General features: G+C 44.1%; 1 protein-coding gene across 1 annotated transcript; it reads left to right on the top strand.

Annotated features, from left to right (window-relative positions):
- The first annotated feature begins 26756 nt into the window (after positions 1-26756).
- NMT2 (N-myristoyltransferase 2) lies at positions 26757-125195 on the top strand. Its single transcript, XM_089666308.1, has 12 exons — positions 26757-26920; positions 70127-70262; positions 79896-80040; positions 82783-82901; positions 84740-84831; positions 91056-91172; positions 94168-94338; positions 102464-102572; positions 106781-106951; positions 111267-111434; positions 114149-114286; positions 124436-125195. Exons 1-12 carry the CDS (start codon positions 26811-26813, stop codon positions 124454-124456), a joined length of 1497 nt encoding a protein of 498 aa, XP_089522434.1. The 5' UTR covers positions 26757-26810; the 3' UTR covers positions 124457-125195.
- Positions 125196-144179: the final 18984 nt, after the last annotated feature.

Here is a 144179-nt window from a genome sequence, read left to right as displayed (position 1 = left end):
AGCTTTCCCTGATGATCACTGGGTGCCGGCAGGGAATCTCCATCCGGGACCCAGTGATTGACATCCCTAGCCACCAATGGCGGCGTGGGTAGGGCGGTGCGCGAGCCCCCTACCCGGAAATGTAAATCACGTATGCTTATGTGATTTTGCGCAGCCCTGCCGCCCTGTAGCAATAGTTCTACTATAGAGCAGCGGGAAAGCAGTTAAAGAAGAGGAAGGAAAAGCTGTACAGAATAAGGCATGGACATGATTGGCCTGGTGCCAGGTAAGTATGGTCTTAGGAATAAGCGGAGGTCAGTGCAAGCAGGAGCTGAAATCTAGGGACCTTAAGGCCTTGTATGCACTGGACATTATAAAAACACCAGTAGCTTTGGCTGTAGAATAACGCAATTAAAAATGCGAGTTTTGTCTTTTTTTTTTCTTAGTGTTTTTCAGCATTTAAGTTTTTAGCATTTTTTAGCAAAACTATACTCCCACAAGGTTCAAAACCACTCATAAACGTCGGATAGCTGCATTTTTCAGCATTAGAGCATTGCTACAGCTGAAAGACTCCTCTTCAAACGCAGTAGTTCTGAGGTTTTTTTTTCCACCCTGCGAACGACCCTGTCAAATGCTGATAAAAGCCTACGTGTGTATGGACACATAGGATAACATGCTGGGGGGTTTACTAGCTGTAGAAAAAAAACACCTGACGCTCAAAACAGCTGCTGTAAAAACGCCCAGTGTGCATGAGGCCTGAACAAACTAAAAGCATCAAGTAGCTGGATAGGTAGCAAGACCCACCGTTGTTCACCTACTAACTGAATGTTTCTTTTTTTTCTTTTTTTTTTCTTTAAATATTTATTGATTTTTCATAGTAATAACAAAACACTTTCATCTCTTTCATAATAAATATATACTTATTTCTTATTACTTTATTTTTCCCCTCTTAAAACATTACCCCCTTCCCCCCCAAAACCCCCCACTCTGCATTTTTCACTACTTTTTTTTTTTTTTTATCCAAAGCAAGCGTATCCTACCCCTCTACCCATTCTATGTCATTCTACATTTCACTTTCTCACATTTGCTGTAAAGTTTTGCCATTTTTCCCATTTTGCAGAATATACCTCCAACTTATCTTCCTGCATATAATATAGCTTCTCCATCTTACTGATCCAGTTTACTCTTTCTATCCAATCCTCCTCCTTCGGTATTTCTATTTTCTTCCAATACTTAGGGATCAGACTTTTTGCAACAAACACAACCCTGGATCTAACCCGATGTCCATTTCAGTAATGGTCTCTATTATTTGTATTATTGTTTTCCAGAATATTTGAATTTTTGGACATTCCCACCAAATATGATACACTGCCCCCACTTCCCCACACTCTCGCCAACACCACTGTGATTTCTCCCCACTTATCTTACATTCTACGCTCGGTGTAATGTGCCATCTTGTCAAACATTTATAATTTATTTCTACATCCCTCAAACTTACATTTTCGTGAACTAATCTATTTTTTTTTTTTTTGCTTTTCTTCATCCAATACCACCCCCATATCTCTTTCCCATTTCACTAACTGAATGTTTCAAACTGTATGTAGCACCTTCCTAGAATAGGTTGCTAGAGAGGTTCAGGTAGTACGTCTAGCTCCACTATCATCATTGGAGCGGTGTGTGATTAATTTGGGCTGTTCTGGGTCTTACTGGCTGCAGCTCATCTTCTTTCCCGTCTTCTTGTGGTTTCTGGAGGAGGCAGCCCCCCAGCCTGAATATTCATGTGGTCTCAGCCAATTCCTGAGGCAGAAGATGCCCAGTAGGTGGCTGTGGAGTACATAAACAGTCTGGGACCTAGAGCAGCAGGGTTCATTTCCAGACCCCTGCTTAAATCTGTAGGAGTTCATCAAAGGTCCCAGCTCGGGGAGGCTACTTTCTGAAAGGGGCTGGAGTTATTTCAAAGAGGGTTCACTGAACATCTGGCCTGCAGGTTCACAGAAGTATTGTATCTGAATGCTATTGGACGGAGGCATCCAAGTACACAGGGCCATTGTGAATGTAGGATCCTAGTGACTGTTTCTGCTTTAACCCTTTGAGTATCTGCTCCAGCATTGCTGAATTGCTGCTGTGGCTGTGCTTGTTCTCCTACTGTCAGTCAAGAGGGGAAATAGCCTCAAGAGTATAGTTAAGGTGGAGTGTATCCTATTTTGTGCACTAAATTTGGAGTATCCTAAAGCTCAGCCTGCACAATATCCAAGTTCAAAAAAGACACACCTTGGTCCTTTAGGTGTGAGACCGTTTGTGCTGCTGTGTGCACCAACTTGGGAAGAGAACCTGGGGAAAATCTGCAGGGCCTGTCAGGGATCTGTGCTACACATACACTATATTGCCGCCTGCCTTTACACGCACATATGAAATTTAATGGTGTCCCAGTCTTGGTCCGTAGGGTTCAGTATTGAGTTGGCCCACCCTTTGCGGCTAGAACAGCTTCAACTCTTCTGGGAAAGCTGTCCACAAGGTTTAGGAGGGTGTCTATGGGAAGGTTTGACCATTCTTCCAGAAATGCATTAGTGAGGTCAGGCACTGATGTCGGACAAGAAGGCCTGGCTTGCAGTCTCCACTCTAATTCACCCCAAAGGTGTTCTATGGGGTTGAAGTCAGGACTCTGTGCAGGCCAGTTAAGTTCCTCCACCCCAAACTCACTCATCCATGTCTTTATGGACCTTGCTTTGTGCACTGGTGCGCAGTCATGTTGGAACAGGAAGGGGCCATCCCCAAACTCTTCCCACAAAGTTGGGAGCATGAAATTGTCCAAAATGTCTTGGTATGCTGATGCCTTAAGAGTTCCCTTTACTGGAAGTAAGGGGCCAAACCCAACCCCTGAAAAACAACCCCCCACCATAATCCCCCCTCCACCAAACGTTACACTTGGCACAATGCAGTCATGCAAGTACCATTCTCCTGGCAACCGCCAAATCCAGATACGTCCATTGGATTGCCAGACAGAGAAGCGTGATTGGTCACTCCAGAGAACACGTCTCCACTGCTCTAGAGTCCAGTGGCAGCGTGATTTACACCACTGCATCCGGTGCTTTGCATTGCACTTGGTGATGTAAGGCTTGGATGCAGCTGCTCGGCCATGGAAACCCATTCCATGAAGCTCTCTATGCACGGTTGTTGTGCTAATCTGAAGGCCACATGAAGATTGGAGGTCTTTAGCTATTGACTCTGCAGACAGTTGGCTTAGGGCTCGTTCACACTTGACTTTATTGCTAACTCTTGCCAAACGCCCCTATAGCGTTTGGGAAGCGGTTTTAACGCTCCTCAAACACCTTATGCACAGTTTTGAAGCATATGATGGTGTTTGCCAAGCATTGAAACTGCACCACAAACACCTATAATGAAGTTAAATGGTATTAATGCTCCGCAAACGCGTCGCAACCGCACCTCAAATGCCTGCCAGCTTTTTGAGGAGCGGCACCATAGACTTGAATGGGAGGCTTCAACTCCTGACTGGACATCATGCGCCAGTTTTGCCGCAGCGCAATACTAACGCTTCAGTGTGAACAGCACTGTGTGCTGCCATGTGCAGAATTTTCATAGGCGACGCTTCCCAAACGCCTGTCTGACACCCGCTGACAAAGTTAGTGTGAACGTAGCCTTAGACTGGTCTGCATGCAAATACAACCTACCTAGGAATGCCCAATCCTCCAGATTGGCATCCAACCATGTAAGGCATTGATTTATTTGCATAACTCCTTCCAAGAGCTAACCCACTGCTTGTATCAGGGCTGAGGGTTCTGAGGGCTCTTAAGAGAACTACTAAGGCAAGGTGCTGTGCTGTATTCAGGAAGCAATGTAAAGCACCCTGCTGGCCTCTTACCCCCAGCCATGATCTGCCTGCAAAGCATAGAGAAGCACAGAAACCCAGTGAGGATGTCACTGGATCTAAAATATGCATTGTGATGGATATTTACTCCAGGGCAGTGTACGCTGTACAGACCACTACACCAGCAGCACAGGGCATCGCAATCACTATGTACAGCAGGGTCTGGAGTGGTGACAAGGATATATGGGGTTCTGTTCATCCCACTATACAGTCATATGTGGGAGATGACTCAGATTGCTGCACTACTCCATGCATATTGTACAGCCTGCTGAATCAAAGTGCAATAATATTGAGCTGCTACCTATACAACAGTTACCATAGAAATATAATATCTTGCAGAATGTTACGTCAATAGCTGGAAGTTTTCAGGTGCTTCACAGACACCAGAAAATCTGAACGGTGATAATAGGGAATACAATCAGTAACTATTTAAACTATGGGGAAAACACATTTAGTCATAGATATGTAATGGGGGGTAATATGTGTACAGAACATAAAAATTGTTTGTGTTAGATGAAGTATTGGATTTCATTGTTTAAAGGGGATTTATCATCTCTTCAATGTTATTTAAAGCAAATGTTGGCTAAATAGAAGCGGTGTGTATTCTTGCCTAAATACTTGACCTCTGAAAGGTTTTATATCCTTCATAACCAGGCCATTTTTTTCCTATTCAACACTGCACTACTTTAGCTGGTAATTGCTCGGTCATGTAACACGGTACTCAAATGAAATTTTATAATTTTTTTTACACAAATAGAGCTTTCTTTTGGTGGTATTCAAGCACCACTGGGTTTTCTATTTTTTATTATATAAATTAAAAAAGACTAAACATTTTGGGGAAAAAAACTATTTTTTCTTTGTTATTAAAAAAACCCTTAATAAATTTAGGCCAATAATATTTTGCTACATGTCTTTGGTAAAAAAAAAAAAAAATCTCAATAGGTGTCTTCGAGAGTTATAGCGTCTACAAATAATGGTTTACAGTAAATACTGGAATTTAGGCAGCTGTGATGCTATACTGATAATAGTGGTGATTAGTCACTACTGCAGACCATACATGGGTCGAATTCCAAACAAATTTTCTTTTGAAAATTGGAAATTTTGAGCATTTTTGTTGATTTTGAAATTCATCTATCCAAGTCTTCAATTTCACCTCATGTTGCTCCAGAAAATAAATATTGTGGTTTGGAATATTCTTTTCTTTCCAGGTAACAGGTCATGAGCATTTCTTCTTTGACTATATATCACATAGAATTCTCCCATCATTGATTAGAAATGTGTTAGTTTTTCAACATGCCCGATCACTCAAACTCTATGACCGCACGAAAATAGGCTATTGCAGCCTACTAATGGTGTGAAATTTGAAGAAAAATTCTTAACCACTTCAAGTCCAGACACTTTCACCCCCTTCCAGTCCAGGCCAATTTTTAGCTTTCAGCGCTATAACACTATGAGTGACAATTACTCAGTCATGCAACACTGTACCCATATGAATTTTTTATCCTTTTTTTTTTTGAGACAGCTTTCTTTTGGTGGTATTTGATCAATACTGGGTTTTTTATTTTTTGCTATATAAATGAAAAAATACCAAAAATTAAAAAAAATAATAATTTTTTGCTTAGTTTTTGTTAAAATATTTTGCAAATAGGTAATTTCTCTTCATACATTTAGGCCAAAATGTATTCTGCTACATTTTTGGGGTAAAAATAACCAAAAACATATATTTAGTTTGAATGAAAGCTATAGAGTCTACAAACTATGGGATATAGTATATATTTGAAAATTGATCAGTTGAGATCCTAAAATGCCAGACGCTAGTATGGCAGTGATCAGAATGCTGGTATGGGGTACGGTGGTGATCAGGACATGAGGTATGCAGTAGCCAGGATGTTATGGGGGTATGGGGGTAATCAGGATGCTGGTATAGGGTATGGCGATGATCAAAACGCTGATATGGAATATGGCAGTGATCAGGAGCTGGTATGGCAGTGATTGGGGTGATGGTATGGGGTGATCAGAATGCTGGTATGGGGTATGGCAGTGATCAGGATGCTGGTATGGGGTATGGCAGTGATTGGGGTGATGGTATGGGGGTGATCAGGATGCTGGTATGGCGGTGATCAGAATGCTGGTATGGGTTATGGCAGTGATTGGGGTGATGGTATGGGGTATGGCGGTGATCAGAATGCTGGTATGGGGTATGGCGGTGATCAGAATGCTGGTATGGGGTATGGCGGTGATCAGGATGCTGGTATGGGGTTTGGCGGTAATCAGAATGCTGGTATGGGGGTGATCAGGATGCTGGTATGGGGTATGGCGGTGATCAGAATGCTGGTATGGGTTATGGCAGTGATTGGGGTGATGGTATGGGGGTGATCAGGATGCTGGTATGGGGTATGGCAGTGATCGGGTTGATAGTATGGCGGTAATCAGAATGCTGGTATGGGGTATGGTGGTGATCAGGATGCTGGTATGGGGGTGATCAGGATGCTGGTATGGCAGTGATCGGAGTGATGGTATGGGGTATGGAGGTGATCAGGATGCTGGTATGGGGTATGGCAGTGATCGGAGTGATGGTATGGGGTATGGAGGTGATCAGGATGCTGGTATGGGGTATGGCAGTGATCGGGGTGATGGTTTGGTGGTGATCAGAATGCTGGTATGGGGGTGATCAGGATGCTGGTATGGGGTATGGCGGTGATCAAGATGCTGGTATGGGATATGGCGGTGTTCAGGACACTGGCATGGCATATGGGGTGACCAGGATAACGGTATGGGGCATGGCGGTTATTTGTTGACCAGGATGCTGATATGGCATATGGCGGTGATCAGGGTGTTGTTTTGGGGTATGGCGGTGATCAGAACACTGGTTTGGCGGTGATTAGGACATTGGTATGGTGTATGGGGGTGTTTTGTATGCACTGGGACAGGTGACAGGGTTGGCTGCATTGTTTATTATTATAGTGGGGCGGTGATGAAGGACACAGGGGCACTGGAGTGGCTGGCACTGCAGTGTGTGAATGTACAAGCAGCCTGACAGGTTGCTGTACACTCACACACTGCAGGATCGCTTCTCTTTGCTCTCACACTGAGAGCAGAGAGAAGTGATCTTTACTTTCAGTTTCTAGTGTTTATTATGTGAGTGCTGTGATTGGTCACAACAGTCACATGGTATACCACTACGTAATCGCTCGAATACAGCGGTAATGTGATCTGCTGTGTCTGGGAGACACATCGATCACCAGGTTCTGTGAGCTGCACAGGAGCCATCGATGCGGGCTGATGTAGAAGAACGCATCAACACTGCTTCCCGTCCGCAGTCTATGTACAATAGGTGGATGGGAAGAGGTTAATTACGATTTTCTAAAGAAAATTAATTCGGAATTTGACCCATGTATGGTGGCTTTATAGTAGGCAATCTGGCACTGGCTGGGAGGTACACTAATTGACACGGACATCAATAGTGACACTAATACAGTGACCAATTCTAATACTGTACTAATGACACTGGCTGGGAAGGGGTTAACTGTGTGCCTAACATGTAACATGCTGCTTTTACTTTACTATCTGGCTGTTTTTAATCCCTGCTTTTCAGAGAGAAGAAACAGCCAGATTGCTGTTTACAGTACACAGAGTTCTGTGTTTTTGTAAACACCGAACTATGTGTGTGATTGGACACAGCCAATCAGCTGATTTCATTGCCTGAAATCAGCTACCAAACTTGTGCTGTGTCCAATCACAGCACACGTTGGCAGGGGGCGCGCGCATGCTTGCCCCAAACCCAGAAGAAGGCTGATGACATACATGTACAGTATGTGATTGTGCCTGTACCTGCCGGCCGCTTGCAGTATATTTATTGTGAGTGGTTAGCAGCTGGTTAAATATTGGTGTGATTTGTGTATTTCTTCCAGATCTGTGCAATAACCCAGTGTGAATTTATTTATTTTTTTTATCTGTGCAGGAGCTTCCTCTAGTAAAGACCAATCACTGCTGCTCTCTCTCCATATGCAGGGTGACTGGTCTCTTCTCCGCCCCCTGTAGCTATTTGCAGGAAGTCTATAGTGGATGGGCCTGCTGGGCCCCTCCCACAGGTCTGGCCATCAGAGTGTTGATGTTACTACTACTTTTACAAGGCAATATCTGAATCTATAAAGGCAATTGGTGCACACACAGTCTATCTATACCTTTTGTGGCCATTGAATAGTATATACAGAGCCTTCCAGAAAGTATTCACAGCGCTTAACTTTTGCCACATTTTGTTATGTTACAGCCTTATTCCATAATGGATGAAATTAATTTTTTTCCTCAACATTCTACAAACAATACCCCATAATGGCAATGTGAAAGAAGTTCGTTTTGACATCATTGCAATTTATTAAAAAAAAACAAAAAAAAAACACATGTACATAAGTATTCACAGCCTTTGCTGAATACTTTGTTGAAGCTCTTTTAGCACCAATTACAGCCTCAAGTCATTTTGAGTATGATGCTACAAACTTTATTTAGGCTCACCTATTTTTGGGCAATTTCTCCCATTCTTCTTTGCAGTACCTCTCAAGCTCCATCAGGTTGGATGGGGAGCGTCGGTGCACAGCCATTTTCAGATCTTTCCAGAGATGTTCAATCGGGTTCAAGTCTGGGCTCTGGCTGGGCCACTCCAGGACATTCACAGAGTTGGCCCATAGCCACTCCTTTGTTATGTGGGCCGTGTGCTTAGGGTCGTTGTCCTGTTGAAAGATGAACCGTCACCCCAGTCTAAGGTCCAGAGCGCTCTGGAACAGGTTTTCTTCAAGGATGTCTCTGTACATTGCTGCATTCATCTTTCCTTCAATCCTGACTAGTCTCCCAGTTCCTGCCGCTGAAAAACATCCCCACAGCATGATGCTGCCACCACCATGAGATTTGTTTCTCATGGTCTAAGAGTCCCTCAGGTGCCTTTTGGCAGAGTAGAGGCAGGCTTCCATTAGCCTTTTACTGAGGAGTGGCGTCCCTTTGGCCACTCTACCATACAGGCCTGATTGGTGGAGTGCTGCAGAGATGGTTTTCTTCTGGAAGGTTCTCCTCTCTCCACAGAGAAACGTTGGAGCTCTTTCAGAGTGACAATCGGGTGTTTGGTTACCTCCCTGGCTAAGGCCCTTCTCCCTCGATCACTCATTTTGACCAGGTGGCCCACTCTAGGAAGATTCCTGGTGCTTCCAAACTTCTTCCATTTACGGATGATGGAGGCCACTGTGCTCATTGGGACCTTCAATGCTGCAGAAAGTTTTCTGTACCCTTCCCCAGATCTATGCCTTGATAGAATCCTGTCTCAGAGGTCTACAGACAATTCCTTGGACTTCATGGCTTGGTTTGAGCTCTGACATGCACTGTTAACTGTGGGACCTTATATAGACAGGTTTATGCCTTTCCTAATCATGTCCAATCAACTGAATTTCCCACAGGTGGACTCCAATCAAGTTGTGGAAACATCTCAAGGATGATCAGTGGGAACAGGATGCACCAGAGCTCAATTTTGAGTGTCATGGCAAAGGCTGTAAATACTTATGTACATGTGGTGTTCTTCGTTTTTTACTTTTAATAAATTGCAAAGATTTTAAAACGAACTTCTTTCATGTTGTCATTATGAGGTATTGTTTGTAGAATGTTGAGAAAAAAATTAATCCATTTTGGAATAAGGCTGTAACATAACAAAATGTGGCAAAAGTTAAACGTTGTGAATACTTTCTGGATGCACTGTTTTTACCTGAATATTTCTGAGCCTGTAGTTCAGCTTTAAGCACATAAGAGGTGAAAGTCTGTGTAAAGACAAAACTTTTTATTTTAGATTTGAATAGAATGTGGAAAAGTTAAATCCTTTATCCTTTTAAGTTGTTATTACTGTCTGTGTCTCTGCTGAGAATCTTCTAACGGGGACAAATGTTCCAGTGGCAACTGTCTAAGGTGGGATTCCCTTTAATTTGGGGAGATTTGATGCATCTTCATTTTAGAAATTTCCCAAGCAGGACCCAGATAACAAAAAAATAACCTGAGGAGTTTGAACTCTTCCCTACTCCATCCATAACTAAAAAAAGTTTTGGATATATGCACATTTTAATGTTTAAACAAAACTTGTTTCTATGTATAATATGCAATATATATGGCAAGTGCATACCACAGAGCGGTTGCAACATTTCCATATTACATAGTCAGGCTCAGCTTCCTCCTGTTCAGTGCTACATAGCTGTTCTGCTATACCAGCGGTGGTGAACCTATGGTACACGTGTCACAGCGGGCACGCAGAGCCCTCCCTGGCAGCAGGCTAGCCAAGTCGCCCAGCAGCCAAGTATCAGATAAAGGCGCACATAGGGGCCAATGCGCATGCTCGAAAAGAAGTAGTGGCGCCGGGTGATGACATCACAATCTGCGACTCATTAGCCACAACTCGTCCGGTCAGTGCATTTCCAAGAAAATTATATATTTACTTGGACTGGGATCACTGGACTGTGATTTTAGCAGAAGCCTCCACAGGCCCACAAGGTAGGAAATGCATTCAGAGCAGGCCAAAAGCTGGTGGTCAGTGGAACTTTGCTCCCTCTGTGCTGGTGGTCAGTGAAACTTTGCTCCCTCTGTGCTGGTGGTCAGTGGAACTTTGCTCCCTCTGTGCTGGTGGTCAGTGGAACTTTGCTCCCTCTGTGCTGGTGGTCAGTGGAACTTTGCTCCCTCTGTGCTGGTGGTCAGTGGAACTTTGCTCCCTCTGTGCTGGTGGTCAGTGGAACTTTGCTCCCTCTGTGCTGGTGGTCAGTGGAACTTTGCTCCCTCTGTGCTGGTGGTCAGTGGAACTTTGCCCCGTCTGTGCTGGTGGTCAGTGGAACTTTGCCCCGTCTGTGCTAATGGTCAGTGGAACTTTGCCCCATCTGTGCTGGTGGTCAGTGGAACTTTGCCCCCTTGTGCTGGTGGTCAGTGGAACTTAGCCCCCTTGTGCTGGTAGTCAGTGGAACTTTGCCCCCTTGTGCTGGTAGTCAGTGGAACTTTGCCCAATTGTGCTGGTAGTCAGTGGAACTTTGCCCAATTGTGCTGGTGGTCAGTGGAACTTTGCCCCTCTGTGCTGGTGGTCAGTGGAACTTTGCCTCCTTGTGGTCAGTGGAATGTTGCCTCTCTGTGCTGGTGGTCAGTGGAACTTTGCCCCCTTGTGCTAGTGGTCAGTGGAACGTTGCCTCTCTGTGCTGGTGGTCAGTGCAACTTTGCCCCCTTGTGCTGGTGGTCGGTGGAACTTTGCCCCCCTGTGCTGGTGGTCGGTGGAACTTTGCCCCCTGTGCTGGTGGTCGGTGGAACTTTGCCCCCTGTGCTGGTGGTCGGTGGAACTTTGCCCCCTGTGCTGGTGGTCGGTGGAACTTTGCCCCCTTGTGCTGGTGGTCAGTGGAACTTTGCCCCCTTGTGCTGATGATCAGTGGAACTTTGCCCCTCTGTGCTGATGATCAGTGGAACTTTGCCCCTCTGTGCTGATGGTCAGTGTAACTTTGCCCCTCTGTGCTGGTGGTCAGTGGAACCTTGCCCCTCCCCCCGTGCTGGCCCTCTGTGGAACTGTGCCCCCCCGTGCTGGCGGTCAGTGGGACTTCCCGCCCCCCCCATGCTGGTGGTCAGTGGAACTTCCTCCCCCCCCCCCCAGTGCAGGTGGTCAGTGGAACTCCCCCCCCCCCCCCAGTGCAGGTGGTCAGTGGAACTTTGCCCCTCTGTGCTGGTGGTCAGTGGAACATTGCCCCTCTGTGCTGGTGGTCAGTGGAACTTTGTCACCTTGTGCTGGTGGTCAGTGGAGCATTGTGGAACACAGCTCTGCTTTTGTGTTTTTCTTTTAAGACAAAACATGTTAATGTATGAGTAGTTTTTTTCTAAACTAAAACCTCAGCATTCAGGTTTAATTGCTGTGTTGTCACTTTGCGATAAATAACTGGGTTTTGGGTTGTAGTTTGTGCACTCAGTCTCTAAAAGGTTTGCCATCACTGTGCTATACTGTCCCTTTTCACTATGCAAGTCTATGAAAACCATGCACCACTTGTGTGGCAGATCAACACAATTTTAACTCAAAAGATGGTATGCTGTCCTACTAACGGTTAACTAACTGCTAACTATCAAAACTGACAGAAGCAGTGTTCTGTTTCATTTCAAAACTGAATTTACTTCTGTGAATAGTTGTGTGAAACTTCAATACAATCACATAACCAGAAGTTACAATGTGCTTGTAAACATGTCTCTCATAAATGCTTTCAATTAACACATTTCTTACAAACGGCTACCTACAAATCACATTAAAATGTGATCTAGCTATGTATGTGACTTTAACAAACACAATGAAAGAACTTACAGGCATATGAGTATCAAAGGCAGAATGGAGGAGACCTTCACTGATGTTCTTCAGAAAGCTAGAAAGGCTGCAGTCGTTTATGGGATATCTTTATTCTTAACAAGCATGAGACACTTCTTGTTCTTGTTGAAGGGCATTATAAAAACAGGTGCGGTTGCAGTGAACACCCAATAAATTACTCCCTATGCAACACAATGATGATATACAGAACAGACGGGCTCCTTAATTATTTACAATTCTTTTCTTGTATAGTGTGCCTATAAGAGCAGTCAGAGGCCAAAGTATTCCCTGTGGTCTCTCTGTAGCTAATTGTTTCCTGTTACTGACTTATCCTGATTTGGTCTGCACCATGTCTTTGTGTGGAGGCGGCTATCTTGGTAGAGACAGGACTTTGCTACCTCTTATCAAAACTGCCCCCCCCCCCCCATCATCTGATGACTGGTGGGGTAATGATTAATGAGCACCAGGAGAGGTAAAGGAAGCACAGATCCATAGAATGGATGAAGTAGAAGAAGGGGGATTCTTACACTGCAGGTCCTCAAGTACAGCTTTCTTTACATCAAGGAGAACAGTGAACTGGCCTAAAGGGGCATCACTAAATCTCATGACAGCAGTGCCTTAGATGATCTCACACTGTACATATACAGCTAATACGTCCAAGGAACAAGAAGGTTACTGCTTTATTTCAGGGGGAGCTCTATACAAAAGGTGCATTTTTTTTAAGATTCTACGTTAGCAAAAGAAAAAACCTTTCTATATTGTTTGTGTAGCACCCTCCTAGGTAGGTACTAGGGTTAAATAGAGAGAATTAGGTTTGGTTTTGATAGATAAATTTAGTTATCACTCTGTAGGCAGAGTGGCTGGAAATGTTTGTTAAGAAAAAGCAAAGTTCGATCACTGTACTTAGAAAGCTGTGATCAATTGTTCAGGTCTGCTCTGTGTGCACAAATAGACCAGCTGCGATTTCTCCTGCGCTCTAGGGCCCAGACCGGTGGCAAATAGATGGAACCAACACCAGAGCAAGCGACTACCAGTATATTTCAAGGTTGTGCAGCTCCAAAACAGGGCTGGGGAAGCCCGATCAATACTGCAAAGTGAAACAAAAAACAAGAAGCGCACCAACCTTGTGCATTACCTCAGTAACAGAATTTATTAATAAAAAGGCATAGCCTTTGAAACACGTCAGCTATACTGTGTGTCTACCCCCATGATGGGATTCGCGCTGGCTTCTTATCTTTGAAGTCCCTTTGTGGACTACATGCCTGATTTTATTCGCTGTTTGTGAGTACCTATCTTCTATTAATAAATTCTGTTACTGAGGTAATGCGCAAGGTTGGTGCGCTTCTTGTTTTTTGTTTCACTTTGCTGTGTGCACAAATGCTGCAAGTCTGCCTAACTTCCTATGTAGATGGCAGCCTGATTATAGATACTGGCTGAGCCAATCCCAGAGAGAGGGGCTCTAAGGCATGCTGGGTAACTGTATATATTCAGTGAGCACATGGGGATCTAGGTCTTTCCTGTCCACGACTAATACAGCCTGGGAGAGGGCAACCTGAGGGCCAGAATGCTGAGACTCAGGTTCTGCTGAAGCTGACTGGGGGACCGTCTCCTGAAGATCTGGTCTGGTATTGTGGAGAAAGGCAACCAGCTGCTCCTGGAGATCAGATATCCCCAGGGGCGGACTGACCATTTGGAAACTCAGGCACTGCTCGAGGGCCCGGAGTCAGTAGGGGGCCCCCATGAGATGCCCCTGGTACCTTTTTTATAGGCTTTTTTGAGTTTGGGCAAGGACACAGGGGCCCCATGATCCCCTAGTGCCCGGGGGCCCCATGAGTTGTCAGTCCGCCCCTGGATATCCCTAAAGGATCTTAGAGACTTTGTACCGTTCAACCCCTCTGATGCTAGGAAGTCAGCTGCAGGTCTAGCAAAGGGAATACTGGCTGGTGTCCTGAAGAGCCTTGTCTATCTGGCCTACTTTTACAAGGACACTGCTCTGGGGCCCCTAAAGAAGTTGCTACAACTACTACTACCACAGGTACTACTACTTACTGCCACTGCCTTAAAGTGATACTAAAGCTACAAGCACTTTTTTACATTAATGCATTCCTTGCAATGAGGTAAAAAAACATTTTCTATTTCTCTGCCCCCCCCCCCCCTCCATTTGTGAAGGGGAAGAGACTTGGGGAAAAGATCCAGCACTGTGCATGGCTGCATCTCTTCTCCCCTCTCTTCCTCTTCACACAGGACTTGAGCAGCAGCGGGAGCCATTGGCTCCTTCTGCTGTCAATCAAATGCAGTATGGAGGAAGTAGGGGTGGGTTTAAGTCCCACCATGTAATTCTATGGAGGGTGGCCCCATAGACCCACAGTTCTGGACCGTGCAGAAACTGTGTGCCTCCATAGCAAGCGGCTTGCAATCGAGGACACATGAAGAAGAACAGGTGCCAAGATCGCCAGCAGAATACGCGAGAAGTGGAGGATCAGGGCCGCTCTGTGTAATACCACTGCACAGAGCAGGTAATTATAACATGTTTGTTATTATAATTAAAAAATGTTTTTGACTTTACTAACACTTTAAAGCTGATGTCCGCTGTTAGATTCAAGCAAAGACTCCAACATCGCTTATCCTGAAGATTACATAAAGTTTATCCTGAAGATTAGATAAAGTCCTCAATGTACATAGTTCCTATTTTGGAGTATCCCACTCATCTCCCTCATCCCTGTCCAAGGTCTCCAAAAATAAAACCAACAAAAACAACAGCCCCAGACTTTCTATGTGCCTGGCTGCGGGGCAAAGTAACTGAGGAGGACCCGGACAGTATTCCTGCGGCTCCTGCGGGAGTAGTGCAACATCTGTATACGATAGAAAACATTGACTTTTGAGCATATGTCCAGTATAGGGTTCGGTGCCTGTGTGCAAGATCGGAAATGATATGTTTTCCATGTAATAATAACTCTTATGTCCGCCCCCTACCAACCTCTGAGCAACATCCCTTGGCTGCTTCCCCTATCCACCTCCCACTACTGCCCCTCTTAGAGAATACAGAGCCAGGTATCATTTTGTGGTGCTATGTAATCTGTTTGGGATTTGTTAATGACAAGAAAAGCAGTAAATTAGATCCCCTGCAGCCAGCAGCAATAGATCCCCCCCCAGCAACAATAGCTCTCCCAGCAGAAGGCATCAATAGATCCTATAACATAAGCCCCCACAAGCAACCACAGACCTCCCAAGCAACAATACCCCCCACAGTTACAATAGCTCCCCCAGCAACCAGCATCAATAGACCCTTCAGCACCCCTTGCCATTACATACTGTGCATTCAGCACTGGAGGTGCTGGAACTGCTCCCTCACATTCCGGCTGAAAAAAAGCCCTCCAATTACTTGTTTGTTCCCAATAAAGCACAAAAGGCAATGAAAAAATAAATAAAATAAAAAGATGTTTTAAAATAAAAAGATTTTCCCTGCCACTTCTAAGACTGAGAACTGAGCAATCAAACACGACTGATCGCACAGTTCTCAGCCTTCACTGAGCATAAAGCCGGTGATCGGCACTCTGCTCTCCATCCCCAGAGCTCACTTGAGTGCTGGGCTGTGAAGGGGCCGGGAGCAACTGTCTCCGGCTCTCAGTAGCTCTTGAGCTGAGTCAGCTGCCAGTCCAGGCATCTGGGTGGATCCAGACTTTAAAGTCGGGATCTTTCCCCAGCCTGGACCTGCTCAGTGACATCAGCCGACAGCAATCTGCAGCCGGCTGAAAACGGGTCATAGAAGTGCAGAACTAGCTGCCTCCTGTGATTCACAGGAGAAGTAGAGCCAAATCAATTTTGGCTCTACTTCTCCTTTAATTCTTATCATACTCATATATATATATATGTATGTACTGTATATTTTAAAAATTATCTTTTGGCTAGAATGCAGCTTTCCCTTAAGCCCTTCCTCCCCCTTATGAAATCACTGAATATTTGAACAGCAAATGCCTTTTTGTTCTATTTTTATTCGTGGCAACCCACTTTGTGACTTTTCACTTAGGCGAGGGAGACGTATGCATTGGCAGTCCACAGCCTCCTCTGATATCCATGTCATACATCTAGAAAGGCTGTGTCACCCTAAGAGCCAAGCATTGCAATATTCTACTCTGCAACCTATAGCAAAAAATTAAATGGTGCCATCTGTGCGTGCATAAGGTCTGCCATTGCGTCATCACAGGAAGAGAAGGGCGGCTCATGATAAATGAGTGCGGCACAGGAGAGACACTTCTGGAGAACTTCTGCCGCAAGGACAATGCTGAATTTCATGGCCTCATAAGTATGTATTTATTGATAGCATTGCAGGGCTGGATCTAGCCTACCTGATCTGGGGGTGCAGTGAAAAATCAATTAGGGGGCATAATATGTAAAGCGCTGCGTAAACTGATGGCGCTATATAAGTACCCGAAATAAAAAATAAATAAATAATCAACAGTGTGACAGAGCTGCAGGGAATCAGGATTCTCTGATCACTTGGCACGCTTCTGTACCACTGAACACAGACAACCCAGAAGTAACCTCTGACAGGTAGTGCAAAGGTGGTTCAGAAGTGAACAGAGAATACTAGAATCCTTCAGGCTGTCATTAGATGAAGATGATTAAACAGAACCTGTGTCCCTATCAGAGTCCTTCCTTACGTCAGGAATCCTCATCAGAGTTCCCCCCTACATCAGGGTTTCTATAAGGGTTCCCTTTTATTTCAGTTGTCCCATCATAGTGCCCCTTTACCTCAACTGTCCTCATCAGAGTGCCCCCTACATCTATTTCCCCCTTCAGAGTGCCCGCTTACATCAACTGTCACCATCAGCGTGCCCCCTTGCATCAACTGTCACCATCAGAGTGCCCCCTTACATCAACTGTCTCCATCAGAGTGCCCCCTTACATCAACTGTCTCCATCAGAGTGCCCCCTTACATCAACTGTCTCCATCAGAGTGCCCCCTTACATCAACTGTCTCCATCAGAGTGCCCCCTTACATCGACTGTCACCATCAGAGTGCCCCCTTACATCGACTGTCACCATCAGAGTGCCCCCTTACATCAACTGTCTCCATCAGAGTGCCCCCTTACATCAAATTTCTCCATCAGCCCTTGACGTTTTTACAGCGGCTGTTTTTGGATGTTGACATTCTTTTCTACAGCTAATAAACCCCCCAGCATGTTATCCTATGTGTCTGTGCACACATAGACTGTAATCAACGTTTTTTGGCTGGAGAAAAAAAACCCTGGACTAGTGGATTTCTAGAGGAGTTTTTTAGCTGTAAAAACAATCCAACGCAGCAAAACACAGTAAAACGCAGCAAACCGGCATTTTTGGACATTTTTTGACCAAAAAAAGCTAAAAAAACATGAACACGTGAAAACGCAGTCGAACACGGCTAAACGCTAAAGCAAAAACACTAAAAAAAGCTGAAAAATTTATGTTTTTTAACGTGTGTTTACACAGCTAACGTTATAAGCGTTATCAAAATGTCAAGTGTGCATGAGGGCTCAGAGTGCCCCCTTACATCAAATGTCTCCATCAGAGTGTCCTCTTACATCAAATGTCTCCATCAGAGTGCCCCCTTACATCAAATGTCTCCATCAGAGTGTCCTCTTACATCAAATGTCTCCATCAGAGTGCCCCCTTACATCAAATGTCTCCATCAGAGTGCCCCCTTACATCAAATGTCTCCATCAGAGTGCCCCCTTACATCAAATGTCTCCATCAGAGTGCCCCCTTACATCAAATGTCTCCATCAGAGTGCCCCCTTACATCAACTGTCTCCATCAGAGTGCCCCCTTACATCAAATGTCTCCATCAGAGTGCCCCCTTACATCAACTGTCTCCATCAGAGTGCCCCCTTACATCAAATGTCTCCATCAGAGTGCCCCCTTACATCAAATGTCTCCATCAGAGTGCCCCCTTACATCAACTGTCTCCATCAGAGTGCCCCCTTACATCAAATGTCTCCATCAGAGTGCCCCCTTACATCAACTGTCTCCATCAGAGTGCCCCCTTACATCAAATGTCTCCATCAGAGTGCCCCCTTACATCAAATGTCTCCATCAGAGTGCCCCCTTACATCAACTGTCTCCATCAGAGTGCCCCCTTACATCAAATGTCTCCATCAGAGTGCCCCCTTACATCAAATGTCTCCATCAGAGTGTCCTCTTACATCAAATGTCTCCATCAGAGTGCCCCCTTACATCAAATGTCTCCATCAGAGTGTCCTCTTACATCAAATGTCTCCATCAGAGTGCCCCCTTACATCAAATGTCTCCATCAGTGTGCCCCCTTACATCAAATGTCTCCATCAGAGTGCCCCCTTACATCAAATGTCTCCATCAGAGTGCCCCCTTACATCAACTGTCTCCATCAGAGTGTCCTCTTACATCAAATGTCTCCATCAGAGTGCCCCCTTACATCAAATGTCTCCATCAGAGTGCCCCCTGCGCGCTCCCAGCACACATGTCCGGTACTCACAGAAAGGTCCCGATCCCCTTTCGATCGGGACCTTTCCCAATCATGTGACCGCCGTGACAGCAGTCACAGGACCCTAGACCCCGCCCCCCGGCTTCTGAAACTCTTAAAGGGTCGGGAGGCGCCAGAGTGAAGGGGTTAACCACTCGCTGACTATAGTCCAATGACGGCCACAGCGTGGTTGGCTGGTTCTGGGAAGGTATCTATTGACGTCCTATCAGAACCCCATGCATCCCCGTGGTGTGTATTGGATGCACTCTGTGATCGCTTCGGACATAGTTGATCACAGAGAGAGGTAAAGAACCAATTACAGCGGCCCTTTACCATGTGATCAGCTGTGTCCAATCACAGCTGATCACAGTGTAAATAGACTTGCTGCTGTGAGAGGAGAGGAGAAGAGAGCCTGTAACCGGCAATTCTCACAGGGACATCTACACTGATAATCAGGGCACTGACCATCAGTGCAGCCCCATAAGTGACAATCAGTGCCCATTAGTGCCACCTATCAGTGCCTCCTTATCAATTCCGCTTATCAGTGAAGGAGACAAATCACTTATCTGCAAAATTTTATTACAGAAACTAAGAAAAACATTTTCTTTTCAAAATGTCCGATCTTTATCGTTTATTTAGCAAAAAATAAAAAGCCCAGTGTTCCCCAAATACCACTAAAAGTAATCTCTATCTGTCTCATAAAATGGTAAAAATTGTAAATGGGTACAGTGTTGCATGACCGCGCATTTGTCATTCAAATTGTGCCAGCACTGAAAGCTAAAAATTGGCCTGGGCAGGAAGGGGGTGAAAGTGCCCGGCATTGAAGTGGTTAATATCATCTGATTATGTGTCCATGCACACACAGGCGTTTAGAGGCAGATAAAAACCCATCAGCTTTTGAGAATAAAAAAAAACGCTGAAAAGCACCCAAACATGCATAAGCGCATAGTAATGCTAGGCGCACTTAAGTGCATTCCTGAGTTCCTGCGTTAATGCATTCTAATTGCCAGAATACTGACAAATAGAATGCATTAACGCCAGATCAGGGAACACGCATAAACACGTGAACACACATGCAAAAACGCAACGTGTTTTTTCTGATGGTAAACTCCCATAGAAGAAAAAATGTCAATTTAAATACAGAGTGCATGAAGTCTTACTGCGCATTTCTGCATGCATGCTTTCAGTGTGTTTCTTTTTAATAATTTTTTTCAATGTATTTTCTTTATTAATGCGTTCCAGTGTGGAAAAATGCAGCATGCTGTACTTTTTTTTAATTACACACAAAAGCACTGCAATGGTGTAAACTAGACCCATTGGAATACCTTCATTTATTTTGCATAGTCATTTGTACTGTACTGCGTTCATTCTGCATTTAAAAATGCACCTGACTGCATCTGGTGTAAACGAGCCCTTACTGACACATGCCGAACTGTGCTCAGTCTTTAAGGTTTTACCTCTGTCATGAAGGGGTTAATGTCATTTGTGTACTTTACCTTCAGTACCACTTTAACCACTAGGCGTGCCCACAGCCAGGATCAGCGACATACTGGTACGTGGCCTGGCACAGGTGCGCTCTCTGGGGTGTGCAGCGGCACGTTCCTGTGGCCACTGTGTCCAAAGGACACAGCGAATCACAGTATTCAGTACCCAGCCGCTCAGCATCCGGGGTGGGGTATCATGTGATCACGATGACCAATCATAGCGATCACATGATATCATGTAAGCAAACTGTTCTGAATGGCTTTCATTCCTGAACCGCTTGCTTACAGTTGTGATGCTGTGATTGGCCCACAGCTATCACATTGTACCTGGCACCCCATACCATATAATTAACTGTAGCCCAGGGGCGGACTGACCATTCAAGCACTCGGGCACTGCGCGAGGGCCTGGGGTCAGTAGGGGGCCCCATGAAATGCCCCTGATACCTTTTATAGGCTTTTTTGAGTGTGGGCAAGGACACAGGGGCCCCATGATCCCCTAATGCCCGGGGGCCCCATGAGTTGTCAGTCCGCCCCTGCTGTAGCCAATCACAGCATGTCAGCAGTAAGCAAGCTGTTCATAAATGAAAGCCATTGATGAAAGTTAAAACAATTGCTTATAACAGTGATCATCACTGGTATAAGCAATAACAGGTTAAAAAAATAACTCTCTATGGTGACACTGAACTAATCTGATGACGTTGTGAAAAAAAATATTAAAAAAACTGAAAAAAATGTAAAAAAAAGAAAAAAAAAAAAGAAAAATGTTTTAAAGACTGAATTAAAAAAAAAATATATATATATTTTTTTTTTAACGTACTGTCACCAGTCAATCTCCCTGATCACCGGTACACCAGTCATGTGATGATGCTGTACTGCACTGGTGACAGTATGTAAAAAAAAACTAATAAAAGTTTCTTCATTTTCCAAACAGAAATGAGATCGGCTGTCAGTACATCAGAATTGATCAATTTTCAGATATATACCATAGTTTGTAAACAAAAATGTAAATGAATACATTTTGGCCTAAATTTATGAAGAAGGATTATTTATTTGCAAATGTTTTAACAGAAACTTAGAAAAATGAGGTTTTTTTATCCCCAAATTTTTGGTATTTTTTTGTTTATATAACAAAAAATAAAAATCGCAGCCCTTACGAACACATGGCAACATTGAAAAACTGTGTTCAGGCATTAAAGTATAACTAAGGCTAGGTCACAATTATGCTGATTGCGGTTGATGCATTTTCCCGGTGAGTTTTGCATTTTTTCACATGCATTTTTGACACATTTTTAATGCTTTTTTTTGTTTGTTTTTTGGGATGTTTAATATTGCTAGAGGGAGGTGTCTGTTGTCCTGTAGGAATCGCACCAGAAATGCATGCACATGCATTTTGCATGCATTTTTATGTGGTTCCATTGAAGACTATTATGCACAAAACGCAATCTGCTGCAGGAAAAAAAAAATTCCCTGACCCTGAGCCTAAAATCTGCACCTGCTAAAAATGCATAGATGTGAACTAGATCCATAGGAAATCATGTTAAATGTGCTGTAGTGGGTTTCTGCAAACTGAAAATGCACTGAAATCTGTGAACCTAGGGTCAAGGAAAAACTTTTTTTTGTTGTTTTGTAGTAGAGTGGAGAGGGATTAGAACTCCCGCCAGTTTTTTTTTCTTGCTGTTTGTGTCTCTGTTAGGCTAGGTTCACAGCTATGCAGTTTGTGTTTGATCTGTTTCTGCAGTGCTTTTTGCACATGTGTTTTTGATGCGTTTTGCAGGGTTTTTTTCCAACTTGTTCCTGGGCAGATTAAAACGCAAAATGCATCAAAAACGCGTCAAAAATGCACTACATGCGTTTCTGCAGTGTCTCTATAGACCCGAAAACACAACGTTTTGTGATTAAAAAGGTCCCTGACCCTTTCAAAAAAACGCACCGGGTGAAAACACACAGATGTGAACATGTCCCATAGGAAATCATGATAAATGGGCTGCTATGCGTTTCTGCAAAATGCAACAGAAAACACATAGGTGTGAGCCTAGACCAGCGGTTCTCAACCTGGGGGTCGCGACCCCTTTGGGGGTCGAACGACCATTTCCCAGGGGTTGCCTAAGACCATCGGAAAACACATATTTCCGATGGTCTTAGGAACCGAGACACCGCTGCTGTCTCCGGCGATGTGTGGGCGGGATGATAACGCTGCTCCTGTCACCTGGCCACACCTCCGGGATCGCTCAACAGCTCCGCCTCCTCGCCGCTGATTGGCCACCGGAACTGTAGCTCAGGAGAGGCACACAGGCGGCCAATCACCGGCGAGGAGGTGGAGCTTGGAGAGGAGGAGCCGAGCGGCAGCGCGCGTACATCAAAGAAGACCGAGGGAGCTGCCGGAGCGAGTGAAGAGGAGAGCGGCCAGAGAAGGAAGACAGCTGACAGGTAAGTGAGAGAGCGAGCCCAGGCTGGAGCAGGGGTCAGCAAAGTAAGTATCATTGGTGTCAGTGGGAGGAATAGTGCCCCATCATTTGTGTCACTAATACCAACGATGGGGCACTATTCCTCCCCCCACTGACACCAACGATGGGGCACTATTCCTCCCCCCACTGACACCAACGATGGGGCACTATTCCTCCCCCAACTGACACCAACGATGGGGCACTATTCCTCCCCCCACTGACACCAACGATGTGGCACTATTCCTCCCCCCACTGACACCAACGATGTGGCACTATTCCTCCCCCCACTGACACCAACGATGGGGCACTATTCCTCCCCCCACTGACACCAACGATGGGGCACTATTCCTCCCCCCACTGACACCAACGATGGGGCACTATTCCTCCCCCCACTGACACCAACGATGGGGCACTATTCCTCCCCCCACTGACACCAACGATGGGGCACTATTCCTCCCCCCACTGACACCAACGATGGGGCACTATTCCTCCCCCCACTGACACCAACGATGGGGCACTATTCCTCCCCCCACTGACACCAACGATGGGGCACTATTTCCCCCCCCCTGACCCCAATGATGGGGCACTATTCTCCCCTCCACCACACTGACATCAATGATGGGGCACTATTCCTCCCACTGACACCAATGATGGGGCACTATTCCTCCCACTGACACCAATGATGGGGCACTATTCCTCCCACTGACACCAATGATGTGGCACTACTCCCCCCACTGACACCAGTGATGGGGCACTACTCCCCCCACTGACACCAGTGATGGGGCACTACTCCCCCCACTGACACCAGTGATGGGGCACTACTCCCCCCACTGACACCAGTGATGGGGCACTACTCCCCCCACTGACACCAGTGATGGGGCACTACTCCCCCCACTGACACCAGTGATGGGGCACTATTCCTCCCACTGACACCAATGATGGGGCACTACTCCCCCCACTGACACCAATGATGGGGCACTACTCCCCCCACTGACACCAGTGATGGGGCACTATTCCTCCCACTGACACCAATGATGTGGCACTATTCCTCCCACTGACACCAGTGATGGAGCACTACTCCTCCCACTGACACCAGTGATGGGGCACTACTCCCCCCACTGACACCAATGATGGGGCACTACTCCCCCCACTGACACCATTGATGGGGCACTACTCCCCCCACTGACACCAATGATGGGGCACTACTCCCCCCACTGACACCAATGATGGGGCACTACTCCCCCCACTGACACCAATGATGGGGCACTACTCCCCCCACTGACACCAATGATGGGGCACTACTCCCCCCACTGACACCAATGATGGGGCACTACTCCCCCCACTGACACCAATGATGGGGCACTACTCCCCCCACTGACACCAATGATGGGGCACTACTCCTCCCACTGACACCAATGATGTGGCACTATTCCTCCCACTGACACCAGTGATGGAGCACTACTCCTCCCACTGACACCAGTGATGGGGCACTACTCCCCCCACTGACACCAGTGATGGGGCACTACTCCCCCCACTGACACCAGTGATGGGGCACTACTCCCCCCACTGACACCAGTGATGGGGCACTACTCCCCCCACTGACACCAATGATGGGGCACTACTCCCCCCACTGACACCAATGATGGGGCACTACTCCCCCCACTGACACCAATGATGCGGCACTACTCCCCCCACTGACACCAATGATGGGGCACTACTCCCCCCACTGACACCAATGATGGGGCACTACTCCTCCCACTGACACCAATGATGGGGCACTACTCCTCCCACTGACACCAATGATGGGGCACTACTCCTCCCACTGACACCAATGATGGGGCACTACTCCTCCCACTGACACCAATGATGGGGCACTACTCCTCCCACTGACACCAATGATGGGGCACTACTCCCCCCACTGACACCAATGATGGGGCACTACTCCTCCCACTGACACCAATGATGGGGCACTACTCCTCCCACTGACACCAATGATGGGGCACTACTCCTCCCACTGACACCAATGATGGGGCACTACTCCTCCCACTGACACCAACGATGGGGCACTACTCCTCCCACTGACACCAACGATGGGGCACTATTCCTCCCACTGACACCAACGATGGGGCACTATTCCTCCCACTGACACCAACGATGGGGCACTATTCCTCCCACTGACACCAACGATGGGGCACTATTCCTCCCACTGACACCAACGATGGGGCACTATTCCTCCCACTGACACCAACGATGGGGCACTATTCCTCCCACTGACACCAACGATGGGGCACTATTCCTCCCACTGACACCAACGATGGGGCACTATTCCTCCCACTGACACCAACGATGGGGCACTATTCCTCCCACTGACACCAACGATGGGGCACTATTCCTCCCACTGACACCAACGATGGGGCACTATTCCTCCCACTGACACCAACGATGGGGCACTATTCCTCCCACTGACACCAACGATGGGGCACTATTCCTCCCACTGACACCAACGATGGGGCACTATTCCTCCCACTGACACCAACGATGGGGCACTATTCCTCCCACTGACACCAACGATGGGGCACTATTCCTCCCACTGACACCAACGATGGGGCACTATTCCTCCCACTGACACCAGTGATGGGGCACTATTCCTCCCACTGACATCAGTGATGGGGCACTATTCCTCCCACTGATACCAGTGATGGGGCACTATTCCTCCCACTGACACCAGTGATGGGGCACTATTCATCCCACTGACATCAGTGATGGGGCACTATTCCTCCCACTGATACCAACGATGGGGCACTATTCATCCCACTGACACCAACGATGGGGCACTATTCCTCCCACTGACACCAACGATGGGGCACTATTCCTCCCACTGACACCAGTGATGGGGCACTATTCCTCCCACTGATACCAGTGATGGGGCACTATTCCTCCCACTGACATCAGTGATGGGGCACTATTCCTCCCACTGATACCAGTGATGGGGCACTATTCCTCCCACTGATACCAGTGATGGGGCACTATTCCTCCCACTGATACCAGTGATGGGGCACTATTCCTCCCACTGACACCAGTGATGGGGCACTATTCCTCCCACTGACACCAGTGATGGGGCACTATTCATCCCACTGACATCAGTGATGGGGCACTATTCCTCCCACTGATACCAATGATGGGGCACTATTCATCCCACTGCAAAATTACAGTTATGAAGTAGCAATGAAAATAATTTTATGGTTGGGGGTCACCACAACATGAGGAACTGTATTAAGGGGTCGCGGCATTAGAAAGGTTGAGAACCACTGGCCTAGACTAAGGCTAAGTTCACATCCGTGCGGGTGGTGCCACTGCAGGTCCGCCAAAAATCTGTGCAGCCGCACCACCCACACAGAGGAATGGGGACCCGCGGGCAGATGCTGTTAATTCTAACGGCACGCCGCCCCACACTGGAAATCGCGACTGTACTAGGAACTGAGGTTCCCATGCGGACTGTGTTTTCCAATGAAGTGCAGGGACTCCTTCCCTGCGTGTCCTGGGGAACGGGAGTCCATTCAAATGAATGGGCTTTCATACCTGCGCAAAACACGGCCCGCAGGAACACGGATATATGAACCGGGGGTTAAGGAGACTCACCCTATTTGTCTATTTACCATTATCTTTAAAAGTGAAATGAAAAGAAAACCCCAAATTGTGGGCTGTCCCCAGAAAAGTAATATCGGGGAAATTGTCCAATGGGGACTCTAGTTCTGGTGACTTGGGGGGTCCCCAAGGCATTCCCTCAACTTGCAGGGATTTGCTGTCACTTCCTGTTTTGGCTGTGGGACAGGAAGTGAAGGGAAATCTCCCCTATGGGACGCAGGTGGGGGAAAAAAAATCTGCCAGGGATTATAACCTGCCCAAAATGGAAAAAAAAAAGAAAGTTTTGTCTATAGTCCTACTTTAAGATTTGTTTTCCCTTTGTCATGAAGAAGGTTTGTTTTTGAGGCACCATTGTAAGTAATGGCAGAGTGATCCATCCCCCATCAGTAGGCAATGAGCCCCAGCAGTGGAGGGAGAGCTCCCCCTAGCGGCCGTAGAGAACTGGTGAGAGAGCGGAGGCGTGCTTGCACCTTCGTCTCCTGGCCGGTAGATGGCGCTGTGCGGGATGCTGTGGCTGGCTGCGGGCGCCCGTCCTCCCCTCTCTGTGTCTGAGTCGTGATGGCGGAGGACAGCGAGTCTGCGGCCAGTCAGCAGAGCCTGGAGCTGGACGACCAGGACACCTGCGGCATCGACGGCGACAACGAGGACGAGGCCGAGCATGCCAAGGGGTGAGAGAGGGTGTTGGGGGAGGGGCACACATCACCCATACACACTGCCTGTGCCATGGAGGAGCTAGGCTGCCACTACCAGGACCAGCATGACCATAGTGGGGCCCTCACTGACCTTTCACCAGGGGCCAACAGTGTGTGCTGACTTGGCCCCCCCCAAGGTCAGTGCCAGAGGTGCCCACCGTGTTGCCCGCGGGGCCTGGCACGGTACACTGGCGCTGCCCCTGTGCTGTATGTGGGTCAGGGCCCGGGTGCAGTGCCTGATTCTGATTTTGGGGCCCCTGGTGTGCTCTCCTAAACATTTTGGCTCTGTATGTTGCGGTAACGCGTGCCACTGTATCATACGGTGCTGAAACCAAGTCTGGTGCGTTGTGGCGCGCAACAACGCACTCAGCGCGGCGGCGTTACACACCGATCAGCCACAACATTATGACCGCTGACAGGTAACATGGATTATCTCATTGCTATGGTACCTGGAAGTGGGCGGGATATATTAGGCAGCAGGTGAACATGTTGTCCCAGAAGTGGATGTGTTGAAAGCAGAAAAAATGGGCAAGTGTAAGGATTTGAGGGGCTTTGATAATGACCGGACTGTAATGGCTGGAGGACTGGGTCAGGGCAACTCCTAAACGGCGGGTCATGTGGGATGTTCCTGGTCTGCAGTGGTTGGGACCCACCAAAAGTGGTCCAAGGAGGGAAAACCAGCAGCCAAGTCTCATTGGGAGTGAAGGCTGGCATGTCTCAACCGCTTCCCCGCCACCCTATAGCAGAACTGCTGCAGGGCTGTGCAAAATCACGTATATATACACGATCTCGCATTTCCGGGTAGAGGGCGCGCACGCCGCCCTACCTGTGCCGCCATTGACAGCTACAGCTGCCGATCACTGGGTCCCGGCTGGAGATTCCCCACCGGCACCCGGCGATCAACGAGGAACACTGACAGGTGAAAGGTCTGTATGTAAACAATACAGATCTCTCCTCTGTCAGCACCAGCTTGCTGCTTTGTATTGCTCTGCATAGCAGCCTGCTTACATAGTAAAACAGCACACAGTTAACCCTTTGATCGCCAGATGTTAACCCCTTCCTGCCCAGTGTCATTAGTACAGTGTCAGCGCTTTTTATTAGGACTAATCACCGCATTAGTGTCTCTGGGGATGTCGGTGGAAGTTCCCCCCAGTGTCAGAATGCCCGACACAGTCCCGCAGTTACTGATCGCCTCTAGTAGAAAACAATTAATAAAAATCCCAGTATCTATGCCGCCATTTGTAAACGATATAGCTATCACATAAACCAGTTACTTTACATATATTGGGATCATTTTTTTTTTTTTTTATTTAGCAAAGACTAGATAGTAAAGAAAAAGATAGTAGAATACATTTATGACGAAATTTGATGTTTTACATTTTTTCACTGGATATGTTTTATAGCAAAAAGTCAAAAATATTGTTTGTTTTTTTTCCCTCAAAATTGTCGGTCTTTTTTTGTTTATAGCACAAAAAATAAAAAATGCACAGGTGAACAAATACCACTGAAAGCCCCATTTGTGGGGAAAAAAGGACATAAATGTCATTTGGGTGCTGCGTTGCATGACCGCGCAATTGTCAGTTAAAGTAACGTAGCATCGTATCACAAAAAATGGCCTGATGAGAAAGGGGGGTGAATCCTTTGGAGGGCAAGTGGTTAACTAGGGATGCACCAGTACCGGTACCAAGTATTTTCACCAGTACTCGTGATACTGGAAGCTGATACTTTGCGATGCAATTTGCGTCAATACAAAAATTAACAAATGCAAACTACACCGCAAAGAATAGCACGCGATTCCTGTTCAAATTGCATACAATTTCCATTCTGCTCCTGTGTGAACCCAGGCTTGTCATAGCCAAAGTTAACACAGGAGCGGTGCAGGAAACCTCCCTGCATGGATCCCATGCTGAATGGAGAATGGGCGTGTGGGGATGTATACCATGGAGGTAGATGCTCTGGATTCTCAGAGGTAAGAGAGGTAGAGAAAACTGCAGGGATTTGAAATCGTGGCTTTCTCTTCTCTCCTTGCAGAGATGACAGCTCGGGCTAGAGGGCTTTTGATTGGTCAGCACTGTCACATGGATGGTGCTGACCAATCAGTAGTGGTCTAGCCCATACTGTCATCCCTGCAAGGAGAGGAGAGAAGGCCTCAGGGATTTCAAATCCCCAGACCTGTGAAGCAGTTTTCTCTCCTCTCATTGTATGGATGACAATACAGCCTTAGACGGCTTCTGGTTGGTCAGCACCATCCATGTGACAGTGCTGACCAATCAAAAGCCCTCTAGCCCAAACTGTCATGCCTGCAAGGAAAGGAGAGAAAGCTGCGGGGATTTCAAATCGCGATCCTTTCTCTCCTCTCTTACAGCTGAGAATCTAGAGCACCTTCCTCCACATTTGACATCCCCCAGCGCCCTTCTCTCCCACTCTCACCTCCCTGCACCACCCCTGTGTTGGATCAGGTTATGAAAAGCCTGAGTTCACACCAGAGCAGTGGGGAAACCACATGTGATTTGGACCGGGATCACATTCCTGTTCAAATCGCATGCTATTCTTTGTAGTACAGTTTGCATCCATACATTTTGTATGGACACAAATCATGCCGCAAAGTATTGGTCCTCGAGTACTTGACCAAAAGTATCAGTACTCGCCAATCAAAAAAGGGTATTGGTGCATCCCTACTCTTAACCCCTTGGCACCGACTGCCCCCTGGCCCTTTAAGGGTTTTAAAAGCTGGGAGGCAGAGGCAGGCCTTCGGGTCATGTGACTGCTGTGATTGGCTGTCGCAGCGGTTACATGATCGGAAAGCGCCCGATCACAAATTTACAATGGGAGCTTATCACTGCCAGCTACCCTCAGCACACTCTCAGCATGGTAAGTAGTTTTACAGGGCCACATGTATGTGGCTGCTCAGCGCTAAGGCCCACCCGCCGAGTGGTCGCAGATATGTGTGCAGCTGCCGTCAACAGGTTCAAATTTGCATTGGCATCCCATTCAGAATGAAAAGGCCAGCTTAACGTGGAACCAAGTCTGTCAATAGTCACCTCCCCTCCAGCACTGGGACCTCTACAAGCTCTGGCGCCAGCTCCTCCAGGTCGTCAGCCATCTTGATTGGCTGGTATGGTGTATCTGCGGCACATGTGCATCTCGGTGTATGGGTCTGAAGGATCTTGCAAACAGGAAAGTAGGAGTCCTTTATTGTAAAAGAAACTTAAGGGGGAGGGGCTGTTTATTAACCATTTGAGTTCCAGAAATTTTTACCCCCTTCACGATCAGGCCATTTATTCCTATTTAGCACTGCACTACTTTAGCTGCGCGGTCATGCAATGCTGTACCCAAACAAAATTTATATCAATTTTTTTCACACAAATACTGTAGTGTTTTCTTTTGGTGGTGATCACCACTGGGTTTTTTATTTTTTGCAATATAAACCAAAAAAAAACCTAAATATTTTGAAAATAAAAACAATATTTTTTTACTTTTTGCTATAAAACATTTCCAATGAAAAAAAATATTTTTTTTTTGCGTAAACGTTATAGCGTCTACAAACTATGGTATGTATGCTGGGATTTTTTTTTAATACTACGAATGGCAGTGATCAGCGACTTATAATGGGACTGCAATAGTGTGGCGGGTAATCTGACACTTGCGGGGGACTTACTAACTGCCACTGAAATTACCAGTGACATTATTACAGTGATCAGTGCTAATACTATACACTGTCATTGTACTAATGACTGGGAAGAGGTTAACATCTAGGGGTTTCATGTGTGCCTAGCTATGTTTACTATGTGCAAAGTATGCTGCTTTTTACTAATGCCTCGCAGGGACGAGAAACAGAGAGATCGGTCCCTCTGTACAGAGCTCTGTTGATTGTCAACACAGAGCTCTAGGCTGTGATTTTACAGCTGTGGCCAAAAGTTTTGAGTGACACAGATATTAATTTTCACAAAGTCTGCTGCTTCAGTGTTTTTAGATCTTTTTGTCAGATGTTACTATGTTATACTGAAGTATAATTACAAGCATTTCAAGTGTCAAAGGCTTTTATTGACCATTACATGAAGTTTATGCAATGAGTCAATATTTGCAGTGTTGACCCTTCTTTTTCAAGACCTCTGCAACTCTCCCTGGCATGCTGTCAATCAATTCTGGGCCACATGACTGATGGCAGCCCATTCTTGCACAATCAATGCGTGGAGTTTTTTGTGTTCACTCGCCTCTTGAGGATTGACCACAAGTTCACAATGGGATTAAGGTCTGGGGAGTTTTTCATGAACTCAAAATTTCAATGTTTTGTTCCCCAAGCCACTTAGTTATCACGTTTGCCTTATGGCTAGGTGCTCCATCATGCAGGAAAAGGCATTGTCCTTCACCAAACTGATCTTGGATGGTTGGGAGAAGTTGCTCTCGGAGGATGTTTTTGTACCATTCTTTATTCATGGCTGTGTTCTTAAGCAAAATTGTGAGAGAGCCCACTGCCTTGGCTGAGAAGCCACCCCACACATGAATGGTCTCAGGATGCTTTACTGTTGGAATGAGACAGGACTGATGGTAGAACTCTCCTTTTCTTCTCCAGACAAGGTTTTTTCCGGATGTCCCAAACAATTGGAAAATGACTTTACCCCAGTCCTCTGCAGTCCAATCCCTGTACGTTTTTCAGAATATCAGTCTGTCCCTGTTGTTTTTCCTGGATAGAAGTGGTTTATTTGCTGCCCTTCTTGACACAAGGCCATCCTCCAAAAGTCTTTACCTCACTGTGTGTGCAGATGCACTCACACGCTGCCATTCCTGAGCAGCTCTGCACTGGTGATGCCCCGATCCCGCAGCTGAATCAACTTTAGGACTCTGTCCTGGCACTTGCTGGACTTTTCTTGGATGCTCGGAAGCCATGTTTGATTTAAGTGCAGTCTTAGTAGCAGCAATCTCCTTGTCTGGAAATCCCTTTTTGTGCAAAGCAATGATAACTGCACTTGTTGCATTGCAGGTAACCATGGTTAACAGAGGAAAAACAATGATTTTAGGCACCACCCTCCTTTTAAAGCTTCCAGTTTGTTATTCTAACGCAATCAGCATGACAGAGTGATCTCCAGCCTTGTCCTTGTCAACACTGACACCTGTGTTAATGAGAGAATCACTGACATGATGTCAGCTGGTCCTTTTGTGGTAGGGCTGCAGTGCAGTGGAAATGTTCTTTAGGGATTGCAGGGATGTTGAATTCCTATCGCCTGACACCCGGGACATGTAGTTCCGGGCGCCGGGCAGGTAGTTTTTTTTTTTTTTACCTTCAGCCCTGCTCTCTGCCTCTTGTGACTCTCCCCCTCCCCCCACCCACTGTCTCCCCGGCTCCGCTTGCTCATCTGCGGGCTGGGACCAGCTCATTGCCAGCGGCTAGAGGGAGGGAGGAGAACAGACACATCCGCTCCCCTCCCCTTCTTGTCCTGACCCAGAAGTGACATTATGATGTCACTTCCGGGTCCCCGTTGAGAGATTCCCGGCAATTGAGGCCGGGAAGGAATGTAATGAAGTGCGACGTGCACTGCATTACATTCAGAGGAGCAGATGGGAGACACCAAGAATCTTTTAGACCCTGGATGTCTCAATAAAGAGAACCTGGCACCAAATAATCATCACATAGGAGACATTGTCCCCTACTTGAAAAAAAAATAACGGTAAAAAAAAAAAAAGTTTTTTTTTTATTGTAAACTAATTAACGTTACACCCAAGCACATAACATCTCCCCCACCCCCCCGTATAAACGTAACGTAAAAAGCCTATGCATGAAAACGATGATTGCGATACACGTTGCATATCACTGCACATGACAGAAGGAGAGCAATAATTCTAGCACCAGACCTCCTCCATAGCTCTATACTGATGACCTATAAGAGGCTTTGAAAGCGTCACCTATAGAAAATTCAGGGTACTAAAGTTCGTTGCCATTTCACGAGTGCATGCAAATATAAGGTTTGACAAGTTGGATATCTATTTACTCGCTGCAACCTCATCTTTTATATTTTACAAAAAAATAGGGTAATTTATTGCTTTTTTTTGTGCCCTAAAATTAACTAACTTGTAATTTTTACTGAAATTTTGCTGTAATATCACGCAAGATAAAAAAATTGGAACTACCACTGTTTTATTCTCTAGGCTCTCTGAATTCAGAAAATATATCATATTTGTGGGGTTTGTGTAATCTTCAGGCCTAAATTATTTTTTTTAATCTTGTGCAAAATATGCAAAAATGGCTCAGGCAGCGAAAGGGATAAAGGATAAGCCGGACACTCCCCTTTCCTGACAAGCACCCAATCATACACTGTATGGTGTCTCTCTGGGGAGGAGATAAACAGCGTAATGTTAAAAATATTAACCTTTTAAGTCGCCATAAAACCCCTTTTGTTTTTAAAACATTCCTAATATCACCTTCGATTTAAATACGGTTTTGGTTAAAAAAAAAAAAAAAAAAAGTTTATCTGGACAAGTGGATTGTCATGAGGGACAAGTGGATTGTCATGAGGGACAAGTGGATTGTCATGAGGGACAAGTGGATTGTCATGAGGGACAAGTGGATTGTCATGAGGGACAAGTGGATTGTCATGAGGGACAAGTGGATTGTCATGAGGGACAAGTGGATTGTCATGAGGGACAAGTGGATTGCCATGAGGGACAAGTGGATTGCCATGAGGGACAAGTGGATTGTCATGAGGGACAAGTGGATTGTCATGAGGGACAAGTGGACGGTCATGAGGGACAAGTGGACGGTCATGAGGGACAAGTGGACGGTCATGAGGGACAAGTGGACGGTCATGAGGGACAAGTGGACGGTCATGAGGGACAAGTGGACGGTCATGAGGGACAAGTGGACGGTCATGAGGGACAAGTGGACGGTCATGAGGGACAAGTGGACGGTCATGAGGGACAAGTGGACGGTCATGAGGGACAAGTGGACGGTCATGAGGGACAAGTGGACGGTCATGAGGGACAAGTGGACGGTCATGAGGGACAAGTGGACGGTCATGAGGGACAAGTGGACGGTCTTGAGGGACAAGTGGACGGTCTTGAGGGACAAGTGGACGGTCTTGAGGGACAAGTGGACGGTCTTGAGGGACAAGTGGACGGTCTTGAGGGACAAGTGGACGGTCTTGAGGGACAAGTGGACGGTCTTGAGGGACAAGTGGACGGTCTTGAGGGACAAGTACGGATGGTCATGAGGGACAAGTACGGATGGTCATGAGGGACAAGTGGATGGTCATGAAGGACAAGTAGATTGGATCACCGATTTAGTCCCTTGGACAAATAATTTTTCAAAAATTTCTGCACCCTGGATTAAGTTCATTTTAATGGCAAAGAAGGACTTGGCAAGTAAATGCAATTCATTTGATCACTCTTCATAACATTCTGGAGTGTATGCAAATTGGCATCATAAAAACTGAGGCAGCGACTTTGTGAAAATTAATATTTGTGTCATTCTCAAAACTTTTGGCCAGGGCTGTGAATCCATGGCTGGGACTTACTGATAGGCTCCTGCTGTGTACAATCACAGTGGGTGCCGGGATGGGGGGAGGAGGGGGTTGCGCATACGGGTACATCGCTTTGCCTGTGTATGCCACACATATTATTATTATTATACAGTATTTATAAAGCGCCAATAGTTCGCTCAGCGCTGTACATTACAAAGGGGGACAGAACATGTGACAGAACAATACCAATACAATGCAAAACATGAGGGGATCGAGGGCCCTGCTCTTTGGAGCTTACAATCTAGGAGGGAGGGGATGGTGGCACAGGAGGAGAAAGCTGTGGGGGATGGAGTGGTAGGAGGAGTGGAGGAGGTCGGCAAGTTAGCAGGGGGTGGGGTAGGCTTCCCTGAAGAGATGGGTTTTCAGGGTGCGCCTAAAGGAGAGGAGAGTAGGTGATAATCTGATGGGTTGGGGCAGGGAGTTCCAGAGGATGGGTGACACCCTGGAGAAGTCCTGGAGACGGGCATGGGAGGAGGAGACCAGGGAACTAGAGAGAAGGAGGTCTTGTGAGGAGCGGAGTGTGCGTGCTGGGTGGTACTTGGATATTAGGTCAGTGATGTAGTTCGGGGCAGTATGGTGGACGGCTTTGTACATCAGTGTTAGGATTTTGAATTTGATCCGTTGCGCAATCAGTAGATTGCAGGCAGGTGGTTAAAGGAATGCTGTGTGTGAATGCAGGTGCACGCGGGGATGTCAAATTGGGAGCAGCAGTTGTGTCCCAATAGACATGAATGAGACTACCTGCATGGGGATGGACAGGGCACCTGTGAAGACAAAGAGGGCTCTTCGCATGGTGCCCATTCACTCAAAAAGTGAAGTCTGTGTTCTCAGGAGACTGCAGGATCTTTCACAAAGCACCATGCAAGCTCGAGCATGTGCAGTGGGTTTCCGACTGTAGATCCTCCAGAAGCCACAGCCAGCTCCCATATCCAAAATGGCAGGTCCAGAGACCTACAGCAGTCGAATAACCAGCTGCGGGAAGACAGTGCTGGACCCCAGACACTAGTAAGTACCTGCTTTTTATAAGTCGGCAGCTAAATTATTTGTAGCTGTTGACTTTTAACTAGTAGCCGACCGCAGATAGCCGAATGATGGCTGCACTCCGGCCGGCCAGTTCTGAGTGGACGTCATATGACGTCCCCCCAGAACGCGCTCTCCTGTGCGCCCCAGGGGGCGCGCACCCGGCAATCTCCGTGATCGCTGTGTCCTACGGACACAGCTGATCACGTGATGTGGTAAAAGGCCAATCACAGCGGCCTTTTACCACCTGATCAGCGGTGTCCAATGACACGCTGATCAGAGGGAAATGCAAGTGACGGTTCTCGGCTGCACTTTCCTCACGCTGTCAGATCGTGAGGAAAGTACTGCTGAGAACCGGCAGTTGTCAGAGCGAGGATCGGCACCGATCATCAGGGCACTGATGATCAGTGCCCTGATGATCGGTGCCCAGCAGTGCCACCCACAAGTTCCGCCTACCTGTGCCCTGCAGTGCGCCCACTAGCTCCGCCCACCTGTGCCCAGCAGATCACCCACCTGTGCCCAGAAGTGCCACCCACCTGTGCCTGCCCACCAGTGCCACCCACCTGTGCCCACCCACCAGTGCAGCCCAGCAGTGCTGCCAGTCAGTGCCACCAGTCAGTGCCCAGCGGTTGTGCCAGTCAGTGCCGCCAGTCAGTGCCCAGCAGTGATGCCAGTCAGTGCCGTCTATCAGTACCCATCATCAGTGTCACCTATCAGTGCCGCCTATCAGTGCTGCATATTAGTGCCGCCTATCCGTGACACCTCATTAGTACTGCCTATCAGTGCCCTTTAGTGCTGCCTATCAGTGCCCATCAGTGCCGCCTATCAGTGCCCATCAGTGCTGCCTCATCAACGCCCATCAGTGAAGGAGAAAAATTACCTGTTTGAAAAATTTTATAATAGAAACAAAGAAACTTTTTTTTTTTTTTTCAAATTTTTGGCAATTTTTTATTTATAGCGCAAAAAGTAAAGCGCCCAGTGGCAATTACATACCACCAAAAGAAAGCTCTATTTGTGAGAAAAAAATGATCAAAATTTCATATGGGTACAATGTTGCATGACAGCGCAATTGTCAATCAAAGTGCGGCAGCGCTGAAAGCTGAAAATTGGCCTGGTAAGGAAGGGGGTATAAGTGCCTGGTAGGCAAGTGGTTAAAGAACAAACATCAAAGTGAATTCTCTTTAACTGCTTGCCTTCCACTAACAGTAGATCTACTGCTAGCAGGCGGCAGCTGCAGTCTAGGTGACCTACCTGTATGTTGATGCCTGCTTCCGGGTTTTCAGGGGCACATACACGCACCTCCTGCTGACGCATGCTGTGATTAGACACTACACAAGTTTTTCAACAGGTTTCAGCCAATGATTTGGGCTGAATGCCTGCAGATAGACTGTGCCCAATCACAGCACAGAGTTCTGTGTTTAGAAACACACAGAACAGCAATCTGGCTGTTTCTTCTTCCTGAAAAACGGGAGGAAAAACAGCCAGATCTGTGAGTAAAAGCAGCCACAAATTACACTTGTTAGGCAGACCATTAACCCCTTAATGTCTACCCCTTCCCAGCCAGTGTCATTAATACAATGTACAGTATTATATTCACTGTCTTAGTGTCACAAGTTACGTCCGTGTCAGTCAGTTAGTGTCCCTCCCAGCCAGTGTCTGTTAGCGCCAGATTTCCCATCACACTATCACACAAACCAGATAGTATACACTTATTGGGATTTTTTGGGATATATTCTGGCCTAAATTTATGACGAAATGTTATTACATGTTTTATTACAGAAAGTAGACTATTTTTTTTTCAATATTTTGGGTATTTTTTTGTTTATATAATAAAAAATAAAAAATACAATGGTAAGCAAAGACCACCAAAAGAAAGCTCTATTTGTGTGAAAAAAAATTATATAAATGTAATTTGGGTGCAATGTTGTATGACCGAGCATTTGCCAGTTAAAGTAGCACAGTGCTGAATAGCAAAAAAAAATGCTATGGTAATGAAGGGGGTAAAACCTTCTGAAGGTCAAGTCGTTGAAGCCCAGCTTCAGCAGTTGGGGGGGAAAAAAAGATCACCCTGGCACCCCTGCAACTGGTCCCCCTCATTCTCCTCTGTAAGCTGCTCACAGCTACAGTTTTAGTCATGCTTCGTGAATGTACAGTACAGGGTTGACACCCCTGCAGTGTTCATGATGATGCCAAAGGAACTGCCTGCAGGAGAGGAGAGCAATGGTGTAAAATAATTAAAGTGATATTAAAGGCAAGTTTACCTGGTCTGTGCTGTAGTCTTGCACAGAGCAGCCTGGATCCTCCTCTTCTTGGGTCGCCTGCTGGTACTCCTGGCCCCTCCCTCCTGCCGAGTGCCCCCATAGCAAGCAGCTTGCTATTGAGGCACCCAAGCAGGCTGAGCTGCTGCTCTGCATGTCCATTTACACACATAGCTGTCACTTGGCCCCACCCCTTCTCTACCCTCATTGGCTGTGATTGACAGCAGTGGGAGCCAATGGCTCCTGCTGCTTTCTCCGCCAGTGAGCAGGCAGAGTCTCTGGAGGGTTGAGGTTCTTGTGCCCATTGCTGAATCGGGATGAGGCTCAGGTAAGTATTCACAGCCCTTACAACCACTTTAATAGCAATGATCTCAGTCATCCTCCGAACCCATCTCTAGCCAGATGCCAAGCTTGCGCTCTTTTCTCTTTTTAGTGAGTCGCGGCCCGGGTCATTCTCATGCTATAGCTCAAGTAAACAATGAGGGACACTCTGGGATGGGAATGACCCAGCTCGCAGCTTGTTGGAGTAAGTTCAGAGTTTGACTAGAGAAGAGGCTGGAGGATGCCTGAGCTCATTTCTAGTTAAAAAAAAAAAAATAAAGCCTGTTCTCCTACCCTCAGGAATCATGAGCATTTAACCCCTGCAGGGTAGGGGGGGGGGGGGGCAAGAGTAGATTTTTTTTTTTTTTTAAGAATTCCTAAATTTGGGCTTTAGAAACATTCAACTAGAAGGGTTAGGGCTTGTTCACACAATGGGGGTTATAATGGTGGGCAGCACACTGGCTAAATGGTTAGCACTTCCACCTGGCAGTACTAGGGTCGTTGGTTTGAATCCCAGTCACAGCACCTCCTGCCTGGAGTTTGCATGTTCTCCCTGTGCCTGTGTGGGTTTCCTCCGGGTACTCCAGTTTCCTCCCACACTCCAAAGACATGCTGGTAGGTTAATTGGCTCCTGTCTAAATTGTCCCTAGTATGTGTATGTATGAATGTGAGTTAGGGACCTTAGAATGTACACCCCTTGAGGGTTAGGGACTGATGTGAATGTACAATATATATGTAAAGTGCTGCATAAATTGACGGCGCTATACAAGTACCTGAAATAAATAATAAATATTTCAGGGCAGCCCCAAAGCATAGACAGGGCAAAGGCCTTCTTTCCTATGCTGTCAGTTCATGTCACAGCGTTGCTGTGGTGTGCGCTGAATATAAGTACTGCATGCACCACTCCATTTTCAGAGCAGCAAATTACAGCGCCTCTGCACTGTGCAGAACTGTATCAAAATGTGACTTTTGACATTTCAATAAAGTTCTGTAAAAAAAAAAAAAAAAAAGAAACTGTGCAATGCACTATGGTAAGTGCATCCACACTGTGGGGGTAATTTACTAAAACTAGAGAGTGCAAAATCTAGTGCAGTTCTGCATAGAAACCAATCAGCTTCCAGGTTTTATTGTCCAAGCTGAAGTCAGAAGCTGATTGGTTACCCTGCACAGCTGCACCAGATTCTGTTTTAGTAAATCACCCACTGTGTCTTCCAGCGTACACAAACGACCGTGCATTCAGCACAGCTCATTGGTGCAAATGATCCCTTAGTGTAGGTTCACACACATGCAATGTAAAATTGCTTAGTTTTGTAGTGCGTTTCAGAGAGCTGCTGCGTTGTGAATCAGATGCGGTTCTGTTTCAATAGCAATGCGATTTTACCAACACTGCATTTTTTTCAGCTGCCTTGTGCATAGGTTTTTCATACAGAGTGTGAAACGCATTGGAATCGCGTTACATGTGAACAAAGAAATGTTTTACGTGCGGTTTTCATTAAAGCCTATGGACCTTAAAATCAGATCACACAGGTCCAAATTCACACACGACCCTTTTTAAAAATACAGTGCGGCATATAAATGAACGACTTCCATAGGAATCCATATTATTTCTCCTGTCATGCAGAACACTTTATTTCAAAACACGCATGTGTGTGAACCAGAGCTAGAAGAACATTGGACCAGTAGAGAAAGTTGCCTTACACTATAGCAGTGGTCTCCAAACTGCAGCTTTTTGCTTGCTTTTATCTGGCCCTTCGGGCATTATTTCATTTACTGACACCAATGAAGGGACATGATTCATCCCAAAGAGGGGGCACAGTTCCTCCCAGTGAAACCAACAATGGGGCACAGTGACACCAACGATGGGGCCCAGTTCCTCCCAGTGACACCAACGATGGGGCCCTATTCCTCCCAGTGACACCAACGATGGGGCCCTATTCCTCCCAGTGACACCAGCGATGGGGCCCTATTCCTCCCAGTGACACCAGCGATGGGGCCCAATTCCTCCCAGTGACACCAGCGATGGGGCCCAATTCCTCCCTGTGACACCAGCGATGGGGCCCAATTCCTCCCTGTGACACCAGCGATGGGGCCCAATTCCTCCCTGTGACACCAGCGATGGGGCCCAATTCCTCCCAGTGACACCAGCGATGGGGCTCAATTCCTCCCAGTGACACCAGCGATGGGGCCCAATTCCTCCCAGTGACACCAGCGATGGGGCCCAATTCCTCCCAATGACACCAGCGATGGGGCCCAATTCCTCTTAGTGACACCAGCGATGGGGCATTTTCTACTCCTGAACCAGTCCGATCCCCTAAAGTCTGAAGGACAGTAAACTTGGCCCTTTGTTTGGAAAGTTGAGAGACCCCTGCACTATAGACTAGTAACCTGAAGAGGAAATAAAATGAGTGAGACCTCTGCACAGTGTACATTATTAGAGGTATTTATATAGCGCCATCAATTTACGCAGCACTTTTACATATATATTGTACATTCACATCAGTCCCTAACCCTCAAGGGGTGTACAATCTAAGGTCCCTAACTCACATTCATACATACACATACTAGGGACAATTTAGACAGGAGATAATTGACCTACTGGTATGTCTTTGGAGTGTGGGAGGAAACCCACACAGGCACAGGGAGATCATGCAAACTCCAGGCAGGTGGTGCTATGGCTGGGATTCTAACCGATGACACTAATACTGCCAGATGGAAGCGCTAGCCATTTAGACACTGTGCTGAGCATATGGAGATCCCTTTACTCATCAGCACAGTGTAAGTCCTCATGCACACGGTACGTTGTTACAACGGCTGTTTTTGGCTTTTGTCGTTTTTTTCCTACAGCCAGTAAACCCCCCAGCATGTTATCCTGTGTGTCCATACACACACAGACTGTAATCAGCGTTTTTTGGCTGTAAAAATAACCCAGGACTAGTGAGTTTCTAGAGGAGTTTTTTTAGCTGTAAAAACGCTCTAACGCTGAAAAACACTGCAAAACAGGGTAAAGCGCAGTAAACCGGCGTTTTTTGAGCAAAAATGCAAATGCGGAACAACGCGAAAAACCGTGGTAAACGCTAATGCAAAAATGCTGAAAATCTCATGGAGCCGAATCAACTAGGAGCAGGGCCCTCCTAACCCTCTTGTATTGAACTGTATTGTTGCTGTATTGTCTCCCGTTATATTGTAAAGCGCTGAGCAAACTGTTGGCGCCATATAAATCCTGTATAATAATAATAGTTTCTGCAGACAGTGAACTTCTATACAAATTGGATACAATGTTGCAGAGATGGAACCCTGTTGTTTTGACATGTTTACTGCACAGAAACCCTCTGATAAGCAGCAGATCACCAAAGGAAAACAATGGAGATCAGTCTCTGCAACATTGTATGGACTCTGGATATAACTGGTCCACAGGGCAGAGGTCTCCCTCATTATTTCCTCTTCTAGTCCAGTGTTCCTAGTGTTAGGGCTCATGTACACGGGACGTTTGGAAAACTCTTCTGAATGATGGAAACGGACTGTTGGAAAATGTAGATTAAAAAACGTCAGTTTAGCCGCGTTTGCATACCACGTTTATGAGCGTTTGCGCTTAGAAGCGTTTTTAAAAGATAACCTCAGGGGACCTTACCAAATGCCCAGAATGCACTGAAAAATAGTGAAAAATTAACTATTTCAGACATTTTGAGAGAAATAGAGAGAGCAGAAGCAGAGAGAGCAGTATGTGTTGTCTTTTCTGGTTGTATTCACTATGGATCCCATCATGAGTATAATGCGGCATGTTCTAGTATTTTTCCCTTCACGCGAAACCTGGAACTGACTGCACTGGTGTACCGGGTCCATCTGAATACATGGAAAACGCTTTGCATGCATTTCTGATGATGAAAAAAGGCTCTGGACGGCATCTGGATATGGAACAGTTAAAAACGCTTCTAAATGCAAACGCTTATGAACGCGGATAACCGCGTTTACACACTTTTGAACCGCCGGTAAAATCTACTCCTGAACGCAAGTGTGGTGCGTCAAAAAAACGACTGTAAACTCAACTGCCTGTAAAGGACTGTAAACGACGATGTGTACATGGACACATAGGAAAGCATTAGGGAGAGTTCAGGGGCTGCTGAAAAAAACGCAGAACAGCTCCTGAACGTCAGTTTATCAGCTGCAGTGTACATGAGCCCTTAGGCTATTTTCTGTTCTGGTCTAATGTTCTTCATCCCTTCTGGTCATCGGTGTTTTAAGGCTTTTATTTTCTTTTAGTATCAAATATGAGGGAATGTTACATTCTCCTTGTAAAAAGGCAATAAATAGAAACTGACTTTTCACGTCTATTATAAAGATTATGGGTATTATTTCTGATGTTTGTGCGAATGCTGCAAAATTCGCACAGGGAATTTTATTCTAAATAGACCCAATAGCATGTCTCCTGCAGTAAAAATCCTTCCTGCTGGCCTGTTTTTAATTGAAGGCTCTGTCCTGCATTAAAGCCCAACTCTGTGAAAACATGACCCCCCCACCCCCATACTCTTCTAACTGATAGCTAGAGTGTAAAATTAACCTCTTTTTACTTCCTAAAGCTGCAATCACATGATGCTGCAACCCTGAGTAGATTCTCCTCTTCTGTTCACATTGGCCGGGTCCTTCTTCAGGTGTCCACAACACTGTTTGCTTGACACGGACATTTCCTATTGGTTGTCCAGAGGTGGGGTCCTCTTAAGCTGCCCATACATTATTCAATTTCCTTTAGCTTCACCTTCAACTGTTTAGTGCAGGGGCCTGTCTGATTGCATCCAAATTGAAAGTGTTTAGGTTTGACCTCATATGGTTTTGGTAATCTAAAGCAATGTTTCTCAACCTTTTTTCAGTCAAGGCACCCTCTAAAGATCTGGACAGTCCCGAGGCACCCTCTAAAATTATGGACAGTCCCGAGGCACCCTCTAAAATTATGGACAGTCCCGAGGCACCCTCTAAAATTATGGACAGTCCCGAGGCACCCTCTAAAATTATGGACAGTCCCGAGGCACCCTCTAAAATTATGGACAGTCCCGAGGCACCCTCTAAAATTATGGACAGTCCCGAGGCACCCTCTAAAATTATGGACAGTCCCGAGGCACCCTCTAAAATTATGGACAGTCCCGAGGCACCCTCTAAAATTATGGACAGTCCCGAGGCACCCTCTAAAATTATGGACAGTCCCGAGGCACCCTCTAAAATTATGGACAGTCCCGAGGCACCCTCTAAAATTATGGACAGTCCCGAGGCACCCTCTAAAATTATGGACAGTCCCGAGGCACCCTCTAAAATTATGGACAGTCCCGAGGCACCCTCTAAAATTATGGACAGTCCCGAGGCACCCTCTAAAATTATGGACAGTCCCGAGGCACCCTCTAAAATTATGGACAGTCCCGAGGCACCCTCTAAAATTATGGACAGTCCCGAGGCACCCTCTAGAATTATGGACAGTCCCGAGGCACCCTCTAGAATTATGGACAGTCCCGAGGCACCCTCTAGAATTATGGACAGTCCCGAGGCACCCTCTAGAATTATGGACAGTCCCGAGGCACCCTCTAAAATTATGGACAGTCCCGAGGCACCCTCTAAAATTATGGACAGTCCCGAGGCACCCTCTAGAATTATGGACAGTCCCGAGGCACCCTCTAGAATTATGGACAGTCCCGAGGCACCCTCTAGAATTATGGACAGTCCCGAGGCACCCTCTAGAATTATGGACAGTCCCGAGGCACCCTCTAGAATTATGGACAGTCCCGAGGCTCCCTCTAAAATTATGGACAGTCCCGAGGCTCCCTCTAAAATTATGGACAGTCCCGAGGCTCCCTCTAAAATTATGGACAGTCCCGAGGCTCCCTCTAAAATTATGGACAGTCCCGAGGCTCCCTCTAAAATTATGGACAGTCCCGAGGCTCCCTCTAAAATTATGGACAGTCCCGAGGCACCCTCTAGAATTATGGACAGTCCCGAGGCACCCCATTCTAAAATGTGAAAAACTATTCTAATAGTTTTATATAATGCAGCAACATCCACACATGTACTGTAGGGCACCCAACATTAGAGGTGATTTATTCTTCCAAAGCAAATACACTTTTGCACCCTGGTACTGAGTAGTATTCCAGTGTTTCTCCTCTTTATCAGTATTTCTCCATCACTGAACTAATGTGACCCCAGCACTGGTGGAGAGGGGTGGGGGAGGGTCAAACTAGGATGCTGTGCAGGCAGCTGACATCCTCCTTATCAACTGACGATGTGATTGGTTGTCAGGATGCTGGCGGCTAGAGGGTCGTAATGGTACACAATGAAAACCGGTGAATTTGTGTAACTAAAAGGCAGGCCTGTCCACCCCCTGGCTTGTATACAAGTTTTTATGCAATTTGTAGACATTTTTCCAAGGCACCCCTGAAGAAACCTCAAGGCACCCCAGGGTGCCTGGGCACCCTGGTTGAGAGAGGCTGATCTAAAGGAACATAGTACAAGAAAATTGTATAATGTATAGCCAGCCTTAAGATTCAAAAGAGGAATGACAACAGTGTGGGGGGGACTGTCGGAGACCAGCCAGTGTGGGCACAACTGCAGCACAAAATGAGTATTCCCCTGCACTCAGAAGCAGCATCTGCAAGGGAATTGGACAGCAGACCTTCACAATGTATACAAAAATAACATGCAGCATGGGTTATGCAGGCCATAGATGGGTTGATTATTGGACGAATTTCGTCCGCACAAACAATTGGCCGATAATCACGCCGTTAGTGGGGCCAGCCTGTTGGCCGTTTTTCGCGGATCTCCTCATTTATTTTTATCAGTCATGCTGGAAAATCCACGAAAAACGGCCATTTTTCGCGGGCATGGGTGGGAGCAACGGGGCCGACAGAATTTTCGTTTATCGACCGAAAATTCAGCCGATAAATGGCCCGTCTATGGTTTGCATTAGATAGGAGTGTGGAGGGGGGGTGTCACATTCTGCCCAGAGTTGGGCTTTAAAGTGGAATTCCAGTCAAATTCTAACTAAGCCTACACCTTCTCGCACCCCCTTCTTAGCCTATCTTATCTACCCTGTGAAAAGGAAAGATGCCTATACTTACCTATTCTGAAGCCGCTCCGGTCACATGATCGTCTCCCGTCGCTGGGTTCAGTGAAGAGGCGGGACAGCCGACAATGGCTGGGTAATGATGGTTTAGTATGGGGCATCTGTTGTTGGCTGTCCCTCCTCTACACTGAACCCAGCGCTGTGACCTGATCATTTGACCGGACCAGAGCGGCTTCAGAATAGATAAGTATAGATTTCTTTTCTTTTACAGGGTGAATAGAATAGGGATGGAAATAGATTTAGGCTTAGTTAGAATGTGACTGGAATTCCACTTTAGTACAGTGTCCTACAACAGGCAATGGCATGCTGTCAGCGGCCTCTGGGCATTGAGCCATGTGGAGTACGAAGTGACAGGTTCTCTTCACGTGCCACTGAATGACTTACTGATACTGTCCTGCACTGCACTCCACCACTGCCAAGTCTGTCTGTTGGAACCTTTGGAAATACCAAGTTATGGGGGAGCATGTGATTCCTTCCTTCCAGGATGCAGTGCTTCTCACCTGAATGGCCAACCACCTGGCCTGAACATGTGCAAGAGGGAGAAGGCCATCAAGCCTGTGTGGAATCTAACATGTACTGCCATAGAGCTTACACAGGGATGGGACTCGGGAATCCGACAGACAAATGGAGCACATGGAAGGTGTCCGTGATCAGGGAGTGTATTGCTGAGAAATCCTGTTACTCTGGCTTACATAGACAAAGTGACCGATTTCTCTGTAAGGCCTCTTGTACATGCAGCTTGATCAGTACAGTGTTTTTAGTTTTTTCTTTTTTTTACTGATCTAAAATGCAGCCCATTGTTTACAATGTGATTGTACTGAAAGGCGCATAGACGAGCACTGTGTATAAAAAAAAAAATAGAAAAAATTGTGTTCCTGGTCAGTAATTTGCACCGGTATGCGCAAATACGTGCACATGGGCATACTGTAAATACTAATGAATCTTTGCCTAGGAATGTATTGTGTGCGCGAATGAATGCAAAACAAATGCCTAAAATTCCATCCAGAAATGCCGATGCTCAAACATCAGTACAAGGGGCCTTAAGCAAGTCTTCTACCTCAGTGGGAAGGTCTGCTTATTCAAGGTGCCCACTCAACCCATCCCTAAAATGCTGCACAGAAGTACCTATGGCAGGAAAAATGATTAGACAACATACTTCTCTTTCTCCATCTTCCATACTGCAGGGGATGTTATCATCATCCTACCAACAGGATCCCGGGAATGCTGAGTAGCAGAAATGTCACAAAGGTATGCTGCAGCACACAGTGCAGGATCATCTTCTCTAAGGCTATGTTCACACCTATGCAGTTTGCATTTGATCCATTTCTGCAGTGCAATTTGCATTTTTGCACGTGTTTTCTGTGCGTTTTGCGGTTTTTTATTTTTTCTCCAACTTGTTGCTGGGCAGATTAAAACGCATCAAAAATACACTGCATGCATTTGTGCAGCATCTCAATTGAAGCCTATTGAACCAAAAACGCAATGTTTTGCGATTTAGAAAAGTTTCTGTCCCTTTCCAAAAAATAACGCACCAGATGAAAATGTAGAGACGTGACCCTGTCCCATAGGAAATCATATTAAATGGATTGCTGTGCGTTTCTGCAAAACACATTGGAAAATACATAGGTGTGAGCCTAGAATAAGGTCTGGCCGGAAGCAGATGATTTTGTTCTTGCCTAGGCACTAGGGAGAAGTCAGAGAAGGAGACGTATAATAGTTCTTTTTCCCTCCACAGATAATTTTATGCAATGGGGAGGGAGTGTAACTTGAGTAAATGGACCTTACCACTGGTGTTGAAGGTCTGCTTCTCAGGGTGCCCACCCTAGAAATTACATTGCCCCCTCTGGCCAGTGTCTGCTCCTAGTTCTGGATCAGTCACTCATCCCTGTATGTGTATCACCCAACCCTTAATATTATCCACAGCAAGTAATACTCAGACCTTGTATGGATCAGCTATGCTGGTGAATATTTGGAATATGTCTGAACTGCTCACTCCTTCCTCAACACCCCCCCTCCCCGCCCCCCCTTGTTTTTAAAGTGGAACTTTAGTCAGAAAATAATGCAGGCCATTTCGGCCGATAAACAAAAAATCGGTCGTTGCCAATGCTGCCACCAATGTCTACGAAAAACGGCCGGTTTTCGTGGATTTTCCAGCATGACCGATAAAAAGAAATGAGAAGATCCACGAAAAACGTCCGACAGCATTGCCCCACTAATGGCGTGAATATCGGCCGATTTTTTTGTGCGGACGAAAATTCGGTCGATAAACGACCCGTCTATGGCCTGTATAAGTCCTGCTAGATCACTTCATGCTGGGCCATTTTGCAGGTATAGCTATGTAAAAGGTTAAAAATAAGTGCCTATACTATTTAAAATCCAGCAATACACTGTCTCACCCCGCTCTGCTTTGCACATGCTTAGTTACTCTCTATTTTTCAGCACTGTGCCAAAAATGTAGAGGCCAATCTGCTGACAGCCTAAAGATTTACTGCTGCTCAGGGCTTTAGGAAAAATGGCAGCCTCCATTGAGAAGAAACAGGAGCAATGCTGGAGGCAATTTACAGCACACACTAATTTTGGTATCATAATTGTTTAAAGTGGAATGGAAGATAATGAAGAACATCATATTTTATCAGGTTGTTATGGATAAAGTCCCACTTTAATGTAGGCAGTCATGGTGCCTCCCTGCAATCACTGTTACTCTCTAGCTGACTCTCACATTGTTGCATATAATATGTCTCGTTCAAACCTCTCTGTCCAGCAGACATGCTCTTTGCTCTGATTTATTTCCTGGAAATATCACTCCTGTCCCCTGACTGTTTTGGCTCATCCACAGTGTGAGCTAACACATATACAGACTGTGGTCAGAATCGTCTGTCTAGGACAATCATTAAGTGTTCTTGCATGGCACTTACTGTTATCTCACATATATATTCTTATTATTATAGCCAAATTTACCACCCTAACTCCTCCCACAGTTTTTACACTACATAGACCGTAATATACCGAAACGTGCGGATTGTTCCCGATTGGTGTGCTATTACTTTGTGGAACGTTTCGCCGAATGGTTCACGAAATATCGGCGTTTTTGTGGTGAAATTGGTCCCATAGGAATAAATGGCGGAATGTTCAAAACTAGAGTGGGAGCTGACAAAAGCTAGAGTGTGAGCTGAAAAATCAGGACATGATTTCTAAACTGCCATCACTCCCTCATTTTCAAGCACTAGACTACTGGTGGAGGCAAGAACACTTCACACAATTTCCCCAGAAATTGTAGCTTTTCTAGTTTTATGTCCTAACCAAAGTGGACTTGTCTGTTGAAAAAGTGTAAACCAGCTAGGTGTTAATAGGCACTCCCAATTACCTAAATGTAGGACACGTCAGTGCAGACCTGTACTTAGAGAGCTATGGGTTCAGCTGAACACCTATGCTTTTGAAAATGCTTATTACCTGGCTGTCATGCAGTTTCACTGGCTACCTTACATAAACTTGCTGACCAGAATCATATCTGCTTGTCAAGAGCTCAAATTTTATTGGTTGCATATTTATTCCTAGTCAAATTCAGATTACCAGAAATCAGAAACAGGCAGCTAGCATTTTCTGAAGGTCAACAAAGGCAGCCTGCATGTTGCTGTCAATGCAGTATTCCTTTGATTTAACATACTATTGTTAGAAAATTACTGCTTAATAGATACATGCATTTTACTGCACCATGTCAAAGTAGCGTTTGTTGCAATATTCACCATCAATACCGAGGTTTTCTCTGCAGTACTTTTTTCTGCCACTAGATATCCTTACTCTGGACCCATTCCAGGCTGCAACTGAACAGTGAAAGGAGAAGCAGCACAGTAATGAGCTCATCTCTCTGTCACTCCGCTCTCTTTTCCTATCAGCGTGCTTATGCTGAACATATGAACTGATTGGCTGCTTGTGTTGCTTCTTCCTCTAACGGGGACTGCAAGAGGGTGATATCAAGTCAAATTGGGGTACTTACACGGCTTGTATTTAAAACATGCATTTAATTGCGTATTAAAGTGATTGTAAAGCTTTTTCTTTTAATAAAATAACAACATGGTATATTTGCCTGTTCTTTGTAATGGTTTTGCACAGAGCAGCCCCAACCCTCGTTTTCTTGAGTCCCCCACCAGTGCTCCTGACTCCTCCTCTTCCAATGCCCCTATGGGAAGTTGCTTTCTACAGGGGCACTTGTGCGGGCTCTGAGCCCGCTGCTAATGGCTCCTGCTGCTATCTGTCTGCCCTGTGAGGAGAGCAAGAGCCGAGAGAGCTGCTGCTCTCTTGCACAGTGCTGGATCAACATCTGGCTCAGGAAAGTATTGGGGGAGCTGGAGGAGATCCCAGTCACGGAAGGTTTTTATCTTAATGCAGAGAATGCATTGAGATAAAATACCTTAAAGCCTTAGAACCACTTTAATGATTCTAGAGCTACATTCTTTTTTCGTTTTTTACATTTTATTTATTTATTTCAGGTACTTATATAGTGCTGTCAATTTACACAGCGCTTTACATAGATAATGTACATTCACATCAGTCCCTAACCCTCAAGGGGCGTACAATCTAAGGTCCCTAACTCACATTCATACATACACATACTAGGGCCAATTTAGACAGGAGCCAATTAACCTACCAGCATGTCTTTGGAGTGTGGAAGAAAACCGGAGTACCCGGAGGAAACCCACGCAGGCACAGGGAGAACATGCAAACTCCAGGCAGGTGGTGCCGTGGTTGGGATTTGAACCAGCGACCCTAGTACTGCCCGGCGGAAGTGCTGACCATTTAGCCACTGTGCTGCCTATCTGCCTAGAGTTCAGCTCCACCTCTCCTCTCGACTTCTCATGCCTGCCGGGCTGTAGACTCCTTTCCTGGCCCAATATGACAGCACTACCCCAATCACAAGGTACCTACTCTGTGCCAGGGGAAGGAAGGATTGAGTCACATGATAGCCATACCTAAAAAGTTCCAGGTATTCCAGTTTGCTAACACCCGTGGAAGTAAGAAAGGTGAGTATTTGAGGTGTGTCCAGAAAGTAATGAGAATAATATTTTAAAAATTCTAAATTTTATTGACAAATTTCACAATTGAACATTGCCTTCTTCAAAGTATGCATGTTGTGAGTGTACACAACTTTCCCAGCAAGTTGGCCATTGCTCATAGCATCCCTGGAAGTGGGATGGCGTTCAGAGCCTGCGTAGTGACTTTTTGGAGGTTATTCACACTACCAAAATGGTGTCCTTTCAAACCCTTCTTTATCTTGGGGAATATGAAACAGTCACAAGGAGCCAAGTCTAGGTTGTAGGGGGGATGGGGAAGCACCGTAATGTGTTTTTTAGCCAAAAACTGTCTGGCTCAACTTGGATCCTTCATCACGACGAGTCACAGAGCTTTGGCTGTCAATCTCAGGATGCACACAATAAACTCAAGTAACCAAGAACTTCCAGGTACAATCTTTGATTCACAGTTTGCTACAAAATCCTTGTGGACAATTCCACGTGAATCATAAAAACAATGACCATTGATTTAACTTGTGATTTGCTCGTTCGAGCTCTCTTGGGGCGTGGTGACGTAGATGTGTACCATTCTGAACTTTTTTTCTTCGTCTCGGGATCGTACTCAAACATCTCCTGTCATCACTTGACTCAAAAATCAGGCTCTCTTTCCAAACGGGACAACAGGTCTTGGCAAACGAGTTGACAGTGTTTTCTTCTGATCAGGTGACATGCTATTTGGAACAAGTTTTGCACGTACTTTTCTCATGTTCAGATCCTTAGTCATGATTTCATGAACAATGGACTTCATAATTCCCGTTTTCTTTGCAAGCATTCTGATAGTGAGCGGTCAGTCACAGTTGAGAACAGACCTCACTTCATCCACATTCTGTTCCATTTTTGACGGAGAGGGGCGTCCTGATACTTGTTCGTCTTCAATAGGGATGCACTTGTACCCTTTTTGTATTGGCGAGTCAAGTACTTGCCAATACTGATTATCTATAATTTGCAGTGAGATTTGCGTCAATACAAAATGTATGGACACAAATTGCACCACAAAGAATAGTATGCAATTCCTGTCCAAATCACATACGGTTTCCCCCCACAGGTGCCAAATCCACATTCTGATCCATTTTTGATGTAGAGGGGCGTCCTGATACTTGCACCAGAAAGAATAGCATGCGATTTGAACGGGAATGCGATTCCTGTCCAAATCGCATGCGGTTTCCCCACACAAGAGCGGTGCTAGGACGTTTCCCCCAGCAGAGAGTGGGCATGTGGGGATGTGTACTAGGGTGGCAGATGCTCCATATTCTCAGTGGTAGGAAAGGAAAGAAAGCGGCAGGGATTTGAATTCTCCGCCACTTTCTCTCCTCTCCTTGCAGGTATGACAGTTCAGGTTAGAGGGCTCTTGATTGGTCAGCACCGTTACATGGACAGTGCTGACCAATCAGATGTCATCTAGCCCATACTATGAACACCTGAAGGACGACTGTAGCTCCCATACACAGAAGTACAGAGACGAGTTGGGAGTGGACTGGATTTTGGTGAGTAAAAAGGACATTTTGGTTTTTTTCAATGTCTGCATGTAGTTAGAAGCAGGTGGGTTTGGGGGATTCCTGAGTTCAGTCTTAAATAACGCATGTCGGTGCATGTTGAGGGGCCCATTGAAAACAAGGAGAACATGCACACATAATAATACGCATGGACAATTAATGTGTAAAGTCTGTAAAAAATAAATATATATATATATATATATACACACATGCCGTGTGTTGCAAGAGACAATTCACAATTTTATGAATTGAATGCAGGGTCTGTCAGTGCACCACAATGGATCACACAACACATGAACCTTTTTTTTTTTTTTTTAAGCAAGTGAGCACACCATAGTTCCTTCGTGTGTGTATTGTGATTCACTGTGATGTGCGTTGCCGTCTATGTACAGTGCATTAGGGTGCCATTCACAGTGAATGTTATTACAAATGAATGGACCTTAGATAGGTGTGCATTCAGACTGGTATTGACATTGTTAAAACTCTTTGAGTATCAGTTCACAGAAGTATAATGCAGGATGCACGTGGGAGATTCTTGTTTGTGCGATTGAGCTACTAAAATTGCCTACAGCGGTTCATAATTAATATCTAGCTACCAATTGAAAGGTACACATTGGGAACATTGACACTGTGCAGGTAGGAGCGATGAATTATTAATGATTGCACAATGCTCCAAACTTATGCAACCAGTGGCTGCTTCATCCAACTACTGTGTAAGCGATTTCATACAGAATAATTATTCCACACCAATGTAATATTTATTTTTAAATAAAACAGATCTAAAATTATTCTGAAATAACACAAACTTGTAAAATCCGTCATGCAGCTTTGTGAATTTACATTCCAGGTCTGTGATTTTTTTTTTTTCTGTATTTCTCACCCGCACTGCTAAACACTCCTATTTGCAAAGTTTGTTTTTCTGTGCTTATCGAACCCGAAAGGAGCGAAGCTTTAAACTACTTTCCATTAGAAGGTCTTACTTTATATGCTTCAGTATTGCTACTCATGTACTCATGCTTCTTATAAGTTGGGAAAATATATTTATATATTTGTATTGAGTTCTGTACTTTCTGTTCAAATTTTGGATGCAGAAGAGTTTCTTTGCGTTGTGAAGCACACATCCCTCCCCAGTCCAATGGGAGAGGAAATCGGTTAAAGCTAAACTCCAGGAAATTTTTTGGGGGGAATACAGCACAGAATACTGCAGAATCTCCCATTGTTCCTCCTCCCCATGTGGCTGGTCCCATGAAGCCTCTTCCTTTTGCTTCCTCACTGGTCGCACCTCCCTGACGACATTCTGTACAGTGCAGGACTGGGAAGGTTCACCCACATTTTGAACAGCAGAGAAGAACACCAGCTGCTGAGGAAAAGGCTACATACAGTCAGGTCCATAAATATTGGGACATCGACACAATTCTAACATTTTTGGCTCTATACACCACCACAATGGATTTAAAATGAAACAAACAAGATGTGCTTTAACTGCAGACTGTCAGCTTTAATTTGAGGGTATTGACATCCAAATCAGGGGAACGGTGTAGGAATTACAACAGTTTGCATATGTGCCTCCCACTTGTTAAGGGACCAAAAGTAATGGGACAATTGGCTTCTCAGCTGTTCCATGGCCAGGTGTGTGTTATTCCCTCATTATCCCAATTACAATGAGCAGATAAAAGGTCCAGAGTTCATTTCAAGTGTGTTATTTACATTTGGAATGTGTTCCTGTCAACTCTCAATCTGAGATCCAAAGAGCTGTCACTATCAGTGAAGCAAGCCATCATTAGGCTGAAAAAACAAAACAAACCCATCAGAGAGATAGCAAAAACATTAGGCGTGGCAAAAACAACTGTTTGGAACATTCTTAAAAAGAAGGAACGCACCGGTGAGCTCAGCAACACCAAAAGACTCGGAAGACCACGGAAAACAACTGTGGTGGATGACCGAAGAATTCTTTTCCTGGTGAAGAAAACACACTTCACAACAGTTGGCCAGATCAAGAACACTCTCCAGGAGGTAGGTGTATGTGTGTCAAAGTCAACAATCAAGAGAAGACCTCACCAGAGTGAATACAGAGGGTTCACCACAAGATGTAAACCACTGGTGAGCCTCAAAAACAGGAAGGCCAGATTAGAGTTTGCCAAACGACATCTAAAAAACCTTCACAGTTCTGGAACAACATCCTATGGACAGATGAGACCAAGATCAACTTGTACCAGAGTGATGGGAAGAGAAGAGTATGGAGAAGGAAAGGAACTGCTCATGATCCTAAGCATACCACCTCATCAGTGAAGCATGGTGGTGGTAGTGTCATGGCGTGGGCATGTATGGCTACCAATGGAACTGCTTCTCTTGTATTTATTGATGATGTGACTGCTGACAAAAGCAGCCGGATGAATTCTGAAGTGTTTCGGGCAATATTATCTGCTCATATTCAGCCAAATGCTTCAGAACTCATTGGACGCTTCACAGTGCAGATGGACAATGACCCAAAGCATACTGCAAAAGCAACCAAAGAGTTTTTTAAGGGAAAGAAGTGGAATGTTATGCAATGGCCAAGTCAATCACCTGACCTGAATCCGATTGAGCATGCATTTCACATGCTGAAGACAAAACTGAAGGGAAAATGCCCCAAGAACAAGCAGGAACTGAAGACAGTTGCAGTAGCGGGCTGGCAGAGCATCACCAGGGATGAAACCCAGCGTCTGGTGATGTCTATGCGTTCCAGACTTCAGGCTGTAATTGACTGCAAAGGATTTGCAACCAAGTATTAAAAAGTGAAAGTTTGACTTATGATAATTATTCTGTCCCATTACTTTTGATCCCTTAACAAGTGGGAGGCACATATGCAAACTGTTGTAATTCCTACACCGTTCACCTGATTTGGATGTAAATACCCTCAAATTAAAGCTGACAGTCTGCAGTTAAAGCAAATCTTGTTCATTTCATTTCAAATGCATTGTGGTGGTGTATAGAGCCAAAAAAGTTAGAATTGTGTCGATGTCCCAATATTTATGGACCTGACTGTATATCACCTTATTCATCATCCCCCTAGGTATAAGTAGCAGTTAATGCTTGCAGTGAGTAGGGGGACCTAGTACAAGGGTAAAGGTTTTTCATACCCTGAGTTCAGCTTTAAGAGGACTGTTTAGGTATAAATAGTTTTTGTCCTTCTTAAAGGAAAGCCTGCAGTCCTTTTTGAAGTTGGAGGAAATAATAGATTACAAGTGCAGTGCCATCTTGTGCTCTGTTGAGAACCACGGTGGCTGATGGGACTTGTAGTTCTTTCATTCACGCACAGCAATGCTGATTTCAAATATTATAGAAGCCGTCAGGGAGAAGAACACTGCAGTCCTGTAAGCGGGGATGGGACCCCATGCATACTGAACATGTTTCATGTTATACCCTAAATATGAGCTTAGCATGACTCAAGGTCTAAAAGGTGGAGTTGGCTTTTAAGTATACAGTATTCCTATTTTTCTCTGTGTTACTCTATATTGGTTATTCTTCCCTATGGGGCAATGGTTAGGTGAGATGTTAAAAAAAAAAAAAAAACACATACATCACATCCTCCCCTGTGCTTCTGTTACATGTAGAAGGTGGGGGTGGAGGGGTCCTCACTGCAGTTGTAAGATGCGTCATCCACTGTTGTGGCCTCAGTGCTGAGCACTCATGTGTGGGCTGCAGAATACACCGAGCGTTTCTCTTACTGTCAGCCTCTCTCGCTGCCTTCTCACCCACAGGCTTCATTGTGATGCTCTGAATTCCACCATTAGCCCCGGAGCTGGCCTGGTGATCTTTTGTGTTCTACTGGGGTGGACAGAGCTTCCCATTCACCTTCCTAACACATGCTTCAGGCTGAGATTTTGCTCTTTCCTCCTCTGTGGTTTGAAAAATACATGATAAATGTACCCAGGCTTGTAGCAATTGTCACATGCATTATTTGATGTGTAGCTGGAATGTATTGAGCCTGTTGGCAGTACATAAAATCTCCATCATTCATGCAGTATATACAAGAATATAAGAAATGACATACACCCTGCTGTCACTTGTATTGGGATATCTCATAGGCATTCGCTTACCTATCTCCTGTACTCACGGGCGAATGTGTTTTACTGCTGACGTGTGGTTGGAAATCATCATCAAGTGGTCCATTGTTTGAATTGGAATGTATGCAGCAACCTTTTTTCTTTCTTTAGCCAAAAATTTATGCTGCTTTTGTATTTTTTTTAAAGGTAGAGTGTGACCTATTCTGGCTTGTTTTATCAGCTTCTTTTCCTCTATACAGGCAAGGTGGAGGGCAATATGAATGCATGGTAAATGCATTTTTGAAGACCTACTCTACTTTTTCAGGAAAATAATAAATATGTAGCCCAACATTGCAAAATAAAAAATAAATAAATATACATATATATATATATATATATATATATATATATATATATATATATATATATATATATATATATATATAGATATCCCTCTGCATTACTCAACACCTGCTCTGTTCCCCACAGACGGGCCACTTTCCGATCCAGCATTGCCCTCTCCCGGGTGAAATGAAGCGCAGGATGATCCAACCCACTTTCTGTGCCATCATGGAAACTCTTCCCTGTGGGCACATTATCACACCAGCCTTGGTTCACTTTCTAGGTACTTCTTGATAGCATGAACCTTGCATTTTAAACACGTGTGGCGATATCCAGCAATAACAACTGACCATTGTTGACCAACAAGAAGGAAGTCCTGTAACGTCACTGAATCGGTGCAGAGGAAGGGGAGCTTCACAGGGGGGTACAGCTTGAATGCTGGCCATTCCCCCAGAAATTTCCAGGAACTTTCCATCACTAGCTAGAATTTGTTCAAAAAAAATAAACAGACCAACGCACCCCACCATGATATGTCTTGTGAAAGGGTTGACATTGTTGACAGTAGGTTGCCTTGGTCTAGTTGGTTGTTTCATTGCAGTTGAACTCTGAAATTGATAAAGTGACCCTGTTAGGAATTTTAAAGTGGCCATAAAGAATACCCTGCAAAAGAAGATTCTACACATTTACCCTTCCCACTACCTACACCACCAAACACTGCAGCAGTCAAGAGTAATTGTCCTCAGATGTCTTCTCCAGAAACCAGCACTTCTGGGGGAAGTTAGTTTTCTGGTCCCCTCAGCTAAGTGGCTCTTCTAGCTGACCCTCTGAGGCTTTGTGACTGTCTGAGGAAGAGGCAAAGCCTTGAAATGCGTCAGTAATTTGGTGGTCTAATAGTCCCCTTAAAGACACCATCTAGGGAGATTGGACCATGCTGTACTTCTTATGATATGCCATTGATTTTTCATTTGGATTTCCCTGGTCCATTGAGGGCAGAAGGGTGTGCATTCTATAGGCATACTATGTGTGGCTACAGTTACTGTGGAGTCCATCGTCCAGCGCAGGAGTGGAAACATTTGCTCGTTTTTTCTTTTGCATGGATCTTCTGTTACTTTCCCTTTTTACACAGATCTTTGATATGGTTGAATTGAGTCACTGGTCCACTTTGACCTCTTCGGTGGTGAGTAGATACTAATTGCTGCAGAGAGCGGCACCATGTAAATACATGATGTCACACTCTGCAGAATTGTCTTGTGAGGCCAGTGTGGTTTTATGACAGGTACCTGTGGGAGTGTCCTTGACACCCTGGGTTTACAGGAAATGGGTTGAATAGCACTAGGCATCATTCAGCTTAGAAGAGGATCCACAGTGGATCAGAGTGGAGAGTAGCACTGAAGATAGAGAAGAAATGCTGAGCAATTCAAAATTAACAGTTGGAGTTGAGCTTTAAAAGTGGAAGTATTGATAAAGTTGTTTACAAAAACTTGTATATTTAAAAAAAAATAATACAACGGTTCATGATATATTTTATCACTTATTGGGAGCTTTTTTTTTTTGATTTTCTGTATCTTTCTGCATATATCAATATTGTGCTTCATCAAGTTTTCCTGTTTGGACATCATTAATTTTCTTTTTAAGGTAGTTTGGTGTCGCAGGGTGTGTCTTGCGTATGTACAGTTCTATTGGTTCATTAGCAGAGGTGGATGCCAGCTACCCCTTGGGAATATCACTGACATACTCTTTATTTTCTTTATATTTATTTGGGTAACACAGCAGTACCTGTACTGTTTCTGGAGTCCTGGTAATAAATTCTCACTCATTCAGAGCTGACGTTTTATGAAGAACTCTGCAAAGTTTTGATTTTGATTTGTTAGTGATAGTTGTGTTGGTCTCCAGCTGACTTGCAAACTGTACAAATGTATGATTTAAATGTTGATTTATCGCAGGCTGTCTGGTCTTTTTTGATTCCCTTTCTCTGCTATGGATAAGTTAAAGGAACGCTCTGGTCTTGACATAGAACTACAGGCAAAACGCTATAAATTTTGGATAGAGTAAGGGAAGGTTATAGCCTCTTTCTGTTTTTTTTGCCATCTGTGTTCCATTGGGGAGATTTCCCCCTACTTCCTGTCCCATAGCGAAACAGGTGAGAGGAAACCCTACAAATTAAAGTAGAACTTTAGGTAAAACTTTTTTTTTTTTGGGATAGAATAAGGGAGGGTTATGACCCCTGTCAGTTTATTTAATGCTATTAGTGTGCTATTGGGGAGATTTGCCTTCACTTGCTGTCCCATAGCCTAAAGAGAAGTTAGAAAATCCTACAAATTATTGGGAAATGTTGAAGAGAAAAGTGGACACTATAGTTGTGAATGTAACGCTGCTTCATCCCTAAAAGAGTGCTAGAAGGCAACAAGGAAATCTCCTCTGGGACGTTAATGCAGCAGCAAGAAAAAAATAACTATCCAAAATATCGATAAACCCAGGTTTTATTGTGATTCCATATAAAATATTTGTTTATTAAAATCAAAAGACTCTTGTCTTTGTATGAGCCTAAGATATTATGTACAGCTTGTTCATTATACCATTATAATGTATCACCTATTCAAACAGTATGTAGTATTTACATGGCACATGTACAATAAAAGGAACAACATTGGAGATTACAGCGCAACATGACATCCCCAGTATAGCTTTCCAACGCATTTCGACTATAAACAAGTCTTCATCAGGGGAACCTGGAGGAATGCAGTTATCACCGAAGTATAAAGACCATTAACACTGTCTAGTAAGTCAAAGATTTGCCTTGAGGGACCCACTCCTCCGCCTGGGTGACCAGACCCACAGGGAGCTGGAGCAAGGTTCATAGTTCAGCCGGCAGCACCCATCCTCAGCCCATCCTATGTTGGTCACTGTTCTGAAAGTTCAAGGAGGATTGACAATTGGAGATGAATAAATATGCCAAGAGCTGTATATAAATTCCCATGCCTTTGGAACGGACAGAGGAATGTTACTGATGTTCCCGCAGACAAAAGGAATTCCTTGCGGACCCCCAAGTCTCCAGAACTAATGTGCTTACTGGAAATATTCCCCTCAGTTACTTTTCTGGGGAAAACCCAGAATTTGGGGTTTCTTTCACTTCCACATTCAGTGATAATGGTAAACGGGACAAACAGAGATGGATGAATCTCTCTAATGGGAGCACAGACAGCAATAAAAACCTAATAGGTGTGCTAATCTCTCTCCACTCTATCCAAAACGAAAGAAAAACCATTTGCTTTTAGTTATACTTTAATATTTATCCTTTTGACTGGCTTTTATCATGCTGTGCAACCTGTCCCCAATAGCCTCTTTTCTTTTCTCAGACATCATCATATTCAATACAGATCAAATATTTCTGCAATGTATGTGAAAATGGTGAGGGCGACCCACAAAGCGGAGGGTAAGACAGAAGCGGAGAGTGCTGCAAACCTGCTGCAGTACAGATGGCAGTAAATACCTGATAGGTGTTCTAATTCCTCTCCACTCTATCCAAAACTAAAAGAAAAAATGCCTTTACGTATATTTTAACTGCTTCCCCACTGCCCTATAGCAGAAGTACTTCTGCAGGGCTGTGCAAAATCACGTGATTTTGCATTTCCGGGTAGGGGGCGTGCGCGCCCCCCTACCTATGTTGCCATTGGCGGCTACAGATGTCAATCACCGGGTCCCGGACAAATATTCCCTGCCGACACCCGGTGATCACCGAGTATCATTAACATGGGAGAGACCAGTGTGTAAACAACACGAGTCTCTCTCCTGCCAGCAGTAACATGCTGCTGTGTATTTCTCTGCACAACAAATACACAGAAGCATGTTTCCCTAGTAAAACACACACAGTAAAATAGCATACAGCACACAGTTAACCCTTTGATTGCTCCAGATGTTAACCCCTTCCTGCCCAGTGTCAGTACAGTGCCAGTGCTTTTTATTAGCACTGATCACTGTATTAGTGTCATTGGGATGTCAGTGGCAGTTCTCCCCAGTGTCAGAATGCCCGCCGCAGTCCTGCTATAAGTCGCTGATCGCCACCATTACTAGTATATACATTTAAAAACAATTCCAGTATATGCACACCGCCATTTGTAGACGCTATAACTTTCACGTAAACCAATTAATTTACATGTTTTGTATTTTTTTAAGCAAAGACATGTAGCAGAATACATTTTGCCCCAAGTTTAAGACAAAATTTGTTTTTTTTTTTAAATTTTTACTGGATATGTTTTGCATCAAAAAGTCAAAAATAGTTTTTGGTTTTTTTTTCAAAATTGTTGGTCTTTTTTTGTTTCTAACGCAAAAAATAAAAACACACAGGTGATCAAATACCACCAAAAGAAAGCTCTATTTGTGGGAAAAAAGGACATAAATTTCATTTGGATGCAGCACTGCATGACCGTGCAATTGTCAGTTACAGTAACGCAGTGCAATATCACAAAAAATGGCCTGGTCATGAAGGAGGGTAAAACCTCTGGAGGGCAAGTGGTTAAGGAAATCCATTGGAGCCCCACAGGCCCCCAGAACTAGTGTCCCCATTGGAAGATTTCCCATTTATTGCTTTTCTGGCACAACACCAAAATTCGGCATTTTCTTTTACTTTCACATTTAAAGTGTTACTAAACCCACAACAGTAAAATCAGTCTGTATATGCAATAAAGAATGCTTGTTATACTCACTGTGGAACCTAAGGGGTTAATCCTTCATTGTGTAAAAAGGCCATTTGATCCTGACTTCTCTGCTCCTCCTTTTGTTTAAATGTCCACGCTGATAAGATAGACTGAACCTTAGCCATTCTGCACATGCTCGGTTTGGTGTGTATTGTTAGAGAGGGTTTTTTTTTCTTTCTTGGGAGAGTGCATGTGATTAGCACAGGGCCAATCAGCACTGTCCAGACAGAGGTCAGGAGTTCTGCATCCTCCTAGAGCAGAAAGAAAACTCCTACAAGCTTTATTTATTTATTTTTTTATATTATATCTTTTATTAGATTTTCTTTTATAAAAATACTTTGCAAAACTGCCATCAATTCTCATGACCTCATACACATACTCTTTGTCCCCATTCCCCCCCAATACAAAAAAAAAAAATGCTTTAACCAGTGCTCTGCTGGACACTGATAGAAGTCACAAGACTGTTCTAACTGCAGATAAGAAAAGGTATTTAGCAGTTTATATTTACTACAATAATTGCATTTCCATGTTCTGTGTACCTTGGGAGACCAGATATAGTGAATGCAGGGTCCGGGGAGACCAGATATAGTGAATGCAGGGTCCGGGGAGACCAGATATAGTGAATGCAGGGCCCGGGGAGACCAGATATAGTGAATGCGGGGCCCGGCGAGACCAGATATAGTGAATACGGGGTCCTGGGAGACCAGATATAGTGAATGCGGGGTCCTGGGAGACCAGATATAGTGAATGCGGGGTCCGGGGAGACAAGATATAGTGAATGCGGGGTCCTGGGAGACCAGATATAGTGAATGCAGGGTGCAGGGAGACCAGATATAGTGAATGCAGGGTCTTGGGAGACCAGATATAGTGAATGCAGAGTCCTGGGAGACCAGATATAGTGAATGCGGGGTCCGGGGAGACCAGATATAGTGAATGCAGGGTCCGGGGAGACCAGATATAGTGAATGCAGGGTCCGGGGAGACCAGATATAGTGAATGCAGGGTCCAGGGAGACCAGATATAGTGAATGCAGAGTCCTGGGTTTAGTAACACTTTAAAGTGGTCTTTTTAAGAAAAAAACCCCAAAAACCTGCAGGACAATGGCATAATGTGCTAATATGCTACCCATACTAGCACATTATGAAATGCTTACCTTAAAACAAAACACTACAGCAGCTCGCTGTCACCACTGATAGGGCTTCCATGTTCACCCAGTCTTCCTTCCGGGTTCCTGTGCTCCAGCTGTCTGACTCGCCAAGCCGCGATGACGCCACTTCCGTGCATGCGTGTGGGAGTTTCGGCTGCAGCACAGAGCTTTGAAGGGATGGCACAGGTATGTCATCCCTTCAAAGCATAATCGCTGGGACATAATATCAACACCTTGAGTAAAAAAAAGTCTGGTATGAAATAAATCCAGTAAGAAAAGTTCCCGTGGATTTAAACATATGTGGGATGTACACAAACAGCAGGAACTTCAGATGTTCACTCGATCTAAAATCCTGAAGAATCTAGTACAATAATGCGCTTACCACAAGAACATACAAACTGAGCGTTGTATGCATGTCATCAGGTATACCATCAGCTGGGATCCACCCAGCAGACGCCACTAACCAGTGACCAGTGACCACCAGGGATCTTTGTATATGCCTTGGAGATCACCTGAAACTCTAAATGTGAGTTGTATACCAATTTTATTTGATATATCAGAATAAAGACATGCTTCACCATTAGTACCTTTTGCCTTTGGCTCGTTATTTGCGAGCCGTGTAAGGTGGACCATCTCAGGAGAAGTACCACCAGGAGGCTGGACGTCGTTGGACCCACCTGTGAACCAGATGTGACCCCTGAGTGTTTGCTGAGGCCCTCGAGTGTCTAACGTGGATGACCGGTTACTGTTCTCATTGCTGTCCAGGCCTTTTCCAGCTGCTGATGGTATACCTGATGACATGCATACAACGCTCAGTTTGTATGTTCTTGTAGTAAGCGCATTATTGTACTAGATTCTTCAGGATTTTAGATCGAGTGAACATCTGAAGTTCCTGCTGTTTGTGTACATCCCACATATGTTTAAATCCACGGGAACTTTTCTTACTGGGTTTATTTATTTCATACCAGACTTTTTTTTACTCAAGGTGTTGATATTATGTCCCAGCGATCATGCTGAGATTTCGTGTTTAACATTTTATCATTTGTTTTATGGCGCTGCATATTCCAATTATTTGTATTTTGATCTGAGGTGCTGAGGATTGCCTTATTTGCTAGCTGCCGATATTTTGTGTTTTGCGCTCACTTGCCTTATCTTTATTTATCCCTTCAAAGCGTATGCGTTGGTGACGTCACCTGCTGCACGCAGTGTGAATATCTTGTAAACAGTACAAGTTCAGGAGATATTTAGCGTACCTACTCTACAGGCTTACCTGTATATACAAGTAAAAAAAAAAGGCTTGCTTCCACTTTATCGATAATGGTAAACAGGACAAATAGGAAGAGAGAATCTCCCTAACGGGGGCACAGACCGCATTAAAAACCAAATAGATGTTCTAATCCATCCATGCTCTGTCCAAAACTAAAATGAAAGGTTTGCCCTTTGTTACACTTTAAAGTGATATTAAACTCTATTTTTTAGTTTTCTTCAGTAAAGTCCACACTTGCATTAAATGCTGCTTTCATTTTCCTCCTCTGACCGGTCCAATTATCCCTGCCCCCTTTTTCCCTATTGTCAGGTGTCTCTTTGCAGCCCGATGTGAAGAGGCTGCCTACTTCAATATGTTCAGGTATCCCAAGAGGCAACCAGACTGAAGACTGTGCTCCTCCTACAAAGAGAAGTGATTGACAACGGCTCACAAGGCAGCTGCCACGCCGGGGGATTTTTTTTTTTTTATTTCAATGAATGGGCACACTTCTGCACTGGTGCAATGAATCATGGGACATGTAGTTCCGATGAGTGTTAACAGTAGACTGCTGTAAATGCTCTGACTGTGCTCCCCCCCCCCCCAAAACAGGAATTCTGCTGCTGGAAACTAGCTAAGTTGCATGTTTTTAAATGGACTGTGCTATATCAGTTTATTGTTTATTGCAGTGTTCAATTTTGTTCTAGGCAGATTTTGTTTTTTTTTTGTTGTTTTTTTTTTTTAAGACACCAAGGAGTTTTTAGGATTGCTTTATTTGCAAGCAAAGCCTTGAGAGGCCCAAAGGGAACACTGACAGGGTTTTGGGTTTTCATTCAGACCTAGTGTAGTAGTGAATCAGTCTACCTCACTCCCTTGTGACACAAATCAGGTGATCTTGAGAACCGGTGATAGTGATCAGAGATCTACAAACACCCCTGCAGGCTGCTTACCTTCTCCCATCATTAATATTATACAGGATTTATATAGCGCCAACAGTTTGCTCAGCACTATATATTGTAAAATTGTCATTACAAAATTTAGTAGCATCGCAGCCACTATTCTCCTACCTGGTTTGAAAGTGGTGATCTATCAAGCAGAGAGGTACAAGGCATAGGCTTTAGGAAGTAGACTTGTCCATCAGACAGGTAAGGTGGTCTGTGTATTCTGGTTGCAGTACATCACAAGAGATTGGGATGAACTAAGGACCCATCCTGACTTGAGCACAGATGTAGCGTTTGCTGGATGGCAACAGTCACTTATTGATTTTGCATTCTACTGTGGCCCCTCAGTGACAGCGCTGATTGGCCCAGTGCTGTCACATGGCAGAGTCAGATGCTTCTCTATATTCAGAAGTACTGTTTTTTTTTTTTTTATTTCTTTTTCTGCCAACGAATGAAGAAGTGGGGGAGCAAAAGAACAGTATTGTATAGTGCATGGAATTGGTGTCGGTTAATGCAAACTGTTGGCTTGCCATGTATGCGCAGAAGGCAGGATTGCTTTATAGCACCCATAGAAAGGAGATGACCATGGTCCAGTGTACATGGAATGGGTGATGATCTGTGGGACCCTGACACCATCTACAACAGGGGTCTCCAAATTTCTAAACAAAGGGTCGGTCCTTACTGTCCTTCAGACTTTAGAGGTGCTGGACTGTGGCCAGTGGGAGTGTAAAATGTTCCAACGTCCAGTGGGGTTAAACCATGTTTTATCTTTGGTGTCATTCAGAGGAACAGTGCCCCATAATTGGTGTGAGTGGGAAGAATAGTGCCCCATTGTTGGTGTCAGTGGGAGGATAAGTCCCACATCATTTGGGTCAGTGGAAGGAATATTACCCCGTCATTGGTGTCAGTGGAAGCAATAGTGCCCCATCATTGTTAGTGGAAAGAATTAAGCCCCATTGTTGGTGTCAGTGGGAGGAATAGTGCAGGGCTTGAAAAAGCTGCTCGCCAAATGCGAGGAGAAATTCCTTTGTGGCGAGCTTTGAGCACAGATGAAGCATGGAGCGACTGCACCTGCGATCCAAACCTCATTGTGAAGCCGAGTTCCGGTTTACAACTTCCGGTTTCCGGCTTCTGCGGCACCATCGCCAAGGGGACAGGTGCAGGAGAGGTCCGCTCTTCTCCGCTGAGAGGAGACACCCTCTCCACCGCCGTGGGGGACTCGGGAGGGACTAGGAGTAAGTACTGTATACTGTCATATCACTGTAATGGAGTACAGGGGAGGGGGATATACATTACTGTGTACAGTTTTATATTTTGGACTATTTATTCTAAAGAAAAATTTAATTTCATAAGCTTTAAGGGTGCTGGCTGGGGGTGGGGCTTGGGGCGGGCTGGTGGTGGGGTTGGGGGGCGGACCTGGGCATGGTTGGGTGGGGCAACTGGTGGAGAGTAAGTTTTGTGACCGGCTAGTAGGTCTGGACTTGAAATTTTAACCCCTGGAATAGTGCCCCATTGTTGGTGTCAGTGGGAGGAATAGTGCCTCATTGTTGGTGTCAGTGGGAGGAATAGTACCTCATTGTTGGTGTCAGTGGGATAAATAGTGCCCCATTGTTGGTGTCAGTAGGAGGTATTATGCCCCATTGTTGGTGTCAGTAGGAGGTATTATGCCCCATTGTTGGTGTCAGTAGGAGGTATTATGCCCCATTGTTGGTGTCAGTAGGAGGTATTATGCCCCATTGTTGGTATCATGAAGAGGAATAGTGCCCCATCATGGTTGTCAGTGAGAGGAATTGTGCCCCATCATGGGTGTCAGTGAGAGGAATTGTGCCCCATCATGGGTGTCAGTGAGAGGAATTGTGCCCCATCATGGGTGTCAGTGAGAGGAATTGTGCCCCATCATGGGTGTCAGTGAGAGGAATTGTGCCCCATCATGGGTGTCAGTGAGAGGAATTGTGCCCCATCATGGCTGTCAGTGAGAGGAATTGTGCCCCATCATGGGTGTCAGTGGGAGGAATTATGTTCTATTGATGGTGTCAGCAACAGGAATTATGCTCCATTATTAGTGTCATTGGATTGAATAGGGCCCAAAGGTCAGGATAAAGGCAAGCAAAGGGCCACATCCAGCCCCCGGGTTGCAGTTTGGGGATCTCTGATTTAGAAGGAAATGGTGATCAGACAGGCTAGTAGTCTTACTGTCTTCTTCTGAGATGAGCCTGAAGTAACTAACGAAGGTGCAACACTCAAAGTGACCCATCCATGTTCGTGGAAGAGCGAGCCCAGGCACTGTGATGACCCTGCATTCAGTTATTAAGGATATATTTGCATTGAATTTGGAGATCTGTGACCTTTCTATCTGTAGCAGCCTGCAGCCTCCGACATTTATATGGTCCCTGAACTCTGCTGTGAAATCGAATCTTCTCCTCGTTTACAGCGGGGGTTACATTATCCCATATACAATGAAATTGCTGGTAATTGGAGTCACTGGCAGATCAGCCATTTGACTCGGGTCTTTCAGTGATCAGCAATTCCTCTTTTTTGTTCTTTGCACATGGTGTGTGTTTTTCAGGAACACCGGAGATCTAATGCAGAAATGTACAGGAGTTCATTTTACATCTGTATGTATCATGTTTTTTGGGCATTCAGTATTTTTCCCTGTTGAAAATAATAGAAACATCTGTATTTGGGTTCCATGCAAGGAATTTTAACTCATTTAACTTATTTAAAGTGGTTGCTAAATCCTTACATACACCCTGTAAAGTGCCTGGCCTCAGGTGATACACAAAGATTAAACAAATCCTCCTACATAAGTTGTACCTGTTTATCTGCGGTCTTCTCTTCTGTACATCCATTCAAATTGCAGAATTTGTAAAGCTTGTCTGAGCTTTCAGAATAAAGGGGATGGAGAGCTGAAATTATGCACTGCAGTGAGATGAGTTCTGAAGAGACACTCCCCCTCCACACAGCTCATAGGACAGAGCTGAGACTGTCAGTTTGCTGGAGGTCCCTCCCCTGTCACCATTTTTCTCTTGGTGTCAGGAAAACTTGACAATTGATTCATGCTGTTAGCAGAGGAACAAAGCAGTGGACAGAAATGGCACTTGTTGCTCTGGACTGAGACAAGTACATACTATAGAGCAGCAATGGGCAAACTACGGCCCGCGGGCCGTATACGGCCCGGCGGACCTTTTAATCCGGCCCGCGGAGCGTGATACTGTCAGGATGGCTGTCAGGATGTGTGTAGGCGGGGCAGCGTGATGAACGTGAGGGGAGCTAGGCTCCTCTCACAGTCCGCCCTGAAGACCGGAACGGCGCGGGAACACGGCAAGAGGAACGCGCGGAGCAAAGGTAAGTAAATTGACACAGGGGGGACTTGGGGACTTAATATGGGGAATGAATTACTATAGGGGGGATGAATTACTATGGGGGATGAATTACTATATGGGGGATGAATTCCTATGGGGGATGAATTACTATATGGGGGATGAATTCCTATGGGGGATGAATTACTATATGGGGGATGAATTACTATGGGGGATGAATTACTATATGGGGGATGAATTACTATGGGGGATGAATTACTATATGGGGGATTAATTACTATGCTTACTATGGGGGAATATTACTATACTTACTATGGATGACACATACACATCATTCATCTACTCTTGGTCCAGCCCCCGGGTCCAATATATGAACCCATTGCGGCCCTCAAGTCAAAAAGTTTGCCCACCCCTGCTATAGAGGGATATGCTTTCTTAATATTTAATGTCTGAGGTTTAATGGCTCAGGATACAATAAAAACACTCTAGTCAATAACCTATTCTATGCTGATCCTCTCACACCCATGTGGCCACTTATCTCTGTTTGTGGCTGACTTCTGCTCTGTTTTACCTAAGCATGAATGGGGTCTTATTCCACTGGTATGGGTATGGCCTATCTATGGTGAATTACCATGCAGACATGGGCAGTGTGAGACAAGACTTCTGCACAGTGGCTGCAAACAATGAGTGGGGCTGTTGCTGTTGGAATGGTAATCGGCACCTTGGTGCGTAGGGGTAGCTTAGCCTGGGTTAGATGGCTAGGTAGAAGGAGTTTAATTTTTTTTTTTCTACAAATGTGACCATGTCCTTTAAACCCTGTATAAGTGAATGATGAGAACTAGCATGCACTAGTTATAGCAACCATGTAAGTCTCATAGGAAAATTAAAAATTTTGGGTCCCTGCAATTGAAAAATTGAAAAAAAACCACTAACATTAATCTCGCCTGTGTCTCCTTCCTTTGCTCTGTTCCAGAACGGCAGCTTCCATCAGACACTTACTGCAGTGTCGGACGATTTTGTCCCCAGCAATGCGCTGTATGTCACTCCATCCTCCTGGATTGGAGAATGGAACTGCCTGAAATATGAAAACATTTCAAGTCTAGGGTTAGTTTACCTTCATCAAAAAACTGGCTATACAGGAAAGGGGTGCCTCTAGCTTTGACTCAGGTCCTTTTGCCATAATTTTCAAGGGTGCCAAAAGTGCATGAAAACTCTTCCCTATTAAAACCTCTGTAGCTTTGAGAAGTCCTGCATGCTGCATCTTTGCAGTTTTTCAAAAGCACACCAAAAAGGCACTTGCCACTGTAAGTTAATGGAAATGCATCAAACGTACATTAGTTGGATAATGCTCTTGTTAAAGCGGAGCTCCACCCATAAGGGGAAGTTCCACTTTAAAGACTGGTCCCCGCTCCCCATTAAAGATTGGCACCATTGGGGAGCGGGTGCCTGAAATTGACAGGTACCCGCTTCCTGTTCCATTGCGATCACCTAGGTGATTGGAAATGGAAGTTGTGTATACCCCCTCACCGCCACCCCCCCATCCCTCTCCATAGTCTTCTGGGACATGTGACAGGTCCCAAAAGACCATTCAGAAAGAGCAGCGCTACTCACGCATGCGCAGTGGGCACCTGGCTGTGAAGCCAACAGCTGTCAGTCGGATGCCGGTGCCAGGAATACCAGACGGCCGGTGAAACGGGCTGCAGTGAGGACTGTGTGGGATCAAGGGACAGGTGAGTGGCTGTTTTTAGTGGCTACAGTTTTGGTGGCTGCTGACTTTTAGTTTGTTTGCATTGTGACTTGAACACCGCTTTAAGTACTTCCCTGGTCAAAAAACACATATGGTATCATCATGTCCTGTCTTGTTGCTAGGATGTAGCTAAGACACTCCCAGTCATTACTGCTCACCCCCAACATCACAGGAGCAAGGTTTCAAACCCCCCACATACGTGTGGTCCACTATCTCCTCTGCTGCAGCATCACTAAGCTCAGTGACAGTGACGTGCGCGCGCATGCAAGGGCAGTTGAATCAGCTGTGAGTGTCTTGGTAACATGGCAGGACAGGATAATGTCATCTCTGGGAGCTTTTTCTGCCAGGCTTCTGGAGGCACTTAAAAGCCTACACCTACAGCAAGGACATTATTAACTTTGGTTAAAGATGCACGGTTTGTTTTTCTACAGGTGCTTCTTACCTGCATAAGAATGTTTTTGGTAAAGGTGAACTAACCCTTTTTTGTTGTTTGCAGATTATTATTTGCCTCATACAACGGTGATGCTTTTTCTGTCAGTTTAATTCTTTCAGCAACTCTAGGCTCCTGAGCGAAGCCATGGTGGACCAGTGGGTGGTGTCCCAGGGTTTAAATCAGTTAATGACTCTGCTTGAACCACGGTCCCACGCCTTGTGTTGTGCCATGGCTGTGCTGAGGAGGGGGCAGCTGGAAGGAGCCCGGAGTTGAAGGACTATGGCATTGTTTCTTCACTCTTTAGATTTTTGGTGGTGTAAAAGATTTAGGTTCATTACAAGGTTTTGGTCTCTGTTCAAACCGCTTCCTGTTCTTTAATTACTCATTCTTTGGCATTGCTTGCAGTTTAACCGTAAAAGAGGGAGCTCTTTGCGTTTTGATAAGCACACAGCCCTTTACTTTCCCTGCCTTATTTCTTCGTTTATATCGGAGTTGTTTTCTGATCTTTGTTTTCCCTTTACAGGAGCCCAGCGGGGGATCTTGGAGCTAAGAAGAAAAAGAAGAAACAGAAGAGGAAAAAGGAAAAGCCGAATTCTGGGGGGGCCAAGTCAGACTCCGCATCTGATTCTCAAGAAATCAGAACACAGCAGCCTGCAAAAGTCAGTCATGTCTAAGTTTTGATCTTTAATAGGAAATAACACATCATATCAGTTGTTAAGGTCCAAAAGTGTTAGAATGTACAGTGTGTGTTTTTTACGGATCTATTTATATAGATAGATACAGTAGAAAAATACATAGATTTGGTGGATAGATATGGTAGGTGGATGGATCGATTGGGTAGGTAGACAGACAGATCGATTAGATGATAGATTAGATAAGGTAGAGAGATGAACAGAGATCGATGCAATGGGGTTTATTTACTAAACCTGGAGAGTGCAACAACTGGTGCATGTCTGCATAGAAACCAATCAGCTTCCAGGTTTTTTTTGCCAAAGCTTAATTGAACAAGCTGATAGCTGATTGGCTGCCATGCACAGCTGCACCAGATTCTGAGATCTCCAGTTTTAGTAAATCTCCCCCGATATGTCCACTTGAATATGTGATGTATCATTAAAATTCACACTTGGTAGGACGGCAATCAGCATTACTAAATTTGATTATTAAAATAGCACCTCTTTATTGCCATAAATAGTTTTGTGTTAACCCTTTTATGACCAAGTAACACCTATGAAGCATCCAGGAAGTGAACTTTATACAGTAGGTATAGAAAAGAATCGCCCCCCTGTATATACTCCATGCAACTTATAACATCCAAGTGAAAGTTAAAACACCAACATGTCAGAAGTAAAAATTTCAAAAAATTCTAAAAAAAAAATCACTGAGTTGAAAAAAGGATCACCGCCTTGTGTCAGTATTTTGTTGAACCCCCTTTTGCTTTAATTCCAGCCTTTAGTCTGTTAGGATATGTCTCTACTAACTTTGCACATCTAGACTTTGCATTATTTGCCCGCTCTTCTTTGCAGAACTGCTCAGGTTCATTTAAATTTGATGGTGACTGTTTGTGGACTGAAGTCTTCAAGTCATTCCACAGATTTTCAATGGGGTTTAAGTCTGGGCTCTGACTAGGCCATGCAAGGACATTCACCTTTTTCTCCTTCAACCACTGTATGATCATGTTTGCTGTGTGCTTTGGGTCATTGTCATGTTGGAAGTTAAATATTCTTCCCACAGACCACTTTTTGGCAGAGGGCAACAGATTTTTCTCAAAAATTTGACCGTATTTAACCCCATCCATTTTTCCTTCTATCCTGACAAGTACTCAAGTCCTTGCTGCAAAGACCGCCCCCCCCCCCCATAACAGGATATTACCACCTCCATGCTTTACTGTAGGAATGGTGTTATTTGAATGGTGAGCTGTACTGGATTTCCGTCAGACATATTATTTAGTGTTGAGGCAAAAAAATTCAATTTTAGTCTCATCTGACCATAACACCTTTTTCCATGTGGCCTCAGAATCTTCAAGGTGCGTTTTGGTAAAGCTCAGTGGTGACTGCATGTGGCCTTTCTTCAGGAGCGGCTTTTTCTTGCAACCTTCCCATACAAGCCACATTTGTGGAGAATTTGTGATATTGTCACGTGCACACAATGACCACTCTTTGTTGTAAATTCCAGCATCTGCTTCAGAATTGCTGTAGGTCACTTGGTAGCCTCTCTGACCAGTTTTCTCTTGGCTCTCTCATCCAGTTTGGAGCGACGTCCTGAGCCAGGGAGGGTCTGTGTTGTATCAGATACCTTCCACTTCTCAATAATAGAATTCACTGTGCTTCTAGTTATTAATAAAGCCTTTGAAATGTTTTTGTATCTATCTCCAGACCTGTGCCTGTCCACAACTTTATCCCGGAGATCTTTTAACAGTGCCTTGCCACCCATAGTTGATTGTTTGCTTCAGTTGCACTATCAGAGACTGAAATGCTCCAGGAAAGCTCTTTTCATGCTGAGCTAATTAAAATGATCACAATTGAAAGTCATATTGCTTTGTGTGCCATTGAGAAGATGATTAGCTACACTTGATTGAGTTTGGGGGGGTTGATCCTTTTTCAAACTCACTGATTCTGTTTTTGAATTTTTTGTGTAAATTCTTTTCTGACATGTTGGTGTTATATCTTTCACTTAGATGTTATAGGTCGAGTAAATACAGCTGGATAAAACAGAAACTGTGTCTGTCTTCATTTCAGGCTGCAAAGCAACAGCGTGTGTATTTTAAAGGGTGGGGGGTGATTCTTTTCTATACCCACTGTACTTGGGCACCATATGTGTTCCTGAGTTTGAGCTGGAAACACACTCAATTGCGCACTCCCAGCACTGAGACTGAGCCGCCGATGACAGCTCTGGGTCTCCTACTAACAATCAGTAATCTGCAGAACTGGCTCTCAGTCACATGATTGCTGTGATTGGCTATCACAGTGATCATTCACTTTATTACCCATCCCTGTGTTGTTTCTCCTGTGTGAAGCATACAGATACATTATATTTTTTTCCTCCTCACTGGGGGAGATGTCTGTGCAAAAAAAAAAAAAAAAAGATTTAACTAAATCAATGTGTAATCTAGTTTAGTGAGTGTTTATGCCAGCATTGGTGTCAGTTAGTGGCAGTGTGTTAGTTAGGCCCCTTTCACACTGCAGCTCTGATCAGGACCACTGGACCTGATTGGATGGCCCATTCACCCCATGGAAAGACGAGTGTAAGTGCACTTGTGATGTTCACTAAAAAGTTAGTTACCAAAGAAATGTTCCAATAAATACAACACTTCTATTATACCAACATCATTGCGCCAATTTAATAAAGAGAGGAAATACACTCACTGGATGCTGCTATTATTAAAAAACTCAAAATAATAATAAAAATGTGAAATATATAGAAATCACAAATAATAGTGCAAACCAAATCACACAACTAAATACAACCACCACCAAATAAGTGCATATTAATAGTGCAAAAAAAACAAATCAATAAATAGAGAATCTCAATATAGACCATTCAGAAAAGTCCATATAAACATGATCCTCAGTAAATGAAGTAATGAGATCCTCCTTCATATGCAATGTGGTATTCAGTGCTCAAAAACACCCCATCAAAATGCACACTCACCATGTGCTAGTAATTAACCAGCATGTCAGTATATATCCAGCATTCACCAAACAGACTTCAAAGGACGATCCTCATGTGTTGGTAATTACTCAGCATACTACTGTGTATCCAGCATATCACCAAACAAACTCCAGAGAAGATCCTCTCATATCCAGATTAGCACATGTGGGTAAAGGAAATACTCGCCATAGTGCAGTATCATCCAACAAAATTTATTGCCAAACAAACCCCCCTTAAAATCACACTCACAATGAGCAAATAAAAACAAGGCGTTTTGTTATATCAGAGCTCCAGTCTCTGCATCCTGTGTCTCACCAGCCAGCCCTCATTCAAGATGGTAGTAGTGCGATCACGTGATCCGGACACGTGCATCAGCATGAGTAGTGATGTCACAGGAAGGCCACACCCGAACGCGTTTCGTCCAATGACTTCTTCCGAGGGAATGTGATGTTGTTACATAAATGAAAGAAAAACTGTAAATGGTGCATTGTGTAGTAATCGGCGCATCACCCTCTTCCCTTCATATTGCACACCAGTGGCTGTGGCATAATGTGGTCTGCTGGTGTGAACGAGCCTTTATTGTCACAATGGCAAGCTCTGTTCCACAGTATGTATAGTTTACTTATCTTGAGCATCCATTTGTTAATATGCTGCCCCTTGCAGGCAGTGTTCTGTCCTGTTGGACTACAGAGCACCTCCCTATGTCTCATGGAAATGAGGAGATGGTCCAGCAGGAGAGAACTGGGCATGGCCAAAAACACTGCTTAGAATTTTACTCCAGCAATGACAGTGTTGTCAGCTCACTGCAGAAAGTTAGGGGCTCACTGGATTTTTGGAAGATCGCTAGGTATTTTTTTTGTACTTGCTGCTTTTTAACAAGATAAAATATGAGGAAATGTGCTTGTCATGCAGAGATGTACCTATTTTTTCTTTTTTTTTAAATTTTGCCCAGAAATACACTTTTATTCTTTTCTTTGTAGTAGACGATGTTTTTAAAGTTTTCTGACTTATCGATAAAGTAGACAATGGTTTGTTTCTCAGTGTTTAGTGGAAGACTTGGTACTTCCTTTTGGTTGCCCTCGACATCCTTTCTGGTGACATTACATAGGATATCTACATAAATACATATACTGTACACATAGATTCTACAAACACTCTTCTCTTCTAAGCTGCCGAGATGCGAGAATCACATGGAAAGGTTCCTGATCTTTTTCTGAGCAGTCGCTCCGTGATGCAGAACGTGTTTTCTCCAGTGAAAGCCAGAAAAGTGTTGTGTACATTTGATGTGAATTATTTATTTTCAGCTGTTGCTCGCAGCTGCTTTACACGGGGTCACTAGGGACAAGTGAAGTAAACATTGTGCTTGTAAAGAGAACATGTGCCTGTATTCCTCTCAGACAGCTCTATGTACGATACATAGACGGGACCCTGTTCATTAGTGTCCGGCTGGGCAGTAAATTGAATGACGTCTTAGGTGAAGTCTGTTCCATGCATAAAACACTTTCAAATTTACATCTGTATTTCAGAAGACTACAAGATTCTCCTATCACCATATCTTAGTTCCCATTCACATCTGTGCACCATGGTAACATGCGAGATATCGTGTGCGTTCACCTAGCGCCCAAAAACATGTTAGCATTTTAGGTGTGCAGAAGTGCCATTTATTCTTAACTACTTGCCCTCCGGAAGGTTTTACCCCCTTCATGAAAAGCTTTTTTTTTTTTTTTGCTATTTGGCGCTGTGCTACTTTAACTGACAATTGTGCAGTCATGCAACACTGTACCCAAATTACATTTAGATTATTTTTTTTCACACAAATATTGCTTTCTTTTGGTGGTATTTGATCACTGGTATTTTTATTTTTTATTGTATAGACAAAAAAAGACCAAAAATGTTGGAAAAAAACAATATTTTTTTATTTTCTGCAATAAAACATATTCATTAAAAAAAAAAAATTCTTCATAAAGGTTGTCCAAAATGTATTCTGCTACATATTATTGGTAAGTGTATATTAATTTGTTTGGATGAAAGTTATAGTGTCTACAAACTATGGGATATATACTGGAATTTTTTTTTTTTTTTTAACTACTAATGGAGGTAATCAGCGACTTATAGCAGGACTATGATAGTACGGCGGGCAATCTGACACTTTGTGGGAACTGACTATCTGACATTACCAGTGACACTAATACAGTGATTAGTGCTAATAATATACACGTTCAATGTACTATCCTAGATTGTAAGCTCCAAGGATCAGGGCCCTCCTTTCCCTCTTGTATTGAACTGTATTGTTGCTGTATTGTCTCCCATTATATTGTAAAGCGCTGAGCAAACTGTTGGCGCTTTATAAGTCCTGTATAATAATAATAATAACACTGGCTGGGAAGGGATAACATCTAAGGGCAATCAAAGGGTTAACTGTGTGCCTAACAGTGCTTGGTGTGTTTACTGTGTGCTGAGGGAAACAAAAAATGGCACATCCCCGCTGTCAGGACAGAGCTCTGTGCTGTTTACAATTATAGAGCTCTGTCCTGTCATCTGCTTTGTCGATCGGTGGGTCCCGGCCATCAATCATTGGCCAGGATCCACTAATCGACTTGTGCTGTAACTAATCACAGCACAGCCGGGGTGGGGGGCGTGCGCGGCCCCCTACCCAGAAGAGTTGGATCACATATCCGATACGTGATCCAGCGGAGAGAAGCCGCTTTGCCGCCATACTTGTAAGTGAGGTGGTCGGCAAGCAGTTAATGGCACCTTCGCACACCTTGCTATGGAATGAGCATTTTAGGCGTCACCACGGCAAATAGTATCGTGGACGCTCCCCTGCCTAGCTGTGCATGTGTTGTCAGAGGAGATGCGATCTACCAAACAGCTTCCTAAGATTGACGGGTTGATTGCAATGGAACCCTGTGAACCTTGGTTGAGAGCAGGGGCGGACTGACAACTCATGGGGCCCCCGGGCAATAGGGGATCATGGGGCCCCTGTGTCCTTGCCCAAACTCAAAAAAGCCTATGAAAAAGATACAAGGGGCATCTCATAGGGCACCCTACTGACCCTGGGCCCTCGGGCAGTTCCCGAGTTTCCAAATGGTCAGTCCGCCCCTGGTTGAGAGAGCCTGCTATAGACAGTAAATGTGAGGGTTTTGCTTCCTATGCATATGTCTAAACTTGTTCCATCGGGTTTACATAAACTTTTACTATTTTTTTTTTTTTTTCTCAAAAGGCTGTATTTGCAAAGCATTTCGATTAGTAAATGAAAAGAAGCCTCTGATTGGTTGGTGAGGTGAATGGACACGTACTGTGAGAGGAGGCATACTTTGTAAGGTACTCTAGATACAGACACAGAAATAGGGCTCATGTACACTGCAGCTGATAAACTCACATTTAGGAGCTGTTCAGCGTTTTTTTCAGCTGCCCCTGAACTCTCCCTAATGTTTTCCTATGTCCATGTACACATCTTCATTTATAGGCAGTTGAGTTGACAGTTGTTTCTTTGAACGCAGAAAACTTGCGTTCAGGAGTAGATTTTATCAGCGTTTCAAACGCAAAATGCTTGTAAACGCGGCTAACCGCGTTTATAGGCTTTTGCTGTTGAAATTTTTTTTTAACTCTTCCATTTCCAGATGCTGTCCAGAGCCTTTTTTTATCTTGAAAAATGCATGCAAAGTATTTTCCCGGTACTCAAATGGACCTGGAACACCATAATTTGAGGTTTTGCATTAAAAAAATATGTTAGACACTGCTGCAATAATATCTGCACAGAAATGAACCGGAACACATCCAAAAAAAAGACAGCTAATCTCAACACATACTGCTCTCTCTACTTCTGCTCTATTTCTCTCAAAATGTCTGAAATAGTTAATTTTTTACTGTTTTTCAGTGCTTTCTGGGCATTTTGGAAGGTCTTCTGAGGTTATCTTAAAAAACGCTTCTAAACGCAAACGCGCATAAACGCGGTATGCAAACGCAGCTAAACAGACGTTTATTTAACCTACATTTTCCAGCAGTCAGTTTCCATCGTTCAGAAGTGTCCCGTGTATATGGGGCCATAGTGTAAAAATGTCAACTTGGCAAGGCCTTTCCAATGACATGCTGGAGTCCCTCGGGTTTCGTGAATGGAGAGGGTGAAGTGACAAGGTGGTTTTCAAGCTGACTCCAGCCTTCATACTGTTCAATGAAGGAAAGGCTAGTGGGAAGCGTGTATGGGTCCTTCAAAGGGAACCTATCACAAAAGAACATGTTCACCCCTGGTGCACAGAAGTGCCAACCCTGCTGTGTGTCCACAAAGCATTCTTCAACACTCAGAAGAATAATCTGATGTAGCCATTGTATATCTTGGCTAGAATGGATGCTTCCTTAGGTCTCTTTAACTCTTGTGGTGGAATGCTGTGCCCTCTGAAGAGCAGTCCTCTTGCTTTTCAGAGGACCTTTGACAGGAGTCAAGGAGGTGTTATTCAAAATAAGTAACTTAATAACAGCTTACCAGTCATCCGGAATGTTGGTTGCATTAGTTTTCTTCTTTCAAGCTCTTTTTTTCCACCTGGTGATTCTGCCAGTAACACACTTCCAGTCCTTAGATGACAAAACTTACCCTTCTGTATCAGGACAACAGAAACAAGATAAGGCACTACGGAACACCCTGCCCCTCTTGTTGTCCATAATGTAGAGGGACATGGTATTGTAGTAATCAGAGAAGAGAGTAATTGATAAATGTCAGCACAGGCAGAGAGCGCAGGTCGTTATCAGCTCACAAGATGTAACAAAATACTTTCAATACGTTTAACCACCTCCCACCCGCCATATAGTAATATGACGGGCGCAAGGTGGTTCTCTCGTTCTGGGAGGACGTCATATGACGTCCTCCCATTCTCACTGCGCATGTGCGGCTCAGGCAGCGCGGTGATCGGCGGTGCGCTGTGTCCCTCGGACACAGCGGATCACCGATCACAGAAAGAGCTGAAGATGTGGGCTCTGTCATGTGATCAGCTGTGTCCAATCACAGCTGATCACATGTAAACACGGAAATGCCAGTTATCGGCATTTCTCTCCTCTCGAGCTGTCACGCTGACAGAGGAGAGGAGAGTCGGTAATCGGCTTTCCGCGGAGGGGACATGTACACTGATGATCAGTGTGCCCTGATGATCAGTGTAGCCCCAGCAGTTCCACCTGTCAGTGTCCATCAGTGCCTTATGTCAGTGCTCATCAGTGCCTCGTGCAAGTGCCACATATCAGTGCACACCAGTGCCACATATCAGTGCACATCAGTGCCCATCTGAGCTGCCTTTCAGTGTCACCTATCAATGCCAATCAGTGCCACCTATCAGTGCCACCTCAGTGCCAGTCAGTGCTGCCTATCAGTGCGCATCAGTGGCGCCTATCAGTGCCAGTCAGTGCTGCCTATCAGTGCCATTTATCTGTGCCATGTATCAGTGCTGCCTTTCAGTGCCAATCAGTAATGCCTGTCAATGCCCATCAGTGCCACATGCCAGTGCCTCCTCATCAGTGCCCATCAGTGCCACCTTTCAGTGTCCACAAGTGCCCATCAGTGCACCCTCATTAGCGCACATCAGTGAAGGAGAAAAATCACTTATTTACAAAATTTTAACAAAAACTAAGAAAAAACATTTTTTATTCAAAATTTTCAGTGCTTTTTGGTTTGTTTAAGAAAAAATAAAAAACCCAGAGGTGATTAAATACCACCAAAAGAAAGCTCTATCTGTCACACAAAAATTATAAAAATTTCATATGGGTACAGTGTTGTTTGACCGAGCAATTGTCATTCAAAGTGCGACAGCGCTGTAAGCTGTAAATTGGCCTGGGCAGGAAGGGGTTATAAGTGCCCTGTAGGCTAGTGGTTAAAGTGGTTGTAAACCTAGGACATGAAATATGAACAAAGCATATCCTTCTATAATGTGCACTTGTCTCAGTTAAGAGCATTAGGTGTTATTTCTGTGGTCTGCTTCATTCCTCTGCTATCGGCATGAATCACTTCTGACAAGTTTTCCTGACACCAAGAGCTAAAATGGTGACAGGGGAGGGACTTCCAGCAGACTGACATCCTCAGCTCTGTCCTGAGAGCTCTGTGGCGAGGGGTATGTCTCTTCCCTCCAATCAGCTCTCAGAACTCCTGTCACTGAGCTCTGCAGAGTTTAACTTCAGCTTTCGGCCCCCTTTTTTCTGAAATTTCAGACAAGCATTATAAATGTATTACTCGGAACAGATGTAGTGAGGAGAATACTACAGATAAACAGGTACAACTTATGTAGGAGGATTTGTTTCATCTCTGTGTTCCACCTGAGGCCAGTCACTTCGCTGGGTATATGTAAGGATTTACAACCACTTTAACAGATCAAAAGGGGGCAAATAAAAGAAGTTCTTTGTTCGGGTCCTGTTTACATACACTTTAATTGTGTAACATACGATACAAGCACCTCAACAAACACGACTGAGCAGAACACTATAGGAAATTGCCGTGTTTGTGCAAACCACTGCCTTTAATTTGCCTTCAGAGCACTTTTCAACTAGCACAGTTCCATTCATACAAATACTTCTGTGTTTGTAAACCTGTGTTACTTTAATAGCTCCAGATCAGTAGACCACTGTCTGGATTTCCCTCTCATCTAGAAAACTCTTTATCTTCGCAGAATCCTGCCATTCCAATGCAGAAACTACAGGACATCCAAAGAGCTATGGAGCTCCTGACCGCCTGCCAGGGACCCGCAAAGAACCTCGATGAGGCAAGCAAACGTAAATACCAGTTTTGGGATACACAGCCTGTACCGAAACTTAGTAAGTAGGCACCGGGAAATGTCATCTCTTCTGTGTTGTGTCTGCCCATACATATTCATGGTTTTGGTTGGATTCACTGTCATCCAGAAAAAACATTGAAGAAGGAAAAAAACATTTCGAGAGATTAGGGGAGCAAAAGGCAATATCAAGTGGGAAGAGTTGTATGTGTCTCCAACACCCACTTCTCGCACTCTGTACCCTGTGCAGGTATTCATAACAAGCCGTACTATAATGCAGTGTTCACATTGCTCAGTGCCTGTCAGTCTGTTTATCACTCTCCCTCGGTGAAATTGGAATGATAGTTTTCAGACTTTATTTATATTTCAAAATGCTATGTACATTGTTCGTGTTGTTTTTATAAAACAGTACATGTGACCTTTTCCAAACATTCACTGCAGGTGAAACTTCTTGGTCTGTATTGCAGGTGTTTATGCAGTGAATATTTGATGAAAGTCACAGTAACTGCTTTAAAACATTCTCTTTTTATTTATATATATATATATATATATATATATATATATATATATATATATAATGTTGTACATATATGGTGCTGTGAAAAAGTATTTGCCCCCTTCCGTTTTTTTGTTTGTTTTTTTTTTTTTTTTTTTTTTGGGGGGGGGGTTTTTTTGCATATTTGCCACAAATGATTCAGATCACCAAAACGAACTTTAATATTAGGCGAAGATAACTTGATCAAATACAAAATGCAGTTTTTAAATGATGTTAATTTGTTAAGGGAGAAAAGCTGTCCACACCTGCCTGGCCCTATGTGAAAAAGTAATTACCAGTTATTGCAAATTCTTGATTGCAGTTGTTGCTGCCAAGGGTGGAACACGCAGTTGTTAGGTTTAGGGGGCAATTACTTTTTCACATAGGGCCGGTCATGTTTGGTTGTATTTACTCAGGTCATCTTTGTGTAGTATTAAAATTTGATGATCTGAATCTTTTAAGATTTTATTTAAAAAAAAAAAAAAAAAGAAGGGGCAAATACTTATTTTTCCCCCAGCACTGGTGTGTGTGTATATGTATGCGTGTGTGTGTATATGTGTACATATATATATATATATCTGTGTATATATATATATATATGTGTATGTATATATATATGTGTATGTATATATATATCTGTATGTATATATATATGTATGTGTGTATGTATATATATATAGCAAATGCTTACTGTATGGATGTGAAAATACATAAAAGTATAAATGTACAGGGAGTCATATAGCAAATCTGTTGCACACACAAACCAGCACATGTGGTTTTCAGACCACTGTCATAGCTGCCCTGACAGGGACCTGTTGGATTAAAGAAAAGGGCTCCATTCAACCCTCCATGTCTTGCATCTGAATTAGTGCCCCGCAGCACTACCTGTCTTCAAATCCACAAAGAGAAAGTTTGGGGAGGTTGTGTTTGTGTTAGCAGCAGTTACTATATTTCCGAATGAATGACAGGCTTCCCTATCCACTTGAACGGGGAATGCAGCAAGGGTGCTAATTTTTTCCTGTAGCATGATGCAAAGCTTTGCGACAGCGACATGTGAATACCCCAGTCTTCTGCATTTGCAACTGGGGGTGTGTAGCCTTAGGACCTCACATTTTTAGGGCCCCCCTCTCCAACTGCATGCCTAAATGAGCCCTGACAACCACTGCTCTTCTTGGAAGGCTTGCCTCAAAATGTTGGAGTGTCTGTGGAAATTTTGTGCCTATTTAGGCATAAACAATAATTGTGAGTTCAGGTACCTGGCAATTGATCCCTAAGGTGGGTTGAGGTGAGGGCTCTGTGTAGGTCACTTGGGTTCCTCCAAGCCAAACTCCCCAAACCATGTCTTTATGGAGCTGGCTTTGTGCTCATTAATTTGGATGAGTGTCTATATATTTTTGGCCATATCGTTTAACTGGTTTCTTGGATACAGATAACAAGCCTATATCTTTTTTTGTTTTTGTTTTCATTTTATTATTGTGTATTTATTGGGTAGTAGTGTCATTCTCTGGAGCATCTTTTTCTTTGCCATGTGATGTGTGGCATGAAGATGCTTTTCTTCACAGCCTCTGTGCCAAAATTAGATCCTCTCCGGGTTCTTTGAAAATGAAGGAAAATCGTTTCTGTTTTTGTCTGTTTTTTTTCCTTTGTCCTCCGAGACAACATGAGAGCAAATTGCATGCTAATTGGGTATGTGGTAACCTTACATAAGGGCAAGGTCACTAAGAAGGTTAGGCAGAGCACATGAAAGGAGGGATCCCCTCCTATGGGCTGCACTGTACAACATCTTGCTGTACCCATTTATTATATTACTGTTCTTCAGATAGTTATTTTTTTAAATGTCAGCGTGTTATTAGACTAATATAAGCCTGGAGGGTGAGGCAATCAGGAGATTCACACCAAAGCTAAAATGCCAGTGTTTGAGTGCAACTGAATTTTTGGTTTTATTTTTTTTATTTGTGAATTATTCTTTGTTGATTTGAAGATGCACATTGATGCTACAAAAGTTAAAAGGAACTATCATTTAGTTCTGAAATACGCCACTGTGTAATGGGCAGTGCTAGCTTTGGATAAGAGCATTGCTATGAAAAATTATTATCCACTAGGGAGGTTGGGGACGTGGTTCCTATGATAATGGATCTGAAGGATCGCTGTTCAATTATATACCAGATGTTGTTTGTTATATCTGCACATTCACACCTGAGATACTTTATGCACTAAAAATGTCACTTTATTTCTTTACTTCCGTTTTAGATGAAATTATAACCTGTCATGGTCCTATTGAACCTGATAAGGACAACATTCGTCAAGAGCCATACTCGCTGCCTCAGGGCTTTATGTGGGACACTCTGGATCTGAGTAATGCAGAGGTGGTAAGTCATCCAACATCTTGCTTTTAGAAATTCTTTCTGGGTCTTGGCATTACCACCTGGCAAGTACCCATAGCTTCTCTTTCATTCTTATCACTTATGAACTGTGTGAAGACATTTCCTGATCCTCCAGCCTAGCCCTATGAGTTGCAGAAAAGAAAATCGCACGATTGAATGTGTTGATAGGGGAATCCTTCTTGCGGAGCTATTATGTTCTCCTGGCAGTGGGTGGGGTTGTACTGGAGCTGCCCCTGCTGGGAGAACACGTATGCTAAAGATCCGACAGGCCAGTTATACCCAAGTCGATTGATGAATCGACTTGGGTACAATCCGCCTGCACATAGATGGATTTAATCTTGGCCGGTCCCTGTTGAACTGGCTAAGATTCGATCCATCTTTGGCTGGCTTTTGTTAGTTCTCCAAGCGTCACTTGCTAAATTGCTAAATCTCTTTTGCTCTGAGATATCCATTACATAAAGACCAATAATTTACATGACCGCTCTGAATTTCTGACAAGATCAAGTTGTTTTTTTAGGTTATCCAACAGATATAACAAATCGCTTTCAAAGGCATATTAAACAAACCAAAAAGGGATTGGGTAAAAGATGTTCATTGGTAGGCCTCATGCAAACAGCACATTTTGCAAACTCTCCTTAAGCCTAGGTTCACACTACAGCGGTTGCGGAAATCCCATGTGATTCGCACAGATACCGCATCGCATTCCTGTACAAATCACATGCGATTTGTATGCGGTGCGATTAGAGCCATACATTTTGTATGGCTCTATTCGCACCGCACCCGCACCGAAAAGGTAAAGGACCCTTTTTTGGTCCGCACTAGAATCAGATCGCATGGGTATTCACACCTATGCGATCCGATTCTGCACATTGCACCGTGTTTTGCAGACTAATGTGGGGGGTGTCGTTAACTTAACATACACACCAGCATCGGTCCGTTGGAACAGGATGCGATTCTGATGCGGTGCAGAATTCGCACTGAAAACGCTGTGAATTCCGCGCCGCATCAGTGTGAATAAAGGCTGAAGCCTTTCCTCCTGGCAGCAGCGTTTTGGCAGAAAAAACACCTGACGTTTGTAAAAGTGTGTAACGTTTTCAGACTCTTTTACAGGCATCAAGCACTTGGGTGTTAATTTAATTTGCCAGAATGATAATTTATTCTGGTACTTGAAATGAATTAACGCTCAATCACTAAACGCGCCTAGCATTAACATGCGTTCAGGTGCATTTACATGCCTTTACTTCTGCCGAAACTCTGCTGCTTCTGGACGCACTGGCAGTGACTTTAAACGCTCCTGCCATTAAACGCTGCTAAAAGTCTGTGTGCATGGACACATTGCTAACATGCAGGGGAGTTTAGAGGCAGGAAACAAACGCCAAATGCACCTAGAAGCAGCTACAAAAACGCCCAGTGTGCTTGAAGCATTACACTGCAATTAGCATAGTTTTGGTAAATAAACGATGTGACTCACCAAACCTCCCTGTGATGCGATTTTTCTGCATCAGTGTCCTTTTTATTTTGTGGGCAAAATCTCATAATTGAGGCTTAGTTTAGCAGTAGGGAAAGCCTTCGCCCTCTACGTTTCTCGTCTTCCTGCTGTCATGTGCATACCTTTTGCTGTGCTGTATGGCATCTTTGATGTGAAGATTTCTGTGGACTTTTTTTTTTTTCAACCAGAGGATTTGACAAGCTGTGTTTATATGAATTTACAGTAAATGGTACAGAGCTGCATTCATTTGTGTTTTTATATCTGTCTGAAGTTCAGCATTAAACATCTCACCTTGTATTCTTTTCTCTTCTCTTCTGGTGTTTCCGCTCATTAGCTAAAAGAACTGTACACTTTACTGAATGAAAATTATGTGGAAGATGATGATAACATGTTCAGATTTGATTATTCACCAGAGTTCTTACAATGGTGAGTATGAAAACTGTCATCCCTTAGGATTTATTCTATTTCATGTATAGGAGCAAGACCAGAAAGACTCCTCCTTACTCTGTTGGGAAAAAAAGCTGTTTAGTTGTTCCACTTTTAAGTGAACATGTTCTCAAACTGTGCACACTAAAATACTTTCATATTCTGTAGAAGCAGCAAAAACACTTTAAAACTGAACGTTTTTATAAAAAAAATACCCTGCTGTGCACCCTCCCTGCACTGCAAGAGTTACCTGCTTGTCAAGTCTCGGGACAGAAGAATAAGCTGTAATACTTGCCTTATTCCTCACTCCAGCAGGCTTCCAACACTCTCCTCTTCTCTCTTACACTCCAGGTTGTGGGGTGCCCTCACTGTTTTCACATACAGTGCAGGACTGTTGGTTCTGTATTGAACGTGGTGATGGCAGAGCAGCAATAGAGACATTTTGGGACTGGTCCCACAGCATAGTGAAAGCCTGCCAAAGTGATCAATGAGTTAATTATTAAAGCTTATTTCTCTACTCCAGACATAACGAGCAGATACACTTGCTGTTTGTGTTGGTTGAGGGTGGTAGTTACACAGAGGTATAGTTCAGGGCTTGAAAAAGCCGCTCGCGGTGAGGACAGATGAAGCATGGATCGACTGCACCTGCGCTCCAAGCCTCATTGTGATGCTGAGTTCCGGTTTACAACTTCCGGTTTCCAGCTTCTGCGGCACCGCCGCCGAGGGGACAGGTGCAGGAGAGGTCCGCTCTCCTCCGCTGAGAGGAGACACCCTCTCCACCGCTGCGGGGGACTCGGGGGGGACAGTAAGTACTGTATACAACATGTCCTATCACTATAACGGAGTATTGGGGAGCTGGGCTATACATTACTGAGTAATGTATAGCCCAGCTCCCCTGTACTCCATTATAGTGATGACATGTATACAGTAATGATTACTGTATAATGTCATATCACTATAATGGAGTACAGGGGAGCTGGGCTATACATTACTGTATACATGTCATATCACTATAATGGAGTACAGGGGAAGGGGGATATACATTACTGTATACATGTCATATCACTATAATGGAGTACAGGGGAGCTGGGATATACATTACTGTATACATGTCATATCACTATAATGGAGTACAGGGGAGGGGGGATATACATTACTGTATACATGTCATATCACTATAATGGAGTACAGGGGAGGGGGGATATACATTACTGTATACATGTCATCACTATAATGGAGTACAGGGGAGGGGGGATATACATTACTGTATACATGTCATATCACTATAATGGAGTACAGGGGAGGGGGGATATACATTACTGTATACCTGTCATATCACTATAATGGAGGACAGGGGAGGGGGGATATACATTACTGTATACATGTCATATCACTATAATGGAGTACAGGGGAGGGGGATATACATTACTGTATACATATCATATCACTATAATGGAGTACAGGGGAGCTGGGATATACATTACTGTATACATATCATATCACTATAATGGAGTACAGGGGAGGGGGGATATACATTGCTGTGTACAGTTTTATATTTTGGACTTATTCTAAAGAAAAATTTAATTTCATAAGCTTTAAGGGGGTGTGGTTGGGGGCAGGCCAGGGGTGGGGTGGGGGCTGGACCTGGGCAAGGTTGGGTGGGGCAACTGGTGGAGAGTAAGTTTTGTGACCCGCTAGTAGGTCTGGACTCGAAATTTTAACCCCTGGTATAGTTTATACAAAGATTCCAGAGTTCCACTTCAAAACAAGCCCTCCTACACCTCTGTAGGTATAAGCATTGTGGAGAAATTCATCTTCATTGTTGTGTCAGGATACTTAATTGTTTACACAAATACTGCAGGCAAATTATTCTGATCCAGCACTTATCTTCCCTACATAGATTAAAGCCAGCCATACATAGATCAAAATTTGGCTGGTTTAGCAGCCAAAGAGACTTGATTCATATATGGGCAGACTGATTGTACTCAAGTCGATCCATCAATCAGCTTGGCTACAAGCAGCCAGTCAGATTTGTTTACATTTGATTACTGCCGGCCATGTAGCCGCTAGCAGTAATCATTGTGTTCTGCCAGCCATGAAGGCTCCCCGCTCTCCTCTGCCAGCAGAACACAATAGCGCTGCAGGAGGAATTGAGCGATTTTCTTTCCTTCCACCTGTAGTGAAAGGAAAAAAAATCAAGTTATCAATGGGCTGCTTAACACAGGAAAGTTCTATTTTTAATCCATTCAAGGTACTTATTTTAACTGAAGCCCAGATGAAGGGGGAGTTTTTTCTGACTCCCAAAATGTGTTGGCTTTTTTTTTTTTTTAGTATAAACTGATAATTCGTAATCTTTTAGCTTTTGGTCAGGTGCCCTTTTCATTAGTCCATGTTCATTTCTGGTAGCTCTCTAATGTAAACACATATCTCTGAACCCTGACTTTAGGGCCTTTGTTGAAATATTTGAGTACGAGCAGCTAGAGAAGTGATTGGTGACTTATTTGAAGCTTTCTTATGCAGGCCATAGATGCGTTGAAAATCGGCCGATTTTTCGGCCGAAAATAAAATCGGCCGATTTTCGGATCGTTAGTGGGCTAAATGTTCGGCCGTTTTTCGGTATTTTGGCAGATTTTTTTTTATCGGTAAAGTTGGAAAAAAATCGTCCGATTTTGCCGATCGGCCGATTTTCGCGGCAATGATGGGCAAATCGGCCGATCTTTTACCGATAAAAAAATCTGCGCATGAGCAGTGACCTGTAAGGAGAAGGGGAAGAGAAGAAGAGGATGAAGAAGCTGAAGAAGAGGATGAAGTAGAGGATGAAGAAGAGGAGGAAGAAGAAGAAGAGGATGCAGAAGAGGAAGAATAGGATGAAGAAGAGGAAGCAGAAGAAGAGGAAGCGGAAGAAGAAGAGGAGGAAGAAGAAGAGGATGAAGAAGAAGAGGAGGAAGAAGAGGAGGAAGAAGAGGATGAAAAAGAAGAAGAGGATGAAAAAGAGGATGAAGAAGAAGAAGAGGATGAAGAAGAAGAGGAAGAAGAAGAAGAAGAGGATGAAGAAGAAGAGGAATTCCAGTCCGGCAAAAAGTGTCCCTGCAGAGAGCTGCGCTATTTCTTTGACCGTTCCTTGACATTTATAGCGGTTGCAACAATGTATCTACCGTATCTGCCGGCGTATAAGACGACTTTTTGACCCTTGAAAATCTTCTCAAAAGTCAGGGGTCGTCTTATACGCCGGTACACATGTTTAGGGGGGCTGCGGCATTAAGTACAGGGGTTTGCAGGGGCTGATGTCTCTTACCTGGATCCAGTCCCACGACGAGCCGGTCCAGGAAGCGCGGCGTCTCCTTCAGTTCGGCCACTGGATGTTCGTGCGGCTGCTCGGCTCCGCCTCCTCACCGGTGATTGGCCGCCAGAACTGTAGCTCAGGAAAGGCACACAGGCGGCCAATCACCGGCGAGGGGGCGGAGCCGAGCGGCCCCGCGAAAATTGAGTGCCGGAGCAGCAGGTAAGTGTTCTGTGTAGAGGTGCTGCTGCAACCACATATGCTGGCTGCAGCAGCACCATACGAGAACAGGGTCAGCAAGTCTCAGTGGGAGGAATAGTGCCCCATCATTGGTGTCACTGATACCAATGATGGGGCACTATTCCTCCCACTGACACCAACGATGGGGCACTATTCCTCCCCCCCACTGACACCAATGATGGGGCACTATTCCCCCCCCACTGACACCAACGATGGGGCACTATTCCACCCCCCACTGACACCAATGATGGGGCACTATTCCACCCCCCACTGACACCAATGATGGGGCACTATTCCACCCCCCACTGACACCAATGATGGGGCACTATTCCACCCCCCACTGACACCAATGATGGGGCACTATTCCACCCCTCACTGACACCAGTGATGGGACACCATTCCTCCCACTGACATCAATGATGGGGCACTATTCCTCCCACTGACACCAATGATGGGGCACTATTCCTGCCACTGATACCAATGATGGGGCACCATTCCTGCCACTGATACCAATGATGGGGGACCTATTCCCCCCACTGATACCAATGATGGGGCACTATTCCTCCCACTGATACCAATGATGGGGCACTATTCCTGCCACTGATACCAATGATGGGGCACTATTCCTCCCACTGACACCAATGATGGGGCACTGTTCCTCCCACTGACACCAATGATGGAGCACTATTCCTCCACTGATACTAATGATAGGGCACTATTCCTCCCACTGACATCAATGATGGGGCACTATTCCTCCCACTGGTGTGCATTGGAAGAGGGGTAGTCTTATACGGCGAGTATAGCCCAAACACTACATTTTAGCAGGAAAAGTAGGGGGGTCGTCTTATACGCCCAGTCGTCTTATACGCCGGCAAATACGGTATTTGTTTCCGAATAAAAACATCTGTATCCTAAATGGATACAAATAGATACATTGTTGCAACCGCTATAAATGTCAAGGAACTGTCAAAGAAATAGCGGAGCTCTCTGCAGGGACACTTTTTGCCGGCTGTAGACGGGATGAAAATCGGCCGATTTTTTTTTTTTTACCGTTGCTGGTAACGTCGGCCGCTTGAATGACCAATTTTTCGTTTTTTTTAAAGAAAAATCAGCCGATTTTCGACCCGTCTATGGCCTGCATTACTCCTTGGTTAGAATATGTGAATAATTAATGTCTATAGCCTGGGCAGAGGTGCACTTGAAAGGATGGCTTGGAGCAATAATGTGAAGGCCCACAAGTACTCGCACATCTTGTTTCAGCTGAAAAACTAAATACTGATTGCTGAAAATTTTGAAAGCAGCCTGCTTTCCAGTCCTGAAATTTACACCATCAAAAACACGGCAGCAGTGTCATCTTCTATATTTCTACCCTCTTCGGCTCACCTAAGTTAATTGGGTCAAGTTACTTGACTACAGAAGAAGAATATTTCTCTTCTCCACATTTCCTTTCTGTAGCACATAAAATGACCAAATACATCATCCACATATAGGTGAAATGGTGACACCCTCTTAATGTCCCTTTTGAGTCTCTACCAACAAATGTATGACCAGGTTTTGGCCAGTAATGCATGATGGTAATATGTTTGAGTACTTGTTATAAAGAATGCTTTTCAGCCAATATTTCAGACTTGTTCTGTATAACAGAGACAGCAACTTAATGGGAATTTCTCTATTTTAAAAAAAGATTAAAAGGTCATAGATCAAAAGGGATTCTCTGATAACCAGCTGACAAAGGAGTATATCAGTTGTGACATCTATATGCATTTCAGAGCTTAAAATGGAAGAAAAGCCCAGGTCTAAATATTCTTAAATCAAAAGTTTCACTCATTTACGAACTCCTCTGCTCCTCTGCCATTACTGTAAATAACTTTCTTTCGGGGTATGGGTACCTAGTTTTAACAGGTACCCGCTTCCACTTGGCGAGCCAAGTGGAAGTTCAGCCCCCTGCCTGCAACTGCCAGGAACACATCACAGGTCCCAGGAGGCTGCAGGACCATTGGGAATGCACAGCATGTCTCACACAGGTGTAGTGGGGAGCTATCTATGGGTCAACAAGAAATGTCTGTCAGCTTCCCACACTCAAGATGGCAGGCCTGGGTGATGACAGCATTGGATCCCTGGGCTGGTGAGTCCCTGTTTTTTAAAAGTCAGCAGCTACAGAATTTGCTAACTTTCAAATTTTTCTACAATCAGCTGGAGTTCTTCTTTAAAAATGTTCCCACCTTCTTCTCTCACCTTTCCTTCCTAACCCATGTAAAAAAAAGATCTGTATACTTACCTTTTTTTAATCCAGTCTGGTCCCATGATCCTGCAGCTCTGGCTCCCCTGTGTCAGTGAGCTGTTGCTTCAGGTGAGAGGAGGGAGCACTGACAATGGCTGTGCTATGGGTGATGACATGACTCTGGGAATTCCCAGGCTTTGTTGAACAGTTTCAGAGCCGGAGCTACAAGATCACATGGCTGGAGCAGATTAAAAATGGGTAAATACACACATCTTTTTTTTTTTTGTACAGGCTAGGCAGGATAGATTCAGAATACTTTATTAATCCCAAAGGGAAATAGGTGTGGGGATGGCCTTTTTTAAGAAAAGTTGGACTTGGTCTTTTCTTCTACTTTAACTTTACGTTCTATTTGCAGTCTACTTTTAATTTTGATCACATACAATGATTGTCATTTTTATTCTAAAAATTGTCTGCCTTTTAAAGGGCACTTCGTCCTCCTGGGTGGTTATCTCAGTGGCACTGTGGAGTCAGAGTGTCTTCCAACAAAAAATTAGTGGGCTTTATAAGCGCCGTTCCTGCCACTATCCGTATTTATGACAGGTAAGTGAAACTGTTTTAAAATGATCAATTCAAAGTGACCAAATTCATCCTCTTTCTGTCCCAGTTTGCTTGGGGTTTGAAGGTAAACTGCACCTATAAACCTTTTTTCCTTTGTCCCCACTAGAAATATATTAAATATAGTGACAGTCTGGTCTGGTTACCATGTCTTCCCCTCTTTCCATATGATATGTCACAGGTCTAAGAGTCATAAAATCTGGCGTAAAGGATATAACCAAATTAGACCTATAGTAATGTACATTTGCATGACCATGTTGTAAATGTGTGTCTTAAAATTTTTGTTTGTTTTGAGATCTGCTGAAGTCCCAAATATGCAAAATAGTTGCACTGGTAAATAAAAAAAAACTACAATAATTATCAGTGCCTAAATCTTTTAGTAGCCCCAGGATGTTCTGTGCAGTATGCATCCCAGAATCTGTGACAAGGTCTTTTCCTACTTGACTTCCTACTATATGAAGTACACCATCTAGTGTTTGAAGAGGACAAATACAGTTCCTTAACATAGACGGAAACTCTAAGTATGATATATTTTTGTAAGGTTCAGTCCTGATACAGAGGACAAGGAGCGATTACACATAAATGCTTAAATCATCTATTTATTTAGTGACTGTTCAAGGCAGCAAAGTCTGCATATGTTCACAGCCTTGCTGGAATGGATAATTACAAAGGGTTTTGAGGGCTAAAATACTTATACTATATGGCTAAACGTTGTGGACATCTTACCAACACTCATATGAGCTTGTTGAACCGCCCATATCAAAATGTTGGCATTATTATGTAGTTGGATCTCCCTTTCAGGCTATAACATCCTCCCCTCACATTGGAGGGCTTTCCACAAGATCAGGGATCTCCAAGCTTTCTTAACCAAGGGCCAGTTTACTGTCCTTCAAACTTTAGGGTGGGCAGACTGTGGCCAGTGGAAGTAGAAAATATCTTGATGTCAGTGGAAGCAAACAATTCCCATTCTTTGGTATTAGTTTAAGGAATGGTGCCCCATCACTGGTGTCAGTAGGTGGAATAGTACCTCATGGCAAAAGGGCAAACAGGTGGCACAGACACCTAGTGCACTATCCAAGGTCTATTAGAAAGTAAAAAAGACGAAAACATACTCACAGACATAGCATGTCTGTAAAGCTAAGTATGGAAATCGAGATGACTAGCTCTGAGGAAAGGGACTCATCCCCAAAACGCGTCAGCAAGCAGACCATACTGACAGCTGGAATATCCTGCCCACTGCTGTGGTCATCTCGATTTCCATACTTAGGTTTACAGACATGCCATGTCTGTGAGTATGTTTCCGTCTTTTTTAATTTCTAATAGACCTTGGATAGTACACTAGGTGTTTGCGCCACCTGTTTGCTCTTTTTCCAGTTGTTCATTACCCTATCTGAGGAGGGCGACATCCCCGAAACGCTATCCATAGGCAACCTTTTTTGCCTTGGTTCTCCTGGCTTCACTTTGGCAGTTGATTCCTGGAGCACTGGAGAGTGCACACTGTCATCTGGAATAATACCCCATCACTGGTGTCAGTAGTAGGAATAGTGCCCCATCACTGGTGTCAGTAGGAGGTCTAGTGCCCCATCACTGGTGTCAGTAGGAGGTCTAGTGCCCCATCACTGGTGTCAGTAGGAGGTCTAGTGCCCCATCACTGGTGTCAGTAGGAGGTCTAGTGACCCATCACTGGTGTCAGTAGGAGGTCTAGTGCCCCATCACTGGTGTCAGTAGGAGGTCTAGTGCCCCATCACTGGTGTCAGTAGGAGGTCTAGTGCCCCATCATTGGTGTCAGTAGGAGGTCTAGTGCCCCATCACTGGTGTCAGTAGGAGGTCTAGTGCCCCATCACTGGTGTCAGTAGGAGGTCTAGTGCCCCATCACTGGTGTCAGTAGGAGGAATAGTGCCCCATCACTGGTGTCAGTAGGAGGTCTAGTGCCCCATCACTGGTGTCAGTAGGAGGTCTAGTGCCCCATCACTGGTGTCAGTAGGAGGTCTAGTGCCCCATCACTGGTGTTAGTAGGTGGAATAGTACCCCATTACTGATGTCAGTAGAGAGGAATAGTGCTCCATCATTGGTGTCAGTGGGAGGAATAGTGCACCATTGTTGGTGTCAGTCACATAAACTATGCCCCACTGCTGCAGACAGTAAGAGGAATAATGCCCAAAGGGCTGGATAAAAGCAAGTTTCGAGACCACTGTACAAGATTATGGGGTGTCTGTGGGAATTTGTATTCAGCCAAAAGAGTGTTTGTGTGATCAAGCACTGACGGATGAGAAGACCGGGCTCACAATCAACATTCTGAGTCATCCTAGAGTGTTCGGTGGGGATGAGATAAAAACTACGTGCAGGCCCCTCAAGTTCCTCCACACCAAACAAATCTTTATGGAGCTGGCTTTGTGCACAGGAGCACAGTCATACTGGAACAGATAAGGGCCATCCCCAAACTGTTGACACAGGGTTGAAATCACTTCATTGTCTAAAATGTTTTTGTAATCTAATGTTTGTCATTGGGGGTGGCATGGATATCTGCTTGGTTTTCCTCACCTAGATTTGAAATGGGAAATCCACCAAGCTCATATAGGTGCAATGATCATGTGGCCATAAACCTTTGGCCATATCTGCTCCAGTTTCCCTTTGCAGCTTAACAACCCCAAAACCTAGACGCTTAGTTTCCTTGCTAAAGGAGGGATCGGCATTTGGATTGACCGATTCTCCCCTTTGACCAGAGATTTTGCAACCAAATGCCTAGACTTTGTGTTATGCAAGCAGCACTGGAGGGAATGTGCAGTAGTGTTTTCTTAGTAAGAAGTAAGTACTTCAGTGTTGTGTTACTCTTTATTGCATCCAAGCAAGACTAGTGACATAATTTTGTGTTAAAGGTAAGTATGGATCACTTTGCAGATAAGCAATGGCCTGTTTGAATGAATAATGTTTACACTGAGCTGCTCTTGATATATCATCTTGTTCTGTTGGCTTGTCCCAGTGAAAAGAAGATGGTAGAGGTTAATTTCCTTTGTGTCCATAAGAAGCTGCGATCGAAGCGTGTTGCTCCTGTCCTCATCCGAGAGATCACCAGGAGAGTCAATCTAGAAGGAATCTTCCAAGCTGTGTATACAGCAGGGGTCGTTTTACCAAAACCCGTATCTACATGCAGGTATGAGACTGGTATAGGATTTATTCTATATACTGTAACTGATTTAAGCCTTTAAAAGGAAGCAGGATACACTTAGTTAATTTCCAGCATTTTTTGTTAACATTTAATAGCCCTGTTGCAATAAAAGTAAAAAATGCAGCTCTTGCTGCAATACCCATCTTCTCTCCAGTGCTGTCCCCCGCAGACACATTGCTCCAAAGTGCAGCATCTTTCTCATTCTGGATAGAACACATTGCTCCAAAGTACAGCGTCTTTCTCATTCTGGATAGAACACATTGCTCCAAAGTGCAGCATCTTTCTCATTCTGGATAGAACACATTGCTCCAAAGTATAGCGTCTTTCTCATTCTGGATAGAACACATTGCTCCAAAGTACAGCGTCTTTCTCATTCTGGATAGAACACATTGCTCCAAAGTACAGCGTCTTTCTCATTCTGGATAGAACACATTGCTCCAAAGTACAGCGTCTTTCTCATTCTGAATAGAACACATTGCTCCAAAGTACAGCGTCTTTCTTATTCTGGATTGAACACGTTGCTCCAAAGTACAGCGTCTTTCTCATTCTGGATAGAACACATTGCTCCAAAATGCAGCGTCTTTCTCATTCTGGATAGAACACATTGATCCAAAGTACAGCATCTTTCTCATTCTGGATAGAACACATTGCTCCAAAGTATAGCGTCTTTCTCATTCTGGATAGAACACATTGCTCCAAAGTACAGCGTCTTTCTCATTCTGGATAGAACACATTGCTCCAAACTACAGCATCTTTCTCATTCTGAATAGAACACATTGCTCCAAAGTACAGCGTCTTTCTTATTCTGGATTGAACACATTGCTCCAAAGTACAGCGTCTTTCTCATTCTGGATTGAACACATTGCTCCAAAGTACAGCGTCTTTCTCATTCTGGATAGAACACATTGCTCCAAAGTACAGCATCTTTCTCATTCTGAATAGAACACATTGCTCCAAAGTACAGCGTCTTTCTTATTCTGGATTGAACACGTTGCTCCAAAGTACAGCGTCTTTCTCATTCTGGATTGAACACATTGCTCCAAAGTACAGCGTCTTTCTCATTCTGGATAGAACACATTGCTCCAAAATGCAGCGTCTTTCTCATTCTGGATAGAACACATTGATCCAAAGTACAGCATCTTTCTCATTCTGGATAGAACACATTGCTCCAAAGTATAGCGTCTTTCTCATTCTGGATAGAACACATTGCTCCAAAGTACAGCGTCTTTCTCATTCTGGATAGAACACATTGCTCCAAACTACAGCATCTTTCTCATTCTGAATAGAACACATTGCTCCAAAGTACAGCGTCTTTCTTATTCTGGATTGAACACATTGCTCCAAAGTACAGCGTCTTTCTCATTCTGGATTGAACACATTGCTCCAAAGTACAGCGTCTTTCTCATTCTGGATAGAACACATTGCTCCAAAGTACAGCATCTTTCTCATTCTGAATAGAACACATTGCTCCAAAGTACAGCGTCTTTCTTATTCTGGATTGAACACGTTGCTCCAAAGTACAGCGTCTTTCTCATTCTGGATTGAACACATTGCTCCAAAGTACAGCGTCTTTCTCATTCTGGATAGAACACATTGCTCCAAAATGCAGCGTCTTTCTCATTCTGGATAGAACACATTGATCCAAAGTACAGCATCTTTCTCATTCTGGATAGAACACATTGCTCCAAAGTATAGCGTCTTTCTCATTCCGGATAGAACACATTGCTCCAAAGTACAGCGTCTTTCTCATTCTGGATAGAACACATTGCTCCAAACTACAGCATCTTTCTCATTCTGAATAGAACACATTGTTCCAAGGTACAGTATCTTTCTCATTCTGGATAGAACAGTGCTGACATCACGTCAGTGCCACTCATTCTGTATTATTGAAGACCTCTCAGTGCCAGAGGAGAGGATTTGACTTGGGCGAAAGCTGGAATTGTGCTTTTGGATGTTCTAAGTTCTTTTCTGCTCCAGACTCTAGGCTAAGCTTTGCCCACTAGACTTAGGCACACCTGTCATCCCCACCAACCACTGAGAACGTTTATTAAATAGCAGAATGTGTGGTCATGGCATGGTCCTGAAGTTGGAGAGCCCTGATGCCCTAAAGGGAAGGTTATAATTTAATTCTTCAATATCTAAAGTTGAACCCTGGGGAAGGATTAAATACTAGTTTTTGCCTAGGGTTTTCCAGCTACTAAGCATAACAGCAAGGCTGCCTGTGGTGCCTCCACATAGACAAGACCTAGACATGTCAGTCACTATAATTGTGGAATTCTAGTTAACTTGTTGCTGTCCACGTAACATATATGGGCAACGGCAAAAGGTTTGGGTTTTAATGTTCACACACTGCACATATGTGTCACTGGGCAGCTGATATTTCGGTGCTGAGAATGCACTCCCACCACAGAGACAGAGACGGCTCTCAGGCACCACTAACAAATGGTAGCCAGCAGAACCAGCTCCCAATCTTATTATTGTTATTACAGGTACTTATGTAGTGCTGTCAATTTACACAGTGTTTTACATATATTGTACATTCACATCAGTCTCTAACACTCAAGGGGCGTACAATCTAAGGTCCCTAACTCACATTCATAATTACACTTTCAAGGGCCATCTTATACTTTGTGACCACTGTGACAGCCAATCACAATGCTGTTCCTTGTTCCCCGGGGCATTCAGAACTGGGACAGGCAGGATAGAAGATAATATAAAAATCAGATATGTGAGTAAATAGCAGCTTATTAGATGTCAGACTGGCTGTATGTCAGCGGGGTGTTTAACCACTTGCCTACAGGGCACTTATACTCCTTCCTGCCCAGGCCAATTTTCTGCTTTCAGCGCTGTCGCACTTTGAATGACAATTGCGTGGTTATGCAACACTGTACCCATATAACATTTTTACCATTTTTTTCACACGAATAGAGCTTTCTTTTGGTGATATTTAATCGCCACTGGGGGTTTTATTTTTTGCACTATAAATGAAAAAAGAGCAAAAAAATTTGAAAAAAAAAGTTTTCACTGATCAGCGGCACTGAGGTGGCACGGATAGGCAGCACTGATGAGCTGGCACTGATGAGCTGGCACTGCTGGGTGGCACTGCTGGACACTGGTGGGTGGCACTGCTGGGCAAAGGTGGCACTGGTGGGCACTGATCATCAGGGCACTGGTCATCAGTGGCCTGATCATCAGGGCACTGGTCATCAGATCAGTGCTGATCTGTTTTCTGACAATTGCCAGTTATTGGCAGTACTTTTTTCATGCTGTGATATATGACGCCCTCCCAGAACTGGACAACCGCGCTGTAGCCATCATTCGGCTATAGCGTGGTTGCCAAGTGGTTAAAACCAGCCATAGACGGTTCAAATCTTGGCTGGTTCACCAGGAACTGGCCCAGATTTGAACCTTGTATGAGCAAGCTGAATTTACCCAAGTTGATCTATCGATCAAATTGGGTACAACCAGCCTGCCAGATTTTATATGTGATTATCGATAGCGGCTAATATAGCCTGGTGGGGATGGCTCCCACCACTGGGAGAGCACAGTGGCTCGGTGGAAGGGATTCCCCTGTCAACACTGGTTGCAGGAAAGAAATTTGTGCCACCTATGGCCTGCCTAATCAATAAATAATTATCAGCGCTCTAATATTACCTTGCCAATGCTATATATTGTATAATACCATAGTGATACCATTAATTCATATATGCTGTGATGCTATCATCTTATCAGCTGTTTACCTGGATTACCTAAATTAATCTTATTATATTATCCTAGTGCTTAATAAAGCTTAAAAATGAAAATAAAATAATATGTAATTAAATCCAATTATGATATTTGTACAATGTGATTATTTCATTGAAAATAAATAAATTAATAAAATTCACTATGCCAGTGTAAAAATAAACTAAATATAAATAATTAAAAATAATGAAAGAAATTGTGTAAATTCATATAATCCAATGTGCAAATGATGCAAAGCAAACAATAAATTGTATATATATTAGTGAGATATAAATGAATAAAAATAATAAAGATAATTTAAAAATATATCAATTCATAAAGTTCAGCAGCAAAAATGTGCAAAAAAAGAAAAATGTGCAAAAAAGTTTTTAGGATTCAGCAAGAAGAAGATATTGGTGATATACTCTCCTTTTCAAGTTGCTTATATTGATGTAAATGGAAACCTACGGACTATCTTCTGAGTCTATGTAGATGTGAGGTTTTCTCCTTCCTAGAGCCTCTCCTCACTTCAATTAATGGTATCGCTATGGTATTATACAATATATAGCATTGGCAAGGTAATATTAGAGCGTGGATAATTATTTATTGATTTTATAGAATTCACATCTTATGAGAGTGAGAAAAATTCCAGCGATTTCTAACTCCAGTGGCTCACAAGTTCATCCTAATAATATATGGCCTGCCTAAGTCACTGGACAGATGTGTGAGATATTCTGGGATTGGCTACTAATAAAATACAGTCCCCCCCCCACCTCCTCTCCCCCCACTTATGGTTTTGTTTTATAGATTGGCTTGACAAATAAACAGCGGTCCTTGGCTTGGTATAGAAATACTGTGTACCGAAGAGGAGAAATCAGGTTTGCCTGTGACTAGGATTCTAAAAGCACTTTTCAAACAAGTGGGAAACTTGGTATGCGTGAGCCTCACTAGGATACACAGAATGTTCTTCATCACCGGCCTTATTCAGAGTGAGCTGGAATCAGAGCACATACTGTGTCTCCTTTCTTCCCCCCAGAGCTTAAAGGAGACATGCCATCCTTCTGTAGGCATAATGGTGTAAGCAAAGGAAAATAACTTTGTAAACAAAGAAACAAATATTTTGTGCAGCAAGAACAGCATTCTGATCATGTTTTTATAACACTGCAGTGGCAGTATTAAAAGCCAGTTTAGCTATCCAGTTCTCCCAAAGACCACCCAGGAGAAGCTGCATCTTTGCTATGCCACATGCCGGTTGAGATTTTTAGTTGAATGGTCTAGGTATTTTCACTTGCTTCTTAGTATCAGTCCTGGGAGCTGCCATGTTGGTTTTAAAATAGTCAAGCTTTACCCACACAATGGGATTTATGGATATCAGGCCTTTTGCAGGAGGGTGGTGTGTCTCCTTTTCCCTCTCCTTGTGAAAAAAACAGTAAATGGTGCTGCCTTTAGACATTCATTCTAGTGCATAAATCGAGGGAAAAAACATGCAGTACATCTCTATAGAGCATGTACATTTCTGATGTTACATCCTTTTAACTGGTTCCTGCCCGGCCTATTGTACAGTGACGGCTGGGTGGGAGCGGTCTCGTTCTGGGAGGACGTCATATAACATGTCACGCAACACATCACTGATCAGGATAAAAAGCCAATAACGTTGGCTCTTTACCATGTGATCTGCTGTGTTCAATCACAGCTGAACACATGTAAACTAATGCTGGTTATCGGCATTTCCTTTCCTCAGCACTGTCGCTGTTTGAGGAAAGGGAAGCCGATAACTGACTTTTCTGTTACAAGGGACATTTACACTGAAAGTTAGGGCACTGATCATTACTGCAACATATCGGTGCCCATCAGTGCCTCTTCATCAGTGCAGCCTATCAGTGCACATCAGTGGAGCAGAAAAATTACTTTCTAAAATTTTATAACAAACACATTTTCGGTATGTTTAGCAAAAAATAAAAAACCCAGTGGTGTTTAAATATTACCAAAAGAAAGAGCTATCTGTCTCAAAAAATAATTTAATTTGGGTACGGTGTTGCATGACTGCGCAATTGTCATTTAAAGTGCAGCAGCACTGAAAGCTGAAAATCAGCCTAAGCAGGAAGGAGGTAAAAAGGCCTGGTATTGAAGTGGTTAAAGACCCTGCAAGCACAGAAAATACCTGTTGATCTGCCAGAATTGCACTCGGCTCCCAAGTCTTGTTGTGGGCTGACTACTCGCATCATTTATTTGGACTGTGTGGTGTCAGCCCTGCCCAGTTTGCTTTTGCTAATTATTTAGTCCATGCCACATACTATATACTTATCTTCAAAGCATAGACAATAATTAACTTACAGTCCAAAAATAGAAACTAAAAGGGCTAATTAGTCTCTATGCACTAACACAGGAAGTGTGCACAAGTCACAGGGGCAGCTCTGAATCTCTGAGAACGTCAGATTTTGTATTTTTTTTTTTAAATATTAAAGAGACATACCAAATTGCTTTCAATTGTGTATTTAACAGACCAGTTGGGAGCATACATTTTAAATGCCCACACCACATTATAGCGTTTAAAATAAATAAGATGTCTGTACTATACAGTCCGGTCCATAAATATTGGGACTTCGACACAAGTCTAACATTTTTGGCTCTATACACCACCACAATGGATTTGAAATGAAACGAATAAGATGTCCTTTAACTGCAGACTGTCAGCTTTAATTTGAGGGTATTTACATCCAAATTAGGTGAACGGTGTAGGAATTACAACAGTTTGCATTTGTTTGTTTTTCAATTGCGTTGTACAGTTTATAGGTCACATTATAGGTACATTTGTCTAATTTTTTTACATCACAGAAACCTGACATTTTAACAGGGGTGTGTAGACTTTTGATATCCACTGTACAATATATGAGGTATACTATGCCATTCCAAAACCATGAGCATTGATACACGACTGAACAGCACTTTGGGGATATAACAGGTTCCACTGGAAAGCGTGTCTGTGGAAATTTGGCGCATTTAGTTAAAAGAGCATTTGTGAGGTGTAGTACTGTGACTGGACGAGAAGGTCTTGCACACAATAGGCATTTGAGTATATCCCAAAGATTTTTAATAGGGTTGAAGTCAAGTCTCTGTGAAGGCAACTCAGGTTCCTCCAAACCAAGCTCATCAATATCATTTGTGGGCACAATCACGTGCTAAAACTGTCATCACAAGGTCGGAAGCACACAGTTGTTTAATATTTCTTTGTATGCTGTAACATTAACAAGAACCTTCATTGGAAATAACTGCACTCAATAATTAGGAGGGGGTGTCACATACAGCAATTTTTGCCATATAGTATGTGAGATTATCAGGTGTCCACAAACATTTGATCATCTAGTGCAGTGGTGGGCAACCTTTTTTTTCAACTGAGCCAAATCTCGCCAAAACCACGATTGAAATTTATTTTGAGAGCCACATTTTTAAAACTGAAAATACATCCCCCATATAGTAATTCATCCCCCATATAGTAATTCATCCCCCATATAGTAATTCATCTCCCATAGTAATTCATCCCCCATATAGTAATTCATCCCCCATATAGTAATTCATCTCCCATAGTAATTCATCCCCCATATAGTAATTCATCCCCCATATAGTAATTCATCCCCCATATAGTAATTCATCCCCCCTATAGTAATTCACCCCCCCTATAGTAATTCACCCCCCCCCTATAGTAATTCACCCCCCCTATAGTAATTCACCCCCCCTATAGTAATTCATCCCCCCTATAGTAATTCATCCCCCATATAGTAATTCATCCCCCATATAGTAATTCATCCCCCATAGTAATTCATCCCCCATATAGTAATTCATCCCCCATAGTAATTCATCCCCCATATAGTAATTCATCCCCCATATAGTAATTCATCCCCCCTGTAGTAATTCATCCCCCCTATAGTAATTCATTCCCCATATTGTGTCAATTCACTTACCTTTGCTCCACGCGTTCCTCTCGCTGTGTTCCCGCGCCATTCTGGTCTTCAGGGCGGACTGTGAGAGGAGAGGAGTTCGTCACGCTGCCCCGCCTACATCCTGGCTGCCCCGCCTACATCCTGACAGCTGCAGAGTCCTGACTTTTGGGGCGGCCGCCCGAGAGGAGGGAGGGGAGCGGGCGCCCAGCACACAGAAGAGCCGCATTTAAGTTTGTGAAGAGCCGCATGTGGCTCGTGAGCCGCGGCTTGCCGACCACTGATCTAGTGTATTTGGAACATAGGTTGGCTTTACTCAGATTTGGGCAACCTATGGCTCTCCAGTTATTGAGACGTTTACAGGTACCACTATGCCAGGGGTATAAGCTAGCTAAGGCTCACAACCTAAAGACAGACACCGAGCACAAGTAACAAATGTTCTCTTTTATCAGGTACTGGCACCGCTCCCTAAACCCTAGAAAACTGGTAGAGGTGAAGTTTTCTCACCTTAGTAGGAATATGACGTTACAGAGGACTATGAAGCTGTACAGACTTCCTGATGTAAGATTTACTATTATCTGATGCTGCAAACTTTGTCATTTCATGGCCTAGTGCTGCATATTGGATCATTTCTCTAGTTCTGCTAACTTATTTCCTACAAATGTCTTTCTAATGTTACCTCAAGTCTTTAAGTGTACCTTTTATTTCAAAATTGTTTTGTGAGATAAGCATTGTTGGGGAAAAATGCAGACATCAGTTTAAAGCAGACGTAAGCAGCTGCAAAAAATGACACATTTTGGGCCCCAAGGAGTTTTTTGCCATGATATGCAAGTATACACAGTGTATTTTCAGATTATGGCACATTTAGCCAGCAAAGCGATCTATGGGCAGCGCTTCCTTCTACACCTAGTCGTCTTCTGGGTTATACAAGTGGATTTTACTGCAGTCAGTGTCCTATCACCTTAAAGTGGTTCTAAAGCTTTTTTTTTTTTTTCTACTTGAAATAATAAACATGTTATACTTGCCTGCTCTGTGCAATGGTTTTGCACAGAGCAGCCCTGATCGTCGAGCCTGGCAGTCATGTGACGGAGCGGCGTCATCCCGGGCCCAGTCACATGACTGTGATGTCAGCGCAGGTGCTCTAGGCCCCCGGAATCCAGCGTACATCGTCTGGCCAGGCGCACCAAGTGCGGGTGAGGTGGTCTCCCCCGCACTTGGTGCGCCTGGCCAGACGATGTACGCTGCATTTTGGGTGCCTACAGGACCTGCACTGACGTCACAGTGGCTTCCGTTAGCAGGGTACTTTTTTGATGGCTCCTAACCAGCCCCAAGAGGAGGAGTGCTGAATGGCTTGGAGTGTCGTTTTTTTTAAGCTGATTTGATCTTAGTTCTGGTGAGTGCATATTGGTGAAATATTTCACGGATGCATTTTCACAGTTGGATGTATTTTCACTACAAGTGAGGACTTTAGTTCAAACGTACTGTTTGCATAGTCACACTACTTTCACTGTGCACTTGCTTTTTACAACTTGCTTTATTTTTGCACAGACAATGGAAGCTATTGATTTCTAATGTACACAATATTTCTGAATATTGATATCACTGGTATATTATCTAGAGATCATTTGGTATTCGGTGTTAAGGAAGACACATTTGTATACATTGTCTTATAGCGCAGCACTTTTTGATTTATATGTATTTGATTATGGGGTGGGTTCACCATATGTGCTAGCTGCTTCCAGATCTCCAAGCGCTCACTTTATCTTTGTTTTTCATGGTCTCTTGCACAGCCCTAGATCGCAATGGGGTTCAGGTAAGTATAGGGGGGGGGGGGGGGTCCAAGGCAAAGAAGGTTTTTTGACCTTAATTCATAGAAAGCATTAAGGTGAAAAAAAAAAAAAAACCTTAAAGCTTTACAACCACTTTAAAGAAGCTGCACATAACCTGCGGTAATGACCATGATCCTGTGCCCCATATGCTATCCAAGAAACAAATTATGCTTAAGGGATCTTCAGAATTTGGGTTCCATAGAGATGAACCTGTATATCTTCCTGCAAGTGCCAATGTAAACACCCATGCATGATCCAGTATCCGATGCAACATTACAAGCTGTCCTCACAGCATTGGGCCTAGGTACAGCTCCCAAGGGTTTCCCTTAGTTTGCACTGATCCTAATGCACTGCATTCATTGTTTTATTAGAAAACAGTGAAGAATTGATTGAAGAATCCAGATATGAACTAATAAACTAGTTAAGCTAAGAGTAATTTCTCAGGGAAGGAGAAGAGGTCCATTACCTTGGGACCCTAGCATTAAACTGAGGACTCGAGGAGTTGGGTAGGATGAGAGGGAAGGTGCTCAGGAGGCATGTCTTGAAAAGCTTTGCCAGTGTCCACTCACTGAAGGTACAATCCTATACCCCAGGTCTATGAATGCTCAGCCTGTGTCCTGTGCTGTATGATTAAGATAATGGCATATTTCTTCCTTTCCTCTAATTTTAATATTGATATTTTTGTGCCAACAGTCCTGTTTTCTTCGGGGTTTGGCCTACAAAATACCTGTCTGCTGATGTCAAATTAGTAGGACTGCCAAGTCATTGAGCAAAGAAGACTTAAGTTTATTACTACATCATTACAAAGCAAACAGTATTAATATAATATACCCATAATCAACATCAGTTGCTTTAATATAATATATGTTGCCCTCTCAGCTATGTAAAAAATAACTATATATGATTTACAAAAATATATTTCTGTAATGGTCTATTGTACGAGTCTGGCTTCGCCACCTGAATGCTGCTAATTACATCTCAGCACCAGGAATGTTGAACTGACAGGACTGCTTGACATCTGTCAAGTTCTGTCAGAACTTCACCTTTTGATAGGATATTAGATTGGCCACACGCTACTCGATTTCAGCACAGACACTTCTTGTAATTCTGGTGTACATTTTCTTGCTAGTTAGTGAAATATTGTAAAGCACTGAATGCAGGCACCCCATATTAAAGGAAACCCTCTAGGAAAAATGTGAGGTCCCAACTTTGTGCTAACGCGGTCATCTGATGGTTCACGATTGGAAAAAATAGCTGCCATAATTCTAATTTTTTTATCTCTCCTCGCCCAGCCTGCAGATTGCTCAGTGTAGGAGCAGCACCATATTCACAAACTCATCTGTGTGCTCCCCCATCCATTGAGCATTATAAGTGTGAGTCAATAGAGCCCGATTTGCTAAAAGTGTTGACTTTCCCAGTCTATGTACTGGTGTACAGAGGGTTATAGGAAGCGAATATATAGATTGTGGCACTTGCGACCTTTAAAAATACATTTTGGTAAATACATCACTGAATTAAACTTTGTGTTTAAATTGAATAAATATATTTCGGGTGTATCAAAACAAAAAAAAACGTTCAGTGTCTTAGGCTCCATGCACACTAGGAGCTGAAAAATTGCTGGGAAAAAACACAATATGAGCTTTTTTTTACCACCGGTTTTCCCTTTTGTGTTATGGAGTTTTGCCAGCTTTTTATCAGAGAAGCTGGATATTAAGGAGTGGGCTGGCAAGCTGGCCACTGCGTCCTTAACAACCGATGACTTATCAGCTGGTCCCCAACATGGGGACAAGGTGCTTTGGGGGGGAAGGGGGTGGAGCAGCACCCCCCACATGTTGAGGGCATGTGGCCTTGTATGGTTCAGGAGGGGGGCGCTCGCTTGTCCCCCGTTCCTCCTCCTCTTTCCTGGCCTGCCAGGCTGCATGCTCGGACAAGGGTCTAGTATAGATTTTGGGGGGACCCCCATGCCATCTTTTTAAAATTTTAGTGTGGGGTTCCCCTTCAAATCCCTATCAGGGTTTGTTATAGATTTGGTGGGGAGGCAGTGAGGTTCCCCTTAAAATCCATACCAGACCCCCACACTGTTTTTCTCAAATTATTATTGCTGGGAATTCTCTTGTATACATTCAGCTGTCAGCCTTACAGTTTTTTTTTTCTTTACAAAGCAGCCGCAGCCAGAATAGAAAAGTCTGTGTTCCTGCAAAGAAGGACCTTTGCTCTCTGTGTGGAAACAGTGGTCCCTCTAGAGAGCTTTCCAATCAGCAGGTAGCATGAGCTTTGATTGCAGAAGTACAGGCCTGACCAGTAGGGGTTGTGCTGGACCTCTCAAACCTGAAGGTTCATTTGGGCGTTAGGCTAGATTCACACTATTGCACGTTGGGAATGTGAGCAAAATCATTTGCTTTCCTGACACGCAGCAGAACACGCTGCCCTTTAGCAGACGCACAGCGGTGCAATTGTTAACCATGTGGTTCGGTGCAGCGTGTAGGAAAACTCATTGAAATGAATGTAGGTGTGAATCTAGCCTTAAAGGATGTTTTCTCTATTTGCCTGGAGGTCTGCAGCAGTTCTTGAATACAGTTTTATTTTTTTACCAATAAGTAGAAACCAATGATTTTAGCTAGCTATTCTCTTTAATCCTCATCTGCTCGCTAGCTTGTAGAAAAAATCTGTATTTACACAGCCACACTGTGCAAGTCTAGTCATAGTTCCTATGAGGTCGGGGTTATGCATCTAGTGTCTTTGTAAACACAATGAGCTTTGCCAATAGATTTTTGATAGCTGATCTGAGCTGCCAGACAACAGTACTGCAAGCCATTAATTACCGCATGCTGCTCTAATTATAGTATCCTCCAGAGCTTGTACTAGAATGAATGTACGACATCCTGCTGATTGCACTGCACTCCTTTCACCTCTTTATTTTCCCTCCTCCCTTCTTATCAGGCAACAAAGACCGCCGGGTTACGGCCGATGGAGAGGAAAGACGTCGCCATGGTCCAGCACTTATTGAATCACTATCTAAGTCAGTTTAATCTGGCTCCTGTGATGGATGAAGAGGAGGTGTTACACTGGTTTCTCCCTCAGGATAATATTATAGATACCTATGTTGTAGAGGTGATTGTTAAACTCTGATTTTTATTAAGATAAACATATATTAAGAGGGAAACTGTAAAAAGTCATTAGAAAGTAGTGCTCGCATGTTAGTACATTTAAAGTTGAACTCCCAAGAAAACAGCTAAAATACACAGATAATACATACAAGGGAGCTGTTTTACCTGCTGAATTATTTTTTTATTCCTGTTGATTCAGTCCTGAGATGTACACAGCTCTGCCAAACAGCAGGACGTTCTGGCAGGTCAGGAAATGTGATTTCTTAAGCTGCAGTCAAGCAACACTTACAGGTCTTGTCCCTCCCTCAGCCTGTGACTGGACAGTGAAAAGAGAAGCAGCAGACTAATAAAATCCTCTCTCTGCTACTCTGCTTTCTCCTTCCATCAGCATGCTCCTTGCAGTGAAGCACAATGAATTGGCTTCTTGTTTTTCCTCTGCTCTCCCCCAGTCTGAGCACTAAGGTGAGAGAGCAAGAGCTTGATACAGAATCAAAATTTAGGCATTTGCACTGCTTCCAAAATATATTTAAATATGTATTAATACAGGACTGCATTAATATGTGTCTTTTATATCTTACCTGGATGAACCTGTAATATAAAGCAATGTTAACAGTCTTGGTTGAATGCAAAATCAGAGAATAGTAGGAGAGCCTAAAGTGTTACTAAACCCAGGACCCTGCATTCGTTATATCCAATCTTGCACAGTACACAGAACATGGAAATGCAATTATTTTAGTAAATATAAACTGCTAAATGCCTTTTCTCATCAGCAGTATATAGCAGTCTTGTGACTTCTATCAGTGTCCGGCTAAGCACTGGTTAATCTTGTAGGAGGAGTTTTCATTCTCCTCTGGCTGTCCTGTGAGGCTGCATAACCCCTGACCCTCTGGACAGCACAGATTGGCCCTGTGCTGATCATTTGTACCCTCCCAAAAAAAACCTCTCTAGCAATACACACCAAACTGAGCATGAGCAAAATGTCTCCTAGGGCTCTGTACTATAGCAGATGGATTGGAGACTGTGGAAGAAGGGGAGGATCGGAGAAGACAGGATCAAACAACCTTTTTACACAATGCAGAGGATTAACCCCTTAGGTTCCACAATAAGTATAACAATCATGCTTTACTGCATATACAGACTGATTTTACAGTTGTGGGTTTGGTAACACTTTAAGTATTTTGAAATACCACTACCGGTTTCCTCCAACATTGATGAAACACTGTTTGGAAATCCCAGAGCTGTCCACACCCCCTACAGGGTGACAGTGCCTGTGTGTGTGCATTGGTGTTAGAAGGAGACAGTGCAACTGGAATTTCAGCAGCTGTCTTGCAGCATTGTCAGCCCTCTCCCAAAAATAATCTAGGGTGCTTAAATTGGGCAAGATCATTAGGTTAAAACAAAGAGAAAATGAGGAACCATCTCAAGATGAATGTGCTTAGCGGAAAAGGTGTAGGATGTTGTATAGCTAACATCAGCATTGTCAGTTTACCTATACTTAGATTATTTATGTTTCCTGAGGGGCAGTGCAGCTGCTGATCAGAAGTGCTGATCCTCTGCTGGTATGCTGCACTGTCATCTCTCAGTCTCCATTCAGCCTATGAGAGCCTCATCATGTCTGAGCTGGATGACGTCCAATGTCATCCAGTCTCTTCATGGGCGTCAAGAATCCTCTCTCTGTAGTCCTCGTCATATGAGTGTCTGCATTCTAACATATCCTGCCTTGTGAGGGTCCCCCTACTCATTGTGCATTAAGAAGATAAATACAATTCTGTGCTCTCATTCATGTGTGACAGTGCTGTAAATGTGATGATGCAGTCTAAGTTCACTGATCATTGCATGTTCAGCCACGCACAGGTTCACCCAAAGGTCCTGATGATTCCTCCCCCAGCAGCTGCTATTGCACTGCACTGTCAAACCTGCATTTATTTGCTTTTAGAGGACATTTCTAAATACATAGAATTGTATGTAAAGATTTTTCATTGTGCTATTCACACTGTGCATTTAGGTGCGTTCAGTGTGGCTGAGGAATTATATTCTGAGAGTTCAGGATCTAATCAGACACTCTGAATTCGGGTGAATGCTGCTAAACCTGGTTTAAGACCGGAACATCTAAATGCAGGAAAATGGGATCTGGGAGGCAGAAAGTGATGACATCACTGGATGTGCATATTGCTGCAGCTGGAAAAGGGAGACGAGGAGGGTTTTTTAAAAAAATGATATTTGCTGTAATGTCAGGAGAAATGTTTGAGGTGGGTTACATTGCTTGTCTGAAGATAACATTTAACTGCTTCCCAACTGTGCTATAGCCGAAATACGGCTACAGCGCAGTTGTCTAGTTCTGGGAGGGCGTCCATGGACATCCTCCCAGAACCTGCCCCCCTGTGCTCTGTCAGTGATCACTGTGTCTTACGGACACAGCTGATCACATGATAAGGTAAAAGGCCAATCACAGAGGCAATCCAATGACACAGCAGATCACAATGTAAATATAGGTGCCAGTTATCAGCTGCACTTTCTTCACACTGTCACATCGTGAAGAAAGTACTGCCGATAACTGGCAGACGTGACGGGAGATCTGCACTGATAATCAGGGCATTGATTTTCAGTGTCACCCATTTGTGCCCAGCAGTGCCACCTAGCAGTGCCACCCATCGGTGCCCAGCAGTGTCGTCCATCAGTGCTGCCCAGCAGTGTCGCCTAGCAGTGCCGCCGGTCGGTGTGATCAGTCAGTGCTCACTGCATATCAGTGCCTCCTCATCAATGCCCACCAGTGCTACCTCATCAGGGCTACCTATCAGTGCTGCCTCATCAGTGCTGCCTTTCAGTGCCCATCAGTGCTGCTTATAATTGCAGCCTCATCAACGCGCATCAGTGAAGAAGACAAGTTACCTGTTTTGCAAAACTTTATAATGGGAGAAAAGAAAACTTATTTTTTTTTCAAATTTTTCGTTAATGTTTTCATTTATAGTGCAAAAAATAAAACCCCCAGTGGCGATTAAATATCACCAAAAGAAAGCTCTATTTGTGTGAAAAAAATTATAAACATTTCATATGGGTACAGTGTTACATGACTGTGCAATTTTCATTCAAAGTGTAACAGCGCTGAAAGCTGAAAATTGGCCTGGACAGGAAGGGGGTAGAAGTGCCCGGTAGGCTAGTGGTTAAAGTGTTTCCAAAGGCAAAACTTTTTTCTTTAGGTTTGGATACAGTAAGGAAGGATTAAAAACCCTTACAAAGTATTTTTTTTGCTGTCTGTGTACCATTGGGGAAATTTCCATTTACTGGCCCAGAAACTCAACAGGAAGTTAGAGGAAAATTAAAGGAATTATTTTCTTAGCTGTCCACACAACCGATGTCCCAGTTGGAAGATTTTTCCTCACCTGTGGTTCTAAGGACAATGCTAAGAAATTCCCTCAGTCTTTCTCTTATGAAAATGGTCACCAAAACAAATATAGAGGGTGAATCTCCCTACAGAGGACACAGACAGCAATAAAAACTCAACAGAGAGTCTAACCCTTCCCTACGCTTTCCACAACTAAAATGTTTTGCCTAGAGATGCACTGTAGCTTTCAGTTTAAGGATTAGCATGCACTTGATTAGCAGAGAGGATAGTGCAGTGCAGGACCCTAACAAAACAGTGCAGGAATAGCAAACATGTTATTCTCACCTGCTCTGTGCAATAGGACCTCCTTTTCTGGGGTCCCTGGCTGGTGCTTTCCACTCCTGCTGTCCTGTGGCCATGGTGATCATTGGCTCCTGCTGCTTTCAATCAATTCCTGTGACCAGAGTGCAGAAGCTGTGGGGCCAAGCCGGGCTGTGTGTGTTTATAGGCACACAAAACCTGGATCAGGAGTGAGCCTGCCAGTCTCTCTGATAGCAAGCCATTAGCAAGCAAATGGTTTGCTATCAGGGCAGACATGTGGGCTCACTCCCAAGGCGCACACAGCCCGGCTCGACTACGCCCTGATCACAGGGTTTGATTGACAGCAGCAGGAGCCAATTGCTCCCTGTTCTGTACAAACTTCCTGTGTGAAGAGAGAGAGAGAGGGGAATAGAACTGCAGCCAGGCACAGCACTGGATTGATACAGGGCTGAGATGAGTGTTTAAGGGCTGTGGGGCACAGCAAGTGGCAACATGTTCTTTGTCTTAATGCAGGGAATGCATTAAGTTAAAAAAAAAATTTAGCTTTAGAACTATTTTAATGTGTATTACAGCTTGGTAAAGCCTTTGTATGTATGTAACACCTCTGCTTTGTGTATTACAGTGTGGTAAATCCTTTGTATGTATGTAATACCTTTGCTTTGTTTTTTCTCTTCAGAGTTCAAATGGTGTATTAACAGACTTCCTGAGTTTTTACACATTACCCTCCACAGTGATGCATCACCCGCTGCATAAAACACTGAAAGCAGCTTATTCCTTCTACAATGTCCACACAGAGACAGCACTGCTGGACCTCATGAATGATGCACTCATTATCGCCAAATTAGTAAGTAATTATCACCCTGTGGATGAGTGAGGGTGCTTAGTATACACTGTGAGAGGTAACACATCTTTGTCTAACACTTCTTACACTGCTATGGAATACAAACCATGTTCTGTCTGTGTGTTTGACATGCCAACTCTGGTATACCACATTTACAGTGGGGGACTAGTACAAGTACACATGGTAACAAAACCATGGAATTTATAGGACATTCAGCAATACCAACGTAGCTGGTCCCATAAGAACCAAAACTCTATCACTGCGACCACAATCCTCACAAACATCTTAAAAACCCCAACACCCATGTACACAAGCCATTGTAGAAATGGCTCTTCAGGGATCTGCACAGAGCCCACACCTCATTCCTATTTGAAAATGTTTGGGGTGAATTAGGGCTCATTTACACTTCAAAATGTGGCATTGGGCATCAAAGCGCCCTGAATGCCAATCAAAGCACCTGTCACTGAATAAAATGGTTAGCTTACAGTTAAGTTCAAATGTTTGCTTTGCTCCAAAAATTATACCCCATGCCACTTTCATGATGCTTCAAAGCGTCTTCAAAGCCTCCATAGAAGTCTTATGACAAAGCTACCTTACAGCACCTGCAGCTTTTGAGAAGCTTTTATTCAGCTTTAGCTTTGCTTTGTTTTTGAAGGTATTGCAGGTAGGAGATATCCCAGGATTAGCTGGGACACCAGCAAGCGAACCAGAGAGATGTCATCAGCAGTCACCTCAGGTTCATGTATATATTCTGGAAGTGTCTGGTGCAGGCATCACATCTGGTGTGCAGCTTGCAGCAGCAGGAAGATGAGCTGTTCCAGACAGGAGTGGAGCAAATAGCAGACGGCACAAATGGTGTCCAACATGGGATTGCTATAGAGGAAGATAAGTGAGAACCAGAGAGAGAGGAATGAGCTGTGAAGGATCAGCAGAGCTAACAGACCAGGTCAGGAGAAACTAGCAATGTCACATGTGGTGCGCAGCATAGGAGCAATATAGCAGGAGCTGAATGGGTACCAGAGGCAGAGGAAGATCAGCAAACCAGAGGATCAGCAGAGCTTGGGGCTACTACTTATTGGGGGATCAGCAGAGCTGGGGATACTACTGAGTGGGGGATCAGCAGAGCTGGGGGTTACTACAGGCAGGGGATCAGCAGAGCTGGGGGTCACTCCTGAGCGGGGGATGAGCAGGGCTAGGGGTTACCCCTGAGTGGGAGATCAGCAGATGCAGTGAGTTACTACTTGGGTGGGGGGTGAAATCAGCAGAGATAGGGGTTGCTACTGAGCCCAGAGATCAGCAGAGCGGGGGGTTACTACGCAGCCAGGGATCTGCTGAACAATGGTACCAATGCTCAATGGGGGTACTAAGGAGCTCAGGATCTGCTGAATGGGGGTACTACTAAGCCGGGGTTCTGCTGGGCCCCTTAAAAACACAGAAAATCAGAACACACACGGCATCTGCCAAGTTTCATTAAAACTTCTAAAAAGCATCACAGACGCATGACCGAAGCATCACGAACACCGCAAAAAAGCATATTGAAGCAGTAGGCACGTTAATGTGTGTTGAAGTTGAAGAAAGTGTAAGTGAGTGTTTATTTTGAGACTGGTCAGTTCTTCCAACATCAGTACCTGAGGGTGATGTTCAGGTGTCCACAAACTAGAAATCACTGTAGTAGGCACTGCTACTCCAGTGATCTCCATTCGCTTCTGGGTCCCATGCAGAGTGGCTACCCTGCTGCTTTGTAAGGCACTAGGTTGCTTGCTCAGCATGGGCACCGTTCAGGGCACCCTTTGCATTTTCTAAATGAATGCAAAGCATGTTCTGATTGAAAAAGGTGAAGAGGTGGGTTGGTGACTTTACAATATTTCATCTCGTCCAATCAGAGAACACTTTGGGCTTGATTTACTAAAAGGCAAATAGACTGTGCACTTTAAAAGTGCAGTTGCTCCAGAGCTTCCATCATCCAATCATGTGTAAAAAAAAAAATGCAGTTTTTTTTAATTTTCCTTGCATGTGATTGGGTATTCTTTGTAAAGTGAAGCTTCACCTCATTTGCTAAGCTCTGGAGCAACTGCACTGGAAAGGTCACAGTCTATTTGCCTTCAGTAAGTCAACTCATTTGTGTTCATGGAGAAAATAGAAAGTGTCTTCTGAATGACGCCCATGCGAAGTGGGTGATCTCCTGTGTTAAGCGGACGTTCAGCTGCTCGGCACAGAACCTGGACCGTAGCAAGAATTGCTGTAGAAGAGGTGCCTATTACAGTGATTTACAGCTCCCACAGCTGGGATCCCACAGGTATGGCCCCTACATACTTGAATTGGTCTAAGCTGGATCAAGATAACTATGGAAAAATCTCCATACCTGGAATTGATCTTTAAGTTCTAAAAGCCTGTTTGTCATGAATCCGTATAATAACCCGAGTGACAATCATTGTGAACTGACTTTTACACACATTTTTATGGTAAATTTGCAGACTCGCTGCTCTGCTGGATTTAAAAAACTGATACAAAATGGCTCAAATGCTGAAAAAGTGCTAAATTACTGTGAGAACAGCCCATTTGAAGCTATAAAAAGCTGTAAAATGAGCTATGTAATGAAAACAGAAAAGTTTCATTTAAAAATGTAATTTTTAGGAACAAGGGAAGGCAACATGTAAGCAGATTAAACTTCAGATTTAAACAAACTAATTCCATTCCCAATCTTGAATGTTCTGCAGAAAGGATTCGATGTGTTTAATGCTCTGGACTTGATGGAAAACAAAACTTTCTTGGAAAAGCTGAAGTTTGGCATAGGGGATGGCAACTTACAATATTATCTGTTCAACTGGAGATGCCCAGCTACGGAATCTGAAAAGGTGAGCAGGCTTTGCTGGAATAAATCCTGACTTTCTAGGGCAAACTTTTGTTTTCTTGTGCATTTCAAGGGCTCAGGATTGTCTTCAGTGTTTGTTTCATGCTCCATTTCATTAGCCACACAAAGGCTCATGTATGAAACTTGTAGACCTACAGACACATGGATGGGGTGCACCTTACTCTCATCTGCACAGCTGTAAAGTAAAGCAAGTGTCTGTAAAACAAATTTCATTTCTACCAAGATTCCATGCACGTGCTGGAGTCCAGCTGAACCCTTTTCTGTAGCTCTGCCATATTGTAGTGGCCACAAAAGAAATCTTTAGATGCAAATTTGAGTGCATTATTGGATAATCTTCTTGCCAAATGCAGTTTTATCTGAGTACCTAAGTTGTCTTTTACTTAAAGCCAAACTCCAGGATATTAGCAAGTCCCCCACCACTTCTCTCTTCCACCCCCTTCTAAGGAACAGCTGCTATGAAAAAAAAAAAAACTATCCAAATGCTCATTTTACGTACCTAAAGCCACGGTCATGAGAAGATCCTTCTCTCTTCCTCTTTACTTCCTGGGGTCCTTATTTTGGTGTAGACGTCACCTATTGGTGGAGGTGACACTTTCAGCAGCCAGGTCCTCTCTCATAGGCTCCAGAGGCAAGAGAAATAATGAGGCATCAACAGTGAGGCTCTTACTTTCCATTCATCATACATCAGCATCAGAGGTTGGTCATCAGCTCTGAGGAAAGGGATTCATCCCCGAAACGCGTCAGTATTTGACCGCACTGACAGTGAGAACACCTTGCCTGCCGTTGTGGCCATTGTCATTTTTCTATGCTTTTTAGATACATGCTTCGTCTGTGAGTATGTTTTTATTATTTCACTCCTACAATAAACCTTGGATAATGCACTAGGTGTGTGCACCACCTGTTTTTTCTCTCTAAGAGAAATAATGGGGGCAGTGAGGGGACCAGCGTCCAAGAAGATAACAAGCAGGGAAAAATGCTCTGTCCTCGGGACAGGATATTAGCTTTTGCTCATAGAGGAAACCGGGACTTTGATCCATTACACTGCAGGATGGCTTAGGAAGAGGTGTTTGCAATTAGGACTGATGAGTAAGGTAACTGATGCACAATGCGCTATTCAAATTTCATTTTTGACTGGAGTTGAGCTGTAAAGTAAACCTCCCTTAGAGTGCACCTGTACAGTACTTAATTTAAAGCTGTTCAATCTTGCTGTAGTTGGACAAAGCTCTTTTGGCCCTACATATCCTGTGGGTCGCAGGAGTGTACTTCATTCTGCACTCCTGTGACCCAAATTCAGCTGACAGTGGGCTTTACTCTGGAGGGATCCCGACTTTATTGTTGGGATCCACCCAGATGCCTGACCAGCTTAGCCGCTTCCGTCCCCAGCACAGACTGGTGCTCCAGTGAGCGCTGGAGGGGCAGAGCAGAGAGCCAGTGACTGACGGTCACAATTCTCTGCTCACTGAAGACCAAGAACCAAGTGTTCAACTATCGTGTGATCGCTCAATTCTCGGTCTTAGAGGCGGCAAGGGACAGATGCAACATTGGATCGGTGCTGCATTTACCTAGTTGTGTATGTGGGTTTGCATTTTTCAAAACCCAATACTTCTCTTTAAAATACTTACTCTGAGGATTAATCTAAGGAGTGGCAAAGTTGCAATATATATTTCTGTCCTTGGGTATAGATATACTTTCCCTTTAAGCTATAAGTCTGCATTAATCTTCAAAACTCACATTTTAATAGATTTTAGCCATCTTAGGATGTCAGAAACTCTTGTTTAACAATCCATTAGGCCACATTCACACTGCAAAAATGTTCCGGCTTTGGCAAGAATCAAGATAAGCAAATATAAAATATATAGTGCAGTGCTAGCATCAAATCACTATACACTATATATCTCAAACGTGATATTACAAACAAATATAAGTAAAAACAAAAAGTCATCCACAATTATAATGTAATATCCTTTGCCCTTAACCTCCTTAGCGGTATTCCCGAGTGTAGCTCGGGGTAAAATGTCAGTACCAAGAGCGGTAACCCCGAGCTACACTCGGGCTTACCATGCGGCGCTGCTCAGGGGGTCCCTGCAGCACTTACCTTGTCCTTCGCTTCCGCGATGTGTCCCCTGCAGCGTCCCCGGCCATCTCCTTCGGCTGATGCCGGCATCCGGCATCGGGATGTACGGGCGCCGCCGGCGGTGGGAAATTTGAAAATTTAAAAAAAATGTCATTTTTTTCAAAACGATTTTACATAGTAAAACATTGCTGTTTCAACCCATTTCACATACATTTTGTCCCGAGTGCTCTGTCCTGTGCCCTGCCTGCATTTTGAATCTTCTTTCTAAATGGAAACTTAGAAAAGTCCATGGCGTCCAAAAAGTGCCCCTTTAGGTCAAAAGCGGGTTTAGATCAGCTAGAGAACAGCAATAGTAAATCAGAACCACTTGCAGAATTGAGTGATAATGATTCGTGGAGAAATTCGTCATCAGACACTGAAAACAATTTTGCGACTTTGCTCAGCGATGTGCGAACTTGGCGCTATATTTCAAATTTCAGTGTTTTTGGTTTGATTATATTATTGAATTAAATGTAATATTATTATATTATTATTTTTTATGATTATTTATTAAATTATAATTTATGATTTTGTGTTTCAAATTTTATCATACCCGGGATGTTTACTAGACTCTTGTTCGGACAGATTTCAGTGAGTTATTCCTAAAAATGACAGCCTACAATAAAAAAACTACATATTTCCATGCAAAATAATGGTACTGCTTTCAGCACCAAAAATCTGAAATAATCATACCGCCAGGAGGTTAAATATATGTCACCTTCCATGCTCTTTTTCAGCGGTGCTTCATGCAAAAAACCTCCAGCAGATGTGCTCTCACCTTCCTTTATTGATCTCACAGTAAAGTTGGGTCATACTGCTCATACTGCACTTTTGTCCTTTAGATGGACTATGTTAAATTCTTGGGTACAAGTCTCCTCTACTTAATCATCACCAACTCCGCACCACACCAATTAAAAGTAGCAGGTTCACTTCTACAAAGAAGCTCGGGATTCCACAAAATACACCCCGACCTCACCTCCTGTACACACGCTGACGTCACCTGTCATTACCTTGTAGTTATAGAATAACTGCATTTGCCAAGCTATGCTGTAGAACATCTATTTACTTTGGTGTGCCCTTTTCTTGTATTTGTGTTTTTTTTTGGTTTGTTTCTTTTTTTTTTTTTTTTTTTTGTGCGTAATTTTTTTTTATTTAAAATCCAAGGACAAGGCAAACCAAAATAAGTGGATTTTATACAGCATAGCTTAGCAAATGCAGGTATCCCATAACTACAAGGTAAAGACAGGTGACATCAGCGAGAATACAGGAAGTGAGTTGGGGATGTATTTTGTTTGTATGTGCAAACCTTTTTCATTGGTGTGGAGCGGAATTAATGATTGTTAAGTTGAGGAGACTAACATCGGCTGTACCCAAGAATTTAAATTGACACTAAAGCTTCGTCTTTTTTTTTTTTTTAAATAACAAACATGTCATAGTTACCTGGGCTGTGCAGTGGTTTTGCACAGAGCAGCCCCAGTCCTCCTCCTTTTTGGTCCCCACCAGCGCTCCTGGCTCCTCCCCCTCGAGTAGTTCCCCCAGGAAATGCCGCTCACCCTGGGGGCAACAATGTGTGCTCATCCCTGGGCCGCTGTTCTATGCATCCTCAAGACACATAGCGCCGTGGCTCAGCCTCGCCCTCACCTCATTGGCTCACTGGCTGGTATTGACAGTAGTGGAAGCCAATAGGCTCCTGTTGCTGTCTCAGCCAATGAAGGGGAAGGGTCCCCAGACAGCAGAGGCTGTTGTGAACATTGCTGGATCGGCGGGGGCTCAGGTAAGGATTGGGCGGGGGAGTGCACTGCACACAGAAGGTTTATCACCTTCATGCATAGAATACATGAAGGTGAAAAACCTTAAGCCTTTAGAACCACTTTAACATGGTCCATCTAAGGGACAAAAATGCCGTATGACAGAACATTACTGTGAGGTAAATAAAGGATGGTGAAATGCATGCAGCACCACTGAATATGAGCACAGAAGGTGGCATATATTTAAAGGCAATGGACATTACATTATAGTTAATTGTGGAGGAGTTTTTTGTTGTTTTTCGCTCCATAAGACACACCTGACCATAAGACGCGCCTAGGTTTTAGAGGAGGAAAACAAGAAAAAAAATATTCTGAACCAATGGACTGCAGACATAGTACAGAAAATGACCAGAGACTGCGGATGTACTAAGGAGATGACCAGAGACTGCACACATAGTACAGGAGATGAGCAGAGACTGCACACATAGTACAGGAGATGAGCAGAGACTGCGGACATAGTACAGGAGATGACCATAGACTGCGGACACAGTACAGGAGATGACCAGAGAGTGCAGACACAGTACAGGAGATTACCACAGACTGCGGACATAGTACAAGAGATGACTAGAGACTGCGGATGTACTACAGGTGATGACCAGAGACTGCGGACATAGTACAGGAGATGACCAGAGACTGCGGACATAGTACAGGAGATGACCAGAGACTGTAGACATAGTACAGGAGATGACCAGAGACTGTAGACATAGTACAGGAGATGACCAGAGACTGCAGACATAGTACAGGAGATGACCAGAGACTGTAGACATAGTACAGGAAATGACCAGAGACTGTGGACACAGTACAGGAGATGACCAGAGACTGCGGACATAGTACAGGACATGACCAGAGAGTGCGGATGTACTACAGGTGATGACCAGAGACTGCAGACATAGTACAGGACATGACCAGAGACTGCGGACACCGTACAGGAGATTACCAGAGACTGCGGACACAGTACAGGAGATTACCAGAGACTGCGGACACAGTACAGGAGATGACCAGAGACTGCGGACACAGTACAGGAGATGACCAGAGACTGCGGACACAGTACAGGAGATGACCAGAGACTGCGGACACAGTACAGGAGATGACCAGAGACTGCGGACACAGTACAGGAGATGACCAGAGACTGCGGACACAGTACAGGACATGACCAGAGACTGCGGACACAGTACAGGAGATGACCAGAGACTGCGGACACAGTACAGGAGATGACCAGAGACTGCGGACACAGTACAGGAGATGACCAGAGACTGCGGACACAGTACAGGAGATGGCCAGAGACTGCGGACACAGTACAGGAGATGACCAGAGACTGCCGACACAGTACAGGACATGACCATAGACTGCGGACACAGTACAGGAGATGACCATAGACTGCGGACACAGTACAGGAGATGACCGGAGACTGCGGACATAGTACAGGAGATTACCGGAGACTGCGGACACAGTACAGGAGATGACCAGAGACTGCGGACACAGTACAGGACATGACCGGAGACTGCGGACACAGTACAGGACATGACCATAGACTGCGGACACAGTACAGGAGATGACCAGAGACTGCGGACACAGTACAGGAGATGACCAGAGACTGCGGACACAGTACAGGAGATGACCAGAGACAGCGGACACAGTACAGGAGATGACCAGAGACTGCGGACACAGTACAGGAGATGACTAGAGACTGCGGATGTACTACAGGTGATGACCAGAGACTGCGGACATAGTACAGGAGATGACCAGAGACTGCGGACATAGTACAGGAGATGACCAGAGACTGTAGACATAGTACAGGAGATGACCAGAGACTGTAGACATAGTACAGGAGATGACCAGAGACTGCAGACATAGTACAGGAGATGACCAGAGACTGTAGACATAGTACAGGAAATGACCAGAGACTGTGGACACAGTACAGGAGATGACCAGAGACTGCGGACATAGTACAGGAGATGACCAGAGAGTGCGGATGTACTACAGGTGATGACCAGAGACTGCAGACATAGTACAGGACATGACCAGAGACTGCGGACACCGTACAGGAGATTACCAGAGACTGCGGACACAGTACAGGAGATTACCAGAGACTGCGGACACAGTACAGGAGATGACCAGAGACTGCGGACACAGTACAGGAGATGACCAGAGACTGCGGACACAGTACAGGAGATGACCAGAGACTGCGGACACAGTACAGGAGATGACCAGAGACTGCGGACACAGTACAGGAGATGACCAGAGACTGCGGACACAGTACAGGAGATGACCAGAGACTGCGGACACAGTACAGGACATGACCAGAGACTGCGGACACAGTACAGGAGATGACCAGAGACTGCGGACACAGTACAGGAGATGACCAGAGACTGCGGACACAGTACAGGAGATGACCAGAGACTGCGGACACAGTACAGGAGATGGCCAGAGACTGCGGACACAGTACAGGAGATGACCAGAGACTGCCGACACAGTACAGGACATGACCATAGACTGCGGACACAGTACAGGAGATGACCATAGACTGCGGACACAGTACAGGAGATGACCGGAGACTGCGGACATAGTACAGGAGATTACCGGAGACTGCGGACATAGTACAGGAGATTACCGGAGACTGCGGACACAGTACATGAGATGACCAGAGACTGCGGACACAGTACAGGAGATGACCAGAGACTGCGGACACAGTACAGGACATGACCAGAGACTGCGGACACAGTACATGAGATGACCAGAGACTGCGGACACAGTACAGGAGATGACCAGAGACTGCGGACACAGTACAGGACATGACCAGAGACTGCGGACACAGTACAGGAGATGACCAGAGACTGCGGACACAGTACAGGAGATGACCAGAGACTGCGGACACAGTACAGGACATGACCAGAGACTGCGGACACAGTACAGGAGATGACCAGAGACTGCGGACACAGTACAGGACATGACCAGAGACTGCGGACACAGTACAGGACATGACCGGAGACTGCGGACACAGTACAGGACATGACCATAGACTGCGGACACAGTACAGGAGATGACCAGAGACTGCGGACACAGTACAGGAGATGACCAGAGACTGCGGACACAGTACAGGAGATGACCAGAGACAGCGGACACAGTACAGGAGATGACCAGAGACTGCGGACACAGTACAGGAGATGACCAGAGACTGCAGACATAGTACAGGAGATGACCAGAGACAGCGGACACAGTACAGGAGATGACCAGAGACTGCGGACACAGTACAGGAGATGACCACAGACTGCGGACACAGTACAGGAGATGACCACAGACTGCGGACACAGTACAGGAGATGACCAGAGACTGCGGACACAGTACAGGAGATGACCACAGACTGCGGACACAGTACAGGACATGATCAGAGACTGCAGACCTTTGGGGAGTGGGGGGGGCGATCGGAAGCAGAAGTTGCACTCCCTCCCTCCTTGTAGTCTTCTGTGACACATCCCAGAAGACTACAGGGCCATTCACAAAGTGCAGCGCTTCTCGCACATGCGCAGTGGGCACCTGACTGTGAAGCCACAAGCTGTCACAGCCGGGTGCCCACTCTGAAGATGCCGGTGCCAGGGAGAGAAGATGGCCGGTGAAACCAGTGATGGTGAGGACACCGCTGGACAGAGGGACAGGTAAGTGTGTCTATTTTAAAATCAGCAGCTACAGTTTTTGTAGCTGCTGACTTTTTTTTCAGCTGGAACTCCACTTTAAGGGCAACTACTTTGGGCCTTGCCTGGCGCTGCCACAGAAGAGCCAAGTGGCTGGCCTGATATTCTAACACGGCGGTGGTGACAGCGGGAATACCGGGCATGCCACTCCATATTCGCTCCATAAGATGCACAGACATTTCTCCCCAATTTTTTTTGGGGGGAAAGTGTGTCTTATGGAGCAAAAAATACGGTATATTCTTTTGTAATATCACGTTTGAGATAAATGGTGTATAGTGATTTGATGCTAGCACTGCACTATAAATATTTATATTTGCTGATCAATATGGGAATTGCATTAAGTGCTTAGCAGCTGGTATATGAGTACTACACGTTACACCTTGTTTGGTGTTTTTATTTACAATTGTATATTTTTTGCACTGATTGATGTCTTTAAGGAAAGTGCCTACTAGAGTGGTTTTCTGGATTCTTGTCAAATAACATAAAGTGAACCTTGCAGATTCCTGCAGCTGGATGTACAGGTTGATGCAGACAGTTGCTGTCCCTGTGCCTGAATCAATAAAAAATAGTGCAGCGCTAAATGAATAATAAATGTCATCTCCCAAACGCATGTGTATGATTGATGCGTTTTGTGACGCAAATAATACTGAGAAATGTTACTCAGAAAATGAGCATATAAAATAAAAATAATGCAAATATCTATGAGAAACATATAGTCGTGACAAATACAAAGATATAGAATGTCCAAAATTGTATGAACTTCTTAAAGCTGATGATATCGTCAAAAAACTTCTATATAGTCCCAGAATACTGATTCCATTTGGATGAATATATATAAACATATAGAATGCGCACTCACCGGAAGCGCTAATAAAAAGCGTGTTGTATCATAAGCTCCTGGACATGCCCTGGTCGCTCAGGTATAATCAGGTGTGTAGCCGGGGATTGGGTGATCTTCCCAGTGATACTGAGAGTTGATAGCCAGTGCCAGTAATCAAACTTATCTGGGGGGCAGGGATGTTCACTGAAGATGGTACATTCACCCTCGGTGACAGATGAGGTCCCCAGGTGGTTCAGAGGACTAACATTTCAATCCCAGGGTCTTGTCTTAGTTTAACCACTTCCCGACCGGCCGTTGCATATAAACGGCCGGACGGTGGCAGTGCAGGGTCGGGTGGCCGTTTATGAACGGCCTCCCCGCACCCTGCTTGTGCGCGCTCCCTGGGAGCGCGCAGCACCGCGATCCGGTGCCCGCTGTGTCCCCCGGACACAGTGAAACACCGATCGTCGGGCGGGACCTCTGTACGAGGTCCCAATCATGTGATCACTGATTGGCCAATCAGTGATCACATGCAAAGTAGTTAGCAAGATGATCACAGAGGTCACATGGTACAAAGCTATTCACAACAGCCTTGTACCATGTGACAAGCTGTGACCAATCACAGCTCACTCAGTACTTCTCAATGAGTGCAGGAATGCAGACAGAAAGAAAGAGAAATGATTGCTTTTACATCCTATATGGGTGTAAAAGCAATCCGTGTAAAAAAAAAAAAAAAAAATCTTCATCACCCCCCACAAGTAGTACAGTGTCACCATGGTGACACTGTACTGCTAGGGTGACAGTATGTAAAAAAAATAAATAAAAAATAATAATATAAAAATGTAAAAAAATAATTTGCAAAATTTTATAAAAAAAACACTTTAGTTCAAAATTTTTGGACTTTTTCATTTACATAGCAAAAAAATAAAAATCCCAGCGGTGAATAAATACCACCAAAATAAAGCTTTATCTGTCTCAAAAAAAATGGTAAAAAATTCATTTGGGTACAGTGTTGCATGACTGCGCAATTGTCATTCAAAGTGTGATAGCGCTGAAAATTGCCCTGGACAGGAAGGGGGTAAAAGTGTCCGGTCTGGAAGTGGTTAAGAGCAGCATCTTGGCAAATGCTGGATCGCTGGCTCTTCAGTTGTAGTAGATATCTCAAATAAATGTGTCACTAGATCTCTGGGTAATGAATCCTTCTTGTCCAGATGGCAGCTTCCAGACAGGTCCTGTGTGATACTCTTTAGCTAGAAGATCCTTTTCCAGTCCACCTTCCTCCAGATCATCTCCAGTTATCAATTCACATGTAAGTGCAGCGCACAGGATGGTTTGGTTACTCCCCAGTCTGCCCTGCACAGCCAACTGGTTCCAGGGTGGTCCCTGTGCCTGCACAAAACAGTGACATGCTGAGTGTTGTCGGATGTCATCTCACATTGAGTGATTACCTGCGATTAGGGACAGATGATTTGTCCTGAGAGCAAGATCTCTCAATCTATCACTAACTGCAGGTAATGGCAGGCTTCATAATTATACCTGAACACTGGCGGACGGCTGCTGTCAGCATGTCATAGCTTTCTACAGGCTCATTGGCCACAATTGTCCACATCCAGTTCCAGGAAGCCGCTGGAACATTTTTGCATGTGTGAACGAGACCTTATTGTGAGTGGTCAGATAGCATGACATTGTTGTCTCATTGCAGGTGGGCCTAGTGTTGCAGTAACCTTCTGCATCCGAGACTGGCCTCCCGCACGCACCGGAGCTGCTCTTCAGGAAGGACAAGCACAAAACCGCTGGAGACAAGGGGACCCGAAGAGACGAAGAACAAATGAAGATGTCTGAGCAGCCCGCCAGGATTGTACTGCAACCGCCACAGATTTCATCCAGTGCTGTCGTCATTCTCTCATGGCGCAAATGCATTATTCAAACAATAAACCGAATGAAAAAAAAAAACGACGCAGAACAAAAGTAATAAACTGAAGCACACATTCCTTTTTAATTTGGAAACATTTTTTTTTCCAAGGACGTGAGAGATCGTTTGGTTTTAATTCACTACCATTTTTATAGACAGAACTGCGGAATGCATGTGACATAATCTCTTCAGATTTGATACTGCACATTCAGTGAGGCAGCAGAGCAATCGACAACCCCTCCCCCTTCCCCCACCCCCCCCCCTCCAAAAAAAAAAAAAAACAATTCTGCGAAATTATGCCGGACATTTTTTTTTTTCCGAGCATCTGCAAAGGGGAAAATGGACTGTTCTCTTGCTTTGCTTTTTGTTCAGCCTGCGAGGATAAGGTCACTGACTCTGTGCAAATGGGGACACTTAGGATAATGACAGTGTTATAATCGGCAGAGCGAACGTTCGTTATGTTGTGACAGAAGAATAGCGATGGCCGGTTTGTGCTGTTTATAGTAAATATAAGGAGAAAATTAAAGGTGCGCTTCCAGTGTTGCCTTAAGTTGTATGCTGAATCTGCGCTTTGCCGTGTGTGCAGTGACGTCAGAAGAACCAATAGCGTGGTGCCACATGGCTGTTTACTATTGGTTGGCAGCTTATGCAGAGCTGGTGTGTACAGTTGTGGCATAGAAAGGAGCCAAACTGTTTTGTCAATCAATATTTCTCCCAGTTGGTGAGAAGCCTCTCCCTTCCCTCTGTTATATGTCAAAGCCCGGCTGAACCTTCTCTAATTATTACTCTAGTATGGTCAGATTGGACAGAGTTATAAAATATGGGGCTCGCTTACATTTTTTTTTAACTGCTAGTGCTGCAGCAAGGGTTAAAATACCCAGGACTGACAACACATACCGTATTTTTCGCCGTATAAGACGCACCTGACCATAAGATGCACCTAGGTTTTAGAGGCAGAAAACAGGAAAAAAAAAATTCTGAACTAATGGACTGCAGACACAGTACAGGAGATGACCAGAGACTGCGGACAGCACAGGGATGACCAGAGACTGCGGACAGCACAGGGATGACCAGAGACTGCGGACACAGTACAGGGATGACCAGAGACTGCGGACACAGTACAGGAGATGACCAGAGACTGCGGACAGTACAGGAGATGACCAGAGACTGCGGACACAGTACAGGGATGACCAGAGACTGCGGACACAGTACAGGGGATGACCAGAGACTGCGGACAGTACAGGAGATGACCAGAGACTGCGGACAGTACAGGGATGACCAGAGACTGCGGACAGTACAGGAGATGACCAGAGACTGCGGACAGTACAGGAGATGACCAGAGACTGCGGACACAGTACAGGGATGACCAGAGACTGCGGACACAGTACAGGGGATGACCAGAGACTGCGGACAGTACAGGAGATGACCAGAGACTGCGGACAGTACAGGGATGACCAGAGACTGCGGACAGTACAGGGATGACCAGAGACTGCGGACAGTACAGGAGATGACCAGAGACTGCGGACAGTACAGGGATGACCAGAGACTGCGGACAGTACAGGAGATGACCAGAGACTGCGGACAGTACAGGGATGACCAGAGACTGCGGACAGTACAGGGATGACCAGAGACTGCGGACAGTACAGGAGATGACCAGAGACTGCGGACAGTACAGATGACTGCTGACCTTTGGGGAGGTGGGGAGCGGGTACCTGAATTTGACAGGTACCCGCTCTTACTTCCGCAGAGTTTTTGTTTGATCTTACCTGTTCCTCGATCCAGCCGCGCGCTGTCTTCCCGGCTTCTGTAATGGCGCTCAGCATGACAGCCGGGTGCCCAGTGTGCATGAGCGAGAAGCACTTGCGCTTTGTGATTGGTCCGGCAGCTTCTGGGATCTGTCATGTGTCCCAGGTACCGCCTTACCATTCACAAAAAGCACCGCTTCTTGCGCATGCGCACTTGGCACCCGGCTGTCATGCCCAGTGCCCACACTACAGAAGCCGGGAAGACAGCACGCCGCTGGATAGAGGAACAGGTAAGGTCCCGCTGCAGAGCTGAGCGGCCAGCCCGGTATTCTGACACGGCCGCGGTGGAAATACCGGACCGGCCGCTCCATATTCGCCCCCATAAGACGCACTGACATTTCCCCCCCAGTTTTGGGGAAGAAAAAGTGCGTCTTATACGGCGAAAAATATGGTAGTCATACTGTGTCTCTCTTAGGGCTCATTCACACTTGACTGTATTTATAACTCTTGCCAAATGCCCCTATAGCATTAGACAGGCGTTTGGGAAGCGTTTTTAACGCTCCCCAAATGCCCTATGCGCGGTTTTGAGGCGGTTGATAGGCATTTGACTAGCGTTAAAACCGCACCACAAACGCCTATAATGAAGTTAAATGATGTTAACGCTCCGCAAACGCCTGCCAGGCATTTTCAGAGCGGCACCATAGACTTGAATGGGAGGCTTCAACTCCTCCTGACTTGACACGAGGCGTGAGTTTTGCTGCTACGCAAACGATTCAGTGTGAACAGCACTGTGTGCTGCCATGTGCAGAATTTTTATACACTTGCCAAACGCCCCTATAGCATCAGACAGGCGTTTGGGAAGTGTTTTTAACGCTCCCCAAATGCCCTATGTGCGGTTTTGAGGCAGTTGATAGGCATTTGACTAGCGTTAATAGCGCACCACAAATGCCTATAATGAAGATAATGATATTAAAGCTCCGCAAACGCCTGCCAGGCATTTTCGGAGCGGCACCATTGACTTGAATGGGAGGCTTCAACTCCTCCTGACTTGACACGAGGCGTCAGTTTTGCCACTACGCAAATGATTCAGTGTGAACAGCACTGTGTGCTGCCATGTGCAGAATTTTCATAGGCATTTAAGAAGCGTTAAAAATTCTGAAGGACCCCCTGCACACTGGTATATACCCTTCCAAGCTGACTATGCAATAAATAGGGATATTTAGTTCACACATATTGCAATACGTGCTTAAGCTGGCCAACTGCGTCAAAGTAATCCCACTATGGCCAGTCCTACTCTGCTCTGCCTACGCAAGTGCTACTGTGGACACAATGCTAGCATAGGGGAAAAGACACAATGGGGAGAGCTACAAGGTTCAGGTCTGGCTACTGACCCAACAATACAACAAACAAGAGATCCCTGTGCTCAAATCCCAACAGCTAGTGCATGCATTTATCCATCAGGTGCTAAAGGGGTTTGAGGCAGTTGGCCAGCTTAAGCATGTATTGCAATATGTGTGAACTAAATATCCCTATTTATTGCATAGTCTGCTTGGAAGGGTATATACCAGTGTGCAGAGGGTCCTCAGAATTTCTAGTGTTAATATGTGGTTACACCCCTCTAGCACCTGATGGATAAATGCATGTACTAGCTGTTGGGATTTGAGCGCAGGGATCTCTTGTTTGTTGAGAAGCGTTAAAAACACTTCCCAAATGCTTGTCTGATGCCTGCTGACAAAGCTAGTGTGAACTGAGCCTTCTGCAAAGCATGTAAATCAGTTGAGGGATTTTATGGGTACCACATGTCCTCAGAAAAATATTGAGATCATAAAAGATTTATATAAACGTATCTATAAGGTTAAAATAACATTTGGTTACAGAATGTAAAATCTTCCTAGATGAACATATACCATATAGTTTGCAAATAAATTGTTACAGCAGTCCCAATATGTTTCACTCATCTGGGCTTCTTCAGGAGGGATGACTGCCGATTATTCCAAAGCTACGTACAAAGATATACAGAAAATGATAAACGTGTGATCAAAAACCATATACGTAAGCATACACACAGTTTCTATTTTTTTTTTTGCTGCCTTTGGTCTGCCACGCTCACCCAAAATGTCTCACTAGCAAATTATGAAGATGATTGTATAATTGATGACAGAAGTTTGGGGTCCACCAAGTGATCATGGGGTACACAAGGACCAGTATTTTTCTGAGAACGTGTGGCACCCTTAATACCCCTCAACTGTCTTACATTCTTGTATAAATATAAAAAACTGCAGTGAGCGCTCCCAATAGTCAGCAGCTGAACATTCAAGGAAAACACATAAGAAGTCCCAAGGAATATATATATAGGAAATGCAGCGCTATATTACAGGCGACTAAAATGATGAAAGGTGAAATTAGAACATAAAAACAATTGGTAAAACACAGTCCAGTAAGGGTGCTCGCTGATTCCCAGTGCAAATGGTAGAAATGCGCACTAACCAGAAGCGTATTGGTAATACGCATATATATGAAATATCCTGAAGATTCCCCTCTCTTTTCTGCTCTGATAATCAGCAGGAGCTGGAAAATGTAGAGACGAAGCGCCCTCGTGTGGTGAAGATGAGGTCCAGCTGGTCAGAGAAATCCTTACAGAGATGTAGTTACCCCTCTCAGGAGCTGGTGCAGGGATCACTCTGGGGCTGTAAAAGTTGTAAAGGCGGCTCCAGCCTTGCTCTCTTCTCCGCGGAGAAGAGAGCAAGACTGGAGCTGCCTTTGCAACTAACGCTTCTGGTTAGTGCGCATTTCTACCATTTGCACTGGGAATCAGCGAGCACCCTTACTGGACTGTGTTTTACCAATTGTTTTTATTTATGTTCTAATTTCACCTTTCATCATTTTAGTCGCCTGTAATATAGCAACACCATATAGCACTGCATTTCCTATATATATATATATATATATATGTCTTACATTCTTATCTGAAGATAATGGGATGTAGGTGTAGTTCGATGTTGCCGACGGCTTACAGTATTAATCCATGATCTGATGCAAAGCTTGTTCTCTTGCATGCCCTGCTCTTATCAGCAGTGTTCCCGCTGCCGGCATAGTGCTGTTGACTAGAGCAGTGTTTGGGGGGGAAGAATGACCGCTGGAAAGTCAGGCCAATGCTTTGTGTCAGAAAGCGGCGGTCCGACTGTCCCATATGCTGCCAGGACCTGTATTTTAACAAAAAAAAAAAACAGGCTGCATACACAGGCCACATTCACACTGAACATTTGCCCATCTCTCCTAGATATCTTTCCTCCCAGCGGCAGCGTTGTGGCAGAAAAAATGCTTGTAAACACACGTACCTCATTTAGGCACATCAAGCGCATGGTTGTATATTTGTTTCATTGGCCAAAATAATATGTTATTCTGACCATTTAAATGAATGTATGCCTAATAGCCAAACACTCCTTTATACGCGTCAAGTGGTTTTATCTGGCAAAGCGCCACTGTTCCTGGATGTGCTGACGGGTTATTTTCTTCCTGTAAACATCTATGTATGCATGGAAACCTAGGCCTACACGGAGGGGCATTTAGAGGCAGGAAAAAACCTGTAAAACAGATATTTATGAGCTTGAGTGTGCATGAGGCCTTATAAATATGTGGATCTTTTACTTGAACTTCTGAAGTGCTGTAGCAAGGGGGGGAAAATGGTCTGCAGTAACAGATCTGGGATGGTCTCATCACTGCTCTCTCACACAAAGCAGCAGCCTAGGAGCAAGAGCGCTGTGGATTAGTTCAGTGTTTGGGGGAGTCGTGCTTGAGAGCCGGGTTGCTGTTCTGTGTCTGAGAGCTGCAATACAAATCTATGTGCTGTCAGCACTGGATGTTTTAACCCTTGGTGCAGCACTTAGCAGATAGCCCCAATACAGCAGATAGCCATCTGTCCGCTGATACCCGCTGAGTAGGCAGATGACAGCTCCGTGTCCGCTCTGCACAGCCCGCTGTTTCCTATGGAGCGGCGCATGTAAAGGACTGTGTTGTTTACATCCGACTCATCCTATCTGATCTGCCAGATGGATTGGGAAGGGATCTTCATCTGCAGTTGGGTGAAAATGGACACATGGACAGGTTTTACATCTGCTGCTCCATAGAGCGCAATACATGGTCCAATCGGGTCCATCTGAAAAACTGACAAGAAGACCCGATTGGTCCGCCTGAAAAACTGACAAGCAGACCTGATTGGTCCGCCCTTGTGAACGGGCCCTAGTAATAGAGAGGGTTCAATGACCTTGAAGTAGTTCAAGCAAAAGACAATTTTAGTTGCACAAAAACAAAATATCTGCTTATGTTTTCTCTGTTTTTGGATGTGTTGTTTGGAAGAAGAACATCTAGGCTTGTTGTGGAAAATGAAAGAATCTATTAAGACAACATCCTGCTGCTGTGTGGCCCCCAAGATGCTCGCTATTCCAGGCAATGCAGTTTCACGCTTCCCCATCTACTGTTCGATACTTACCTAGGAAAATTGAATTGTAATCATAACCTTGTGGTGAGGTTCTGCCTCTGCTCACAGTAAGACAAATAAACACGACCTGACTAAACTACAGCAGAGAGAATCTGACGCAACTATGCGTAGTAACCAATCGGCTTCTAGTTTGTTCATTTAAGTTTTGAAAAGAAAAGCTGATTGCTTGCTAGGCACATCTGCTCCAGTCTTAGTAAACACCCCTCATTATGTAGTTTCCTCTCTTCCTGGTATCAAAGGAAACACTTAGGGTAGCTGGAGCCATTAGCCATTGCTGCTGTCAGTCAAACTCCCGGGAGGAGGGAGCAGGAGTGTGGCTTACCAGTGCTGTATATGTCTATGGAAACACACACCCTGGCATGGGTGTCCCCTTAGCACTGAGCTTGCTGAGGGGTCACCTGGAGGAAGGATGGGAGATGGCCAAAGAGGAGGTAAGGGACCGTTCTGTGCAACAATATTGGTAATTATACATGTACAGTAAGTATAACACTTTTTTTTCATTTTAGCAAAATAAAGCCTTTACTACCACTGGCATCTAGAGGTTAAAGAAAACCTGTGCCCCCTTATATCAAGTGTGCCAATCAGAGCTCCTCGTCCCATTGGAAGTCCTTAACCGCGTCAACTGTTTACATGACTGACTCCATCAGAGTGCCCTCTTACATTATCTGCCCCCTATATAAAATGTCTCTATTGGACTGGCGTACAGACTAGTGGATGCATTTCGGCTGCCTGGGGTGAGAGGCCTGGTGCACACTATGGGTATAAAACCACCATGCTCTGTGCATAGCTGATAGGTCACCTGTAATATATATTTATAGTATGTGTAAACATTAAAGTGGTTTTAAATCCTAAACGTTCCTTGCAGTAACATTTCTAGGTTAGAGCATCGCCCCTCACACCTTCCCACCTATACTTAAAGCCCCTTTCACACGGGGCAGACCCCTCAGCAGACCTGCTTGCTCAGTGGGGGATCTCTCTGCTGATCCCCACTAAGCAAGCGGATGACAGGTCTGTGTCCACTCTTCTGCTGCAGTGCAAACACAGCCTGCTGTCCTCTATGGGGGGTCTGATGGAAACAGACTGTCTGTTTCCATCCCACTGCCATACAATCCAATGAACAGAAGGGGAATGGATCCCCATCCTTCTCTTTTATGCTGAACAGATCGGATTGGATGTCAATTTACACCCGCCACTCCATAGAGAATAGAGGTCCCAATCGGGTCCGCCTGAAGAACAGGCAGCGGACCCATTCAGAATGTCTGTGAAAATGGCCTAAATCCTCGCTCACTCCAGCACTGTGCTCATCGGCAGCGTCCCTCTCCTTTTCTCCTCGCTCTCACAGGCTTTGCTGAGAACAACAGGAGCTATTGGTTCCTGCTGCTGTCAGTCAAACTTTGTGACTGGGGGCGGGGCAAAGCCTCTCTGTCAATGGAAATAGGCAGATCGGCTCGCGATCAAGCACTCAGCTGTGCCACAATAGAACGCAGCTTCCTTTGGTGGCACACCAAGAAATGGAGACAGGAGTGCCAGTGGGGGGACTTGAGCAGAGGATTGGGGCCCACTCTGCGCAATTCCATGCACAGGTAATTATTCAAGGTAAGTATAAACGTTTGAAGCCATGTCTCATGTATACAGTTTTCTTAGGTTGAAGTGTTTCTACTGGTGTGATGCCTATGGATACAGGCATCATCACAGTATTTTTGTTTTTCTTCTTTTTCAGCCGCCAATTCCCTTGCATGGAAAGCCTTCCTAACGGCTTTTACAGCCCCAACCCAATGTTTACATTCCTTGTGACAGCAATAAAAGTAATCCAAATTGAGAGACAGTGTACAAATAGAAATTAGGGAAAAATGTTTTTAAAAGAACCTCCATTTTCTTGTGTTTGTGCACACAGATGAATGCATCCATCAGTCCTGCAAGCATACGTAAACGGCGATCACACCACACATGTGAGGTATCATGGCAAACTTCAGAGCAAGAGCAATACATTTAGCCCCAGACCACCAGTGAAAATCTGAACTGGTTACCTGTAAAGGTATTTAAAGTGTCACCAATGGAGATTTTTAGGTACCGTAGTTTGGCGCTGTTCCATAGGCGTATGGAGTTTTAAAGCATATGTTGGGTATCTATTTACTCGGTGAAACATCTTTTATATCCTACCAAAAATAGATATATTGTGTATTAAGGTGTATTTTTTCCAAAAAAATTGCGCAAATACATGTGACAAATTGTATAGCTCACCATTTTATTCTCTAGGGCCTCTGGTTAACAACACATATATAATGTTTTGGGGATCTAAGTAATTTTCTAGAAAAAAAATGATTTTTACACACAGGATAGAAATGTCAGAATAGACTTCAAAAGCAAGTGGCTAAGCAGAACACTTTTTGTCCATCTTCGTTTCCAGTGATGAAGGTCATATGTGCGCTGCACCCCTTGAGCAGTGTAACGGGTGCTTGTAATGACCACAGTGATTGGTACATGTAATATCCAGATGAAGACATAGGGAGTCAGCATCTGTATTATCTTTTATTGGGACAGCATAGAATAACTAACAGTTTTGTGCCACACATAGGGCAACAGCGGTCACCGTGTGTGTTTTTTTTTTTTTAAGGGATCCTGTAAGACCCTTAACCATCGGCATTATTGGTTTCACTTCTTTATTGTGAAAGAAAATAGCCAGTCATCTTCTTTCCTCATCTGCTGGTAACAGTACTTTCTGTAGAAGGCTTACTGTATACAGTTTTCTTAAGGTGTATATCAGACCAAACCAGTTTTCTTAGTTTTGGCTAGAGGGTAGTATTGGAACCCCTGTCCAATTTTTGGGAAAGGGGATTTAAGTGACTTTGGTAGTAGCAGCTATGCCACGTTCAGACAGGCTGGTCTGAGTATTTAAAAAAAAAACTGCTGATCTACTGGGGTTTTTCCACACACAACCATCTCTAGGTTTTACAGAGAATGGTCCAAAAAAAAAAAAAGAGAAAATATCCAGTGAGGGGCAGTTTTGTGGACAAAAATGTCTTGTTGATGTCAGAGGAGAATTGGTAGACTGGTTTGAGATGATAGACATTCAACAGTCACTCATGTCAATATGGACCAAAATCTCTAAAGGAATGTTTCCAACACCTTGTTGAGTCTATGCCACAAAGAATTAAGGCCGTTCTGAAGGCAAAAGGAGGTCCAATAAGGTGTCCCTAATAAAGTGGTCAGTAAGTGTAGATTATACAACCTGCCAGTAAGTGTAGATTATACAACCTGCCAGTAAGTGTAGATTATACAACCTGCCAGTAAGTGTAGATTATACAACCTGCCAGTAAGTGTAGATTATACAACCTGCCAGTAAGTGTAGATTATACAACCTGCCAGTAAGTGTAGATTATACAACCTGCCAGTAAGTGTAGATTATACAACCTGCCAGTAAGTGTAGATTATACAACCTGCCAGGATTAAACTATCCCCCTTAAGAATCCAAGATATCAGCTATACACTATACTAACATCCTGTTGGCAAATACCCAATGCATTTCATCACCGCTCCTCCCTACACAAAAGTAACAAATTTTAGCTGGTTTTGGAGGAGAAAGGAACAGTGAGGGAGAACAGGGTGTAAGGGATCAGGTGTCTTCTGTTGTCACTGTTCCCTGCCTAAGGTAACAATGTCTCTTAAACACCATCATGGTGCACATGCCCTACTACTAAATGAGAATATAGTAAAATGTGGTCAAACCAGGTCAGCTGGAAGCTTCTCCATGTCTCAAAGGCTCTAATGGAAAGATCTTCCTATTCCTCCCTGTGCTCATTCTCCAAACACAAAGACATACAAGCAGCCTTTAAGGTGGAATTAATCACCAATACAGCATGGAGGATGGGACCCCTTTAAAAAGCCCACAATAGATGCATAATGCAGGGACTGGAGGGAAACGAGTCACGTTGATTCATCACACAGCAGCTACTACAAGCTAGAATTATATACTTTGGGTGGAATGACTCTAAGTCCTGAGTAGCTGTTCACAGCAATGATCCTGGGAATGGGGTCATCAAAGCAAGAACCATTGATAACTCTCCAGTGGCACCTGCTGGCTGAATATATAAAGCTGTGGGATATGAAACGTGGTGCAGTGACAGAAAGATGTAAGCTTCTATTGCTGACCTCACCTTCCGAAAATGCTGCATGCTTGGCCTTCAATACTTTGAGCCACTGATGGAGAAAGCATTGTTTCCACTGCATATTTACTCCAGGCCCGTGCCTCAGGAAGTACCACTAAACACTTTCTGAAAGTTAAGTCAACCATGGCAAATGGTTACAAAGACAATAACCACTTGCCACCAATGTAATACCAATATGCAACAAAGAAATGGGCTTTGCTCTGGGGTACTATATACACACAAATATATTTGCATGTCCCCATCCCTGTGACTGAACAGGAGATTTCAGCGACAGCTAAATCATGAGCAGGTATTGGTTAAAATAATTAAAACTAGCTCCCCCTCCCCAAAACAGGTCTAGCTGCTTAGTTAACCCCTTCCCTCCCAGCCTATTGTAATATGATGGCTGGGCAGAAGCCCTATAATCCTGGAAGACCGTCATGACATGCTACCAGGATCATGCCTCTGAGCGAGCCCCATGGGTTGCACTTCAATGAAATCTCTCACTGGCTGTGCGCAGCAGACATGGCCAATAACTGATCACGGAACCAGCAGTAGGCTGGTTCCATGTGATTGCTCTGACCAATCACATTACAATTGTATACAATAAATGTCTGTTACATGCCATTGTGTACTATTGTGATGAGCTGTGATTAGTCACAGTGATCACATGGTACAGTCAAGACCAATCACAGTCCATCTGTAGCTCTGCCACAGATCACAATAGTAAAGACTGAATTGTTTCCATTCAGAAAAGATAGCTGCTTATAACTAGACTTTCCAAGATTAGTACAATGTTACTATGGTACCACTGTATTGCTCTGGTCACTATGTAATAAAGCACTTGAACTCCAGAGCCTTTACCCACCTTCCTGGCCAGGCAAATTTTTGCGATACGGTGCTGCCTTACTTCAACTGACAATTGCACGGTCATGCAATGCTGCACCCAAATGAAATTTCTTCCTTCTCTCCCCCCCCCCCCCCCCCCCCCCTTCCCCCAAATAGAGCTTTCTTTGGGTGGTATTTGATAGTCTCTCTGGTTATGTTTTGTGCTAGAAAAAAAAAAAAATATTTAGAAAAAACCCAATATTTGACTTTGCTATAAAACATGTCCAGCAAAAAAAAAAAAAAAAAAAAAAAAAAAATTTAAAAATCAGATTGTCAAATTTAGGCTAAAAAATATTTTGCTATGTCTTTACTAAAATAAAAAATGAATTTACATGTATTGGGATTTTCTGTGAAAGTTATAGTGTTGACAAGTGGCAGTGTATATACACAAGAATTATTTTTTATTTAATAGGAATGGCGGCAATCAGCAACTTATAGCGGGACTACAGGGACTGTGGTGGGCATTCTGACTAACTGCAATTGATATCCCAATAACACTAGTACAGTGTCAGTGCTTTTATTATCACTGCATTAATGACTGGGCAGGAAGGGGTTAACATCTGGTGCAATCAAAAGGGTTAACTGTGCGTTTTACTAGGGAGACATGCTGCTTTGCATTGCTCTGAGAGCAATACAGCCTGCTTGTTTTGACAGGGGAGAGATCTGTATTGATTAAATACCACCAAAAGAAAGCTCTATTTGTGTGGAAGAAAAAAAAAAAAAAATTTAATATGGGTACACTTTCATATCAAAGTGTGCAATTGAATGACAATTGTGCAGTCATGCAAGTTTGCTTGGTATTGAAGTGGTTAAGAATGCATGCCACTCCAGACAGTTTCATATCACTTTTACCCCCTTCCTGGCCTGAGCAGGAAGGGGGTAAAAGTGCCTGGTATTTGGAGTGGCATGCACTCTTAACCACTCCAGTTTCCTGTGCCATTATAATGAAGCAGGAAAGTCTGATAAATTACAGACTTCTCTAGGGAGGATAAAGACACAATCTGGGGAAAAGTAAAAATAGAAAAGATCAGTGCTTAGTGTAGGAGCCATACATGGATCAAATTATGTTTGTTCCTGGTTAATTGGCCAAAATTTGTTCTATAGGTGGCCCCAGAGCTGCTGTTAGAAAGCACAGGGCCACATACAGCCAACCTGGCAGGACCACTCCCCCCCCCCCCCCAAACATAAGTACCCGAAATAAATAAATCCAGTCCTTTAAAGCAGAACTTCCCCTTTGGGTGGAGCTCCTGCTTTAAAGTTAAAAACTTGTATGTCCCTCAATGGATGACAAAGAAAAGCAACTTTCCAAACAGGCTATGAAACCAACAAAAAGTAAGAAATTACTTTAAATTGAAGATTGCACAGCTGCATTTCAAAATATTTTCTAATTGGCTACAGCTCAACTGTAATAGAAATATAAAATTTCAGGTAAGCATTGCAACATTTTTGAATAAAAATTTAGCTGGGTTAATGCATGAAATGGTTTAATATAAAATCTTATAAATTTAGGGAACATTTGAAGAAAAAAAAAAAAAGTAGCACACCAAGTCCACTTAGAAAAATAATATTTATTATCCACAAATACAGCTATATAAAAATTTCATAATACAAAAGAAATATTGGACACTGTTGAGATTACATGATATTCTTTACACACACACACACACACACACACACACACACACACACGTTGGCAGATCTGAAAAATATTGGCCTATCAGACTAATGTGCCTTATTCTCTCTTTTGGTTATGTAACTTGATAAAAAGTTAAACAAAAGATGAATTAAAAAAGAAAAAAAAAAAATTGGATGCTGGTAAAGTCTTAATGCAGAGAATCAGAAATTGAACAGATCATGGGGGGAGGGAAAACTACAATGTAAAATAAAATATTTTTAGTAAATTAAAAGATGGGATATTTTATTGGTTTGCGTAATAAAAACTCCATGTATACTCCAAATGACAGCCAAATAGATAGTTTGGTAAACAAATGTCAGTTGAAATCCATATAATTGATTTACCCAACTAAAAAAAAAAAAAAAATGTTGTACACTTGCTTCCTGATTTATAGTTTTTTCTGAATCACTTCCCTGCTCGGCAGGAAAGAACAGAAAAATGATTTTGAAGTATATCCAAAACGTAAACTGTTTTGACTTTTGGTTAGAGTCAAGAGGGATTCACACCTGTCAGGTATTAAACTGCTGTCTGTGCCATCATTAGATTCACTTTTTTGGTGATAAATAGGACAAATCTGGTGGAAACCCAAAATTTGAGATTCTCTTTCACCCTAACAGCAATAAAGTGGAAATCTAGCAATGGGGACACTAGTTATGGTGACAAGCAGGGATTTCCATTCACTGCCTGTTTTGACTATGGGGCAGGAAGGGAAATCTCTCCAATGGAACACATACTGAAAAAAAAAAATTCTCTACTACTAGTTGTTCTACATTAAGACAATGTAAATCAGAATCAGTGTGCAAGGCAACGCCATATTTTGAACCCCAAGAAGAACTACAAGAACTGCAAACAGATAGGTGTGAAGCTGGCCTTAGATGTTTCCCCTCTTATGTATTGCAGTAATACACCATGCATGCATCGTTCTGACAGTTTAATTGGCACCCCAGCACACTAAACGCACCTTCAATGCACCTGCGTTGCAGCACACCCTAACACTACCACTGTGGTACATTGGCAGACCAAAGAAATGTATTGCCTTGATGCACCTTGCATATGTGAAATGAACCTTACGGTATCTAGAAGTGTGAAAACATCTACATACACTGCCATGCAACTTGACCATTTGGCACCAGGAGAAGGGAGAAAATTTGCTTATGAGAAAATAAAGGGACTGTTAGTTTTACCATGTGATCCTTCTAAGGTTTCAGAAAGCAGGTGCCTAAGTGGAAGTCTAACATTTTACAGTGCAATGTGGGTATCTAGGAGAGCATTCACATCCCAATATACAATACAAAGGAGTCATCAGAACTCACCGCTGTCTGCTCTGCCCCCCCCCCCCCCCCCCACCACCACCACCACCAACTAGAGGGCTGCGCTGTGGAGGGGTGGAATCACTAAGAGGCTGAGCCAACTGCCAGTCCAGACTCCTGGGTGGATCTGGACCATATGGTCAAAATCTTTCCCCTACTTGGACTGGCTCTGTGACCTGATGTCACAGGAGTTTAGAACAAACTACACTCCTGTGATTAACAGGAGTACAGCCAAACAAGCTTTGGCTGTCCTTTAATGCAGCATGTGAACACTGGTATAATGTGCTAATGCAGTGCAACATGTATTATACATGTATTATACATGGAGATCATATCCCCCCCCTTTTGTATTATACATGGAGATCATATCCCCCCCCCCTTATGTATTATACATGCAGATCATATCCCCCCCCCCTTATGTATTATACATGCAGATCATATCCCCCCCTTATGTATTATACATGCAGATCATATCCCCCCCTTATGTATTATACATGCAGATCATATCCCCCCCTTAATCTCCTCAAGAGAATAAATTCAGTTCCTCTAATCTTTCCTCATAGCTGAGCTCCTCCATGCCTCTTATCAGTTTGGTTGCCCTTCTCTGTACTTTCTCCAGTTCCCCAATGTTCTTTTTGTGAATTGTTGCCCAAAATTGAACTGCATCTTCCAGATGAGGTCTTACTAATGATTTCTCTCTGGAGACTTTTAAACAGACCTATGTCTTAAAACCTGCCTATCTCTGGGTCTTATCCGGTTTACGGGGGGGGGGGTTTGTTTTAGGTGGATAGGAGGGTAGTGAGGTGTAAACAGACAAAGGCCATTTACACCCGGTCACCCATAGACCAAAGCTGGCTCTGTCCTGTCCATGTCTGCCCTGCAGAAAACTGAGCAGACACAGACCTGTCATCCGCACGCACTGCTTTGATCAGAACAGGGTCTGCCCTGTGTGAAAAGGGCCTAACTGGACCATACAGCAATAAATTCCCTTTCTCAAAAAAAAAAAAAAAAAAAAAAAAAAAAAAAAAAAAAAAAAAGCTCATTGTCAGGACAGGCCTGTGATTCAATGGTGTTTTTCCAGTCCCAAAAGGAATGTTTTAAATGCAGTACATTGGAAAGGTCAATGAAATGGTAATTTTGTGGGTATACCGACTTTTCTATCTACATTATATAAAGCACCCTAGACACAAATTCACACTTTCTCCCCCAAAAGTCCAAAGTCAAATAAACTTTCAGCATGTGAATCAAATATATTTCCACTTGATCCATCTCCAAAAAGATCACTTAAGTACCCACGTGTACCTCAAAAGAACAAAGACTACATATAGTGCATTATCCTTAATGTATAAATGTCAAAATCAAAAACAAACTCAATGTGTATTGTGTTCAAGATTTACATAAATTACCCAGTGTCCACTTCTATGTGGCTGAATTGAATGTGCTTACCCTAACAATACTTGTATATAGCTTGACATCTCATTCTTCATTAGAATCCACTCAAAGCTGATCCTACGAATGTATTATCATGCTCATAAGGAGAAAAACATAATAGTGTATTATCCTTTAGACATGTGTTATGTGCTCCCCTCCTCAACACCACTAGTGTAACGAAAACGCTCTCCACCACCTTCCAAACCATGCACCTTACCGGACTATAAATGTCCAATAGCATAGATGAGAAATGGCTCCTCTTATTCCGCACTGATCCAATCTCCAATCACAGAGCATTATATCAGAGTTCAAAATAGAAAGACTATAGTGTAGAATGTCATAAATGGGTCTTTATGGCTACTTTATTAAAAATGTGCTTACAAGAAAAACCGCTTAAAAGCACATTTCTTCAGTGTGTGTAAAAAAAAAAAAAAAAAAAAAAAAAGCATAGCGTCCATCCAATACAGCATAGGGTATACAGAACCTCTCAAGATGGCCACTGCACTACTTCCGGTTTACATCCAAAGAGGGGAGCACATAACATGTCTAAAAAAGGACACTACACTATTATATGTTATTCTCCAAAGGTATTCCTTATTAGGATGATGCATTTGTAGGATAAGCTTTGAGTGGATTCTAATGAGGAATGAGATGTAAAGCTATATACACACACGTATTTTTAGGGTAAGTATTCAATTCAGCCACATAGGTGGTGATGGTGGGTGATGAAAATCTTGAACACAATACACATTGAGAGTTTGTTTTTGATTTTTATACATTAAGGATAATGCCCTATATGTAGTCTTTGTTTTGAGGTACACATGGATACTTAAGAGTGATATTTTTGGAGATTGATCAAGTGGAAATGATATTTGAAGATTCAGACGCTGAGAAAGTTTGATATTGGAAAAGGTCAATAGACACAAGAGCTCTAAAAGACCCCAAATACCTGGTATAGCATTGCTGAATATACTGCATCAGATTATCAAGAATTTCTTGTAAATCTGAATCATATGGAATTTGCTGAAATACAGTCTCCAAGAGTAAAACTAGGACTTTGATTCAGATTTAGTGGTTGAGACCCCTTATACAATCTCTGATTCAGATTTAGAGATTGTATAAGGGGTCTCATACAATCTCTGATTCAGATTTAGTGGTTGAGACCCCTTATACAACCTGATTCAGATTTAGAGATTGTATAAGGGGTCTCAGACACTAAATCTGAATCAGGTTGTATAAGGGGTCTCAACCACTAAATCTGAATCAGAGATTGTATGAGACCCCTTATACAATCTCTAAATCTGAATCAGAGATTGTATAAGGGGTCTCAACCACTAAATCTGAATCAGATTTAGTGGCTGAGACCCCTTATACAATCTCTGATTCAGATTTAGTGGTTGAGACCCCTTATACAATCTGATTCAGATTTAGTGGTTGAGACCCCTTATACAATCTCTGATTCAGATTGTATAAGGGGTCTCAACCACTAAATCTGAATCAGAGATTGTATGAGACCCCTTATACAATCTCTAAATCTGAATCAGAGATTGTATAAGGGGTCTCAACCACTAAATCTGAATCAGATTTAGTGGCTGAGACCCCTTATACAATCTCTGATTCAGATTTAGTGGTTGAGACCCCTTATACAATCTGATTCAGATTTAGTGGTTGAGACCCCTTATACAATCTGATTCAGATTTAGTGGCTGAGACCCCTTATACAATCTCTGATTCAGATTGTATAAGGGGTCTCAACCACTAAATCTGAATCAGAGATTGTATAAGGGGTCTCAACCACTAAATCTGAATCAGATTGTATAAGGGGTCTCAACCACTAAATCTGAATCAGATTGTATAAGGGGTCTCAACCACTAAATCTGAATCAGATTGTATAAGGGGTCTCAACCACTAAATCTGAATCAGAGATTGTATAAGGGGTCTCAGCCACTAAATCTGAATCAGATTGTATAAGGGGTCTCAGCCACTAAATCTGAATCAGATTGTATAAGGGGTCTCAGCCACTAAATCTGAATCAGATTTTATAAGGGGTCTCAACCACTAAATCTGAATCAGATTTTATAAGGGGTCTCAACCACTAAATCTGAATCAGATTGTATAAGGGGTCTCAACCACTAAATCTGAATCAGAGATTGTATAAGGAGTCTCAGCCACTAAATCTGAATCAGGTTGTATAAGGGGTCTCAACCACTAAATCTGAATCAGATTGTATAAGGGGTCTCAACCACTAAATCTGAATCAGATTGTATAAGGGGTCTCAACCACTAAATCTGAATCAGATTGTATAAGGGGTCTCAACCACTAAATCTGAATCAGATTGTATAAGGGGTCTCAGCCACTAAATCTGAATCAGATTGTATAAGGGGTCTCAGTCACTTAAGAGTTGGAGGTCCAGTAGGGACAGAAACAGACTTTGCTGTTGATTGTTTATAGCCTCTGCTAGCAGCTAGTGCCAATTGCATACAAATCGAATATAAGGGGTCTTGTGGACACTGGAACCTCATGCAGCAGAGCTAAAGGAAGACTCCAGTGAGGACAGTCTTAAATTTGGGGGTTCAGGATCTAGGTAACATTTGTGGGTACCTTCTGGGGATACCAGGAAATTTCCCCTAGAAGCAAGAGAGTATAGGCCGAGGCCCCCTGTTGCAGTGGGAATGTCCTCTGTGTGCCTTTGAAATAACATGATTTTTTGTTTGCACTGTAAAATCCCTTTCTCGGAGTTCATGGACACACAGCAGCCTCTAACATTAAAAAAAGAAGGGTTTTTTAGCCCCACCTACAGGGGTGGGAAACAAGGCAGAAAAAAAAAATTCCTGTTTTTGCCAACATTGATTGACGGACATAGCAGCTTCTTTAACCTTTTCGCACCAGCCGAATGCAAAATGTGCAGCTTCCTGGCATCTGGGCCTAGACGCTGAGCAGCCGCACATTTGTGTTCTATTATAAAACAACATGCGCTGAGAGCGTGCGCCCTGCGCACTCCCAGCACACATGTCCAGTACTCACAGAAAGGTCCCGATCTTTCAATCAGGACCTTTCCCAATCATGCGACTGCATATCACATGACCCTAAACCCCACCCTGCCTCCTGAAACCCTTAAAGGGATGGGAGGCGCTGGCGCCAAGGGGTGAACATTAATGAAGCAGGGATGTCCCCAAGCAGTGCCAGAATGAGGGGAGGGCAACCATACAATGTAAAAAGAAAGAACCCCCACGGCAACAAGTCAATACTCCTAACGACCCCAAAAACAGCAGCCTGCAACACTTTGCGGCCTAAACTAGTATCGAAAGATGCGGCCTAAACTAGTATCGAAAGATGCCAACACATCAGCTTTATAGAACTTCATAAAAAGTGTGCACAGACAACCAGGTCGCTGCCTTGCAAGCCTGAGAAAGACACCTGATGTTAGAACACCCAGGAGGCCCTAACCGCCCAATGAAGTGCTCCGTAACTGGGAAGGGAGGCTTCCGCCTCTTAACAGCATATGTCTGAATAGTCTGCCAAATCAAAAATAGTGGCAGAAGATGCCACCAGGCCCTTCTTCGTACCATCCGTGAGGATGAAGAGAGTCAGACCTCCGGAAAGCAGCAGTTACAGACAAGTACACGCAAATAGTGTGGACCACATCCAGGGAATAAAGGCCCACCTCTTTAGGGTGGGTCAGTTGAGGAAGGAAGAATATCCTCAAATGAAAATCCGACACCACCTTCGGCAGAAAGGAAGGGGAAGGCCGAAGCACCACCTTGTCCTTGTGTAAAGCCATAAAAGGCAACTTACAGGACAAAGCTGCCAACTCCCACACCCCCCAAACCGAAGTAATAGCGA

This window comes from Staurois parvus, unplaced genomic scaffold (genome assembly GCF_062004578.1).
Source record: "Staurois parvus isolate SC_StPar_1 unplaced genomic scaffold, SC_StPar_1.0 ptg000051l, whole genome shotgun sequence".
Taxonomy (NCBI): domain Eukaryota; kingdom Metazoa; phylum Chordata; class Amphibia; order Anura; family Ranidae; genus Staurois; species Staurois parvus.
Note: the sequence above shows the minus strand (reverse complement) of the source record. Positions and strands in the feature narration are given on the sequence as shown.

Bases quoted from the DNA above. Each gene is read 5' to 3' on its own strand.
- NMT2 (XM_089666308.1), top strand. From the start codon at position 26,811: ATGGCGGAGGACAGCGAGTCTGCGGCCAGTCAGCAGAGCCTGGAGCTG. The intron at 82,902-84,739 runs GTAAGTCATCCA...TCCGCTCATTAG, and splicing joins ATCTGAGTAATGCAGAGGTG to CTAAAAGAACTGTACACTTT. The intron at 102,573-106,780 runs GTAAGATTTACT...CCTTCTTATCAG, and splicing joins AGCTGTACAGACTTCCTGAT to GCAACAAAGACCGCCGGGTT.